Below are 114057 nucleotides of genomic sequence, written 5' to 3' on the forward strand. Positions count from 1 at the left end.
AATATTACTAATACTACGACTGTCATTTTTCCATCTTTATTTTCACACAGAATCCATGTCGGCTGTGCGTGTTGCTGCCATTGATCGCCCTCAATAAGTTGTGGACTGGCTGGAGAGCTCACCTGGAAACAGAAAGCGGGCTTTACCACCCCAATGCTCATGTGCACTGGACTGGAGACAATTGAGAGCTGCACAATATCAATTGCTCCATCGATTCCTTGTATCTTTATCCCACTTAATGACTTTTTCGCTCTATAATTCAACTCATGGAGCTGATCCCAGGCCAAGCAGGGATACAGAGAAGTAACTTGGTGGTGGGAGCTATTTTGATGAGACAACGCAACATGCCGGAAGAAGAAGGCAAAGGATTTAATGAGTGGTTTCTTGAAGAGAAAGAAGGATTTGCGAATTCTCTAGTGCCACAACACCCAATACACTTACCATAATCTCTGTCGTAGAAAAATGAAGCTATTTTGAGGCACACAAGCAAATGATGAACATGTTTAGATTATACACAAATCTTGGCTGCGCCACTGACACATGGAGAAATGTTTAAAATACTCCTCTTTAGATATAGTATAGGAGAGCTATAGAGTTAACCAAGAGGGGGGGGGGGGCAGCTTTTTTAAGTGCCCCACAGGGATGCTGCTCCTTAGGTCATGATATCCCTCTAGCCAAGTGAAGAGAGCGGGCGCTGGTCCTCACTAAGACTCATCTGTCAATCATAGCTTCCGTTCATCAGTGGGAGCAACCTGACAGCCACAGAGCCTTTCTCCATCACTGAGCACTGAAAACCCGCTGATCCTCAGTCTAGACCCCCGCACACGCTCGTCTCTGCACATCCGAACAGATGAAAAAAACGCAACATCGCTTTTACAGCATGTAGACATCCTATCCATCGCTTAAGACCACATTCACTTTGATAAGCAATTCTCTTTCAAGCGACGGCAAATCCATTATGTTTTCACTCAGATCTGCATGTCAGGGTGTCTCCCGTGAGTTCCAGCTTCTGTGCAGTCACCCAAACCCTAAACAGCACACAGGCACATACTTTTCCCTGGCCAATGCCTGCTCCATGTTGACACTGGCTCACAATTTATCTATTTCTAGCTTGCAGGCTTGTCTCACTGAGAGTTTCCTCGCTGGAGCTGTGCAGCTGTCAAAGTGATGCAAGAATAGATTGAAGATAGAATGCAATTTCAATTGCTGAACTGGTTGACAAAAAAAATGTTTTCCTTTCAATGGAGCTTAGATGTATGTTGTGGGAGCAATTATCCATTAGGGGGACACAGAGCAGCAGCTCTTTTAACCATTTATGGAGAAACTATAATCTCTTAAACGCAGACTCTTGTGTTGAATATGTGTGTTGGTATTCCACCCCAATGGGAACATTTTGAAACTGTGGGCTGGCAGGGAATTCTGTCAAATGTGGTTGGTTGCAACATCTCACCAGGTCTGTCAGAAGAAACAGGGAGTTGTTGTCATATAGGGGAGCATGTGCAGGTGTACAGTTAAAGGCTCAGCACAAGACATGGCATGCTTGCAAAAAACGTGGCTTCATAAATGTGATTAGCAGGCAGCCTGTCAGATGGATGAACACATTCAAGATGACGGACTGTCACACTCAAAATAAATCCAGTTCTATAGACGTGAGCAGTACATTGCACTATACTGTCTGTGTTGTTTTCTGTCCCAGTAGTGCATTTCAACTTAAATACCACTTGGAGGTAAACCAATGCAATTGGTTTGGTCTCCTGAAGTAAAGAAGCAAAGGATCGCTGGCAGCCCAAAGACACACTGTTCTCTATTATCAAGCATCAGTGTCTTCTTCAATGGACACTTGTCACATCTCTTCTCCTATTCATCATGTTGGTCTTGCTTTAAACTGTCAGAAAGAGCTGAAGGTTTACTACATTCACAGCTGTACCAAAACTATATTTACTCTGAAAGTTTCTTTCACAACTGACATTGTTTTTCATGAAGAATCTGACTAGTTTGGCATTTATTTTGTTATCTCCCAAACTATGAATGTGCAATGTGCAGTACAGACAAAATAACATTGCTATCTTATCTTTAAATGTATGAGACCCTAAACATGTTAGGGTGAATAAAATGCTGTGCTACTAATATGCTGTGTTAATGGGTTGTATCTATCGGCTTTATTAATGGTTAGTAATATAACTAAAATCCAAATATGACTTGCAAGTATTTTCCTATTAATGGTTTGTAACTGATCCACAAAGTATAATGTATTCATTCATTTATTAATTGATAAACAATTAATGAAGCAATTCAAAACAATAACAAATCTGCACATTATGACATCTTGGAAGTTGCTACATAACAAAAGATAGTTTTGAATGATCGAGAGAGAGAGGACATTTTGATGCAGTCACTTCATCAGAGTCTCATGTAAATTACAGTAAAATGGTGCAGATGTCATTTTGGAATACTGTGTCTTTGCTACTAGTTGGTTGGTGGACATGGTGAGCAGCTTTCAGATCCTCCAGAGAAGATATACTGTACCTGACAGCTTCTCTTATGCGTCGTTGGAACAGCTCCAATTTCATTAAGTCAAAGGTCAACTGAATTCACTCTCTGACCAGTTAGTGGTCTGAACTCATGAATAATTTAATAAGATATATGGCAGCCTTTTATTTCATTCATTCGCAATCATAAATCACATGAATTTGGATAGATTATGTTATCACATCGTGTTGAATGGCCAGAGACAATATTCTTTAATTTGCCAGCAGTCGTTCTTTGTAACAAATCAAATGTGGGCACTACACTTCCGCAAGGATGCCGTGGGTTGGGACGAGGTTATCAGCTGTAACCGGCTCATGAGATAACGCCAGTGAAGCATGCTCACATGCGCTAACATGCACTAGGATTGACGCGAGGCCGGGCCCGTCTACATTAACTTGGAGGAGCTCAGATTACAACACACACAGAGGGAGAGTGGCTTATTCTCGGCTCAGGTAAACGTTACTCCACTATATCTTAACATTGCAAATAAGGTGTTTGCTGCTGCAATGATATTTATGTGTTCAGCAGATTTTTGATTCGGAAAACTGGAAAACTGTGCCTTTCTTCACCGATACATTTCATTATCAAGAAGCATGCAAAATAAAGCAGAAGATATCAAGATAATCTGATTTGAATTTTAGTTCAATAAAAAACAAATGTTGCTTCTACTGATCACATTGAAATGATATGACAAGATATCAGAGCTTTACTGAAACCCAACTTTTCCCCAGTGATAGAAAAATCCTACTTTCAACTTGATGAATGCAAAGTTATTTCCTCTTAGCTGATTGCCATGGGAACAGTGCAGTAACTATCTCCTCCATCTAAGACGGCTGATAATTGTCTTCTTCAAAAGACATCTTACGGCATTCACAGAGTGAATAAAAACGGCGTTGATGATATGCTATAGAGAATTAGATACAATACAACAGATTATGTATGGATAATTGTGGATACAAATGATTTGTTTACGTGTGCGTTCTTTGAAAAAAGCAAATTAGCTTGACATGTTCAGTGACGTCCTTCACCGTCAAGTGAAAGCGCTGATGGAGAAGAAGCAGGAGGTTGACGGCAGGACGGTGCTGTCGCAGCTGTGGAAACAGACACATAGTTTAATCAGACTCACAAAAATATCTTCTCGGGGCACAAAAGGAAATATCTCGAGGTGTTCAGGTTTGGGTAACAAAAACCCATATTATTAGAAGAAGAAAGAAAAATAATGACATTAGTTAGCCTTTTTAATTCCACTATTTGGACTTCCCACTGAGAACAGACGGCCACAAGGTCAACTTCAATTTCTAATTTGCCTCTCTATCTAAATTGTGCTCATCAATTCAACATATTCAGCACCTCTGGAGCAGCCAGCAAGACTTATGAAGAGCGGTTGGAAGGGGAAAAAAAGAGAGACATAGAGAGAGAAGTGTGTGTGTGGGGGGGGGGGGGGGGGGGGGGGGGGGGGGAAGAGAGATATTTTTAATTCAGCATTCTCCTCAATACTATAAATAATCAGCTTTATACATTTAATTCGTTTCAACACTGTATAAAGAGCATCGGCGATGGCTAAAACACATTAAAATGTCACTTGTTACAATGTCAATCATTGTCATTGTCTGTCACATCTTTGCGCTGCTTCCACTCGTCTGGCACCGTTATCACTTTGGAACCATTTTTAGAACACTGTGGGGCAGTAAACACAGTTCCCATGGAAACATCACCGAGACACACATCGATAAGCGGATTGGAGCAGCTGTATTTCTCTGATGACGAATGAAACCTCAAAAGCTGAGAGGGTTTCAGCATGGTGAACACAATTAAACGCAGCCAATATATTCGGGATGGAGGGATCCACATAAGCAGAGGAATCTGTTTGATTTCTCATTATGTGGCAGATAACAAATTACTCTTATCTGGTTTGGCCAAAAGCACACTGTGGCTCTGCCTGCCAGCCAGTCGGCAGGTCTGCATGCGTGTGTGTCTGAGTGCAGTCACAAATGGGCAACAATTTCCAATTAGATTTGACTCTACACACGGATATATTGATCTGGAGCAGCTGTTCTCATCAAGCAGGAAAGAAACAATCAGCCACACGGTTTAATTTAGGATCAGTCAATAGTCTTAAGCAGGGCAAGAAGAAGACGAAGAAGAAGACATGGTCAGACATGTTTTTAAAACAGTAATCCAAGAAGTCACATAATAAACGATTTTAAACAAGCATTGAATTCAATTTCTAGCATAGATCATTTGACGCTCACTTTGTTTAAAGACACTAACAAAGCGTAAGATATTTTGTTCGGTTCTAGCAGGCACTCAAAAATGTGTTTGACTTATCAATATTGCATAATTATAGTTTCTGGATTTTTTAAAATTAGGGAGTAGGAGATGTATTTTTCGGCATTTTTATTCTTATTTTTGAAACATATTCAACACAAAATGATCAAACCAAGTATTCCAATCATTTTGGAGATCTTTATTGTTGTATGAGAGCGGTTCAAACAGGAGCCTAACACATGTGTCACATGTCTTCCAGGGTTATGGCCGAAGACTCAGCTGTTGGGAGGACACAAAGAACCTGATCACAGTGCAACCGATGGTGTCGTGAGAGAAGCTTTGCATGAGAGCAGTTCATCTCCCCTCTGCGGCTTTCGTGGTCCTAAAACGGCTGCACAGAAGGTTTTACAACGCTGACCTAAAAACAGTCTTTTCCCCTCAAAGCTCCGAGAACATGTACAGCTTCATTAACGGGATGTTGATTGAGTGTATGGAGTACCGCTGAAACACCACGCCAACAACCATTAGCTGCCAAGTGTTAATGTAGTGAAATTAAGCAAATTAGAGCACAGGTGATGGATGTCACCACAGTTTTTACTTAATAGAGAACTTGTGTCTACATCTTAAGTTTGAATTCTTCATTCTGTCGCTGCACTGAGTGGATCAATGTGAATGAGGCTCAGTGATGAACCTGTAACCCGCTGCCAGTCTGATGGGTCTAATGAAACAGAAAATAATGTCCCTCTACGGCCTCTGCCAGTGATTAAAGCCCAGCCATGTTCTTTATTCTTTGTACAGTGGGTCCTGAGTGCAAAATAAACCAATATTTAATCATACCTGAAAAGCCATTGTATGCTGCAAAAGAAACGAGGGGAGCATGAGAAGCAAAATTAGATTATTTACTCCTTTTGATATTCCCCGTCCTAAATTGCCATTTCTAAATCAAAGAAATTTGGGTCAAAATGATCCAATGTGCCGGACAATATCAGCGCAGCATTCACAAGCCTCAGTGAGCCATTGGCAAAATAATTGAAAATGATAATGAATGACTGCTATTACCAGGTCTGAATAAGACAGTCGTCTACCATTATGTTCACAATATAAAAATCCCAGTTTCCCCTGATACAGAGGAGAAACAGAGACAGCAACATAGACAGCATGTTATTGCAAAATTGCAGAGATGTGTGGCAAAATATAGTTTAATGTGATCATATAGAAGAAGAAGTGCTTTCCAATGTAATAGGTTTGTCTATGTCACACGGACATACATGTGGCAAACCCTGCCATTCACCTCCTTTGGTCCTTCTAAGCAAAGAGCAAGAGCTTTGACAACACCACCAGGGAGGCCATGTAGATAAATGCATGTAGATAAATCCATTTTGACAAATTAGTAATCACTTGAAACAATGCAAGGAGCTCACGGTGTATTAATGTGCGACTCAGACCACGAATGACTTCTCGGAGAAATCGTGTCCTGTTTGTTGAAGTGAAAAACACATTGAAACATCATCCATTCATCTCTAATTACTGTTGATATTCTGTTTGGGAAAGACACGGCAGGGGAATTATGGTCAAGGCTGGTGAGGAGTAATCAGCCAGCAAATGGACGCTATGACTTTAAAAGTTAAATGGTACCAATATTCAATTTGACATAATTAACTTTTGGGAATGGTATAGTATGTAGCCTAAATCCTTTAACAGTAAGAACACATCTTTTGAATGATGAGTGAGGAAAATTCTCACATTTTCATTTACAGATGCGAAACACAAAAATAAAGTAATCACGCCTAAGAAAGTGAATTGTTTAATAATTCAAATCAGTTCAGCAGCAGATGGGCTTCCATCAAATGCAGCAGTTAGACAGACAGACAGACAGACAGACAGACAGACAGACAGACGGATGGACGGACAGACAGGTAAAAGTTTATTCAGGAAAAACAATTTAATCTTCCTTGATTGAGAGTTCTGTGTGCAGAAGACTCAGAAGCTGAAATCTGCACTCGGTATCTGCACTTGAGCAACAGTATATGTTCTGCAAACCAACCTTTATGTGTGAAAGGAACTCGAATCAGGATAGTTAAATGAATATATTTGAAGTTTCCTGTGTTAGAACACAACTGGCAGAAGTGCATTGGAACAATTAAGAAAATGTGTTTTGTTCAGTGTTTTTGTACTGAGCACCTTGAGGCCATAAAACAGTCCACTGGATGGCAGCACAGTATAAACCAGTGTTTCAATTATTGCCATTAGTTCAGTTAGTGTAAAAATAAAGTAAAATGGTTATTTTCCAACGAAGATATCCTCATATACCACATTTATTATAGTGGTAAATAGACACAAACGAAGGCAGTGGTGGAGGAATAGTTTACAACAGTATTAGGGCAAAATGAAGATAAATCCAACAGGGATATTGGACTTTTGCAGCAGTCCAAGAACAGAAATGAATACAGATAGAAAGTATCATGAATAAATATTAGGACGCACAAAAACTAAAATAACAACAGAATTAAAATAACAACATTCAAGAACATTTGGGGACAAATTACACTATAAAGTAACAGTGGTGTGATTAATTGCAGCCGGGTCAACAAGCCCATATAAACAGTGCACATCAAGCCAATACAGATTCATTAATGGTACTCAGTGTCCTTTTTCAATATAATATAATTTTTGCTTGAGGAAGTATGCAGTCAAGATTAACTCTGATCCAGTGTCCATATTCCTTGTTGTACAGGAATGTTTCATATCTGAACATTCAACACACAGCTGATGGTATTGTCAGGATGTGTGCTGTATACCGGAGAGGATCGGAGTTGCAGTGATCCAATTATCTGGAGGCAGAGTGACAAGGGTGTGCATAGTTGCCCGTGTATGTTTTTCCATTCCCAGAGTTAAGTCTGTCTGTTGAGTCCTCCGAAATCGGGCCACTCCCAACTCGTTTCACTCTCAACACCGCCAGAAACCCAGGGCAGCAGATGCAACACAATTTGTAGCACTGTTGCCATACAGTCTGTGGTTGTTACACCACAGCTGAACTCTGTTTTCTCGCACATTTCACACTGTGAGCATGTCTATCCACAGGGATCTAACAGTAACGCAAGTCTTTTTTTTTTTTACACTCTTCTTACACATGGGCTTGAGGAGATAACTCGTCTGTATGTAACTTCCTGCCCAGCCCCCAGCTGTGCATGGAGCTGCTTTGTGACTGCCCTTTGCCTGGGGCCTTGGGGAGGGGTGATAAATTATATGAGCTCAGCGCTGCATATATGTTCATCACTCCCCTTGACCTGCTGGAGTCAGTCACCACCACTTCACCACTGACTCATAGGCACTGGTGATGCGTTGTGTTTGCAGAACCTCCAGCAGAGACTGACATGCCTATAAAAGCCCTCCAAGACACGACAGTTATTTTGTTAAACTCGATCGAGAGCATGCTTTATCAGAGGCCAATTTAAAGATCCAATTAAAGTTGACATAATCAGAGATCCCCTGTCAGGTTTGAGATTAATCCAGAAAAACATTTGATAAAAGATTCAAGCATACTTTGTCCCTAAGTGGCATATGTTTTCAACTTGTTAGCAGGATTTAGTTTTATAGGGAAGTTGAAAAGATTGGAATCTTTTGAAAGACTTTTGTGGGTAAACAATATATTTCCTCAGCATTTTCCCCTGAGATGGCAATGCAACATTATTTCCCACATAGATCCACATTTAACCACACTTTTGTTTTTTTACTTCACCACAAGGTCAAAGTCTCAGGAGGAGTTGCATTTCCTAAATTCAAAGGAATTTGATTTTTAATATACGCTGTGGTTATTTACACTTTTCCTCATTTTCTGTTGAGTTGTGCTTATGTTCAAATGAACAATGTGTCTACACATTTTTTACATTATTTGCTCGGTTTTGAGAAGGTTTTATGAGTTTGAGGGAATTTTCTCGAACCATCTTGAAACATCAAAGTCAGCAACGTCGGAGATATACCGTTTTCACCAGACAACACGACACTGAATTGATTCTTTCACAGAGAATACAATCATCAGTTGCAGCCAGTCTTCATCAATAGTCAACAAAGTGACGAATGTCTCTGTGACAAAGAATGAAGGCAGAAGAAGTACAGATGTACAACATGAACAAGAATGGCTTTTCTGGGGAAACAGTAAAACACAGATTCAATCTCAACACATTTGAGCTGGAAGGAGTTTGCACCAACCTCATTGAGCCTCTTCAGCCAACGTGTGCAGCAACTGGGTGTTTGCTGACACATTTCGTAACATCTGTTTACCCTAAGAAAGTTATCGGGAAGAACTGAAGTAATCAATTGAATTATCTTTAGCACACATTCTGCATAATAAGATATATAAGATATGATGTAATGCTTTGTATTATTTTGAAACTCTTTTGTGCTATGTCATCACTAATATATAAATGCATAAGAATTATGAAACGACACATTACGGAACGCTTTGCAAGGCAGAATTGTCCAACCAAGTCATGCAACATTCGATCTGACGCCAGCTTCACTCTGAGCACATTTTAAAGCGACTCTCATTTTGAGCCCATTCCCGGTGTCTGCCATTTTCTCAGTGGGTTGTAACCATGGAGGCTGTTGTGTTGGGTGCAGCACTTACACAGCTTTTCTTTACTAGCAATTAGACGCTGCAGGATTCGCTCAATTTTTTACCTCCATTGCAATCATCTCTGTCTGACTGTGCTTATTTCTTAATTAGAAACACAACATGAATTAGAGAAAACTAAATTGCTTCAAGATATGCTCGGTCTTCAATGCTTTGTCTACAGTATTACTGTATCACATACTTTGCCCATATGAGATATTTCAGGTATTAGTTTGCACCAATCAAACAAACAGTAAATCATTGTGCTGACACACAGCTTTGTCAAAGGTCTGAATCAGTAGCTAAATGGACATTTGGATTGTTTTTATTTCACTTATTAATTACTGATTCATCTCTATAAACAGATTATGCTATCATATGAAGGCCACAGGACACGATTTTGGCATTCCAAGCATTTTGGTTTCTGTTAGTAGACTGTGTAGTATTATTGACCACTCAGGGTCGAGCAGGCTTTGGTAAACTCCTTATGGAGAGCAAAAGAGGTGTAACGCATTGGCCGAAATTCAACCTAGGAGCCTATCGGCTATCGTCTGACGATGATTTACCTTTTTATTGGTTTGAAAATAGCTTGTAAACTGGCTACTTGTGTGAAACAATCCGGTTATACACGTCGTCTCAAAACTCACACTCGCATCTCAAATTGTTAATCGGACTGTAAGCAATGAGCAGCACAGAAAAAGAAGTCTTGGCCCAGCTATCTGCTATCAGGGCCCAGAAATGTAGCCCCATTGCCCCCAGAGGCTTATCCATCATCAGAGCGATAGCTGATGGGTTCTGAGAGTAATTACTGATGTACTAGATGGCATATAGTTAATTGTGAGAAACACAAACACTATAGCTACTCACTGACACAGACGTTGTTGTATTTAATCTTTGCTCTGATAGCTAAGTCTGAATCACAACAAAATAACCAATGTCCTAAGCAACATTGAAGGTTTTCTGCAGTTTACAGCATCCCCCAATTAATTGAAACGTCATGCGCCGGGCGTATTGGTCTATAGGTTACATGGCCATATGTACTGTGTAATGTCAGATGAAAAGGCTTTGTCTGATGTGTTTTGTTTTGCCATGGTCCACCCTATTAACAGTTGCATGCCTGCTGTCTGCCAGCTGCCGTGCCTGCTGTAACAGCCAGCACAGTGCTGGAATGTTCCCATGCAGGTCCTCCATTCTCTCACACTGACATGCAGCTTGTGTACACAGACCTACAGTTTGTTGAACACATGCAGTCCTGGCACAAGAGCTATGATATACACGGATAAAACATGTTTATTATATATGACCAATACTTCTTTGTCATGGTTGTCATGTTGACCTTTCAGAGATTCAGGTCACAATATGTTCGGAGAGTATATGTGCGGGCATTGCAGATCTGTATTGTTGGACATTCACAGAAGCAGATTTACAGTAAAAAGAAAAGTTTGCTGACTCTTATGCTGCATCACAAACCAAAACCATTGAAGGCAAACAAAAAATAATGAATAAATGTGCATGGTGGATTAAGAATAAAAAAACGCTTTTGGGGAAAAAATAGTGATATTGTCTTTGTAACGCTGAAGTTGACCAGTTCAATATTTGCCTTTCGGGGGCTTTTGTGTATGCCATGTTGGGCAGATGCCCTGTTTGGCCATGAAACAACCCATTGAGAGTTGCCACTTGGCCACCAGTGAAAAGACTGAATTCGATTAGGGGGTGCTCAGAACTCCTTGGATACCGGATACTAGTACACTGGATTGATGGAGATTGGCATTGTTTCTGTTAAGGCCTCATTTTTGTTAAAGACTGCAATTCATCCCAGTCCACATACGTAATGCCAGAGATGAGACATATCTTTAAAATTAGACACCTTATTTATCCATGAACATGTGGGTATGCATGAAGGGCATATGAAAATAAGAATACTTCTGTTTTGTTTTCCCACTAACACTGTGACTCTATATGCATGCATGTGCATGTGTAGATTATAATGGGTGAACTATGCAGGATTGCATGCATGTATCTAAATGAAAATTGGAATTGGTAGAAGGGTAGTTGGAATGGGATGTTTTGGGGATGGGATAACAGTAACTATCTACATGTGTATTTACATTATTATGTAATAATAATTAATATGTTAATTCAAGTTAAAAGTCAGACTTTTTTCTTGACTCACAAGAGGCATCTAACTTATTACTACATTCAAGTCACAGAACTTTCATTATAAAATGTAGTCACAACAAAAAATGTTATCATACATTGGATGTTTTTTTTTATCCAGATGTTTAGAAAGATTGTGAAATATTCCTTCAGAAAAGCAGTGTGTTGTTTAACATTCTTGGTCATTTATTTTTGTGATAAACAAATACTCAACTCTCTGACTGAGGTGTAATGGTACATGAGATGCACAAACCAGTGTTAGAATAATTCCTGACTCTGCAGTTTAATTGGTGGTCTCATGACCTGCGATAACATCCCATATCTGTCTGCTGTCAGGTTGACACAACTGACCTGATAACACTTAATCCTCCACATTGGCTTGCTTTTTGGAAAGAACAATAGTATAAAGAAGCAACAATAATAATCTTGATTGAAATCCGTTTATTTGATCGGCTTGCTGAACATGATAAACGTTATCTCTCGTGTGTCTATGGGGGACTTTGTGGACTCACAAGACAGTTTAAGAACAGAAGCGGCTGATGATGAGTTAGTGACCAGTGAAACTTCCTGAGGAGGGCTGAGAAGATGAGGGGGGGGCGTCCTCCCATCAGTAATCCCCCTCCGCGGTGACGTCAGCCAGGCTGTCTCCAAAGGGACGCGCGGCGTTGAGTGTTTGAGCAGCCAGGCGGCCAGTGTGCATCCCAGGACGCAACATCAGTGTAGCTGGGGCTCAACTTTCAGCTGATCGCTTCACTTCGGACACTTTGGGAAACTAACAACAATGGGTACGTTTCTTTTGTTGTTTTTACCTATATATGCTCCAGTAGCCTATAGTAGAAGACGGATATAAATATCGCCGTTTATTTTGTTTTTTTCATGATGACAGCATATGGCTCATACTTTGTTACTGTCGCGCAAACTTTCTGGGCACGCCGATTTCTTTTTTTTTGAACGTTCACTCAGCTCCTTCTGCTGCTGCAGAGATAGGCTGTTTACCTGACCCGGATTCACGAGAACCGGCATTAGAACAGCCTGCTGAAGCAACTTGAGGAAAGCGATTAGAGAGATTAAGTCCAGCTGGATTCCTGCAGTCAACTCTGTGCGAGTCTGCGGAGGTGTTAAATCCAGATCAACATGCTGCCTCGACTGTCTCTCTCACTGTTGCTTTCAATAGGACCTCAGTGCTGAACTATTGAGATGAGCTATTTGATGAAAACCTGACTTCTCTTTATGATCATTATTGGTCAGCAGTGATTGATCATGTTGCTGTGTTTGATAACGATTGTCATGTAAAGGTATTCCTAAACCAAACTGCACAGCATCTTCTGCTGGCAATGAATGACTAATAGTTACTGGAAAAAAAACCTAACGGGCAACATATTGTGTTAGTCAGACGCTCCATAGCTGAAGCCTGCATGCTTTGTGTTATGCCGGAACTTGTAATTGCTCTGTGAAGGGCTGAGCTGGGACTGTCTCATCTTTAAAAACAGTCCCAAGTGTTTGCCATCTGTGCTCCCAACATGGGGAGGGGAGGGGGGTGCATGGGAGGATTGAGGCGCTCATGCTATGGATGTTTAACTTCTCGCTAACTTTAAGTCTTTGAAAGAGTGATAAACTATGGACCAGATGGGATAGTTGACATGAAAAACACTCATCCTGCTCTGGGGTAGATGGTTTACAGTAAAAAAAAAATGACTGAGACTGGATCCAATTATTGTAATTTTACCATTTTGAGATTTTTGTGTTGGTTTTTGGTCAGCATTTATTAGCCTGTGTTGTTTGCCACAGTGCAGCTGAGGCCAGCGAAGAACGCTGTGTGCAAATGTGTATCAATGCTCATTAATTCGCTCTGAAGCTCTCACAGAGGCGTCTTTGTGCTTCTAATTTGGAGCTGCTCCTTTGTGCGACTTCAGTGGCTCTTAATGTAGAGAGAGAAGTTCACAGCATTGCAAGTTTCAGAGCGGATGCCCTGTGAACTAATTCCCCGACAGACCCTCTTTCACTGTCTCGCGGAGGATATGACTCTGCACGGCAATCAACCTTTGTGCATGTCCACTTGCTAAAGCTCCCATTTTTTTATTCAAAGATTCTCCATGACCCTTTTCAGGAGAAGTAGCCTGTTGTTGTGGGCAGGAGTAGGTTCATTTGGAGAGTTGCTATTTGCTGTTGAGGTTACCTTTTGTTTAGTCAGAGAAACTGACACCGTACTGCTCTGCTGTGATTTGCCGTTTCATGTGAAATAGCTTTGAAGACAGAAAATGGAGGAACTGTGTACATGAATCCTTTTAGCCCCAAAATAAACAAGATGTCTTGAAGGCGATTCTGTGTGGAGCTGTGAAGTGAATATGTCGTTCAGAGGTTATATAACCTATGTCTGATTTGATTTTACAGTGACCTTCACCTCGCAGAGGGGCCACATGTTTTTAAGAGGAATTCTCCTCTGTCCTTGCACCGAACGATTTAACAGTGCATTGGCCTGTGTGAGGGACGTGGGAGGATAACTTGGCCTCAGTCCGCTGTGCTCGATTCAGAGGAAGACAGCTTCCTTCATTCGTTTTCCACAAATATCCTGTTAGGTTCTTCTTGGTGTTTATCCTGTGACAATTACTCACCCAACAGTGTTTGGTTACCAAGAGTTACTAGAAAACTAAACACACATGAAAGGATCGTGGCTTCAGTTCTACGTAGATATTTCATCGTTAAACCCAACATCTGAAGAGAGAGCCTGAAGACAAAAATACATGTGATGATCATGCTGATTTTACCAAGAAAAGCATGACATGGCGCTTCATAAAAAGCTTAATCGTTTGTCTTTGCTGCAGATTGTAGCCCCTGAACTAGAGAAGAAATCAAACATAAGCAAAGTTTATATTTTATTTTTCACAGTGGAAAACAGTTTAGAAACTCTCAGTCTCATTCAGTGTGGAAGATTTGCCATCGTTTCGATTTATGTCGTTTACAGATACAATTTGATTATGCGCTTGACATTTAAAGCTGTCTTATGACAGAAGATTCAACTAATCAAATACAGCAAATTATGGACACGGCTATGAACAGTGTGTGTCTGTTCTTCTTGCAGCCAGATTCTGATCGCAAAAAAAAAAAAAGAAAGAAGAAGGAAAGATTGTTTTTCCTTATGGAAACTCGTGAACCCTCTAGTCGGAGTGTTTTGTATTCAGCGTGGTGGTCTTGTGGAAAAGGTCATCAAGGTTGGATGCAAACCAGATCCAAGTGTTACATCATTGTTTTTGAGTATTTCAAGTAAAGAGAGTAAATCACAGCTGACAGTTTTCAATGTGTCTTAAATTAAACATCTTGCTGTAGTATATGTAGTATATATATATATATATATAGTTACTGACACATGGGTTGCTGGTGTACAAGTAGAGGCTTAAACCTGATGTCAAATGTTAGTAGTCTCTATTTATAGTGAAGACTTTTTCTGATTCTGTTCTTCAATGATCCACAGGGGTTGGGCAGTGTCCTTCATAATGATTTTTACATGTGTCTCCAAGGTGTCGGCTGCCTCATGCTCTTTAACGCGAATGCCTCCTCCATCTGAACTAGGATGTCTGGAAAGTGTCCGATTATTTAGCTCACACATCAGCAGTGATCACTGTCACGGACACATGTGCTGTGACCCTGCATCCTGAGTCTGAAGAGAGGAAAGACCCATGACTGCTAACGCTGTGCCGGCGGAGGTGTTTTTGTGCTCTGGGAATCAACAACTTGTCATCTGACGGCAGAGCAATAACAGAGAGTCAGATAAATTCCCCCTGCTTTTAGTTGAGTCATGGCGAAATGGTCCTCAGAGGCATGTCGTAGGTCATGCACATGCTTCTGTTTCCAAGAGATACAAGGAGGGAAAAAAAAAAACCCCACAAGTCTGCAAGAATGAAACTGAACTTTCTTGTTTTGTGTTTGTTTGTTCGATTCAAAGCATTCTCTTGTTAACTCCAAAAAGATGCCCTCCGTGAGTTCAGTCCAAATAAAGTACGCGCTAACCTTGTTTTTTACGACTGATCCCCACATTTTTATGTCACCATCAATAATTCCTAAATTGCTTTTCGTCTTTGGTTTGCAATCATTAATTATACTGAACATCCCCCATAATGAGGTAGTCGCTGTCATAGTTACATGATTTCTGGGCTTCTTTCCATTTGGCATAGGATATCACCGAGCCTATTTGGTAATTATAGAGCAGATGAGGCCCCATACAGTACTTTTTGCAACTTTGCAGCTCTAAATAAAAAAGAGAACCGGCTAGTTCAATCAAGACCTCATTCATCTACTGCTTTCCTTCCTACTCCACTTCATTTCCTCCTCTCTCTCTCTGGGTTTCCTTTCCTCTCTCATCACGGCTCTCCTCTGCCTTTATACATTTTTTTTGTTTCTCTCCAGCCCTGCAGGTCTGCCAGAGCAGTCATGATAATTTGTTGAGCTTAATAACTCCTCTGACAACAAAGAAGGCCATTGAGTATTGTGACATGAAATGATAGGAATAGAAGTTCCTGAGTGGGGATGCTCGTTGAAGCAAGTGCCTTGGCTGTCACTTCTACTAAAAGCCTATTCACAGTTGAACAGAAGGGATGCAAGTGGTTGCATGGGCACCTCTGTGTATGTGTGTGTGTGTGTGTGCAAGTTTGTCCTTGTTGGAGAGATGTCACAGTCAAACTGCCACATGGTAGAAACAGGATGGCATTTAAATATCTGAAAATAGTCCCTATATGCAAAACACCCACATTTTTCAAGGTTAAAGTGTGAAATACATGCATAATACGGTCTAATTTATGTTTTTTTCTTCATTTTGACAATATGTTGGCATCAGTGCATGTTCATATAGTGCAGTGGTGATATTTGCTCGTGAAGCTGCAATCTGTCAGTGTTTTGTTCACAGTCAGAGGATTGTTCCAGAAGGTCTGAGGGAAATAATAGATTGGGGAAAGCAAAGAGCCCCTGCAGCTGATGAACATTCACTCACTCATTCAACAGGGATTCAGCGCTACTGCAGGGGTTTCTCCCATCTACTGTAAACCACATTGCAGCAACTCTGTATGACCACATTTGCTACAGCACCAAAAACACTGCGTCTGCCTTGATTCACTCTCTCCCAATCCCACGAGCAGGGGACATTGATTAAATAGTCAATAATGTTTTCACCGAATGACCTATTTTCCTGTTCCAGTCTTTGGTAAACAAGAAAATGGATCATAATGCAGTCAATGTTAAGAGTGACTGAACAGTGTGATTGATGCCTGCGGCAGAGAGGGGCTATGCGAACTAATGCGTCAAATACCGAGGATTGGTCAATCGCCCAAAACTTCAAACTATGTCACTCTATGTACCCCTCTAGCGTCAGTTTTGGAATGCGTCAGAGACATTGTGTCAATATATGCTCGTTACATGCATAGTGTCATAGTGTTTTCAAAGTACATTTCCATCTTCACAGGAAGTTAGGTTTAGGCAACAAAACCACATAGTTAGGTTGAGGAAAATATTGTGGTTGATGTTAACTTTCAGTATGGATTTTATTTAAGGTGCCTAGTCATTGATTGCCTTAGTTTTTAAGTCTGAAAAAGTCTCAAAGGTTTTCAGCCTATTTTAACATTGTATTGTTTATTGTTGTAATGTTTAGTCTTGCAAAATGATATTGTATTGTTGTATTTTACTTATTTATTCTATTTGCTCTGTGAACCACTTTGGGCTCCATGATAGGTGCTATCTAAATTGAGTTGAGTTCAGACTAAGTACTCAAGTTACTTCTGAGTGACATGACTATAGCGAGTCCCGTAAACCATGTGTCTAATGATTGACGTGTCAATACGCGTCAACATTGACTTTTGGTTTCACATGGAACAGGAAGAGCGGTGAAAGTCCTGTGTTTGTTTGACCTATCCGCAAACAGCGTCCGAAACCATCGCCTCTCCCATAGACTGTATATAAGAAGTGGATGTGGTCACTGTGACATCACCCATTGGTTTGTGAAGTACCGTTCTGAAGTCATTAAAAGATCCCCTCTCAATGTCCTTCAGATGTAAGTGGTGCTTGCTCAGCATCTCCCTTCAGACACCTGTTGGATTTGTCAAAGATGCAAAGTTGATATTTTTCCACACTCTTATCATCAGAGAGGGGGGTGAGGATGTGTGTCTGTCAGCTAAGATGGTTGGTTCTTTCAACACAACGTATTAATTCTTCCTATTTTGGGAGAAAGTGCATTTAGGACTTCGATGTGACCACAGTTCAGATGGTAAAGCAGTTAGGTGAAATGAGAAGAAATAATAGGGCCTCCAGCTAATTTCCCTGCAAGGTCATCTGTGAGGAGTGAGAGCAGAATGCATTAGTCTGCTTTTCAACTGTGGGAGCCTGTAGGATTGAGCTGTTGGCTGTGTGCCCACTGAGTGTATTCAACCCTCTACAGATAGGTCTTTGTCCTCGGCGCTTTAACGCAGCTGCTAAACAACCGTAAGACAAAAGCATCTGGGGTACCCCAGCACACCAATGAGAAATGTTCACCATATGAAGAGCCCTGCCAGACAGCCTGAGACCATTTGGAAGCAACCAAATGCTATGCATGGGATGAATTAAGCAGGAATTTAAATGAATACCCATGTAAACCCTTGTGACTTTTTCTTTGCCCCTATATTCAGAATTATTTGTGAAATCCTACTCAAGATATTCAAAGACGTTTTTTTTGACGATACTGTCATAAAAGCGAACCTTGTGAAGACTTGTCTGCAACACAGCTTGTTGCTTATCCAAGTTGTGGCAGGAAATGCACATGATGGTGTTGCATGTGACACAGTGAAACCAGAGTTAGAGGCCACTTGACACACATACACACACACACACACACTCTCTCTGTCGCCAGCCAGGAATCATTTTCCTGCCCAAGAAAAAGTTTTTTAAGTTAGACTTTTTATTGTCTGCTTATTGTCCTCCAGAGAATGTCTTGATATGCAGGAGGAGGCACTTCTGCCAAGCAGAAGAAAATCTGCGATCGCTGAGCTTTTAGAAAACAACAGCTGCAAGGAAACCCAATAGCTGAGGGAGAGCGTTTGGGGAGACTGTTTTGGAGATGGATTTCAATTTGACTAAATTGTTGAACGGTTTTGTAGAAAAAATGTAGTGTATTCAACTGAGTTATGCTTTTACCATTTATACACACAAGCTTTTTTATCACTTACTGTTAGGGCTAAACGACTTTATAACAATATGTAATTGCAATTATTTTGACTGATATTGCAAATATGATTTACTATATTAGAGGGATTGATTATATTCGCATTGTTATTGTCATGTTCCTTGAAAATTTGATAAAAATTATTATGGTGTGATTTTGTGGGGATCTGTACCAAACAAAGATATAGAATATGATGTGTAGGCCGGGAAATCCCTTCAGCACAACATATTGCACCTTGCCATATTATGACTCTTTCAATTAATTGTGCAGCCCTACTCACTGTAGGTTCACTTGAGAGGAAATGAGAAACTTACCAGCTAACAGCGGCTTCAGGGGAGAGGAAATCCCAGATGTTTCTGTCTGAAAAACAGGTTGACCCTGTAAACCACACGCAGACCAGAGGAGAGATCAGTCAGCAGTATGAACGTTACAGCTACGCCACTGAGAGCTCTCATAAGTCGTCTTAGCTTTTGACCTCCACTCTATGGAAAAACAATACGGTAACAATGGTGTCCACGGCTGAAAATAGGAAAGTAATGTTGTGAAGGAACGGAGCATCTGGAATGTACAGAGCAAGCTTCCTGCAACTGAACACATGTTGAGAGAGAGAGAGAGAGAGAGAGAGAGAGAGAGAGAGAGAGAGAGAGAGAGAGAGAGATTTTCCAAGACAATATAAGAACATCATCTTCTGTATTTATTGATTTCAAAGTTATTTGAATTTGAGGCACTGACTCGTCCTGTTTCTTTTCACACTTAAAGCTAGACATCTTCTAAAAGAAACAAAGTAAACAGTGTTTTATTTCTTCATTGACAGTTATGACACAGTTATGCAAATGAGTTTAAATCAGTTTCAAGTGCCAAAGTGTTCTGCAAACAGAGATTGAAGCACTTCTTTTTGCATACAAAATGATTTAACAAACATGACTGTCTTTTGATGTATTATCAGACCGGTGGTTCCATCAAGTTTGCACAGACTGAGAGTGAGAGTGCAAATCTTTAGACACTAATAATGATGCAGTGACTGTATCACATCTGATGGTGCCATAAATGGGTTTTTTCATTGCACAGTAGATGCTACAAAGTGTCCAGTATGATGGACAAAAGGGTATTACCGCCTGTTCTGTTGGAAAACTGTACTTAAAGCAGTAAAGTAATGGATTGACCCACTCTCGCAGAGTTCAGCCAGGGCAGAGTATACAAACCACTAGAGAGATTAGCTCCTATCTTTCTCTTGCGATGAGCTGTATTAGCCACTTATTGTTAAGAACTTAGTCCACGTCTAAACCGCTTCCATCATGAATCTGAGGACAAACAAATCCCTGCAGGGGTGGAAGTGTCAGGTTCAGGTTGCGGCCGACTCCCTGTCCTTCCAGGATCCAGCCGCGGGACGCAGGGCTTAGAGACAAGAGAGAAGAGCCTCGTGGAACAATGGCATTAAAGTGATCTCCGTGTCATCTGCTCTGTTGTCATAGTGCTGGCGATGAATCCTGACACGGTGGAGTCCAAGTGGCTACTATGTTTCACTGGCTGGGGCTAAAAGGAGGAGGTTTCTACTCCTTCTAATGAGGGATGGGGGGGAACAGAGAAGAGGAGGGTTTGAAAAGGGTAAAGTCTTGGGTCAAGGGTGAGAGGTTGGCAGCGTGAAGCGGAGGACAATAGGATTGGCGGGTGACACGCAGAGAAAGAAATCCCAGCAGCTGGGATAGACAGAGAGGGTGGGGGCTGTTCATGGGAAGCAACTCCAAGATTAGCTGGAAAGTCTCGTCTAATGTCCCCATGTCTCTGTGCTTCATTATGTCTCTATTGTGTGTGTGTGTGTGTGTGTGTGTGTGTGTGTGTGTGTGTGTGTGTGTGTGTGTGTTCACATGCTTTTGCCCTGTGCAACAAGTAGGAAAATGAAAGACTGTCTCGGGCCCTGTGTTATTTGGCATCTCAGCACCTGGAGTGTGAGAAGGTTTGAGTTGTGGAGATCCTGATCAGTGTAAGAATGACATCTGTAGAAACATTTTGCTTTCAAACTATTTCTAGGTCTCCTGGCACAACATGCTAGATCTTCTTGATAAACATCCATATAAAATGTCTCATGCCAAAAATACATTAGACTGGAGCTGGTTATTCAGGTTTGATGTTATCATCACTCAATATCAGCATGCTTGTGTTAAATGTCCCAAAGAATATTCATAAATCAATAACAGTATGTGCACATCTGTAGTACAAGACTAAACAAATAACCTGCTAACTACCTTCAGATTAACAGTGACTGCCGTCGTGTCATTCATGGATTATAAAAGGAAACTCAGTGGCCTTTGTCTGCAGCTAAATAAACAAATGCTTACAGTGATGGATATTGTATTTCAAGGATCAACACCACAAAGGGAAGTCCCTGGGGGGCTTATTTATACTCTGTGCAGTTTAATAGACCGTCAGACATTTAAAATGGCTTTGTAAGGTGCTCGGTGTCAAAATGACTGCAAGGTGGCTGCAGTTTGCACTTAATCTGTGCAGAGAAACGATTGATATAAAGAGAGTATAGACAGATTAAATCAGGTTAGAATTACATCTTTTTTCTCTCACAAATAATCTTTCCTGAAGCTCGTCTATTCTGGGGGAACTGCTGAACGTGTTGGGGAATAAAAGCGTTTTTTAAACCCCCTATTTTTTCTTAGAGTCAACTATTCAGGAGTTGCTGGGTATTTTCATTTCCTCCACTTCTTGGCAAAGTATTATCACAATATAGATTGAAAAAGACAAGAGGTTATTATCTAGCATTATTCCAACTGCATAATGGAGCTGTGTTTGCTTGCAGTACCTTTTGGCGGGTTCATTGGCTGCATAATGTAAGAGTGGCAGAACCACGAAGACGGCAAAAAGCCTCTTCCAGACCGGAGGTGTCATTAAAGTATTTACTGTACGCTGAAAGAGAAAAACAAACAATTATGCAGACCTTTACTTTTCTCTAAAATGGCAGCAATACGGCCTGTATGGGACGTGGTGGGGTACTATAAAAACGCCTTATCTCTCTCTTTCACTCTTTTCCAGGTTTCTGTTTCCTGCCATTGATTTGCTCTTTTGACTCCAGACTGAAATTGTGAAATTCTTAGTGTAAAGGTTTTGACATTGCATTGGTTTTCTGTCCGGCACACGCCATAGTGGCAGTTTCCAAGGTACTGTAACCTAGGAAGCCTGGATAATAGGAAGCATCTGTGGCGCTCACTGCAACACACGTTGGCCAAAACCACAGTGGCTGTGGAGGTGCCAGAGTCGAGAGGATTGTGAAGTCATTTTTCGAAGAAAAACATGGCTGCCAGGCATCCTCGAGTAAGTGTTTTGCTCCATTTGCAGACCTAACACGATGGAGTATCACAAACATGCAATTAGTGAAGTACTGAGTCAGATACTTTGGGCATTGTTTGGTCAAACACTTGTAATTACAATGGAGAGAAAAATTCCAACTGGAAATTGTACAGTGGAAGAAACGCCAAGACATTAATGTGTCTATAAGAAATGGCTGGAATTGAATAGCAGAGCTGGATTTCCGCTTTTTCAGCATACGCCTTCACATCTTTACAGGGGTTTGGGAGAATACTTTTATATGTGGAAAACATTGTAAGAAGTCTTTTGTGGCTACAAAGGGACCTGTGAGTGTGAAGTCTGATAAATTGCCTCAAGGGATGTCACCTGAGTCAGCATTGGTTGATGCTGAAGACTACAAGTTACAAGTAACACAGTGAGCTTACCGTGTACTGTATCTCAAGGCTACATTAGCTGCTTCGAGCATAATACATCCGAATCGCTGACTCAACTGTTGCATTGTGGGTAATGTAGGTGCCTGGATTCGACAAGGAAGAAGATGAATGCATTGAATTGCATAGACGTTTTGTTTTAAACAGTCCAATGAAAGACAAACATCAGAGGCGCTCATTCAAGTATAAAGGTTGAAAAGCCTTTATTTAAGTATGACAGCATAATGATTCAAATACCCTTTAACCTTCACTCTACTCCAACACTGAGTGTATGGAAGATTTTTTTTTCCTGCTATACACACAATGTTGATATCCCTTAGTTTATAGCTTCTTGCCAGGGCCAAAGGGAAGCAAAATGATCATTATAAGTCAGACCCCTGTGGTTTTCCATCTCACAATCCACATATTTTGCTGTAATGGACGAGGACAGTTAGCATATTCATTTCGTTCCATTGCAGAGAGACTTTTCTTCGAAAATATGAATACAATTCAGGCTCATGTTGGTTGGATTTACATGGAAGAATTAGCTGTTCTTCTCGGGTGAGTTTGAGTCATGCATTTTGATGTATTGACTGTTATAACTAATCATATTTCATAACTGAATTGTTGACCAAAATTTGTACAGAATTTGTAATGCGTTTTGTTATTCTGTAGACTCGCAGAGGAAAATGGGTCAACAAAACAAGTGAATGGATCTGTGTAATGGGCTGGTAGTGTGCTGCTTTTGTAAACCAATCAATGACTTAGATTCAGCACGCCAAACATGACGGCAGACATACAGAGCAGATTGACCTATGAAAATGGCCTGCATTTAAATCCAGGACAGTAATACCACCACAGTACATTGGAAGGAAATTCACTGACTGCAACAAATTGCCAAAACAGGGTTTACAGGAATCTCTGTCTCAAATGTGGTTATATACCACAAATCACTGCAAGAAATGAAATGCTACAGCTTTTTCCATGAGAGCAGCAACATATTCCTCATCTGCTCTGCTCTGGTGGGATGAGCCTGCTTTCCTCAGGCCGTTGCCATGTGCTGGTAAGGGGAACTCGGGGCCTGGGCACTTGCCTGCATCCCTGAGAACCCAGTCCTCACTGTGAGCCAAGCAGGGTGCAGGTCTTCACGGGTGACTGAACACTGAGGAGCATTCAGGGCCCCCGGTCACACAGTGTGAAAGGTTGACCCACAATGAAGCCTCCTCCATTTGTATAAGCTTCATCATCATTCAAATTGTGTCCTCAAGTAGGGGAGTGTGGCCTCCTATGTTCACATGAATATTCCCACAGCCACTCAGTCTGTCACAGTATTTTTGGTAAAGCTCCAATCAGTCTGTTGCTCTTTATATGTCTAATACCTTCCTTGCTTTATTCATTTCTGACGTTCAAGCTTCTTTTCTAGCTTATTGTTTTGATATAAGGTTATTACATTTACTGTGTTGTTCAGTTTCTCTTCTCAAAATCAACCCTGTTGCCAGCAGCAGGCAGCTGTTTCCAGCAAAATAAAAATGAATACACACTGTGCTACCTGCCCAGGGAGTTGAACATCTAACTGCTGAAGAGCGAGATATTAATCTCAAGAGTTGATGGAGACCAAAACAGAGCTCAAAGCAGAGTGAATGTTATATTCGTCAGCCAGAACTTTAAATTATTTCTATTGAACACAAAGTAGACGTAATATTGTACATTTGATTCCTAGAATTAGGTTAATTGCATTAGCTGAGATCATTCATGCTTCACAATCACTGGCTCATTCACCAGTTGCTTGGCTACTAGCTGAGTAGTTATGTAAAACCAAACGGCAACCGTTTGCTATAGTTGGCTTTCATTGACATGTGTGTCTCTGACTGAAACAGGGGTTAAAGCCAAGATTGAGGATATGAAAATCTTTCATAATCAGTGTTTTATTGAGTTATTATTTGCCTTCAGAGGAAGATAACGAGCACTGTAACAAAACTATACATGCTGAATTTCTATTTCTGAGCCAACACTGGTTTGACCACACTTTGTCGCCCGAGTCAATGCATGACTTTTCTTCTGTTAAAGAACACTTTGTTAACTTTGGTTTTCCCAAGCTTAAGATCCCAGCCAAAAAAACATTATTTTAATTGCTGGGTACATTTGTCCTTTTTTCCAATCAAAAGCATATGTTTATGCTTATGTTTAGGCTGAAAACCCAATTCGACCAGGCCTGATCACATGTTTTGAATTTCCTTTTGCGTGTGTGCAATAAACTCAATCATTTTGTTGTTTATTCACATTTGGAAAAGGGTTCAGATGGATCCTTGGCTTGTTGTACTCGGTAATACGGATCTGCCTCTTTGTGGTTAAGTGTGTGACACATTTACTCTTGTGTATCAACGGCTTTTCTTTTGAAGCTTCACTTGAGCTCCTCGTTACGATTAATGGGGAAATCACAAGCACAGCTACCTCGAAATCAGCTGTAGAAATCAAACCACCATCACTGCTGCTGATGGGCTGGAGGCTCCCTTCCCCACATCACAAGGATGTCAGTTCTCCTGGTGTTTTACAGGGCTGATGATGAAAAAGCTAGAAGATTAGTGCGGCATTTGTTGTTGTGGGATCCCCGCTAAGTTCACTTCCCTGACCCCTGAAGCTCCCCTCCCCTGCTGATCCCCCTCCTCTCTGAGGTCTGGTATCCGTGAGAAGACCCCACTCCAGCTCCGCTCCAGCAGGGCTCTCCCCCCACTGCTGAAAGGCCTTTCTCTCATTAGCATGCCCCTGGGGCTTCTTGCCCTGCTGTTGCCAAACAAACACAGCCAAGATCTTCTTCCCTGTCTCCCTCGCTATCTGTTTCGCCAGTCATCTCTGGCTTATCTTGAACAAGTTGTTTCTCATCGTATCATCCTCTAAGCATTCTCTATTTTTTCCGACCTTTTATCAGCATCATGTTTCTGCCGTTAGGATTCTCTGGATTTCCCATTTTCAGATGCTGTTTCCTCTGTTTGTATCAGCCCCGAGGACGCTCTGTGTCCTTGTTAAGGAAATTTAGATCTGCCTTTCTTTCCTGTGTCCTTTTTATGTGAGTTAGAGGCCACCAGATGGAGGGAAGACGGCGGTCAGAGGTTGCTAATGTATGCTGCAGGAGCAGAGGGCATATGGTGCCAATCAAAAGATGAAGGGCTAACCCCCCAGCCACACTACACCACCACAGCACGCCCGCACACACACACACACTCCCCCTTTCTTGAACTGTGGTCAGATGTGAACTAGAGAGAGGTGATTGTGTGCCTATATGCTTTCTGTCCCAGCCTGTACAACAGAGAAGGGTTTTCACCCACTCTAAAGAAAGGGTCCGTACTCACCCATCTGCACCCGAGCCTGTTCTCATCGGATTGCTATTCAGGGTTGCGCTTCGGTTTCTCAGACAGGCACGCCTGAGAGGAGGGAGTGTGTTAAGGGCATGGACGAAGATTTGCTTGTCATTAAGAGGGCAAATTAATTTGACTTAGACTGAACCGCAAAACAGTCATAACAAACACCACAGATGCACATTTTGCCTGTGAAACCAGGATTTACGAGACGTATGACTGGGGCTCAACCACATCTCTTCTGACAAGACCTCTGTCTCTTGTAAAGGAACTGGGATGTACAGTTGAGCGGTGCCTTTGTGAGGCAGGACGAGACGAAAAGAGCGAAAGTAGAGGAGAGAGAGAGAGAGAGAGAGAGAGAGAGAGAGAGAGAGAGAGAGAGAGAGAGCAGAAACGTGCAGGGAGGAGAGGGAGCAAGAGAGGAGAGAGTAAGGAAGAGAGAATTTGCTGAAAGGAAGCATTTTTGTTGAATGGGAGAAAAACAACCATGGAAACTCCATCAGAAGAAAACCAAGACCAGAGGCTGGACAAAAGAGGTACCAATGAGCGCTCACAAAGAGCCAGTTCAGTTCTTTTCACTACTGTGTTTACTGGGGCTTTAACCTAGTCCAGCCTGCGTGGTTTCACTCTCCACAATAGTTGGGTCGATTCTGCTCAGCAGGGACTTTGTTCATCCTTGTTTCATAATCGCACATAATTAATGATATTCCAGTTTCCGATTGTGCATTGCATCGCCTCTGTCATGCTTCTAGTGTGCTGTTCTTTGCTGCAGTAGTTTGCCTGTGCTTGTTTTATGATCTAGTTCATTTAAGTATGTGGGATGCTTTCAGCAGACATCCCTCGTGCAGCAGAAGGGATGCTGTGATGCCGCTGGTCATCATCATGCTAGTGTCACTTTTAAGGACAATGAGCCTGTTGCAGAATCAACAGCAGACCAATCAAACCTCAGGGTGCGTTTGACTTGTTCTTTCAGGATGGTGGATGATTAATGAGGTGGATGAGGGGCTGGCAAGGACAAAGATAAATGAACCAGACATTACCAGTCTCAGAAATAGACAGCCGTGAGGAGTGTGTACACCGAGGAGAGAGAGAAAGTCATTAAATCTGTCTTCTAAACATCTATTTCAGGTCAAATATTGTACATTTAGACGAGCACTTTTCCCAAGAAAGGTTGTTATGCTTACTAATGTGATAATGCAATACCAATAATAAACTTTATTTTCTTTGAGTGATATTTAATCATCTCTAAATTTGTATATTAGAAGTTTTTTGTGCCAAAATTTAACATCTAACAAATCATTGCACCTTTGACAATGTTGACAATGTCTGTAACAGTCACTGGGGCAGTAACCATTCTGTCAATCTGTCAGATAATAGAGCAAATGTCCTTTACAGCTTCCCATAGTTCAAGTTTGATTTGTCTGATCAACAGTTAAAAACCCCAAAGTACTTCATTTACAGTGAAATAAAAGTTTAGAAGTTTTGCTTGACAGCTTACTCAAAAGATTAACCAATTACAAGAATTGTTGTCAATGATTTCTTTATCCATCAACAATTGTTTATTCCCCCACTCGTATATTTTTTTCAACATTTTATGAGGACAGTAGAGAGTCCCGAAATGATGGGTGAGAGATGGGGAATGACATGCAACAAACATTGTGATCACACGATTCGGGCTCTGAGCTATGTCCTTTTTAAAAGGAGCTGTCCCTGAGGCTGGGTCTGGAACCTGTGGGCCTGCAAAGCCCACTAAGACACTCTATGTGATATTGGCCGATAAAAAGAGTTGACCTGACTTGACACCCATCATTTACTTGCGTTTCACACGGTTCATGATCACAAATGTACTCCTCTAATGTACACAAACACTCAATTTATGAGCCATTACGGTCATCATTGCCTTTTATTGTCATTGAGCACATCCACACATCTCCCCCTCCCCTCCATTCACACACTGTCATGGTGAGCTGCAGTCAACAGCTATTAGCTGACAGAGTATACGTTTCCCTCGTTAGAACTCTGAGACCACTTTTTGACGTATTGGCAGGGTCAGATCTCCCGCGTCCCTTGAGAATGGCCATTATAGCCATTATGGCATTTTTAAGTCTCCTCTCAAAGTGGAGAGTGTGGAAAATGAGACTGTTTCTCATAAATGGGGTTTTGGCAGCTCGCCCCAGTGAAGCAACAAACGACAATACTTAACATTGCTGACACATCTGTCAGCAATGAGGCTGGATGCAAGATTAAAACTGGATGGTGCTTTTTATCGGAGCTGAAAACCAATTTGTTGTTCAGGTCTCAGGGATGAGATGGAAGAGTTGCAATGTTTTCATCTCTGTGTGTGTCCAAGTTTGTTTGTTTGTGAAAGTGGGATGTAGTTGTATATAATATACATACTCTTACTGTGTACATATGGTTATGTGGGGCTTCTATGTGTTTCTATGTGGTTTGTTGTTTGCGTAGGTGTGGTTGTGTTTGTGTCTTGTCATCAAACTAAACAAAGTTTTTCAAAATGTCTGCTGCTGACTTGATCACATACAGTTGGTATTTCTCAATCGAGGACAATTTTCCACTTTCCATTGAGGGTCCCAGCTGTTGGAAGATTTCAGCTTTGTGGTGTTGACAGGCTGTGTTCACGTGATGTCTGTAGGATGATGGAGGGAGGTGATGAAGGTGATGAAGAAGAGCCAGCTGCTGGGGTTAGTGTGACGAGTCTGGGCTCAAGCAAACTGTGATTCGTTTGCATTTCGAGGCATGGATGGATTAACTTGTTTGGAGACACTGGGAAAAGCATCCTGTTGGGGCCCCTGTTACCCCCGGTACCCATCAAGTACAGAGCACACAGCACACTATGGCAGCTTCATTATATTTGTAGGCAAACCCAGATAACAACTTGTTTTCCTTCCTTCCTATTCCTATTATAATTTACTAATTGCTTTTTGTACTTGTTGATTAATTGTTTGGAGTCCAAGGAGACATCTTTAAATGTCTTATTCCGTTTGGCCAGCAGTCCAAAACACCAAGATATTTCGTTTATGAGACAAAGATAACTAGATGATTATAGACATTTGAGAAGCTGGACACATTGTTTTTGATTAACCGATTATCAGAACTTATTTTTCTCTTCAAGTAATTAACCAATTAATTGACTAATTGATGCATTTCTAACTGCTAAAGCAGTACCTGGCCCCAGGTTTTCTGTACCTAAGTATAATTTGATTAAAAAAAAAAACAGTTTCATTTATAAAAAGGGAACCATGTGAGCACAATATACACTAAAATAATGAAGATGTATTATGTAATAACATGTGGCCCAGTTGATATTGTCCTTAAATGATTGTAATTCCGTTCCAAATTTGCAAGTTATCAAATTACCAAAAACAGGGCACCTTGGTGGTCACCAAACATGAACTGCGGGGACTTTTTGTTGTTCGTTCCCCCTTTCTGTCTCCCCTTTGCCCGTAACCCACCCCCGTTTACTTGGTCAGCCTAGCTGTGTGTGTTTGTCTTAATGAGCCATCTCATTCACACCTTGGCTGATATGAGCTGCTTTGACAAACAGGATCCTCCCGGAGTGTGAAGTGGCTGCTGTGGCTCATTGTGGCCGAGCTGTGTGCAGTGCTGGAGGGGCACACAGGATGGAGCTCAGCGGTGGGCTTGTCCTGGGCCTCGCGCCTGCGGGCCGGAAGAGCGGGACTGTGGTTCACTGCTATTCTGAACGGCCCCTGAGAGTCCAGTGTGATGGACAGTCTAGGGCTGCACACACTGGCTCTTTGTGTCAGGGCTTCTTGGACTGTGTCTCTATTTTTTTTCTGTCTCTCTCACACAATGTCATAAATGCGCACACACACACACACACACTTTTTCTCACACTGGCGTCTTTTTTTTCTCTCGCTCCTCGTGACCCCGATGTGGCAAATATAGCCTCTGCTATAAGGCCGGACATTGTCATTACAAACAGTCGCTAACTTGTCTGTGTTTCTCTCTCTCACTCTATTTTTCATTCAATATGTCCTCTTATTTGTGTTCTGTAGCGATGAGACAGAGAGTGGGGATTCTTGAAGTGGTAAGTCTAACCAGGAGTATTAGTCAGCGGCTGGGAGCATGTGAAAGAGGGAAAAGGCCCAACGTGAACAAGCCAACAGGATCCATTTAGTACAAGCTTGTTGTTGAGAGAGTCACCAGCTCCTACTGTTACTGTCCCCTGTGGAGGAGGATGACTTGAACTAAAGTCTGCCCGCAATATCCTGTACGCTATAAAATCCCACACAGTACATTATGATCTGTACTTTGCTGTGTGGCAGATTTACTGATACTGCCTGTCTATTTTATAACTCTAAAATAGACATTACAACTTCCTCTGTGAAATTTTGTGTTACCCATCAGTCTAATTGCAGAATCCATCGTCCTCTTTGAACTAGACTTTGTAATTTGAATTACATTGAACACAAACACATTTTGGAAAAACAAAAGAACACCCGAATAGAGATGTTTCATTTCAAGATTAAAGTTGTACAGTAAATCAAAACAATAGGTAGATGAGAATCTTCTCATCGAAAAAGAAAGTGAATATATGAATTTCCCCAAATTTAATCTATTCCTTTTAACCCAGCCCCACCTCCCTCAAAAGAGAAGGAAAAAGAAACAAAGCTTTCTGATTCTGAATCACGAGGGCTTCTACAAAGACGGCAGATTTAATAACAAGGATAACGTAATATCTCACAGACCCTGCAATATCCAACAAAATTCACCTTATTGAATTTATCGGCTGAATGAGAGTGATTTTACTCTGGTGCAGACTATCGTCCTCGTGGTTCTGCTTAAAAGTGTACTTGGGCTTTGATGTCCCCCCTGATGTCTAACACCAAGACTAAAGCTTTCACAGAGGCCCTTTGTGAACAGAGTAGTATTCCTGAGGCTGCTAATAGCTGAACCTCGTCAAAGGGTCTCTCCTCGCCAGTGTTTTCTACAGTCAACCAGAACAGAGTTCTACTAACCTGCCAACATGTCCAGACCAGCTGTGAAAACACCACCTTGGATATAGTGCGTTATTACAAGGTTACACAAGGTTTATCCATTGAGAGAGAGAGAGAGAGATGTCTAATGTGTCTTCTCTGTCTGAATGGTCGGATGCTTTAAAAGCAAACCACCACTGTGGAATGGACACTAATCAAACAGATGGCTTATCGATCGGAATGGTGGCTTTCAAACATAAACTATGTTTTGTCTCTCTAAGTGCTCCAGGTTAGACAAGCATGACGGACGCAAACATGTCAGTCTGACCTTGTCCGTGACAGGCTCCAGGGGAGGGTGGTACAATGGTCAACACGACATTTTAAAGCATTTCTTATATTCAGTATCGACAGTTTTGGTTCTTATAGCTGAAGACTTGCCAGTCTGTGTTTTTTTTTTTTCATTTTCACAATCAGACCATCGAGGTCGACTGACGGATATCGTGGCATCCGGCACCATTCTATCCACTTATACACAAATCTAATGGGACTAGTGACATATATATCAAGACAGGGTTTGAAGGCAAACAGACACATAATGAGTTGGGCGGTCATGCTGATTTTCATCCATGACATGTCGCAATTGATTACAATCAAATGAATTGACAGTAAACCATTGAGACTTGTGACTGCCTCTGTCATTCATCAAATGCACATTAAATACAAGAGATTTGGTAATAGGCCTACTTTTCATATGGAAACATTTATTTTCTTCAGGAGGGCAAACAGATGGATTTAGAGCAAAGATACAGACCGCTACTGGATCAGGACTACCTGACAGTGACATCCACTACTAGAGCAGTTCTTCCTTTAAATGAACTGTATTCATTTTGCAGCTGGGCTCAATATCCTGTGGAGCTCTGCGCTCTGACTCCCAGCAGCCCACTCCCCCTCCCCCCGACATGTTCATCAGAGAAATGTGGGCTGCGGTAGAAGTTAGCGACTCTGCTGTGGGCACAGTCATTGAGTTGAGGTTAACATGCTGCCATGGCAACTCCCATTCTCCCACCATGGGACAGAAATGTTTTTATCTCCCTGTACTACACAAACAGTCAGGATAAAGCGTCCGACTGCAGAAGTGTTGACCCAGCAGCAGTATATCCGTTTTAAACTCCTTTTGTTACGGCAAAGAGCACAAACACAGATGAACTTTCAGGATCCAAGTAGAATTTGTGGTGTGTTTTTCTTCAAGAAAAACACAAATAAGTGTTGAGGATGTGCTCAGCAGCCTCGCGTTTCCCGTTTCCTACTACATACAAGACAGAGCAGCTAGATAAGAAACGTAGGCCTATTCAGTCAATCACCCGTTAGCCTCTGCTCACCCTATCTACAACTCTTTCTCCATGCTATATCATTTCTACTACATTCTTATTGTCTTGTTTCTATTACATACAGTAGGCTGTGCTTAGATAATGGTGCATTTGCAAAAATCTGTTCTGTGACCTGTGAAAACCTGTTTTGGCCACGTGGGGAGCAGAACAGTTAGCTGATATGGCAAACATGTTATTAAACAATTGCTTATTTACATATCCAGCAAATACGGAGTAACATTAATATTCATTCGGAGATGTGTTTGTGTGTACTTAATTAACGTATAGTCCAGTGCTCGATCTCCATCTAGCTCTGTTTTACTACGAGTGACCTTTTGTCACATACACAGTCATTTCATCCATTGTTAATGTAAAAGTATTGATTAAAGCAGCTTTCAACACTTTAGTTTCCATGTGACACCAGGCATATGTGAGAGCTTTGAGGAGCATAAACAGCCAACGATTTGGATGTCCTATGACTCAACAACATCCTGTCAGACACACATGTGGATCTGATTGGAAGCACACTGTGGTTTGTTTGCATGCATCCACAAATACAGCATTGTGGTGACCGGCTCCATTTCACGAGGTATAACAACACACTGAATGAGGCAGGTCCATCTGGGTCACTTCATACCCTCATTGTGAGTTGCCATTGATTTCCATTACAGCTTGGCTGACAGTCATTGCTCTGACCTGCTGGATGGACATTAGTGCCCTTTAAGTGTAGTGATGAATTGTCGGATGAAACAGTAAAGACAACGTAGACTGTACAAAGCCGCATGCAGCACACTGGACTGTTGCCGCTGGGAGTTGACATAGCAGAAGTCTTGAAAGGAAGCACGGCCATGGATGTATTTTCTGAAACTTATGTTGAAACAGACTTGTCTGCTCTGTCTTTGTCAGTTCCTTTGTTCTTGAGATATATTAGTGAAAAGCCTGTGTTTCTGTTCTTTAATGAGTCATGATGCGAGACAAAATGTCCTTTGGTGTCTGGGATAGGCTTGATGGATAAATGAATGACTCATGTGAATATTCATCTCATACTTCATCCCCCCTGAGATCACTTCCTGTCCTGCAAGTTAATCCCTTTTATGGAATTGGGGGCTGATGTTTACTGTTGCCTTTTAAAGCAAAACATTTTGGCATAAAACACTGCTGATGCATGATATCCATATCCAACACTGCATGATATCCAACGACACTTGTCGCTGACCTAGTTTGTCTGTCTTTTTTTTTCCTACAGGCTGCTTTGAGTGCTGCATCAAATGTTTAGGCGGGGTGCCGTATGCGTCGCTGGTGGCTACAATCCTCTGCTTCTCTGGCGTCGCCCTGTTCTGTGGATGTGGCCATGTGGCTCTCACTGGCACCGTGGCCATCCTGGAAAGCCACTTCTCCAAGGTCACCAGTGATCATGCCATGCTGACTGATGTGTAAGTGACCTCGTATGTATCTGCTACATGGCTGCTTATAATGCTTGCCTGTGCTGTGTCTGATAATTACAAAATATTGTGTTTTTTAATGTCATAGTAGGATCTATTACACTGAAAGTGTGCTCTTATGTAACCGTCACAATAAAGAGAGGTCTAAAAGTAAGATGGATCTCACTTTTAATGAAGGTGACTTTATGTAGGCTATATTTAGCTGACCACGTCTCCAACGTTCACCTCATCCCAGAGAACAGTCCTAATATGGCTCTTTTTTTTACTTTATTTTGAAGTGGATCCATTAGTCGAGACAATAAAAATGGAATTACAAGAGACAGGACTGCACATATGTTTTATGTTGGCGTAGATTTGGAGTGCACTGTTTAATTTAAGATGTCTGCAGGGGCAGTCTGTCTCCTGGCAGATTATTTCCAGAGACATGTATCACCTGTTATCTCCCCATTTGGGCTTAGCGTCTCTCTTTACTTCTTAGGGATGCTGGATCCCTATCTTAATCATAAACATCTGTTTAATGATCTGATTAATAAGCCAGCCCAGGTTACTCATGTTTTCAAGATTGCATGCAAGTTATAAGTTATAAATGATTGTAAGCAGCTATTTCCGTGGTAGGTCATGGTATTACTTTACCTGACATTTGTAGTGGGTCTCTCCGGGTGTTAAGTTTGGAGGCTAAAAGCATGTTAGCGCTCGATTTTTTGCTTACTTTGTTTTTCAACCTGTTGCAGCTTTACAGGCATGACTTGGCTCATGTGTGACATTGCTCTTTAACAGAATACAGCTGATGCAGTATGTCATCTATGGCATTGCTTCGTTTTTCTTCCTGTATGGGATCATCCTGCTCGCTGAGGGCTTCTACACAACCAGTGCAGTGAAAGAACTGCACAGCGAGTTCAAGACCACCATCTGTGGACGCTGCATCAGTGGAATGGTATGTCAGTACAACCACACTGCTGTGTCCGACCGGAATTTTTAAACACAGAGTACTTAAACAAAAAGGTTTCATGCCATGTGATTAAAATGAAAGATACATATAGAAATGTGTTCCTTATAGGAAAAAAGTATGACAGAAAAGAAAGCGCTTTAGCATGAGGAGGGGGAGCATAACATTGTGCCATGTCTGTGTCCTCAGTTTGTGTTCCTCACATACATTCTGGGTGTGGCCTGGCTCGGTGTGTTCGGCTTCTCCGCCGTGCCGGTCTTCCTCTTCTACAACATGTGGTCTACCTGTGCCACCATGAGGTCTCCCATGGCCAACCTCACCAACATTGATTCCATCTGTGTGGATGTTCGTCAGTACGGTAAGAGAATAGCACTTTGTGCAAGAGTATGTCTTTTTTTATTGGTGTACACACTGAGGTGGCTTAGAAATAATACAACACTCTGAATTAGGGGATTAGGGGACCCCTTAAAACCAAGCAATGTCTACTTGTGAGCGCTCATCTCCTGTTGCATATGCCTTGTGATCAGTTAAATCAAAGAACAATCCCCCCCCTCCCCCCTTTTTATTTGAATCATTTTTAAAGGCCCAGAGAGGTAAAAATGAAAGATGTCCTCCAGCATATTACTTTTGCACTTCCTTAAAGTTTGTGAACTTGCAGGGGACAGATAAAAATATGAGAATGCTTCAAATCAAAGCGACAGAGGCCGAGCCATCATATCTCTTAGTCATAGGTCAGGTTCCAAAACACCGGATCGCACACTTCCTATATTGCAACTCGACTGCATCTTTCATTACACCCTGCCTGACTGGCTTCCAATCAGAATTAGGAATGATCTTCATGTGTACAATTGGTGGAGTGCCTCTTTTTTTCAGATATATATTTTTTCTTTAATTGTGTTTTGCTCAATTCATATTATTGGACAGTTTGATCATAATTTACGTGGTGCAATGAAGGAAGTAGAAAGGAGTGTATATGAAAACCTGTGAATCTCATGGCTGCAGGAATTATCCCATGGAATGCCACACCTGGCAAGGCCTGTGGATCTACGCTAGGTGACATCTGTGACACTAGTGAGGTAAGAGGTTGTTTTCTAACCAAACTCATTCCTACTAATGGCAGAGATACATCAGAAAATGACAGCAGCAGTATATGTCATGGACATCATGTATTTAAACGGGAAATGAATCACTGTTTGTTATCTTTTTCCAGTTCTACCTGTCTTATCACCTATACATCGTAGCCTGCGCCGGGGCAGGAGCCACGGTGATCGCTCTGGTAAGCTTCCCTCCGGTCTCTCCATCCTCTCCCTTTAGTCCATTTTTGCACGGTTTGTATCGGCAGATCATGTGTCAAGTGCTCCTCTTCTCATTCCCATACCAAGGAAGAGTACACACAGGCTTTTCCTCAGCTCCAATTCCATTTGCTGTTCCCCATCTGCTTAGATGCACATGGCCCTGTTTTTACAATATGGATGGAAGAGAGCACAGTTTGGGCTTATGTTTTTGTACCATAAAAGACTGTAATTTCAAAAAAAGAATCACAATCATGAACTATAAAATCACAAATAGGATTTTTTTTAAACTATACTCACATTTTCTTTCCTGAACTTTTTACTGCTATAAAATGATTGGTCACTTTACTAACTTGTCAGAGTAGTGACGAGGAGGTCACCGGCATGTTGTCTTACAACCTTTTCTGTTCTCTTCCACCAGCTGATCTACATGATGGCTACCACTTATAACTTTGCTGTTTTGAAGTTTAAAAGTCGAGAAGACTGCTGCACTAAGTTTTAATCTGTTTCGAGAGCACAGTACAGCATTTGAGGCTGTAATCTATTAGAGGCAGTTGCCACTGACAAAAATCAAACTAAAAAAACAACAACCTGAAAATAGGAAAAACCAACATCTCTCCATTAGTAATCACATGAAGTGTAAATAGCTCACTGTATGCTTCCTTTAGGGATATTGCTTGTCTGAGGACACCTGATGAAAGTTGTCTCCAGATTGGGGTGGTGTTCTGTTGGCTGGTTTGTTCTGCTTTCTTTGGCACTCTCTTATAGGAATGTGTCACCATCAGATTTTATAGAAATGTGCACAACTAGAAATCACAAAAACACATTTTTTTTTTATATTTGTAATGCTTGAAGCTGAGTTTTAACCTGCACAAAATCTTACAGTATTTAGCTTGCAGCATTAATGGACGAGCATCAGTCGACTCCAGTCGGAGCTGAAATGCGAATTTGTGCACAAACTCCTGAGGCCCTTGTGGAACTCTATGTAAGACTGTTGCACAGGCTGTAAGATACAATTTTAGAAATGATCCAAGTTGGACATGAGACCATCAACGCTGCACCAAGCCAATATAGATGAACAGAATACAACTCTGAAATTAGTCCGTGAGGACATCTGATGACAAATATTTAAGGTGTTTTTGAATGCCAGATTATCAGCTTTGGTGAGGATGAATTCCAGCGATAAATCTGTAAAAGGACCAGTTACAGAGGCAAAGTGCCTTGTCCTTATATTTCTTTGGTTTCTTTCCTTAGCCTTAAAATGTTGGCACTGACTCCTGAAACCATGAAGTGTTACACAGAAAATATTCAGTATTATTTCCTTTGTCACAAGTTAGATTCTGAACTGAACTAAAACCCGTTCATCAACTGTATTCTGCTGATGAATATTATGGTGATCAGTTGTGTTTATTGTAGATTTCTAAGTAACTGCACATACCTAGCACAGCACACTCTGAAGGGTTAGGCCAGTACCAGGGGTATACTTCTGCATGAGGCCATAAGCTTCACTCTATTTCATGCATTTTATAAATAAATAAGAAATGATCCTATGTTAGAGTAGAGTAAATGTGTTTTTCTTTCTATGAGGGCTGATGCTGGAATAGCCTCAGCTATGAAGTTGATGTTTTGTTTCCTACATTTTCCTTTTATTATTTCTCAAAGTGCCATTTAAGAGCCGTTTGTTTTGATCTTAACACTGAGCCTGCATGCTTACATTTTTTTCAGATGCCTTGATCTGTTTATAGTTACTTATACTCCATATTTCATATATTTAATTTTCTCCTAAGTTTTTGAAGACTGTAGCTTTTACTTTCTATATAAAATAAACAATCTTTGTTTACAAAAGTATTCCTACTTGGTCTATTTCTTATAAATCCAACAGCAGGATGCAGTAATACTGAACCGCATAATGCATCAGGGTCAGATTCACAAAATCTCATGCTTTGCACTAACTTCAAGCTTTTGCAGCTGCATACAACTCACACGCACAACCTGTGGCTCTCTTTGTCTTCACTCATCCTAACACCTTAAAAGTGTCACTTCTGTAGTATTGTGCGTAGCAAGATAGTACCATAACTCTAGTATTAGTTATGATTGTAACAGCAATGTTACAACGAGTCACTTTCAGTAATGTCTTTTGTCACCCTTGTTTTAAGTCTTTTGAAGAACTTAACTTTGTGTTTGTGTATGTCCGTGATGTACATACTGTAGCTCTGACTCCTGTAGCTTGCTTTGCATCTTTGACATGCTCACCGGCCATCCACCTCACCCTTCTCTTCCAGATCCACTTCCTCATGATTCTCTCAGCAAACTGGGCCTACCTTAAGGATGCCAGTCAAATGCATGCCTACCAAGACATCAAAATGAAGGAAGAGCGGGAGCTGCAGGACATCACGTCACGCTCAAAGGAATGCCTCAATTCCTACACATAAGGATACACACTCACAATCCATACAAACCCTCCACACACACACACACACACACACACACACACACACACTTCAAGACACACAGACACTGCAGCCAACCACTGTGGCCCCTTTGGTCCAAGACGACGCTCAGCTAAAATAACCTGCCATCTGCCCTGCCACTGTGCAGTACTAACCAGGCTCCTAACAAACTAATGCATCAGTGTTGCTTTCTGCACTAACTCACCAAGAAGTGTTTTGGAACTGCTACTAAAAATTTCATTCATGCTTTTTTTTTTTTTTTTTTTTCTGAAAGAAAAACAAAAGGCTTGAATTCTGATATTCACGTAGTGTTTGATTTTCTCTTGCCCCTTTTTTTTTTATCTCCAGTGTTTTGCTGGCAAAGCTTGAGACGTTGCACTATTCTTATACAACGCATAACGATGACATGCTGTTTTTCCGTCTTGCTCTGTCTTTCTTCTGAGCTGCGGCGACCACTTTTCAACAAAGGAATGTAACATTTTACTTGTTTGCTCTTTTTTTTCCAATCAGAAATGCAGATCAATTATACACGACATGAAAGGCCTTACATTTAAAGTCGGTGTGTCACGTCTAGATAGCAGCATGTCAGAAGAACCGTCAAATTCTAATGTACTGACACAAGACTGCGTCAGAAGATTTTTTACTTTAACTTCACAACCCTGTTCTGTTGTAAAAGTTAAACAATATTGAACCTAGTGATAATATGTGTGTTCATAATTGGCTCTAGATTCTAATTTCCCATTGTACAGCTAATTAAACGTCACTCAGAACATTCATGGCCTCCATTAACACTACCTCAGGTGTGCACTAGAGCCTATGGAACAATTTAACTGGAACACACATTTGTAAAATGATGGTTTTGCAATCCCCATCATAGTCACACACCCCGGGAGCTCCTCAACCTCACAGTATCTTAGATTTAACCTTTACAGATAATGCCATGCTTTTAAATGTGAACTGTAGCCAATAATCAGACAAAAGCATATTCAATATCTTTAAAGTTTGGACCATGTATATTCATTAATGCAAATGGGAAAAGATCAAGGCAGCCTTTTAGCTTGTAACAAGTTCAAATGTTAACTTGTTACAAGTCAGGATTCTTAGTGCGTTTTTCTTATTTTGAAAGATAAAATTACTTAATTTTTGTTCTTAATTTTCTATTATTGCACCTGTTTTGATGTGCAAATGTCATAATGCTGACATAATTACTCATGTAATCTTTTGTTTCTATTAGATGAGTTACTGGTTTCTTTGTTGCATGAAGACAGCCGTTTCTGCAGTGACATGTGATGTGCAGTCATGTATACTGACATCAGTAGTAGGCAGTGTTTGCCTGTTTCCTTTTTATTCTGCATACAAATTAATCCATTTTTATGTATAATTAGTTATAGTGCTTCCTTTTTCTTCAAGTGAAGGTATATGAGTCTTATATTATTTTGTTGCCTCATAGTATACCTGTATTTTCTATGAATGTCAAGGGCTTCCTCGTGAATTGCTGATGCTGAACTTTTAATTCACCTTTCAAATAACAATTAGTTGCAACACCAGTCATTTATAAAATTGTACGGCAACCTAAATGGTAAATTTAGCCAAAGTATGAACGCCATTGAGTTTTACTCGGTATCTGGGAGATGTTGGTGGACAGAACCTGCATAGTTCTCTGCAGGACTAATAGCCACAGGTGCACAGTGGCCAAGGAGGAAGATGTGAGATGTACATGAAGCGAATGTACATCTCATCTCATCTTCGTGTGCTGTGTTTCCTGTTGAATAAACCAAAAACTAAAGAATAAAGGCTACCTATCAATCACCAGGAGGACAACAATCCAGCATCCTGTCTGACTGAAAACCCCTCCATGACATTACTCAACTGGCCTGTTGACTGTTTTTATGAATAAAAAAATAAAAATACTCTGTTGTGATGTTGTTTCTTATGTGTGATAGAAAGATCTTATTTTGAGGGTGTATAGTCAATCCAAATAAATTAAATTAAATAAAAAAAATCCAATATGATTTATTCAAACATACTGTATAGAGTTGGTGTACATATTGTGACAAATACACTGTACATACTGAAAAGCAAAATCTTAAAATAAACAATAAATGCTTCACACGTGTTAAAAACAGTACAAGACTGCAGAGGCTTGTATGATTCGTCAGTTTATGACGGCACTCTGGAACAAGCAGCTCACCAGAAATCATCATCTTCATCCTTGTGTGAATATGCTGCAACGCTGGGAACACAATACCAAGTTAATTAGTGAAAGCCTTGAGGGGCAGAAAACCCAAAATAGTATTTCTCAATTAATGTATCCTTAAGACGACATAATTCCAGAACAAATAACATTAAAAAGAACAAGAGATGAGAAACCTAGAAAAAAATGAAATGTTTTGGGAGGGGATTTTGTAGGCTTATATGTGTATTAAACTTTCCTACAGTAACAGCATAGCTTTTGAATAATACAATTTAAGTTGATGTATTCATAAGCAAAGCCATAAGTCTAGTCAGCTGTTTTTAGTTACCTGTTATCTTTCTCCTCGGACAAACTCTTAGCCTCTGGGCTCGTATGTCCTGCTTCTTCTCCTCCAGGGCTCTGAAACCACACACACACACACACACACACACACACACACACACACACACACACACACACACACACACACACACACACACACACACACACACACACACACACACACACACACACACACACACACACACACACACACACACACACACACACACACACACACACACACACACACACACACACACACACACTTGGTATAAACACACAGTGCAGCTGCTACAAGTCAAGTCACAAAAGCAAAGTTTTACAGGAGTTTGTGAAACTCACCTGTACATGCTGCTTCTCTCTGGCTTCCAGGACCAGCTTCATGTATTTCTCTAATGGATTTCCACCTTTAGACTCCTCCTCGTCATTAGCTGCCTCTTGCGTCTGCTCTTCGTCTCTTTTCTTAAGTTCAGTTTCCTCTTCCTCTTCTTTTCCCAGTCCTGGTTGCTCCATCTCTTGCAAAAGCTGGTTAGACATAAATACTGTCAACATTCAGTTTACCAGGCCGCCCTTTGTTGGTAAAGAGGCGTTTTAAAAGAACTTGGTGAAGGATAATCATTACCATCTCTTTCTCCAGTCTTTCAAGTTCTTGCAGCTCCCGCTCTCTGGCTTCCTCTTGCTCCCTTTGCCTTTTTTCTAGTCTTTCCTTTCGCTCCCTTTCCCACCTCTGCTCCTCATCCTCCTCATCTTCTTCCCTAGCACATTCACCTGAGGCTTGTGGGACTTCTATAACACATATGGATTGACATGAGACAAATCAACTGTCCGTCATCACTTACAGGGGCAATGGACCCCACAATGGCCGCAATATATGAGAGATTCGTACAGTCAGACGGATGGTGGCCATTCTTTTCATTTGGGGTCAACCAAGAATGGGGGGGGGGGCTAACAACTCACCCGCCTGGCCCTGCAAGTCCATTGGGTCTTCTGGGAGGTCCTGTGGGCGGGGGACAGCGGGGCTGTCAGGGGCCTCCTCACAGAGAGGGATGGCAGTGTCCAGGAGAAGCTCTGGAATGTGGCCGGTCTCTGGAGGGAGACATGCACAAAGAGATCTTTTATGCTCCACCATAATGCAAAAGGGCCAGAGGACCGACACAGAATACATAATCAGCTGCCCTTCATCTTCACCATTGTGCGAGGCCACTGAAAGGCACTTTGGAGGCCAGTCACACACTCATTAAAAAGCAGCCATTCCCAAACCCTAAACCTCCACACCGGATATACTCCCATTTTGTTACTGGGATTTTGTTTAAATTATCGATAATGAAATTCAAGAAAAATAAATAAATAATAATGTATGGCTGTTCCACACAGGAAACAGTGGAATATTTTGGCACAACAGAAAGTCTCTGCTCCATGTTTTCCAGATAGTAAATTAAGTTATGCAGTAGTGTAGTTAAAACAATAATTCAAATGCATAAATAAATACTAGTTTAGAGTACCTGACAAAATCCCTGTGAGATCTTCTAGGCTTATTTTTTCCGGCTGTGGGGACGACTCGGAGCTGGAGAACACGGGGTGCAACTTTGGTGGACTGACAGAAACAGGGGCAAAAATGAGAGTATTAGTATTCCCTATCGCTACGTAAAAGTGTATAAAAATGCTGTAATGTCCTTGCCAAAGTGATGCCAGATGGTACCTGGACTGGTCTCGTGCTGTGCTCTGGAGCTGAGGACTGCGAGGTGGACTGAGCTCGGAGGAAAAGTCACCTGTGGTCGCCGCCTCGTTGTGGGGGCCACGAGGGAGCCGTCTGTCAAACGACAACTCTGGAAACGCCACCAGAGACCCAACTGCTTCTGCCAAATTTAAGGACTTTATGTCAGGCAATATATCCTCATGGGATACAGATGAGAAATGTGTAGACTGACTGTTTTGAATGTTTAAACTGTTTTAACCTTCTGGCACATTCATAAAATATATTACAGTAAATGTGCAGTGTGTGGGCGCTGACGATATAAAACTGTTTCATTCTTTATTTCTTGAGAGTTAAAAGAGGTCGGTGCGTCTAATCCCCTTTGAAGTATTTTCACGGGATGAAGCATTTTTTTTGAAGGTACCTTCTGCAATCTCTCTTTGAAGCTTTTTCCTGGAGGACGAGTGCGGTGCGGAGGACAGACGTCTGGAAGGAGGGCTGTTTGCATCCCGAGGGTGTCCGTCTCTTAGAAACAGATCTTTAGTCAATGAATGAAGACTGTGGTTAGAGAAAACTGTGGACTGGGGTTGGTTATGGTCTTCCAAGAAGGTCACTCTTGGTTGCGCGGGTGGTGCGGTTCTTGTGTCATAGTGTGCCGAGGAGAGGGCTCTGGTGCTACGTGGAGACAGCGCTCTCTGCGAGGCCTTGGACTTGTTTGGTGAGCGTTGTTTTCTTAGAGGAGAGTCAGGACGGTGTGAAGGATGTGCTCGTTGTGGGGAAACAGGTCCTGGGGGAAGCATGTGTGAGACGGTGGAGCGCACTGCCCTCTGATGGTAGCTCCTGTAGGCTTCCTCCAAGGTCTCAGCCTCCTTCTGCAGCTCCCGGATCCGAGCCTTTGCCTCTGCCACCATCTCCATGTCGGAGTCTGGAGAGTCCCTCCAAGGCGACGTGTGTCCTCGCAAGGGCCCCCCTGCTTCACTAACATCATCATAACCTACTGTGGCCCTCAGCAGAGCTCTGTCCACATAGATGTCAGGGGGAACGAGCTTGTCAGCGCTGAGCTCCAGTACCGAGCGATCGACAAGAGACGGCTTGGGGTTACGCAGCACTTCATTTTCAAGAGCTGCCGTCATCGCATGGGTTACACAAAAGAAAAGAGAAAGCAAACAAGAGAGTTGAACACTAATACAGAAGACCAACCACCATTAAAGAGTACAAATCTGAAAAAAAGGAACTCTTTACATGCATTTACAACTAGGATATTGCTGCTACTACTATAAAACGGCTTCCTTTGTTGTTTTTGCGAAAGAAAGAAAATGTATTATAGTAATGGAAAAGAGAGAATGTTTGAGGTTTATATTTGTAAGTATTACCAAGAAAGGAAGCCGGTTTGTGAAACGCAGGAATAAAGTTAACTTCAGTTACGTAGTGTAACACTTTTGACTGCATACGGACACGGCAGACACAATGCCTGGTACACAAGCCCAGTCATTGGGTACCTTGTTGAGTTTGGCGAAGCTGCATCTTAATTTCCTCAATGTGGTTAGTCATCCACTGTGACCTCTCCTCACACTCCATCAACTGAGCCTTGAGCTGAGCACACCGCTCCACCTGCAGGCAACAGCACATCATGTGAGAAGTTAGTTTTTGCACACAGTATTAAGGTCTGTGGGTCAACGGAAGCCCAGATTACACAAGAAACTCCCCAAGCTGAGACAAAACCACGTGAAAAAAAATAAAAATAAAAGCTGACCACATAGTTTCCCACACTCAGCGAGAGGCTGTGATGTCACTGACCTCACTCTGGAGCTGTGCCTGAAGCGCCTGTTTCTGGTTGTCAAACTCTTCCTCATCCAGACTGCGAGCGCTCTGCAGCCTCCGTAGCTCCATCTGCAAGGACAACTGCTCCTTGGGCGGCTTGCTCAAATCTGAGAGAGGGGTTATTGGAGTTAAAACATCATCAAAAAAAAAAAAAGCATACTTTTTTTTTTTTTGCCAGTCCAGTGTCTATTTCCGTGGGAGAGCTATCTGAGAGGGGAACAAAAGCCCGTGGGGATACACAGGAGCTGTTCTGATTTAGGGTGTCATGTTTTAAGTGCTCCAGATCAAAGTTTGGGCTGTATGGATCAGACCAGCATGAGAGTACAGCACATGGGGCTTTGTACCATGTTTCTGCCTTTTGTTCGTGATGAGTAAAGAGGCCCGCTGCTCCCCTGCCCCTTATCCTCAAACAGGAAGAATACGGCATCCCTCAGAGAGAGGTGAATGTTTGGTTCTCGGCCACGAGTGAAGGGAGCCCTCTGTCTCTGCTCCCCTTCACATCCCTATTCCCTCACTGCTTCTGTTTTACACAGTTGTCTGCAGAGCTACAAACACAGCACAGAGGCCCCACATTGGCAAGCAAGACAAATTCAAAAAGAAGACTGAGCTGAGCCAGAAGCCGTGTGGCGGACTAACATGAGTGCTTCACAGTACACTGCATCTCCCACAGCTCACAACGAGCCCACACTCGAGCACTGTGAACGGACATAGAAACTGGATTCATCTAAAAGGACACATATTCTGAGGCGGCGATTTTCTAGGTTTGAAATCAATAACTCTCGGTTATTCAATTTACGAGAATCAGTTGCGAAAAGAAAACCGTGATCCAACCCAAGCTAGGGGTCACCTGCGTGGAGAAGCCGGTTCTCCTCTTGGGCCTCCTCCAGCTGTTTCTTTAGCAGTCGCTGCTGCCCCTGCAGCTCGGCTTTCTCCCTCTTCACGCTGGGGTAGTCGCTCGTGGTCTCCAGTCTTTCCCTTAACAGCTCCTTCTGCTGAGTCAGCAGAGAAATCTGCTGCTGCGCCGTGTCTAGCTCAAACTGGAAAACAACAGAGGACACATGAAAAGCTGGAGATCTAACTCATCTATTACATTGTGTACCATATAGTTACTGCATTACATTATTATCACATCACACGGTATGATTGAAAGTTGAAAGTGTGTCTATTGAAGAAGGTGCAGTTAACACTGCTGGATGACTGGGGTTGTGTTGCGTTACCTGTAGCCGTCTCAGCTCTGAACAGGCTCTGCTGTGCTCCTCTAACTTGCCATTAATTACAGCCGACTCCTTTTGGATACGGACAGTTTCCACTGAGGAGTAAAAAAACATTAATTGTAAACACAAAATCAAACTGAAACATGGGCAGTAGAAAACCAGTCAGCAACCTTGCAATGATCATAATTCTCACCTTTGTTCCTGTTCTCATTCTCCGTTAGTTTTTCTGTTCTCTTGATGAATTCATCCTTCAACTCAAGCTGATATCTAATTTTATAAAGAAATTTAAACAATAATAAAGTGCTTTGTAGATAAAATCAACACAAACAATCTTGGAAATCCGTGCAGCCCTTTCCTATTACAGAGTACAGATTAATAAACCAAACCTAAATATAGAATGTGCCCGATTTCCACCCATTTACTGACATCCATTCAAAAAGACAACAACGCACTCTGAGACTCATTAACAGCATTCAAACAATTAGAGCTAAAATCTTTCTGCTGTAGAATTGAATAAATCGCTGACTGCAGATTTTACATTCATGATACTGTTGTTCCTTTAAACCTACTAAACAGTGACATCCTCTGGTCACAAAATATCAATACCTCTACCAAGGATACAAACCTGACACATAAGTAGGAGAAATGAGAGAATATATCAAATGAGATGGCATATGTGTAACCAACTAAATATGTCTAATTGGTGGTGACAATGTGAGCCCAAAAATAAAACAACCCCAATACGACATAAAAATACCTGCAAAGTTCATTCTTCAGGCTTTGGTCGTATGTGTCCTCCATAGTCTTCACTGCCAGTTCTCTCCTCCTCAGCAGCTCCTCGGAGGTCCTGACCTTCTCCTCATGAATTTGACATGTCCTACCATCACACAAACACATCAACATTCTCTATGTACTAGTAGTCACAAGGAGAGAGCATCACCTTACTTACATGAATGGTAAACAAAGGCCTTACTTTTCAAAAGCCTCCATTCTCATCCTCAGCTCATTCTCTCTGTTTCGCACCGTTTCAATTTCTTTCAGGAGCGATTGTCTCTGCATGTACATATTTCTTTCTTCAATCTAAAGGAGAGACAAATACAAACAACAGCATCAACTGCACCGTCTTGGATTTGAGCAATTGGAAATAATGCCAATGACTACTGTGATGTCGAGAGCCTGCACTAAATTCACCTTTCTTGAGAGAGAATAACAAAACACAACATCTAATTAGCAGTAATCTACCTCTTGTTGTTTTTGTAATCGATCAATGGCGTTTTTCTCTCGCTCCATCAACGCCTTTGCCTTCATCTCGTAGGTCCTCTCCAGCTCGTGCTTCAGCTTATCAAATTCTTTATGAAATGTTGCTTTTTCTTCCATCCTCACCGTTGCAATTTCCACATCTTTAAAATGTTGCATCTTAGGAAACAAGACACAATGTTGCGGCAACATGATCACATATTAGCCACTCATAAAACATAAAGAACTTCAACCTTTTACAACGGTGTTGTTGGTGCAGATACGAGTATGCAGCTGTAGTAGAAAAGTTATGCTTCCATGGTAATTAACCTAAGAGTTATTTGTGTATAAGGCGAATGTTACTTTTAGTAACGTGCTCAAAGCTTCTCTGATCAGATTGTGTGTCGTATTAAAAATATATTGAAGTAAGTTTGAGTTTCATCAAAGTGAAGATTGAACTGTAGTACACGTGTTCCACATCAGCAGCTGTGCTTCATACTTTCTCACAGTGTTTTGATTCATTAACATTAAAGAAAAATACACAAACCTTTGTGTTCATTTCTGCTTGCATCTGCGCTTCAGTTTCTTTCCTATATGCATCCAGTTTTGATTGGAATGAAAACCATTTGTCCCCACTGTATTTGGAGCTCTCATATTCCTCATCGATTATTTTCATCTTCTCCACTGTGTATGGAAGACAAGAAAATAATAAAAACAAACATTAAAAATGTGAGTTTTAAGGAATGTTTGTGGAGCACAATGCGAGACTTTATCTCATCGTACCGAGAGACTCTCCATAACTTGCTGTGCTGGTTGTCTGAGTGTCAGCATCACGGCACCGGCTGTGAGTATAATTGTGAGTTAGCTGTTTCAGGAGGCCGATCAGGAACCCTGCGAGACAAAGAGAAAACACATCAAGGACCGGTCTAAAGGAGCCGTTTTATTCAAAAAAGGAACAGTAAGATGCACATACCTTTATCACTGTTGCCTTTGTTTGAAGACTGTAAACAATAAGAAATAATAACACTATTATTACTAACAATATGTAATTATTATTTCTATTTTTATTCTACATGCTAATCATATTATTCATTACCAGGGATCGGTGAAGCGCTGATTCAGGATTAATTCTAAGAAGATGAAGAAGGTCTCCTGTCATGACAACCTGCCAAAAGTGGATCAGAGACCAACATCTTCATCTTCCACGGTGTTCTTCACACTTTATATTGCAGTCAATTAGACAACACGCTCGTGCTTACCTTGTCTTTGCATAGGCCACTCTCAGGGTAGAACACAGAGAGGGTGTACTCGTACCCTGAGGTGCGGAGATGATCGGCCACTATGCTGTTACAGGCCGAGACCAAAAGGGGTTCAGATTTCACGTGTACTGGTCTGGGAACTGGTTCTCCTCCAGTCAGAGGAGGGTGTTTCAACTCCTGGATGAGCTGATTCCGCAGCTGCGTCTGAATGAGGTCAGAAGAGTAACAGAGAGCAAGAGGAATGAAGACTAAACTCTTTAGACTACGAGAGTCAACCGCGACTTTATTAGCGCGACTTACTTTGAGTGTATCAAGCACTCCTTTGCTTTTGAAAGTTTGATAGAGTCTTTTCCTCAGCTCATCTGGGGATAACGTGTCTTCCTTGGCCGAAGACATGGCTGTCGAGTGTTGTTTTGTCGGTCCCGACAGAAGACAAACACAAGTAACGCTAACGTTATAACGGACAATAGCAGAGTAAAGCTGCCATAGCGAGCTAGATAACACCAGCTTTCTAAGTATTCTTACCTAGTGTTTGACTGTAATTACTCTGTATTCTTAACACCTGGTACACCTGGCATTCTTGTAAAGATAATACTTTCTGTGGATACCTGCCTAACGATCAGGAACCGTTTCAGCGTCCCTTCAGAGAAGCGGTGCCTCTAGCATTTAAATCCGTCAACGGAAATGTCGGCTCCGGGCCCATAGTTATGACGTAACGAGAAAATCTGCAATTTGCTTATTTTTTATTATTCAATAATTTATTATATATTTAATGCAATAATAAACGTTATGTGTATGGAGCTAAGCTTAAAAATAGCTTTCGCCAAACCGTTTCACATCAGATAACTGATAAATATATTGCGCTGCTTGACCGTGTCGTCATCTTTACGCGTCTGTGATCGCTTCTCTCCAGGAAGCAGAATTAACAGGTAAACAGAAGTCGATCGTATGAAAGTAATAAGCTTTCGCTATTGTGCGTACGTTATGTTCTTATACTCTTTCAAGAAGTGATTTGTTTATTTTAGTCTCACAAGAATCCCTTAAAGATTTAAACGTTGTCACGCGCCTGTGGAGCACTGCGGCTTACGTAAGCTTTTCTAGCTAAAAGGATCATAACCAACTGAGGTATATTGACACTGATATTTGGAAAGATTAAATAGTTTAACCTATTTTTGTTTGGTTTGAATTGTGTTCAGGACAGTTTGACTTGGCAAAGACGAAGGGGAAACGATGTCTGGAAGTTTTTATTTTGTCATGGTTGGTCATCAGGACAATCCCGTGTTTGAGATGGAGTTCTTGCCAGCTGGGAAGTCTGAATCAAAGGTAACACTTTATTAATAGCACAAGTATTCATTCCAGTACCCAATAGTGCAATAACAGTGGTAAACAAATGTTATGTATCAGCCTAGCCATATACTACAGCTTGCTGTATCTATGAAGCATATGACCACACCACTGTTTAATGTTGATGGTACAAGGCATTTACAGTTATTTAAATTCAATCAGAGTCTGTTAATGTATTATGTAGTTTAATAAGATTTGTGTTATCGACCACAGGATGACCATCGTCACTTGAACCAGTTCATTGCACACGCCGCCCTGGATTTGGTGGATGAAAACATGTGGCTGTCCAACAATATGTACTTGAAAACTGTGGACAAGTTCAACGAGTGGTTTGTTTCTGCCTTCGTCACTGCAGGACATATCCTTTCTGTTCCATGTGACTCTTCCCTTTTTATCCCCACGCAGAACAGACTATACATCAATCTTTATAAATGGTGGGAATCAAATCAAAATGAACATATTGCTATGTTGTAGTTTACTGACTGAATAGACGGACAAAAGCCCTACATGGCTAATCTCATGTGTAATAAACATTTGTAATTTTTTTTCTGCCATTTTATAGATCACACAATTAATACAAAAAATAATCAACATATTGATAATGAGAATTGTTAGCTGAAGCCCAACTGCCATTATTTAACATGCTAGTTTGCATTAAAATGTGATTATATAGTCAGTCATATTGTTATAATGTATCGTCATATTCCAGAAATTCATTAGCATGGCTGTATTTTCTTTAATTATTTGCCTCACATATAAGATTCATCATGCTGCATGATGTGCGACAAGAAGATGGAATCAAAAACTTTTTTAATGACGTTTATGATTTATACATTAAGGTGAGTTGTCTTCCATATGATTACAAGCATTTTAAATGAGGTATCCTTTGTTTTTTATACCTTCAGTGTTAGATTTATTCATTTATTTTGTCTTCCAGTTTGCGATGAATCCATTCTATGAAATCAATGCACCAGTCCGCTCAACAGCTTTCGAGAGGAAAGTACAGTTTCTTGGAAAGAAACATCTCCTGGGTTAATCACTTCACATGCACAAGGATTTAATGCATGTGCTTGTCTATTTGTTGTGTATATACCTAACACATATTTTATGTCTTTCTTTTCCTGTTGCAAAAATCTAAATGTATTCAACAGTTTCCTATAAAACATTTTCTTGTCTGACGTAGCTCTCACGGTAATGTTTGTCTTTCTTTCTTACGGATACTGTATGTTGATCATACATATTAGACTTTAAGGCATTAAACCTTCAAACCAGAGAGCTTGATCAACAATGACAACATTTTGATTAGTAGACACAATCTTGAACCTTGACAGTTAGGTGTTTTGTATTATATCATTGCAGTGGTTAAGCACAGCGGAATGGTAACATCCTGTTCAGTCCAAACTTTGGGTTAACAAACATGTCACTTGTCAGAGTTTGCGGGCTACAAAACATGCTTTAAGAGACGATTCTCTGGGGGTTTATTTATCATTTGGCATACCAGTAGTACAACTTTGAATGTGAATGACAAACAGTCCAAACATGAACGGTTCACCATTTTAAATATTAAGCCGTGGGAAAAACTTCAAACTGTTAAAAATGGAAAAATGTTAGAGTGCATAAAAGATACAAATGATTTAAAACAATAAACCCAACAATGAGAAGGAAAGAAAACAGTTTACTCAATCATGACCACTCCTTCATTACACTTTCCTCAAGGCATTATTGATTTTTTTTTTAAGGTAAAAACTGTTTACAAAATACAAAAGGTTCCAGAAACTTAATTACACCACAGGCCATGCATGTTAACTTTGCTTCAATATTGATCTTCTGTTGGGGATCTTGTCCCACAGCCATAATCTATTCACTAAGCAGAATGTGCACAAACACCTGAGTGTGCATTAATCACGATAAGCCTCAATGTGTTAGTTACACATAGTAGTGACTTAGCTACTTCATAATTCTCAGAAATAAGTCTATTAAGCTGCATAACTTATTTAATTATGCGGTCATGTATTATTTGATTTAGGAGTGACGTTCAGAAACCCTTTGATCTCACTCCCAAGGTAGTCACATCATTTGCCTTCATGACAGAAAGGAACATTTAACCCTTTGAGAGGGAAGTGAAACTTTTCAAAGATATTTCCTCTGTTCCAATATGATATTTGTCTAGTTCACCACAGGTAGTATTGGGACAACACAAAATATAGTTCATTTTTCTGCTACTTCTCCAAAGCCCGGCCTTTGAACTGTGGCAGAGTTACGTGAATGCTTCAGTGATTTCATGTTTATTTGTAATTAGAGATGCATTTAGTGTTTCCTCTCCTCTCTTCAAACAGAAGTCCAACTGTTAGCACGATCAAACATCAATAGTACAACAAATCATAAAGCCAGTGGTATAATTTGTTTAAATAAGTTGTTACTACAGCATTGTAAACCTACAGCCTCGTCACATAACAGCAAATTATTGTTAGTGATTAGCTCCTGGATGTTATGAACAGCAAGTGCCAGCAGAGCGAGGCTTTCTGTGGAGCTTGACGGTGTCTGTGGGGATGAGGTGGTCCGTTCTTTCATCCAATGCCAACACTCTGCGCACTGCCTCCTCAAAGGCCACCGCTACATTGGTGGCATCCTTGGCACTGGTCTCATAATAGGGGTAATTCCCATTCTCCTGGCACCATTGCTTAGCCTCCTCGGATGACACCTGCCTTTCTGTCACATCCACTTTGTTGCCCAAGACCACGAATGGAAACGTCTCTGGCTCCTTGACATCTGCGTAGTAGATGAACTCCTTCTTCCAGTTGCCTAAATTGAGAAAACTCTGGTTGTCATCGACACTGAAGGTGAGCAGGCAGCAGTCGGAGCCACGATAGAAAGGAGTCCTCAAGCTGCGGAAGCGCTCCTGGCCAGCAGTGTCCCAGATCTGTAGGGTCACCTGGTGGCCATCTACCTCCAGTTCCTTGTTGAGGAACTCCACGCCAATGGTGTGGAAGAGGTGCGCATCAAACTTGTTGGTAACGTAACGATTCATGATGGAGCTTTTTCCGACACCTCCATCACCCAGCAGAATGACTTTGAGCAGGGATGTCTTTGTCGTCATGGCTGTTCAATCCCGATCGACCACTTTAGAATAATTTACCTAATGTAGAGATGCAATGCGTAAGAGACATTTTTATTGCCTGCATGACACTGTAATATGATTTTGATATAAATTGCGAGCAATAAGCACTTTACTTTTGGTAGAAATGTTTGAGCCTTTTTTTTATCTCACCCCTGATAGATTTTGGCCTCCTCCACTTGTCCAGATCATGTGCTGTAGACCCTGGTCCTTGGTCACATGCTCGTATGTTTAATGTTGATGTGAGCGGCCATACAACGTTAGGTAACGTTAACGTTCAACCAGCTGTAAAACACCAGTTTCATGATTAACAGATGGCCCAATGAAGCATAAGCTGCTCCCAAAGATATAAAGATTTAGCTTGTCAAGATAACGCAAACACACTCATAAACTAATAGATGAAACATGCTATAGCACACAAGTAGAGTTAAGTCTAAATTGCGGGTATATCAGCTGGCTACGCGTTAGCTAAGCTAAGCTAACATGAAAACAAGTGAACACAGCTGGAGTTAGGTTCTTCAAATATACTGCACTAATTACATTCGCTAGCTTACCTGTGGGCGAGATTGCTAGTAACGTACCTTACAGTTTGGGCCAAGCAGCTACTGAGTCAACGAGAAACAGAACACGAAACCACTGAATTAATATTAAAGCCTGTGTTTGACAGCTCCTCGCCCGGTGTGGCTCGAGATAACGTCAGGTCGCACCGCTTCCTGGTGAACCCCGAAGGCTCGATGCTAACGCAGCTAGCTGCTAACAAGCTAACGATACATGGGCGCCTCGGGTCATGTGATCTTGTCAGACAGAAACAACCAACGAGAGCTGAGGAAACGTGACAAGCCCTTATGACCACAGGCTGTGTTTACAACGTAGACATACAATATCATTCACAGAGTTGCACGTTAATGATTAATTCATTTCAAACAGTGTGTCTATTTGTCTTCCCATATTCTCCGTCGGTGACACATCTTTTACTTCTTTGTATTTTTCATGCTCAACCAGCAGAGAGCGACATTTAACCATAGACTTTATGCATTTAACCAACGTTACTTTAAAGTCCCCATTTCTGATTTTGCTTTGTTAATTTAGCTGTTATCTGCCAGCATCTCAGCTGCACTAAAATCCAATAGAGCCCATCGAAAAAACACTAGATGTAGTAGACCCTAGGTAACATAAAGTTAATTTAACTGTTGTACTATAACCATGTTTTTACTGAGATGTCTTCAGAAGGTACGAACGGGGTTTTACGTAGCAACACGACAATGTAAACATACCCCAAAATCATGTCAGAGAATCTTAACAACAAAATATGAAACTGACAAAAGGCAGGTCAAGTATCGCTCTTAAGTGTGCTTTAATGCAGAATGGTCCACTTAGAATTGTTTTTGATCGTTGACATCTGGGATTTTTCTGAATGAAACTATAGGCTCACTGACCTTTATTCTAATGATGCAAATGTTATGGAGCACAGATTACAGCATGCTCCTCTAACATTTAGTAGTAGTCCTAATTTTAACCAAGTAAAGCACAAATACCTCAGGATTGTACCTACACTAACATTACTTCTTGAAGGAGACACAAGTTATCAAACAGCAATATTATTGACGTCCTAAACCCCAAGAACAGACGACGCAATCCAATGCAGTTATCCTCCCACCAGATGTGTCTTTGGTTGTTAGAGCAAACAATTGTTTTTCCCCCTTTTATATATATATCTATGTCAGTATGAAATCATACATTTCTCAGTGAGGTTGGGGGAAAATGTTTACTACCACAAAAAGGTTTTTTGTGATTAAATTCCAGTCCTTGCATCCATAAATTACAGTTAATTTATGGTGGTATTTCTTCAGTCAGTAGACTCATTTTCCTGACATTAACCCAAGTCTTTATCATATTACCTTGGATTTTCCCCACACTGTAGCACCGGTTTATGATACATTCACTTCCAATGCCAGAAAAGTCTAGGCGATGATAGATTTCTGTTTGCATAAACTTACAACTGACACAATCAAGGAAGAGGATTGGAAGACAGAGTTAGAAAAAAAAAACAGATTTATTGTAATAGTACAGTATAATATGAAAGCAAAATGTACAGCAGTTACATACTGATACTTTTATCATTAGAACTAACCAGCCTTCAAAATTTATTCATCTAAGATTGAATTTCAGATTTAATTCACCTAAGAATTCACATTACATGTCATAGATTATTTTCACTTAACTTTAGCAATTACATACACGACAAAGGACTAAGCACAATACTGTTACATCTAACTAAAAGATAAAGTAAGCATTTCCACCTATTCCTGAGATCTGGGTGATCTGTATCTTCAGAGACCATTTTGAAAATCACGATAGAGAATGAAGCCGAATGTACCAATGGAGCAGCATGGTGATTAAGTAAACATGCATGCACTGAAAGTACAGATCTTCCCTTGAGACCATATCTGTATCTTTATGTGGATGTCTTGTAAGACAGTGTGAAACTCCAGACCAACATACAGACAGGAAACAGGAATCTTTGACATGTGTCATATTTTGTAAATCCGGGGTGGAGATTCTTAAACGAATGGACTGACATCCTCTTGACAGGGCCCTGAGGTCAGCACGACATTGTCCAGTCCAATCTCTCCTCCAACATCTTTCCCATGCTGAGCTTCAAAGACAATCTGAAAGACATTCAAAGGTACCATGGCATTTTCAGTTTGTAGATTCGAGAAGTGATTCAACAATATTGGGCTTGTCTTTCAAACATAGGCCACTGTGAACCACATGAATTTAACGTTTTAGAGAAAACCCCAACATAGCTATAGTCACAAAAGTACTTTGGCTGGTTTTATTCTTGTTAGCTGTTTCAGCACTATAGTTCAACGATCATCCATTGAAAATAAGTGTTATCAAACTATAACATTACTCACAGATTCTGGCGCTTCCTCTTTCCAGGCCACAGTGAGGAGCTCTGTCTGCCAGCCCTGGTCTCTGCTTTGGCTCTGCTCCCATACGGGGTAAGCATTATTATCCAGCAGCACCCTGAGAGTTCCCACATTGTGACCCATCACACGGTAGTCAAAGGTGAGGCAGAAGCTGCCCTGCTGGGTCCGGTCACTGAGAAGCAACTTCAGCTTGGCTATATCCTCCGGCTCCCCTAGGAGCCCACTCATGGCCATGTAGTACTCAGCACCTGAGAGAGTTTGTCTCATAAGTGAATGCATCTACATTGTAAAATTATCTTAAATAACCTGTAATACACATATTATAATTTTGTTACCGTTATGGTAGGCTACGCTCCAGTCCATGTCATCAGCCTTGTCTTGGACCCACTCACATGCTCCCTGATCAAAGTTGCAATCCAGGATAAACTCTAGAGGGTAAAACCAAAGGAGCACATTAGGAAAAAGTCTTATAAACAGTCATTAAATAACAATGGAACATAAACAGATATTTGATTACCTTCCTGAACGGGTGTTATTTGGATTACTTTGACTTCTGTGGCGGGGCCAAACACTGATTCAAAGTCCTCTGATACTGTGTTAAGAGATAAAAGAGAAACATCGGTGTAAATATATGAATTTTCAGTTGGATACACACTCACTTTCCAGTTTATTAGGTACACTTACACCTATCTTAATTAAGCTATTGCATTCAAACAGTCCTGCAACAAAACCAACTTTCATGAAGGTTATAAAGTTCTGTTTGAAAAAGACTACCTGGGATTTATTGCAGGGCTGCATTCTTTTTAACAAGGTGCACCGAATGAATTGGCAATGGAAGTGTATAATAGTTCAGCTAAATGTGATAATCAGAAAGTAAAAGCATGCAGACACAACTGTATCACAAATACACTCTAACAAAATCTCATAAAATATGCCCCTTACACTTTTGCAAAGAACGTTTTGTCTATGAATTCCTCTTAAAATATGTGATCTTAAAAAAAAGAAAACGTTGCAAAATTATGCAGCAAAGAGAAATTCCACAGTGAAACAAAAGCGAGAAAGTGCCTTTTAACCAACAGGTGTAGACCTGCCCTGCTGTCACTCATGTCTTGAGATGAATCTGCAACTTTAGGAAACAGCCCCCCCCCAAGTATTTTAAAGCTCTTGCAGCTAACCACCCCCATGGCAAGCGGCCTTAGAGAGTCAGAGAAGCGACAGCTGGGGTTATTGAACCTGCTCAACTAGAGTGGGCTAGTGTTAAGAGGTCTAGAGTGCTGATGACAGACTTTCCAACTAGGAGTCAAGTCTGTTTGCACAACAGCTGTTTTGGGGAAAACATAATAAAAGGCTTGGAGGCTTAGTAACCTCCCTCCCTTCCCCACCCTCCTCCCAGGAGATGGGAAGCAGGATGAGTTGTATCCCTGGGCTCTCTCATGCCGACAGAGTGAAATTCCTCCCTGGAGGTGATGGATGTCTCGGGGCCTGTCTCCTCTTGCTATCTGAGTTCTTACACAGGCCAGGGTGTTTCCATGAAGATCAAGATTAGTTGTGAAAGGTAATCTCATGTATGGGGTTTCTCATTGAGGACCACACTGCCCACTCGTCTCCTTTTTATCTGATGAAAGTGTCAGAAAAGGAGCATCTACACACAGATCAGGCGTGAATGACATGATCTAGATAGAAGACACCATGTCACATAACCAATTAGATTGATTCTAATCATTTCTTAATTCTACATTGCTGGGTTCTTATTCAGAGCTTTATATTTTAGTTTTAGCCAATGGTTTGATATCATGAAAGAGTTTTAAAAACACGTCAGCTTAGAGTTGATAGGATCTTAGAGTTAGTGACCCTATTTTCTACAATACTGGAGGACATGACAGCATGACAGTAACAATGCTTGTGGTTCTTTGAGGAAATAACTGGGACATCTTTGACTAATCAGATTCAATATGTCTGAGCATGTTGTTCACTAAAGAGAGTCAACAAATGTGTTCCTCCATTGTTAGTAACATCAAGAAGAGTTATACAGGTCTTAGTGAAGCCTGTGGGCGACAGCGGACATGAAGCAACAGGCCCCTTTCTTCTCTGGTCAAGGTCTTAAGCCTGACCTGCAATTTAATACTTATTGCAGCTGCCTACTGAAAAATCGACAATTGTATTCAGATGCTGTGTAGACATGAGAGCTAAGTCTCTGTAGAAACTGAGTTTGTTTAGTCTGTGTAAGGTTAATACACTGTGGACCACCCAGAATTACTGCAAAGGAGCCAAACGACAGGGCACTTACTGAACACATCTCCTCTTGGATTGAGCTGGTTGTCTTCCTCCACCTCCTCTTCTTCCTCAGGAAATTCATCCACCTGTTTCTGCTCAGTCTGGGGGCCAGCGTAGACCTTTCCATCATAGTCAAAAGGCTGCTGATGGAATTTAGGAGGCGGCGTTGCGACTGGTTCAGGGATTATATTTTTGATGTCCTCGTTGTCCAGCGTACCTTCCAGAATCCCGGGCTTCACTTGGGAGTCCTGGATGGCTGCAGGCAGGAAGAGGAATCAGATTAGACATGTGGAACTGCAATCATGAGCGGGAAAGACAGTTTGTTTCCGGGCTTCAGATGCGTTTGTTGTCATGTATTCTGCAGCTGCTGCTCTTGTCCTACTCCATGCAGATGAAGCATGACAGCAACATTCATTGCACATAACTTAAATGAGTGTTTTAAGTGCACAAGCATTTTGTCACATGAGTTCTGTATTTTAGGAGTCATGCTGAGGATTTCAGGTCTCATATCAAGCTGTGTGTGCAAGGGACGTGCAACATTTTCAGCCATGAGCACGGGGGAGAGTTTGGAGAGGTGTTCTTAAAAAGTAGGAGGCAATGAATGGGGTTGCAGGGCAGGGAGTGAACAGTGGAAGCCGTCTTGGATTTCACACAATCTCACCATTGAGGAAATCATCTGCACTGCCTTTGTCTCCGTCCCACGACCTCTGATAAAACGGCTTGACTACAAAAAATAAAGGCATCTTTCATTTATGCTGAAACTGCTGGCCTCTATAATTTGGCATCATGAGGCTTTACCTGTTATTATCTGGGCCTGGGTTAAAGAGTACAACAGTACCAGCCTTTCCACTTCTTCTTCAGATGGCTGGCTACCATACAATATTTAGACAGGTGTGTATTCAATCTGTGGCTCTCTCTTGCTGACATCTGTAAAGAGGCATGAAGTCTAAAAACAGGAAACTAGCCTTGGCCTGTTCGCCGAGTAAATGAATTATGTGGCTGTAAAACTGCTTCTGACCAATCTGATTGACTACTGTCACCTGGGAAAGGCCTGAGACATGAGTCGTTAAAATCTATTATGAATGGCCTTGGAAGACACGTTTTATTACATATCGAAAGTCATCCCTAAAACTAATTAATTCATGAGTCTGTGTTGCAGTTCTTGGATCTCACCAGAGCATTCAAAGCCATTGCCTCTGAAGCCAGACTGGCACCTGCACCTGAAGGATCCTTGAGTGTTCACACAGACAGCATGGTGGCTGCACCTGTGGGTGCTGGCTGCACACTCATCAAGGTCTGGAATTGGAAGAAGCCTATTTGTACCTTGAGGAGCAGAATTTATCTTGAATGTTTCCTTGTTATAAACTTGTATACCTTACCTACGCAGTCGTATTTGCCGTCAACATATTTCAAGTCGTAGCCATTCTGGCATTTGCAGAAGTAGCTTCCAAAGGTGTTCACACATTGTCTGTCGTAGGGGCAGAGGTTATTCCCTGTTACACATTCATCAATATCTGAAGGGAAACAGAAGACGGGACAAATTAAAGAGTGTTTGATTTTATATACATGTCACATTAGGCAATATTGAATTTGTATTTCTTGTAATGGCTTATTTCCACTGCTCTGAGACTCTTCACACACACTGCTGACAATGTTTCGTGGATTGGGTGTGCTGTGCGCTTCCTCTGATTCACATGGAGTCCTCAGCTGCTCTTTTTGATCTGCCAGCAGGGAACTTTGCTGTGGTTGTTGTACTGAGTTCATTACAACATCCTGGTGATCATGAACACGATCCCTCACTGGCTTCCTAGCATCACTGCTAATTTGTGTTTGCAGTGGCCCCTGGCCAGGTTGGAAGCAGTGAACCACTGAGTGTGGTAAGTGAGCTATAGATTTATTTGTGGCGGCAATAAAGGAATTTTGTGAATTCTCTAGCTAATAGGACCATTAGTAATGCTTTTGAGAGTGATCCAGTGCCAAATAGTTGTAGTAGTCAGCCTATTGCTATAGAGACAATCATTTAATTAATATACATATTCTCATTCAGTCATGTCATTATGTAATTTTACTTTATGGCTTCAGAATGAAAGTGTACTTCTGCTGTATCTCTTTTGTTTTTTAGTGTGTTGAATTGATGGCAATCTTCAAGTTTAATGCTCCAGAGCTATTCTATTACTTCCCCTGTGTGATCTGTATGCCAGACTGGCTCTCTCTTACAGCTCAGGCAGTTTTGTGGGTAGAAATATAACTTAACAGTACTCATCTTATTTACAAGCCAAGAATGCAGAAGCCACAAAATAAAATCTGTACAGAATTGTTCCCCTATGCAAAAACTCACAATCCATGAGACGGCAACAAGCCAAAGTCAAGCCTTTTTTTTTAACTCTGTACTTTTTTATTGTTCCATCAGATTGTTCCTTACATTTTGCTTTTCTCTAATCATTTATCGTATTTGACATAGGTTTTACTTGCATGACACCATATGCATAAAAGCATTCATATACTATTTTATTGTGTGTGTGTGTGTGTGTGTGTGTGTGTGGTAGCTCACCTACACAAGCCCTCCCATCTTGCCCCAGCTGCAGCCCCGCAGATGGGCAGAGACAGCGAATCTCCCCCTGAACCTCCTCACAGCCATACTGACAGTGAGCAGCAGAGCATGTCCTGGAATCTTCGTGCATGGACACAAAAAGGCACGCATTTATAAATATTCAAACTTGCCAACTTAGATTTTCACGTGTTTCCACTCAGGGTATTCACGGATAGTATTAGCACAATGGGACTCACTCGCACAAGATCCATCAGGCATTACGGTGTAACCATTGAGGCAGTAGCATTTGTAGCTTCCATAGGTGTTCATGCAGCGATGCTCACAGGGACGAGGTTTCAGGCCGCACTCATTCAGATCTGGAAATAAGAGTCACCCTTATTTTTCCACACGCAACACCTTCTTGTCTAAAACCTAAAACATTTACTTTTTAACTGAAATGCTTTTATTGGAACACAGGAGAAAAATATTTGCTTGAAGTGGAACACACCCAGAATTCGTTAGTAAAGCTTATCAACTGTACCCAGTTTGACCCATGTTTTCCAGACCCCAACTACCCACCTTGATTACACGTCTTTCCAGTGTATCCTGGGAAACACTTGCATTTGTTGGGGCCAACACACTCTCCGTGCTTGCAGCCGTGGTCACACTGAGCTGGTAAAACATTTAACACGAAGAGAATACCACCAGAAATATCAGTGGTTTGAGAATGATGGATTATTGTCAAACCACACATTTCTATCAGGCAAGGTTTTTCAATCTAGAATGTCATTGCCGCCACATTTATTTTGGTTAGGAGAATATCTTTCACGAAAAGAATAACAATTGTTAGGAGACTGTGCATGGTGGCAGTAAATTGGATTATATATATATAAATGCTCTTACCCTCACACTGTCCTTTACTGTTTTTCTTCCAGCCATAGCAACACTCCAGCCTCCTGCCATAGCGACAAACACCTGGTTGGTTTCCAGTGAGGACTTGTCGGTAGTGCCTTTATAGAGCAAGAGAGAAACAGAAGGTAAGGTTTGTCATTTCACTGTCTCAGCTACATTTATAACCCACCCTGGTTAATGCATGGAACATCAGATGGTACATTTGACCTTTAAGCAAAATCTTATTTCAACAATAAAAAACACTAAGGACATATTACAAATTCAACCATATTAACATGAAAAAATGAGCACCCAACGCATCCACAGTCTCACTAAGCTCTCCTAATTGTAGATTTCAGCCAACCTTGTCTTCTAATTTTGGTCCCGATGGTAGTTGTGTGAAAAAAAAAAAACAACCTAAATAAAATGTCCCCTCACAGGCTTGCTTAGTGATAAAAGGGAGCTCCCCGTGGAGTAACAGCCAGCTGACAGGATGTAGGCTACAGATGGAGAAAAACACACTAATCAGACATTTCCTGCGTTGCACATTGATACCTTATGCACAACCATATGTCCTTTTGTTTCACTGTACCTTGATCTTTACCTGACTCCATTTTCTGGAGTCAGATGAGATTCACAGTTAAGTTATTCTCAGTTGCGGTCAGCAAGTCAGCATTGCATTCAAAATAACCTACATTACATATAGATTATATTGCATGTGTGTATTTTTAACCTGTAAATTAAATTAAGATGCCATTTGACTTTGACTTAGTACATAAGTAAATTCATGTCAGCATAACACATCCAAATCTGACTTTACAGCTTTCAGCATCATTTCTACTTTTAAGTCCAATGCCAAACTCTTATATCCCAGATGTTTAGGTGTCACAGGGATAGCATCCTATAAGCAGCCTCGGCTCCAGTTGGACTGGGGGAATCTGAGACTTGATAGAAATCAACCAGAATAGCCCACAGGAGAGCGGCTCCTTAGAGCGACAGGTGCTCTTCAGTTATTAACAGTTGCTGTGCCACTTTTAGCTGACACACTGTCATAGCTGTCATAGTCCTCTGCTGGCAGCGGCAGCAGTGTGTCTATATCATCAATGCAACAGTTTTCCCTGTAAAGATTTAAAGCCAAGTAAAAGCATGTAGAGGAACTGCCAGTTAAAATGGCAGTAATTCCCTTTTTGGCAACAGGAAGTGGGCCAAATGAGTCAGTACAGTTGGTGGCACTTTTTGGTTTATTATTCTTGTAAGGTCTTTATCATTCTTGACTGAGTAAATATCCAAGTAAAGTTTACATCTGCTGCAGGTCTCAAGGTAGAAAACATAGCATACAACATCAAATGCCCTTACGCTCTAGTTCGTTGACTTACCTGTGGGCTTCCGCACTACCAGAGGAGATGTGGACTATGAAAAAAAGAGCCCCGACCAAGGTGAACGGTTGCATGTCTGTGGCTGTGAGCAGCCGGAGAGCTCTGCTTCCCACGGGGCTGACTTTGGTTTCTGTGAGTTCCGACTATTCTTCCTGGGGGCTTACGCTCATTAAAAGGCTTAGACAGGAACAGGTCTTAGTCTTTGGTCCTCTACACAGATTACGCCAGATTTCATGTATTTCCAGAGTACAAAGTTGAGTTCTCCTTCAGGGGAAAAAAGATAAAATCTCTTTTTCCCACTCTTTTCAGTGGTGCAGCTACACTCTATGTCCCAATGTCCCTTCCCCTCTGAAATTCCAGAGGTGGGTTGACACAGCTCTGTGAGGGATAGGTTGTGACTTTCGGAGGTAGGAGTGGGTTTGTAAGGGGGGTGGGGATTATGTTTAGGGGTGCTTCTCTCTTTACTGAAACCCTATACAAGATCACATGAAAATCTTCCTGTGGATCACCAGTAAAAAAAAATCACACTGATGGACAAATGTCAAATGCAGGACAAAGAATTGATCTTATTTGGGTTTTTCTTCTGGGATAACATGAGCTTTACATGCATTTCTTGCTTGACGGTCTGCCGTTTCTTTGGGGGATAATTAGCTGTATCGGCTAATTTTGGAACTCAGACATGCTTAGGCCTGTCATTAGCAGCTGCAGCGCTCTTTGATGTCTTACTCACAGGTAGCACATGAAGCGTTGCTCTCCCACACATGCTAATTCCAAGTTCAGCTATAAAAATGTTTAATGAGTTTTAACGCTTTCAAAGTCCGCTCCAACATCTGGTGCCGATCTTCTATACCCTTCAAAATGGACAGGTGATGTTTCTGTGTGGAAGTTTACGTTTGTTGTTGAAATACATACATATAAGGCAGAGGGGATTTCTGCACTGAATTCATTTACACGCTGCATTTCTGCCCTCTGCCACATTGTCCAAACAGGCTCAAACTGAAGATTTGAAACTGCACTGGAAAAAGTTTTCAGACGAGACGGAGGTCTGCAGTTAAACTTTTTAGTTGAGCTCAACAATAAAAGTCTGTGATTATTTCTCCAGACACCCATCTCAGGTAGCAGAAATGTTTCAGCTCGCTAAAGTTGGTTTAGCCAGCGTGAGGTCAAAACAAATTGGGTCTGGACGCTCCCATTGTTGCACCCTTTTTTTTTGCAAAAATACAATTTTTTTGTTTGTTATGACTCCACTCATGTGTTGCTCTAGAACGAATCAGTGTGGCATAGACGCGACTCTGAGCTCACATACACTCCTCTACAGAGCAAGATGAACCTGAACTCATATTGCCGAATCCACATGCAGCATTTCCTAAATGCTAATCCAGAAGGAAGTGTGGTTGCTGGTAAGCAGGCAGTGGTTGCCGCAAATATGCAGCATTGAGTAGAAAGTATGTATGTTAATAGGGGAGCAAATATTCGTAGAAACCCCATGGACAGTAGTTTTACTTTCCTCAGAGTAACCATACTACCTTTGGGGAGCTTAGTTGGTAACACATTTTCAAAAAAAGAAAAGAAAGCTGTTGTCTAGCTTTCACTAGACAACAGTTTTTCTTTTTCAAACTTGTATTGTATTTTTGAAGAGATAGATTTTCACAAATGATCTTCTCCAATGAATTATGTAAGAGTAGCAATTATAGAATATAATAGGAGTCGTATTCTCACAAAACAATGAATTGTTGTGTTGTGGGTTTCTGTACTGTGTCAGGCTCTAGTCTGTGTTATTGCATTCAACAAAAGCACAAAAATATGTTTGCTTACTTTACGGTGCATTACATTATGTACAGCAACTGTGTTCTGGCATCATATGTAGTACTTTCTGCAATCACTAGCCCTCGTTTCATTTCGTTTCAATTCGTTTCTAGTCTGCAACCTGACTCTGTACTGACATCTCTCACACTGTGCCATGCTATACATTCCTTGGTGCTGTTATCTCGGCTGTGTGAGCTCCTCTGTGCCAGGCGTCTGGTGAACATTATGCTCACAACAACAGCACCATCTTCTGTCCAGGAGAAAGCCCTGGCATGTAGACCTGGACTCATACTTTAATCAACTGGAAGTTAGCAGTACACCTTTCAAAATATTCCTGGCTTAAGGATGTGAATATGTTTTCAGTGACTGAAAGAACATAGATTGTTTCATTTGTGGTAGTATGAAGCACTCTGTGCTGTTGGTTAGGTATAAAAGAGTTTCACAAAAGCCTAGCCTGACACATATAGTTGTGTTCTTAGTGCTACCATTAAGAAATATTTATTTTATACATTGCAAGTATGTGTAGTTTATCATGTATTTTTGTAGTATAAAATCAGAGTCTGCTTTGCTCCCCGTGTGAATACATTTCCCCTCAAGGAACACAGAGATGAGTTTCTTTCTTATTATTTTTCATCAATTCTATTTTCTTCCAGGAGGAGGAGACATAGTTCAGCACATAAAGAGCCGAGAGGTAGACAAAAGGCCATAATGTTACGTACACAGAGTTTCATCTTCATAAATCCAAAATCGAACTATTCTATTATCTGGATTGCAGATGTGTTTGATTATAAAGAAGTAAAGGACATATCTTTACTGACTATGCATAGCAATTCTTTGTTTTTTGATTAAATGGGTTTTGCATAGGTCGGAACAGAACTGTGAGTGGAATTCTACCAGTGTTGGTGATTTATTTTGTGCTTTGTCTCCCTCCTGTCTATCATATATATATATATATATCTGTGTTGACTGAAGTAAGCTTCTTCATATCCTGAGGACAGGAAGCGGCACAATAAAGAGGGTTTGTTATTGATGGGTTAGTGGTCTACTTTGCTGTTTCCTGTGGCTTATAACATGATGTTCTGATCATTAAAGTTGTATCTTTCTTCGGGTATGTGTTGGATTTAGACCCGATCTTGTTGTCTCCTTATGATTTAAAACTGGCTTCAAGTGGTGCAGCACTTTGTTGAGGCATTGCTAACTTTCAGGAAGTGTGCCTCCCGACTTCCTGGCATTCACTCAGGCCAGTGCTGTCCACACACTTAACCCGGCTCCAAGCCTGCAGACACGAGTCAATAGAGTTCTAATTTGATAATGCAGCTGAGCCTGGGATTATCAGACTCCAGTAACCCCAGTTACCCCCCCTCTATGCTATTTTTAAAAGGAAATTAGTGGCCCCTACGCAGGGCACACATATATATCCACTCAGCGTCCCTTACATTGGCCCCTGGCACAATGAGCAAGGCCTTTACTATAAAAGGAGAGACTAGGCTGTTGAAGTTATTTTGAAAGGGATGTGTGTACACAACCACATCCTGCCCTGAGTGGGAGATGAAATGAGCAATGAATGCACTGCAGATAATACTGACTGCTGTGAAAATGGGCCACGGCTCATCAACGACATTGAGGTACACTCTTTGAGGTAAAGATTCAAACACCGCTGTCTCGATTCGATGTGCAATAGTCAAATTTCAAAAAGCTTTGCGTAACAATCATTAAAGCGGTTTTATTTCAATGTCGTCAACTATCAGACCAAAAAAAAAATGGTAACTGTCTGCAAAGCTTTTATCTCCAAAATGAGACATTTTCTGTCACATTGCAGTGTGATCTTTCTAAAACCTGATCAATTGAGTATTGCTCCAGGAAGATCTCTGCAACAGTGCAGGCAGGGGTGTGTGACTTCCTCCTTCAATCATAGATGTGACTTTGAGAAATCTTTTTGACTGGATGTGTACAACTCTGACTGGAGCATTGTGCATGCCCGTCTCTCTAGCGTTACATTTGACAGTTTGTGAGAAGAGAGCATCAAACAAGTGATTTCAAAGTTCAAGTGACTTAGTGCAGGTGCTTCCGTGTATAAAAGTGTAAAGGAAACACCTCAAATCATGTGTTTGAGGTCCACATTGTGGAGATCTAAAAAAAAAAAAAACTACCTTTATACAGGAAAACTTCGGATACTTTAAGTTTCATTTTTGTACTTCTAGTTGTACTTTTGCTCTGTCCTTTACGTGACCCAACAGAAACCTCTTGTAAGTCCCCAAAAGTAGTAGCCTTATAAATCCAGGTGCTCTTAGAACATCTGCTGTCCACAGATTACACAATGACAGGCTGCTGCTAAGTGAGGTTGGAACCAGTGCAACCAGAGAGACAGACCTTTGGGGATTCAGGCTGTCAGCGAGATCACACAGACACTTTAGTCCCTCAACATGACGGGTGTAACGGGTTCGGGTGTTCCGAACGCGGGCTCTGGTCCCAGCTGGACACCTCCCGCTCTCCTCTCATTAATAATGCAGCAGCTGTACCATGCTGTGAGGGTGGCTTGATGGGGAAGCACCAGACATCTCAAGAGGCTTGATGTGTGGCTCGCCATTACTTATTAATGGGCTTGCCTGGTCAGAGACATCACAGTGGCCTCTTTAATCTGTCACAGTCTCAAACAAAGCTCTTACGCTAGGACCACTCTGCTGCAGAGCTGATGATATAGCCTCACAGAAGTAACGTTGCATCAGTTGCTTTACTGGAGTTGTAGTACAGTGCAGTAGTAGAGGAAGAGACTAGCCTTTGTCTGCTCCATTGATGCAGACTTTTCACTAATCCAAGTGAGGAATTAACACTTAAGATTCATTCTCCTCAGAGGACCCTGACTAGACTTCACACACCACTTAAACAACATCATATGATATACTGTATACATATACAGATGTTGCAGTAGGTTCTTTTACTTCCATTTCTTCAAATCTGTGGTTAGTCTATGGGGGACTTCCCGTGTGCACTTCCTGTCAGATGACTATATCTAAGTACACGTCCCTTTCACACAGTCTCTTTTATTAACCTTCTCTGAGAGAACCAATGACCCAACTTTACAAGGTTCTAATCTTTTGTTTCTTTTCTGTCAGTACCGCTCAGTCCAGCTTTAACAGTCATACTGTAGTTACATTGTTCTTTGATGTCAGCAGGGCCTCATTCTGACATTTAACCTTTTAAAGTGGCAGGACCCCAGAGGTCAGAGTTTAAAAGTGCCCTTTATTCTTCTTAACTGGCGAGGTTCATGCAGGGTATAATTATACAACTATGTACCCGAAGAAGAGAAGCTATCCGACCTTAGTGCAGTGATCACATAAACTGCATGCCTAACAGGATAAGACATGCTGCCGTATCAATTTTAACTCCGACCATGTGTGCACAAGAGTTCTAATGTGCCTGCACTGTTGTAGAGATTATAGGCTCCTGATAATACATTTTAAAATTACTGTGCTGTTATTACATACTTGTGGTGTATCAGCAAGATGAGAACAATCATGTTTCATTTCCTGTTTCTTGCAAGAATGATTTTTGTATCTATTGCTGCAGGGACACAATATACAGGGATAAAAACAAGACTCTACAGGCATGACATTTTAAACTGCATTAATTAACTGTTTGGGGTCGTATACAATGTATTATTAAACTGCAAGATAAAAGTGCACTGTATGTATGTTTTGGTGTTTATATGCATACATACTGTGTGTAGGTACTGTATGACTTATTCCCTAACAAGTATGTTGATACACATGCAGAGCTGTGCAGACAGGTATCAGGCTTGTTTGTTAAATCTATGGTTCCTCTGTAGCGGTGGCCGTCAGGAAGTGGAAACAGTCTGCCAGAAAAGGAAGAACGAAAATGTCACACAGCAAAAGTCGGAAGTTACAGTTTTAAAACGTTTAACCGAGCTTTGTCTTGATGGCTTTCACAGACCCGCTTTGAGCTGTATACACACACACACACACACACACACACACACACACACACACACACACACACACACACATCTCAAAGTGCTTATCCACCTTAGGCCTAATTACAGGGAGATCAAACCATTCTCAGAACCAATCTCAATGCCAAAGACGTCTTGTTTCACAACAACTTTTGCAGACTAGTGCAAACATGGTTTGTGGGTTTTTATGGCACTATCGCAACTGCAAACAGAGGGGCAAGCCTCCACAAAGGATCCAGCTTTAAATCCCTGAGTTGGGGCAATATTCTGCACATCTAGTTGGGACATGCTGACCTGGCTTATTGGAGGACTGATACCTAAGCACATTCCTCAGACAGATCTCAACAAGCTGCCCTAGTCCTAGTCTGGGCCGTGGTGCATAGCAGTAAAAGATTAAAAAGCAAACAAACATTGAAATAATTCATGCAGGAACTGCACATGTTTGGACAATGCAACACACACACAAACTAAACACACACAGAGAGTTGTGTGCAAGTGTCATCAAATAAAATGTATTAGCATCACCAGTTCTCTAAATATACAAACAGACTTCTGCACCAGAGTTTCAGATCTCACAAGTATAATGTGTGCAGCTTTTGGTACCATTTACCAACATGAATCATGCTGTTGTGTGCAATTTGTACAAAATGTTCCTCAGAAGCAGTGTCAAATCTTGGCACACACAATAATATCCTGAGGACATTATTTCAAATGGCTTCAAGTCTCCACTTGCAGCTCCTTATTTCCTAAGCCTTATGTTCACAGAATATTAGGGGTGTTCAGAGTCCTCTGCTATTACTTCATAAAATCATCAGTTAACTGGTGCGTAAAATTATGAACAGATTCCTCTTCTTTTGCTGACTTGCTTGCAAACATGAATTGCAAATTCAGCAATGGTCAGCAATATTTAGAGTTTTATTTAAACACTCTGTCAGTCTATATATGGTGCAAGTCCACGAGCACAGTCAGTTTAAACGTTTGCTTTGACACTATGGCACTGCGACTCTTTAACCGCATCCTGTTGCACACCTTTGGGGCTGGCTTCAGACACATTCACAAACAAGCTCCTGTAACATACAGCGGCAAAGTAGTTTAAGGTGAGATATGTGAAGGAGATTTAACAGCCAGGACATGATAACACTTTGTTGTCAACACGGTGAGGTGTGAAAGTACTATTGCAGGACCAATATAAAAATACAAACGCATTAGGACACATTATAAGTGCTTAAAAAGTTGTTATATATCTTCTCAGAGAAATGCTAATCATGTGCAGACGCTGTAATAAGCAGCCAGGAAAGCCATACTGTAAGTTAGAGACTGCATAAGCGGGAGGAGGAGAAGTTGACACATTGTGAGGATTTCTCAAGAGCATTATCCTGCTCTGGCATGATGCATGCAAGTCAAAAGGACTTAGCTGGGGGGCAACATCATTAGTGGAGCTTTGTTTTCCTGTGTCCAATGACAACAACCACAGCAATGATATATCAATGCCCTGACCTGTTATTCACGTGAAATGTTGCCAGAAATCCTTGATGTGATAACTAAGACAATATCTGACACAAAGCAAAGGCTCGGTCAAAAAAGACCCCACAGAATAGACACCTGCACTAGACAGTGTTTGAATTATCCAATTACACTTTTAAACACATACAATTTCCCTTATTCAGTATGCAGATTCATCACAGTACTGATCACAGTTCTGTATAAAAATGTATCCACACATGGACCAGTCAGTTTCCTGATGAATATATCCCTTGATGGCTCATCTCAAGAGTTCTCTCAGCTGTAGAGGTCAGATATCTCGCTCAACTGACCCATCAAATGCGTCGTTCTTAAGGCAGCTTGCCTGAGCTCTGCATTTCCTATACCGCAGTTTGTGCCCCTCGACCTAAAACACTCGCTTCCAGTGTTCACGTCACATGGTTACTGCCACAGAATTTCTATCTCCTCCTTTAACACACATTCAAATCGGTGTGTCACTCATTCCTCTCGCTTCCTGTGTCTGTGTCAGACCTGATCACAGTTATCATGCTAGCTTAGTTATCACGCCCACCTTGTTGTTGTAGTACTAAATGTAACATTGTGAATTATTCCTGCATGTACTCATATACTGTGAGTACATGAGGACGTTGGTGCTGAAAGGGGGGGCGTTTAGGTTGCCAGACTCACAGCTGGTGAGCTACTGAGCTCGCCAGGGTGACTCTTGCGGCTGAAAGGTTGCATGCACATGTCACATTGAATCACACTACACTGCATCTCCTCCGTCGGTGCACTCGGGACACATCTGCCTAGCTAGTCAGAATGCACAAAATGTAGTCCAGCAAGCCAAAGAGGCATTTGTTCTTGGAATTATAGGATGCCTATGTGTTAATAACCCTGTAACCTTCCTCACGTCCTTGTATGGTTGTTGAGCTTTATGCCATGCCATGTCATTTCTTTTTTTTTCTTTTCTTTTGCAAGAACTAGCTCTTGAAATGTTCTGAAATAAGAAATTAGTCATGATAATTTAGACATGATGTGGTGCATTTATTTCAGGAGTTACATGGGTAGAGAAAAGCTTTGAGACAACATTTACGGAGATGAAAGGGAAATATTACAATTTTGATGTTTATGAATATTCAAAAATGTCTTAGGTAGATGGGGATTTCTTTTTTGGACTCATGACCTCTGTATGTCTAAAAATCCAGGCTTAATGCCTGTTCCTATATTTCAGTTCAGTTTGTTTGTGTTTTGTATACGTCATGTTTTCAAGACTTTTAAGTCTTTAAGACGCTGATTGTTTTTTAATCAGGTGTCTGTGATTGTGATAGGGATATCTGTTGAAATGTTTTTTCCGTGGAGAACTTAAATTATTTTGTCTGCCTTCTCTTTATTTCGTTTTCTATCTGATTCTATTTTTTTTATCACTTTACTTAAATAATCTGCTTCATCTACTTCTGCTTTAGCTAGGGAGTATTTTCATCAGGTTTCACATGATAACCCACAAGGCCTTTTGGCTTCCACCTTTGCTATATAATTCTTAGGACTGATAAGATTAATGGAATGAACACCAAACCCCAACTTAGTAGAGAATGCACCTGGAATGCACCACTAACTAAAGGTTAAGAGAATACGAAACAGGTCAGGCAACTCTTTGTCTTTCTTTGCATGCGCTTTGGTAATCAGGCTTTTTCCTCGAGATTCCTATTAAAACCTGCACACAGATACATATTAGTGTGTCCCTGCAAAGTGATCGGTTTGTTAGCCAGATATATGGATAATCTGCCGTCTGCCGCAGATCTCAAGCACGTTTCTGGGAGTTTCTTTGTCACACATAGCAACCATTATGGTGTGTCACTGGATTGGCCAGCTCACACCCTCAGCTTTTGTGTCTACCTATCACACAATAGCAGCACTGCTTTTTCCCACCGTGGGTATGATAATGAGGACAAAGATGAATTGTCCTTTTCTTGGTTCACTCTGAATCAGGAACATAAAGACGCTGAACCTCCCTTTACAGATGAATGGACATTTTTGTCCCAGCTTCAGCTTTTTATCACACCTACGGTTAATAGTGAGAATTGAGTCAACCTTTCTCATATAAATCAATCTGCATCTGTATGACTGACAGTATTTGTGACAGTATTAGTTTACTGTCGATAACATTCCACAATGTTCCTCTTCCTAATGCATCTATGGATATTTGTGATTATTCTGTTATTGTTATTATTCTGTTCTGTTATTCTATGTCAGTCATTTGGTACCATTAGGATTTGTTATAAATAGACTCCGAAATAAACATTTTAATTATTTATACTGTGTCTTCTCTCCCTATGTACTGAAACGTAACAAAAAAACCCCAGCAAAAATCCACATTATCATAATTAAAAAAGGAAATGAAAACTTTGCACAGTGAGAAACCAAACCAGCAGAAAATAGTTTACTGGGGAGTTGAGTTTCACTTGTTTTACTTCACACAGCATTTCTTAGTATTATGGAGGAACCTTAATGATCATGTGACAAAGATAAACTATATATACAGTAAAACCACCACACTGGGTCAAGAGAGAATTTTTGAAATCATTACTATTGTACTTGCACCAATCTAGTGATCCTAGTCATCTAATTGCCTGCTTCACTGAATTGATCTAGTGCTCTGATTATGTGAAAATGTTTGGGAAGCTAAAATCTCCTGTCTGCTACCATGGAAACACCGCGCAAGAAGTATTGACCAGGTTTTAATCTGAACGTGAGGAAGCAGCAGAGATGAGTTTGAACGTGCTGCTGCTACAGCATGCTGTGAGATCCTGTCACACCCTCCTGCATGTGAACACTACAACCGGTGGGAACAAGCGCTTGGACTCTACAGGGAGATGTGTAATCGAGGGGCGTCTGCCCTGAGCAGCAACAAAATAAATCCCCTGTGGAGTCCAGACACTGGTGGTGGCTGATGAGGCTGATAGAATGATGAGTTGATGAAGCTGATGAATCTACGAATACTTTGCAAAGATGGAGAGGCGTAGTTGCGCGTAACAGCAACATGAACGTACTGAAGGTAGAGAGGCAACCATATTTAAAAAGAGATGGCAGCGAGATGATACACTAACAATGTAATTGTGTCGCTGTGCTATTGGATAGAAGAGACCAGCTGATCTAAACAGCTGATATCATGATTGACAGCCCCAAACAATGACAGCAAGGAAAATGTGAGTGAGCATGCGAGAGAGGAGTGAATGACTGATGTATGAGGACTTAACTAGAGCTTTATTTCTAAGCCACTTAGGCGGAGTAACACTATCGTATGGTTGTTGGGATACAGGATACAGTGTACTGTAAGCCTCATAGATACCCAGTGTGGTTTCATTCTTAAAGCACATTACGTATAGGCAGTCTAAGAGGCAGCTGTGTTGTTCGTAGTGAGCTGCAGTCAGTCCGCGCCACAGCTGGTCCAGAGGGTGCCCGTCACAACACTGGCAGATGGCCTCTTGGTGCCTCCAGCCAAGTCCACCACAATCAGCCCTCAGTGTCATTTGCATCCCTTTTCCACAGGCAGTTATCAGGTCTCGACTGGGGCTGATCCACACGAGGAGCAGCAGCAGCAAAAACAGGGTAACTCAGTACTATGGTACAGTAAAGATTTTGATTGTTCCAACATATCGTCTCTCAAAGTGTCCATGAGCATAATGCTGCATTCATGTAGCAATGTTGTCAGGAGAAAATATGTCTGCTGCTATGTACATGCATCACTTATCAGTTTAACAAAGTGTGGAGAGAGCGTAACAGGAGAAGGCAGTGTCTCGTAATGTGTAATATTGACTACTGTTTTCCCCAAAGCACACATTGTTATAAGACACTGAGGAGCTGTTGTGTGGCAAAACTGCACATAAGGATGGGAGAGGATTTAAGAGGGGCTGGCATCACAGATGTAATTATAAATTTGGCCTTTTGGTGCTCCTTAAAAGGGCTGTGGAAAAATAAACCAACATGTCCCTTTTCCCGCACTAAAAGGGATCTTAGATTAAATGCAGCCTCATGGAGACGAGGATGAATGTGAACTTGTTCCAATCCCTCAGCAGAGCCCATTGTTATTGTCTATAGACGGTTACGTAATCTCTCTCTCCCCACATGAAATACGGTGATCTCGGTGTTGCAGAATGAGGTAGGATTCTCGTGTATATTGGTCTTTTTTTTTTTCTTGTGGACCGCTTCGTCAGTGCTGTGGTTTCCACGTTCAATGAGGCCACAAAGGCCATCATTTACTCAAACTGCTGCAGTATAGAATGACCACAGTCCTGAGTTGGAAAATTTGTTTTATTAAATGTCAACTGTTGTGCAAGGATTCATGTTCCCTCTTTACAATCAGTAGTTACTAGCTGTAAATCACCGATTCTTTATCCATATACAAGGAATTGGGTAAGATGTCATGACGGTGCATCCAGGGTTAGTGTTCCGAGCATATGGGCACATTTAGTCTCGGAACAAAATAAAGCTCATTTGGTTAATAAAAATACTTTGAGTCCACACTAAGTCGCCCAGTCATTGTAGGTGCAGCACCAGACTTATCGAATAGCTCTCATTCAAATATTAGACATTTCCTAGGCCATTGAAACAATTTGTTGTTCCCTTTTGGTGCACAAACTTCCAGGTGAGAAGTTTATGATATTTACTCCATTATAAAACCTTTGCTGTGCGAGCGTAGTTTGAAAATGGAGCAAAGCATGCTTTAGCAAGTTAGAGTCAGTGCTTTTTAGGTCAGGTGTTAACTTCACGGTGCTAAAGACACACAGTGCTGCCAAATCAGCTCGTTGAGATAAAAGCTAAATTCATGGCCAAACGGTTACTCAAAAGTGATTCTTAGAGCCCAAGGTGGATGGCATGAAAATCTGTCAGTGTAAAACCACAAGGACACAAAGTCATTATATATTTTTTTATTTAACAAGCTTGTGCATTCCAGATTTTCTTACAAAACACACCGCTTGCTATGCGAGCATTCACAAGCAGCCAGAAGTGTTACAAATCATAGGGAAGTGTAGGTCCCCCAGTTGTTTCATGACACGGCCACTCCAAACGGCACACTTAAAAAGAGATGCATCCACAGCAACAGATGACCAGGAACCCATGGTGACGACAAGCCACACTCCCTTACTGTACAGAGCAACATTAGCCGAGTTAGTGGTATGGTGGCTTAACAGCCATCATATTGTTTTTTTTTTTTTTTTAAGTACCTCAATTGGAATACACATTGTAACAGAAAAGTAGTAAGGCTTGTGGCATGTACAATGCACTGCTCTCCATTATGTGGACTTCTCCTGATCGATGGCTGCAAGAAAAAAAAAAAAAAAGAAAAAAAGTTATTAGAGCAAAAGGTTTAACATAACAAATACATGTTCTGGATAAAAAAAAAGTCAGCATGTACGTCACATACTTTCTTTGGTTGGCAGGGTGTTTTTCTCCTGGGTATCAGTCTTCTTTAGCTTGGTCTTGTCGAAGCTTTCGACTGCGGAGACGTCGGGTTTGTCAGCCATTTCTGCAGAGGTTCTAAAAACAGACATGGAAACTCAAATTAGTGGCGCGTCAATTGAGTTCAATCAGAACACACCTGGGCAGCTTTGCTGGTGATCAGAATTAACAAGAGCTCGAAGGGCCATTTACATGATCTGCTTTTGGCAAAAAAAACTGGCGTTTTTGTGGAAACACGCCGCGCGTGTGTGTGTGTGTGTGTGCGCGCGCGTTTATCAGCACCCGATTTAATAAACGCTTTTGTCAGTTAGTGAACGTGTGCAGCTGAAGGGACACCGCCCTTCAATGCAATCTAGACGTGCAGACTGCTTTCACTAGCGAACCCCCCCCCCCTCAGAACAATAACCCCGACTCAATAAAGGCAGAGCATGCGTCCTACGGAATTTAACAGGTTTAACGAGTCGAGCCAAATACATTATCCAATTTACTGACAAAGCGTGCGACATTTGTTTTAGTTTCATAAATTAAACATAGACATGTTATGCCCTTCTGTTGCATTTCTTTGAACAGGTCGGACCATCAGGCATTTTCTGATTAATTCCAGCGGCTTTTAACACTACATGAGCAGCCGGCTGAGGTGAGACATTGTGAGACGACCAGGAGAAACAATACGCACTCACTAGTCCCTGAATCAATCATCAGTAAATATGAAATAAAATCAGACTCAATTCAAACTCGCACATGATGAATGAAACAATGAAACACTCACCTGGGTCTGAGTCGTATATATGACGGGATGCACGTCTCTCGTTGGCAGAGGAGCGGAGTGATGGCTGTAGCGTCAGTCGCAGTATAAATAGTGCGCAGTATGCAAATAGCCAGCTGACGTCACGTCCACTGTCTCCAAAGCCTGCTTTTTTTACCAGTATGTTTTTGCTTTAAGATGACTAAAGTTATACAACGCTGGGTATAGCGTAGCCATATTTTTTAAATTTTGAATTGTGAATTTATGTGAGAGAAAATAACTGCAACTTATAGCTGAGTGAAATCACTCCATCACTCTCCATTAATAGAATGTGTCTTTACCATCACTGCGGTTTCGTTATTCGTGCCACAACGCGAGGAAATAAGTGTAGGCTGCGGTGATTTAAGAGTGAGGTAAAGAGTTGACTGGTTTGGGTTTAACCTGCACAAAACGAGCCATTACAACGTGCATCAGAGGGCGACACCTTGCGGACAAACAAAGGTATAACCAGGAAGTGCAGGTAGAGGGGGATTTCATTGGAACTGCAGATTGGACAGAGTTTTAGTTGTGCAAAGCTCGACATGTTTTCTTTTGACTCTCTCATAGCTGAGTCTTGACAAATTAGAAATAGGCCTGAGGGATAATGCAGCACATTTTATTCTTACAACAAATTGTGTTGGTTGTTTTTGTTACCTTAAATATATTGTCTAGGCTAGATGGAGACCACACAACATCCAAAAAAGGGCACAGATTTTAAATGAGTTGATTTATTTGATATACAGTTTTCCACACAAGACATTCTGTATCATTGTAAAACATAAAACATAATCACTATCTTTATTTGTCTTTAATTAACCCCAGACAGAGTGATACAAGTTGTGAAGGACCACATCAGAGTTGACATAGAACAATCTATTTAAAAAGGCACCAGATATAGCATTTTAAAGTTAGGCCTAAATCATTCCCAGACAGTTGTCATTGGTTCACTTGACGGTGAAGTACTTTTTATAAGTCTTGTTGCATATCACCTGGTTGTCCACTCTGACCACATTCCTCAAGATTTGCCAAAACCAGGGCTCTGCGGCAGCTGTTCTTGGCCACTCCAACACACTTTTCCCACACATCCGCCTCCTCAGGCGCAGGAAGTGAGAATGCTGCAGGACGGGTTCCAGCATCAGCAGCACGATCACGTCCACGTTTTCATCAAGCAGTCTTTGGTGGGCCAGACACATCGCCAGCTTGAAAACCCCGGTCTTAACATAAGCCTCGGTTAAGACGAACAGGGTCTTACGACTGTACCGGATGCTCTGAGCAAGGTTCTCTACCAGTGGGGCTCCGGGGGCCCAATCCCTCTCCTCCAGACACAGAGGAAGATGCTTATCTCCTTCCTCCTCCAGTTTCACTCGCAGGTTCGTCATCACCCACTCGGAGACGTGTGGATCTCTGGTATCGTACGTCACAAAGACATCATAAACACAGTCTGGAGATTTCAAGGATCTGTATCCTTTCAGCTTAGCTTTCATATAGTGAAACAGGTAGGAAGCATCCCAGTAGAACAAGTGAGCAACTGTTGCCACAAACATGAAAACAATAATGAAGGAATTTGTCAGAATGTAGATCAAGAACGCCTGACTGTCATTTACACACTGGTGAATGTCAAAGTAGATCAGAGCTTGACCGTTCAGGTTCGCCGGTGTGTTGCATGTCACCTCGGTGGTCAGCCCAGGGATCTTTACATCACTGTTTTCAATCCACACAATGAACTCTAATGAATCACAGGTACACTGGAACGGGTTTCTCTGAATGTACAAAGTCTGGATCTGAGATTCAGGTCTGGATTGGAAGGTGGATTGATTGATTATAGTCAGTTTGTTGTTGCTAAGTTTAAGAGTCGTGAGGCTTTTTGCACCCTTTAGAAACCCATCGTCCAAGTGGATAATTTTATTATGAGTCAGGTCAAGGAAAGTCAAAGAGATGTTTGCCTTTATAACTGTCACATTAGTTATATAATTGAAGCTCAGGTCTAAAATTTGAAGTTGATGGAAACACGTGAGTTTGTCCCATGTAAAATCAATAAGATGATTGTGATTTATGCGTAGTGTGGTGAGGTTAGATGGCAAATATGCATAAACATTGTCTGGAATCTTTGCAATGCTGTTGTAGGATATATCTAAAATTCTCAAATTAGTAAGATTAGTAAAAAGCATCTTATATGAGATGTCACTTTCTTTCCAAAGAGTCCCGAGAAAATTATTTGTGAACTGAAGTTCTGTTAATGATTTGCTGTGCATCATTTTTGTTGTCAACGTGGAAATGGAATTATGACTCATATTCAGCACCCTCAGAGCAGGCAGATTTTTTGTAAAATTTAAATTATGCGTTACCCCAAATGCTTTAAAGTAGTGATCATTGTGACTGAGGTCTAGCACTTGTAGTTTATCTAGTTCTTTGAAGGCGTTGTCATAGGCCAGATCAATCCTATTGAATGAAAGGTCTAGGTATGTCAGATTAGGCAGCAAGGAGAACTCTTTTCCGTTAAGTGCTGCTGAAAATCCATTACTGGAGAGGTTGAGACATGCAATATTCTCATAGCCTTTAAATTGCTGTTGAGAAATGAAGAACAGATTATTTGAGCTGAGGATTAGCACTCGTCCAGAGTCAAAGCACTCTTGTTTGATAAGGCCGTGGGATAGTTCATAAACATAATCTTTCGGCTGGGGTTTTACATGCGGTGAAATAGAGAGGTCAGACCCCTGATTGTATCCGTCACTTGGACTTTTCACTGGGATGGGATACAGCCTGTTTTCTGCGAGGTATATCATTTTCAGGTCGATAAATTGGCTGAATATGGTGGAATTAGAGTGAATAATGAAGTTAGTCCCCAAGTTCAGCGCGGACAGGTTTTGGAGCTTGTACAGAGGTCTGAGCGTGTCCAGTTCAAGATTCTGGAAGACCAAACCCTCCAAATGCAAAGTTTTGAGAGACACGAGATTTGAAAACTCCTTTGAGAGATTTAATGTTGTGGGGTATGATTTGAGGGCAAAGTTGAAAGAGAGATCAATTACTTCTAACTTTGGGAGATATCTTAGAAATGTTGCCTCCTCAGTAATTGCTTTTAATAAGAAGTTGAATGACAGGAACAATTGCTTAAGCTTGTTCAGCTTCTCAAACCAGGAGGGATTCAGGTGGTCCAGGGAGTTTCCTCCCAGGTTCAGTGTTAGGAGCTGTGTTAGATTCTGAAATGCATTAGGATGGATACCAAGAGACATGTTTTTGCAAGAAACACAAGGAAATGGAGCATTTTGACATCTTGGACAGTTTCCTTCTATTTTTAGGACGTTTAAATTCGGTAGCCACAAAAAATCATCTTCAGATATGTGCTGGATTCTGTTAGAACCCAGCATTAACATGCTTAATGATTGGGGTAATCCTTTGGGAACTTCTGTTAAGTTGTTAGAAGACAAGTCCAGAACCTGCAGCTTGTTCATAACTGCAAAACTGTCTTTCATAATCCTACCAGATTTCCCACAAGGGTTCCAGATGTAGCAGTTTCTGGATAACTTTAAATCGGTCACGTTTGGTAAGCCAGCAAGGCTCCTGTTATCCAACAAAAAAATGTTGTTGTTGTTCAGGTCGAGGATTTCCACGCTGACAGGGAGATTGCGGGGAATTTCTTTCAGATAGTTGCCAGTCAGTCTCAGTTCTCGCAGTTTTGTCAGATTTTTGAAAGCATTCGCAGCAATGATCACTGCGTCCTCCTTGTTTGCCCTGCTGAGATTGAGTTGAGTCAGATTCAGCAGGCTGGAAAACGAATCAGCCGAAATATTCTTAATGTAGTTGTCTGATAAGTTAAGTTCAGTAGCGTTAGTGGTTATCCCAGAAGGTACTATTTTCAGATGACGCCCATTACAGTCAAATCGGACTGTAGAGGTATTGTCCGCTGTGACATCACAAGGGAACTGCGATGTCATCCACACAGGTTTGCATGCAGCAGGCGGGATCTCATAATGGCAACACAGACAGAACAGCAGCAAGTGCATCCAACGTGTGACGGTCTGTAGGTGAACAATAGAATTGGTGAAATGCAGTATTTCATAAACATGTATATAAACAGACATGTATATCATACAGTATGTCATGCATTTTGTGTTATATTAAAGGATGGGTTTCGCAATGTCTCTAAACAATAGTTAGAAGGTATGATTACAGCAAGCAAAACCTGTTGCAATGTTCATGTGGGCACCCGACTAATGATTTAGGACAGACCTGACAAATTATGAACCTGTCCTAAAAGTATTGAAAATTACTTTTCCGAATAGTACCACTTGTAACCAGCAGGTGGCAGCTCTATGCAGTTTAAATATCACTCAACTGGAATAACTGCTCTTGGCAGTTTGAATTATGAATTATGTTAAACCCCTTACAGTAACTAAGTAAATCATTTCTTCCTCCGAAAGCTACACATTCTCACTTTAACATCTGGTTTTCCTTTTATTCCCCATAAGCTGCTGTAGGTTGTTGAGAGTGTTTCACAGTGAGAGACAGTATCAGATATATATTCTGTGCATGGGACTAGTTCCAGCTCTTTACTGAGGCTGTGGTCTTTACAGTGAGTGAGATATGGATGCACCTTCCATCGAATGGAAATAATCTTGTGAATTATTTTAGCCATTTAGCCATTTCATGGTATCTTTGTAAACGAGAATTTAAAATAAGGTTCTGTGGGTTTGAACAATGTCTGGCTGTGCGGCATGAGTTAGTAATCACAAGTCCACTGACAGACCGCTCCTTAACTGTTACTACCGGAACAATGGAAAAGGATACTGATAGAATAAAGATGATAGGATATAGTTTGCTTTCCACACAGTTGTGAGTAACGTTTAATGTATTATTTACTGTAGATCACACCATAATCAGAAATGCCACTAAACAGTTTTCAATGAGTTAAAGTATACACAGTTAAGCCAAGTATTATCTAGGGCCATAAAGTTAATCACAGAAGCACAAAGTCATTACAGATTACATTACTCATCCAATTAAAAATGACATGCAGGCAACCAGGAAATCCCTAACACACCCACAACAAAGAAGAAGTCTTAGTAAAACGTTTGGTATACTTTCAGTAGATATATCTATTCTATGCTATACAACGAGCAAATATTACAAATAAAGTTCAGAGAAACGTATCAATAAAACTCACCATTGTGCATGCACTGTGATTCCTTAAGACAAACTTGAAAAACCTTGACCCTGGCACTCTTTCATGTAAAATTGAAAATGAACTATTTGTTAAAAAACTATGTCTAGACTGGGTTCTTACTTTTTGATATGTAAAGCATTTAAAATATATATATCAAAAAAAAAACTTGTTGCTGAAGTCAAAGAAAAGCAACGAACTGTCTGGTGGTCACAACAAGGCGGTGGGCAAGAAGTAGCATGTGAATTAAAGAAGTGCATCTGTTCCACTTCCCCTTTTCATTTGTTTGCAGGTTTGTTGCTACGTCAAAGTGAAAATGATCATTCTCTGTGGAGATGGCAAAGAGACTCTATTGTGTACCGTGACCCCAATACAGTACATTTGTATTTAAAATTATCATTTTAAAAAGCACAATGTAAAACAGGAACAGAAAGCAGTGATATGAAGTCATTAGAAAACAATTGATTGATCAACATTGAAATGATCCTGTGAGATATGACAAAAAGTGAACCTCTGGCGACTGCAGGGACCCGGTCCCTGGGAGCACGGGGGTTAAAGAGTGGGTTGTTGTTCACACATTGTAATTCATATAAAGAAGTACATTAAGAGCAATCTTGAATTAAAGCAGGAACTAAGTATCACAGTATTTTTTTTTTTTTTACAGTGTCTCTTTGAATAGACTGTTGTATTGTTTGTGACTTTCAGTTGCTAAAACACTTCTGAGGCTGAACCAGAAGTACAGCTGGGCTTGAGGGTTTGTTGGCCACTCCAGCACAGACCGCCTATACAGTCTCTTCCTTAATCTCAAGTACTTTGAATTCCAAGGTACTTTCTCCAAGAAGATCAGTACAATCACGTCGTTTCTTTCATCCATCAGCCTCTGGTTGGCCATGTAAAAAGCTGTCTTGAAGTTGCCACTCTTGAGGTATTTGCTGGTGAGGATGAACACTGTCCTCTTGCTGTTGTGGATGCTCTGGGAAAGGTTGTCGATCAGGGGGCATCCAGGGATCCAGTCCCGTTCCTCCAAACACAGCGTCAGGCGTCGATCTCCGCGTTCCTCCAGATGAGCGCACATTTCCTTCATCACCCACTCTGTCACCGCCGAGTCCTCCTTGTCATATATCACAAAGGCATCATAGGCAGAGCTTTGGGAGTACAGGCGGCTGTAACCTTTGAGCTTTGCCCTGCAGAAGTGATAGATGTACCAGACGTCCCACAGGAAGAGGTGGCTGGAGACTGACAGTGTGAGGAAGCTGAGGGCGAGGGAAGTCATCAGGGTGTAGAGGATGATTGACAGGTAGCTGTGCTGGCAGGCCAGCAGGTCCACTGAGATCACAGGATGACCTCTCTGTGCCCCTGGGCTAGCGCATGTAACGTCCGTGGCCAGTCTGGGGATGGTCACTGTGGTCCTGTTGAGCCATGTGACAAACCAAGTGGCATTGCACGTGCACAGGAATCTGTTATTGTGCAGAAGCAGCTTGTCCATCTTATCAACGACGTCATCTGGAAAGCTGGATTTCTCAATGTGCTGTATGTGATTATAACTAAGATCCAGGTATTTTAAGTTGAAGGCATCCTTAAGGAAATCTGGTGTAATTTTTACGATTTGGTTTTTATGTAAAAGGAGCTTCTTTAGGGATTTGGTACAGATTGACAGCATGGGTGGAACAGTAGTCAAACTGTTTCCACTGAGATCTAAGACTTGCAAAGATTGTAGAAGCTGTAGTTTCTCCCAATTAAAGGATTCATCTTTTAGTTTGTTGTTTTTGATGTAGAGCTCAGATAGTTTGTCTGGCAAACCGCTGAACACTTCCGGTGGAATGAAATTGAGGTTGTTCTGAGAGATGTCGAGGACAGTCAGATTGAGTAAATTCTTGAAATAATTGAAGTATCTAGTGTACCCGTCTCTCCACAACACATCTAACCGGTTATCTCTGAACTCTAACCTCTCCAGGGATTCACTCTCCAGCTCAGTGTTAGTGGAAGTAGAGATCTGGTTGTGGTTCATGAGCAATATCTTGAGATTTTTCAAATTCCTCGTAAAATTGAGCATGTGAGTCAAGCCCTCTGACTCAAAGTAATGGTTGTTGTAGCTTATATCTAAGATGACCAGACTTTTCAGCTCTTGAAACGCAGTGGAGTAGAGCAGATCCAGGCGATTATTGGAGAAGTCTAGATATTGTAAATTAGTCAGATATGTAAATTCAGAGCCGTTCAGACTTTGGCTCATTGCATTGCCGGACAGATTCAGGCATCGCAGCTCTCCGAGATTTAAAAATCTTGAATGCAAGAAGAATATGTTGTTTCTGCTCACATCCAGGGTTTTGCCAAACTGACTGCAATTCTTGTTGACAAAGGAAGTAACTGTTCCAAGTTCTTTATCTTTGTATTTGCAGCTGCGTGCATATTCATCATATCTGAAGTAATGAATCTCTCTCACTTCCTTACTTTGGTACTGCGCCGCAGCCGACATGGGAGACCAGCTCAAGGGCTCTCCCCCAGAAAAACCGACACCATCCAGGCCGTCGGAGGGGGAAGAAATCTTGTTGTCAGACAGACTGATTATTTTAAAGCTTTTGAGTTCCATCAGAATACTTAGGTTTGTCATTTTAATGAAGTTTGTACCTAGATCTACCACCTCCAAGTTTGTGAGGGGTTTTAAAGGAGCAATGCTCTCTGGCAGTAGCTGCTGAAACACAAAGCCCTTCAGTCTGAGGATTCGAAGGGATTTGAGGGAGGAGAAACTGCAGCTCAGCCTCAGTGTTTGAGGGTACTTCTGAAGCTCATAGTTAAATGAAAGGTCCAATTCTTCCAGTTTGCCCAGGAATCGTGGGAAGTCCGTGAATCCTATCGCTCGTGCTAAAAAGTTTGACGAGAGGTCGAGCTCTCTCAGCTCTGTTGTGCTGGCAAACCACTCAGACTGCACACTTGTCAGCGAGTTACTGTGCAGGCGCAGCGTCTTTAGCTTTTTCAACATTTTAAAAGCCGTCTTGCTGATATTAAGTGGGGAATTATTTGGGCACGGATCGCATGGGAAAGGAGCGTTGTAGCATCGTGGACAGTTTCCGCTAATATCCAGAATCTCAAGGTTAGTTAAGTTTTTGAAATCCTCATCAGTGACTACTTCGATGTTGTTGTTGTAGAGGTATAACTCCTTCAGACTTGTGGGTAGTTGATGTGGAATAAAGGATAAGTTATTTGACTTAAGACACAGCAATGTTAAATTGTTTAGCTGTAAAAATGCACCATCCTCTATGGCGTAGGAAGTATTACATGGGTTACGGTAGTAACAGTTTTGACTGAGGTACAGCATCTCAATATTTCTAATCTCAGAGAGGTTTACTTTAGAAATATTATAAATGTGATTCACTTCCAAACTCAGCAGGATCAGGTTTTGAGGGAGGCCTTTGGGTATAGAGTAGAGCTGATTGCCATCTAGATACAGTGCTCGCAGGTTCCTCAAGCTGGTAAAGGTGTTTTCCTCTATTATCACACTCTCAGTGCACATGCGGTCCTTGGGCCCGATTTTGATTGGCACACAGTTGCACCGCATGTCAATTTCCTTCAGGTTGTCCAGACCGCTAAAGGAGGTGGAGTTTAATTTAGGAATATGGTTGATGGTGAGCGTCAGGTTGGTTGTGTCTCTCGGGATGCCTCGGGGGACATCTTTGAGGCTTCTCTCAGTGCAGTCGACCGTCACCACGCTGCCGTTGTTGTCCTCGACGACATCGCATGGCAGAGTTTTTGGGTAAAAGACGCTAGCTGTTGACATGGAGAGGCAACACCACAGGCCCAGCAGTGCCACACACATCTGTATAGAAGCACAGGGAGTTCACTGAGAATTACATGCAGGTGGAAAGCTGATAATACAGTTACATAACCAAGAAAACACACACAATGTACATATGAAGCATGCTAAAATCAACATTTTGAGTAAGGTTATTACAAATATACTAGTAGCACAACTAGAAACTGGTACAAGCTGGCGTCTCATTTTCCACCTCTCCATGAAGTTTACAGTTTACTTCTAAACAAAGCCAACCTGCCACTTAACTACTTATAAATGCAACTATAATACAATACAGTATATGAACAAAGATAAATGATACTCACTAGATGGAAGAACATTGTTCAGGAGAGATTCACAAGAGGTCCTGCCACGAGTTCTGTTCTCAAGTTTGATGGAGTACTGAAAGAAGTTTAACATTGATGATCAGCTCTAAGGTGATGGGATGAAAGTAACAGGTGGCTGGGTTAGCCCATTGTGTGTATAATTAGCCAGCGTCATTTCCCTATTTCCACAAATTACGCACATCAAAATCTTCCATCTTTTACAATGTGTGTTTGATCACAGTTGACTAATCGTGTTTGTTACATAAAAGTGCAAACAAGATTCAGGCAAAGATTACTATGAAGAGATTTCCTTTTAGAAAGGATGATAGTATCTTGCTCTTAGTACAGCATAACAGCACAGCTGGATGAGCTGTGGGTTATTCAGTGGTGGAAAGAGCTGTTTCATTTCTGGCTCTTCTGCAGGAGAAAGTGAAACCCAAGCTCGGGTTTAGGTTTAGCAGCTTGCATGGTAAACATGCTATTCTGGCAGCAGGCAGAATCTTTTTCCTTTACCTTTGGCTACTTTGTGACTACGGCTGAATATCATTCACTCTCATGCGTGATCTGTCCAGACAGAATGTGTGTGTGTTTGGCCCTTTATTTGAGAAACCCAATTTAAGAATACTGTAGTTTTAGAAAAAGCATCCCCCTGATCAATCTCTTTCAGTAAAAAGGCATGATGACAAGGTGGCTTTTAGACAGACGGACATTATATATCTTTGCAGCTAGCAAAGATATATAATGTCCGTCTGTCGTCACATCTTTGGTCCAGACTAAAATTTCTAAACAGCTGCACTGCAAACGTGTACAGACACTTGTGGTCCCCAGAGAATGAATCATAATAATTTTGATGATCATCTAACTTTTCATCTAATACTATCATCAGTTCAAAATATGAATTTGTCCAATACTTTGGTTTATGAACAAATACCTGCTAAACTACATATTTTCATCATCCTCATCTGTGCTTATGTTTTGTGCTCATTAGCAAATGTTAGCACGCTAATAAGATGAACTAAGATGGTGAACATGCATATCCTGCTTCACAACAGCACGTTAGCATTTAGCTCAAAGTACAGCCTCACACAGCTGCTAGCGTGGTGTAGACTCATAAATGCGGGAGCAACATGTGCTACTCTCACACATACCAGTGAAATGGGCCATCATCATCATTAATGCAAAAAGCATTGCCACCACTCAGACTTGAGTATGTGGTAAAATCATTAATTATTAAATGTAGTTATAAAACTAAACACGTGTCAAGTAAGTTTTCTGTATGAATAATGCTATTTTAGGAGCAAACTTGTAGAAAAGTAGGTCTTTTATTAGGTTTTTTTAATGCTTCAGAGATAAACTGAAAAAAAGTGTATTAATGATCAGAACATCACTGCAAAATTAGATAAAAAAATATGGTACTGTATGAGAGGTTGGTAATTAACACCACCATTATTGTGTTTGTACGCACAAACAGACAACAATAATTTGCAAAGACTTTTTTAAAGTTTTAATCTTTTTAATGACGTTGACAAAAAAGAACAGGAAAGGACTCAGTGCTCGTGTGTAAAGTAATCATTAAATTAATGTGAATCCAGCAAAAAAAGTCTTATGCATTACTTGATTAAACACGTCTTGTCCTGTGCAATGATTTGTCTAGAGCTGTATATAGTTTATGCATTTCTCCAGCATATATGTTCTTACAATGTATAAACAAGGTACCAATAAGGTTGTAATAATCTACATGTTAAGCCCCTAACATAACCAATAAATCATTAAAAATAATCCCTATTATATAATATACTTGAGAGGAGGGTCATATGCTTCTTCAGAGGCCTTAATATAATCTATTTAAAACTTTGAATGATTCATATCAATTCATTTTTCTCACTTTCCATAATAAAATATTGTATATACAAGGCAAGTTGTTTTTTTTTCACAGCAGTTCACATTGGTTGTTAAACCCATGTCTCTTATGTATGGCTTTAAAATCAATAATTAGGACAAAACAGTTTATTTATAGAGCAGTGTTTTCAGTGAGTGAGTTAGTGCGTTTATAATAGCAGACATGGTGGCAGAGTGATGTGTCAATGCATTTACACTTTGGTCACTGGGGGAGCTTCCCGAAGCTGCCTCAGCAGCTTTCAGCAGACACACGTAGTTCATGACGACCTCGTCCACCTTGGCTACCACCTCGCGCCGCTCGCTCTCGGTGCTCAGGCCTTCCACGAGTGACATGCAGGCTTGCGTTAGGCAGCAGAGTGTGTGGAAGCTGTGCGTCAGAGTGAGCAGTAACTCCTCTGGACTGCTGTACTCCACGCCCATCTGACTGCAGGCACTGCTCAGCACTTTGGCCTGCATGAATAGCAGCTGGGAGAACGTGTCCATGTCAGCCTCGTTGACCTCGCGTTTCTCACCTCTGGACGAGCGTCCGAGGCTGGAACGCAACACGCCGGCCATCTCTAAGGCATCCTTACGTGCAAGTGCGAACCCTGTCTGAAGGCTGTAGGTTTTACCCTTCATTGAATTTACACGATCTAGCCTTGCTTTGAGGCTCACATCATTCGCGGCTGAGACCATGTTACTCTGCTCAGCTTTACAGTCAGCTTTCATGACTGTGTCTTCCTCGCGATTGAAAGAAACCGAGTTGACAGAGAACAGAGCATGTGAGGGCATCTTTCTGTCTTCGTCATCACCATCCGTGTTTTTCTTTCTCCGCAGGAAGCAGTGACCGAAGGACACACGGCGCCTCCACGCAGGCCTACATGCATCCAGCCTGGGAGCTGTTGACTCTGGCAGCAACAGGGAGGCTCTTCTGAGCAGCCTTTTACTAGATGAATTAGAGGCGACTGAACCGTGGGACAAGCTCTTAGGCAAGGTTTTGGCAGAGAATATCCTCTGTACGTTTGGGGGATCTTGAGACTGATTCTGACCTCCATTTTTCCTTGTAAGTGTGGCTCTGGTCTTTTGTAACAGCGCTTCTAAGCTCTTGGAGCCCGGCATTATGGTACCCCAACTTCTCCTGAGCATCAAATCCCTGCGTGGCTTCCTGAGGCTGCTTGATTTAGGGTCACATGAAGATCCACTTGAGGGGAAAGCCAGGGCTTGTGGGTCATGCTCTGGGCTGGCCTGTGTTAGCTCACTGGGCTCTGTGCTACTTCTTAATGAAGATGGTGACGTGGTTGTGGTGGTGGTACTAGTCTCATTACAGAGAGCTAAAGATGACTCTTCCCCAACCTTCTTCAGCTGTGTGCAAGCTACACTAGGGGTAGTAGGGAAACAGAGAGAACTGTTAAGCATCTCACACGTGTTAATAATAACAAATATACTTCACAATGTGTACTATGAATACAGAGATGACGATTTGAATGTTTTACAGAATTTGCATACTTGATTCCTAAAGGGGTAAATAGATGGAAAGTGACACTTTAAGAAAACAAATAAAGTAGTGGTGCCCAAGTTACGTTTTTGTCTTGTGACCCCTTAAAACATCAATGTCTACTTGCAACCCCAGTACAAGTAGTCCCAGTACATCCTGACAGCAATCACTGCTTCAAATGCTTTGACAAAAAAAGAAGAAGAAAAAGGCAGTCACAGGAACTGTATAAGCTTTTCCAATCATTTCATTTGGCCCGGATGAAATGATTGGCCGAACTGCCTTTCATATCTGCCTGCCTCTCTGCAAGCACACTGATGCACACCATGCATTTATTGAACATCACTGAAGTCTTTCACAAGGTGCTAGCTTGACAGCTGTGAGTACTAACAATAGCCATGTTGGTTGTTTACATTCATTATCATGCGTTTACGTTAATAATGATAATTCTGGGGGAGTGGCTTTGGAGGGAGGCGTGAAAAGGCGTTGCCTTGGCAACTTTCTCATTCGATTTAGCGACTTTTGGGGCTAGTGCCGCTAGCTACTTTCATTGGAAAAGAGTTGGCAACACTGGGCTGGGTTTTTCAGTAAGTCTAGCTTACTCTTAAGATTATCAACCCTAGCTTGCATCAGCATGTTAGCATTTCAAATATACACCTGCCTGTATCTGACTTCAATGACTTTAGTAAATGTCTCTTTTGTTCCTGTCATGCACATACGTGTATGTCTGTGTCACAGACACATACAGTATAAGAGAGAGCACCCTCCTGTTTAGTTTTACCTGTGGTTTCTTTAATCTTGGGCATACGGTGACTGCCATCCCGTGAAATCCCGAACCCAGGCTCAGCACTGGTCGCTGCATGGATCTTCCTCAGCAGGGTGGGGTCCATGGAATGGCCGGCCCTCCCCTGACCTGGGGGCCCAAAAGCTTTCTCCTCAGCCGTTGCATAACTCAGCCCCTTGAGTGAGGACTCTGAAAGTACATGCATATTGTCTGTGGCACAAAGAGGAGAGTCCATGGGAGTGACACAGCTGCTGCTGCCGGTGCTGCAACCAGCGTCTATAGAGGAACATTGTGAGCTCTGGAGAGAATGAACGCCTTCACTCTGTATCGATGACATGCGCTTGCTCACGTGGTACTCGTATGACTGTGTGACGTCATGCTCCGACGGTGGAATCTTAATTTGCTGCTGCTCATTGTCCTGTGAAGTGACGTCTCCTTCTGCAGGGACAGGCCCTTTGGACGGAGAGTGGAGATGCTCGTTTAACTGTTGGCTTCTTTCACTTGAGTCCCGTTTCTCTCCCTTTACCATCAGCCTGTCTGCGTGGGAAGCCTGTGAGTCACTCATACATTCTGGAGAGAGATTTTCTGCCATTTTGTTTCCGGGCGCTCTCTGCTGCCATTTTTGATGCCTGTCTTGAAAGTGACTTCGCCCAAGATCAAGTTGATTCATGTAGTAGGAATCTCTCACGGTGAAAGCGTTATACTTCCCAACAAGATGAGGGGGCTCTTCTCTTGGTAAGTCGTGAGAAGTCATGTGAGATCTGTCAGAGGATTCACAGGTATCTCCGTGGATTCTGCCATCTGCCTCCCTCTGTTTTCCTCTCTGCCTGCTCATTACTGAGCCAAGGTGCATCTTAGTGAAGTATTCACTGACTGACTTTATTTCCATTGTCTCTGGCTCCATTTCACCGCCATCCGAGTGACAAATCTGGGAGGAGGCGACAGCAGAAGATTTTGCCTCGACATCCTGATGCTCCTGGGGGTTGTACTGCATTGCTGCCGCACCACCATCGCTTGGTGCAGCGGCCTCGGCCTTTTCCTCGTTCGCGGCGTGGTATCCTTCAGTCATGGCTGCATGCATCCTCAGGTAGTTTTCTGAGTGTCTTTGAGCAGTGGCCAACTCGGAGCTCTCTGTCATCTCAGAGGAGTTTGTCTCGTTGCCAGAATCTGAGGACTCAGGACTAAATGCTCGGGATATTTCTACACCTGTGTACCAAAGAAAGACAAGAAACGGCATTAATAACTTCATTTGACACACGAGAAACATCACAGATTAAGAAATGAGTAAAATAGATGTAATGGTAGCGACATAATTCAGCATGTAGGGGAAAAAGGTGTGAATGACTACTTTAATAAATATAAATAAATATAATATGAATAATAAATATAAATCAAAACATATCACATAAAATTACAATCAAATTACAGAATCCTAAAATATTGCTAAAGAACATTCCAGACTTAAAAATTAGCATTCCATGGATTGCTATTTAAAATGATTTGTTTACATTTTTTTTATATTAAAAACACATTTTTGACATTGTGCAACATGCAAATTGAGAAAACAAATAAAACGATCAACAAAACAACAAAACAACAACAAATCTTGCCCAAATGAATGATACTGTAGTGAACACAACTGTTTGTATGATGAAATGAATGAAGAAATACTCACACAAATGGAAACATAGAACAAAATGGGCTTTATTGAAAAAACAACAACAAATCAAAAGTGAATGGCTGCATCATGTGTGGTGTTAATGGATGAATGTTACAATAGTGTAAGGAGAACCTGTGCTACTCTCGGACTGTGCCGGACTCTGATCCTCCGATGCAGCGAGGGCCTCGAGTGCCTGTAAGGTCGACACCACAGCATCGTTTAGAGGCTCCCCGTGGACCTCTGCCCCGAGGTTGGGTACTGAATCTATGAGAGACACTGGGATGTCATTGCAGGCCCCCTGTGCCCGAGTCCCGGCCCCCTGCTGCTCCTCCTCGTCAGAGCTGTCCCTGAAGCCGGGAGGAGGAGCAGCGATGGCCAGGTTAAGAGAGTGCAGGAGCACGTCATTGTCCTCCTCGTCGTTACCCTCCGGTGGGGGAGGGAGGGAAGTCAAGTCTATGATGTCATCGCTGGACCCTGAGAGCGAGAGTAACATAGGCTTGTCAATGTCACTCATCATCATGTCCTCCTCACAGCTGATGTCATCCTCATCCTCTGCTTCATCTGTTGTCTCCGCGTAACAGATGTCGTGCAGCAGCGGCTCCTCGATGCATTCAGTAGGACCAAAGATTTTGGTGGAGTACTGATAACCGTCCCCGTCTTCTATGGCATCCATCATCTTATAGTCCTCCTCAAGACGCCTGTACATGTGGCTGTGATTGTCTAGAATCTCTGGGCTCTCATCCATCAGTCTCTGGTAGCCCAGGTTTTGGGGGTTTACACTGTCTAAGGGAGGATCTCCAAATATGAAGGAGACCTTTGCACTCCTGGAGGGGTCTTGGGGTTTGGGCCTGGGGACATTGAGGTAAGTTTGGGTGCAAGGGATTCTGCAGCACTCTGCTCTCTCTGCCATGTGAATTGAGTGCTGGGCCTGGTGGATCTCAGTTATGTAGACTGGTTGGCCTTCAAATTTCCCGTGGTCAAGGTATTCACACTCCTGGTCAGAATAATCTTGGCTGCATCTCTGGTTGTTTCTGTCTTCAAATCCTTTATGGGGTGTGCTGTAAGTACACTCAATGGCCTGGTAGGTCTGCTTTACTCTTGCTGCATGGCCTGCAAAGAGGAACCGAAACATTTAACATGTATATTTAAACACAGCAGGTTCTGATGAGTCATCTTGTGATCATTTCAGACATACTTGTTTCCGTGTTTTTGGCCACATTGAAGATGGAGCGCCGAGAGTCCACCAGTAATCTGTAGTAGCCAGCAGTCAAACAGGCCAGATTCATTGCATCAACAGACTCCATTATGAGAGTGATGGGCTGTGAACGAGGAAGATAAGCAGATGACAATGAGCGCAAAATAAATGGGATCGTGGGACTGTAGAATGATGTTATAATTACTGCTAATCAGACTTGGTGCTGTTAGGGGGAAAGAAGAGGGTTTGCTAACCTTTACGTCCAGAACATGTAGCTCCACTCTAACCCTGTTCTCATCTTCTGTGTACATCTCAATGCGGTTGACATGACTGAAATCAGCCAGGAGAGCCACCAGGTTTGTTTTGGTGTTAATCACATGGCTGATGCCATACTTGGGCCCCACCAGCAACGTCACTTCTGTGTGCTTCTCGCCTTGCTGTGAAAGGAAATGGAGTGTCAGCACACGTATCACTTCCTGCATGCAAATCAAAAGCGTGTGACCTGGTATGTTTTTGTGTCATGCGTCATGTGATTTCACTCACAATTAGCGTGGATCTAAATACCCGTCCTCCATACAGCCTCAAATCGCTGAGATACTTCAGATAATGGACCTTTGCCTGCAAGGCAGTCAGCTGGAATGGGGGAGGAAACATAACACACAGGATTAAATACAAGCTGAATTTATTTAAATGAGGTGTTAACGGCAGAATGTAATGTAAAAAAAAAAAAGGTGCAACATTATATGTTCAAGCCACCAACCACTGAACGACTCCACTAGGTGGTAGTAAAGAGTCTCTTCAGATGTAGTGAAAGAGAACGATGAGGAGACTTACAGATGAAGAGATAATAAGGGAAGAGGTAACACACTCCACCTTTTTACCAGGCGGCACCAGGTTCTGGTTGGTTTTGAGGATGTGAGTGAGGGCTTTTTTGATGTTCTTCTCTTTCATGCTAGACAGCACTGCTGGAGGCAGGAACAACGCCAGACCCCACTCCTTCCTGCAGACCCCCAATTCATTACAATTAGCCACTATGACAAACAGTCAAGTCATCACTCTCGACCGCTGATAGAGTCACTTCACCCTGAGGTGGTACATTGATTAACTGACAGGGTGCAATCACAATCATTAACTAAGCAGGGATGTATCTTCTGGCATTGCAGTTGCACAACACTGGTGAGACGATTATTGTTTTAATGTACGAGAGCATTCTGGACTAAGTACCCAAACAACAAAATGACTCTATAGCTATTTATGCATGGTGCAAGTGTGAAAGACAATCTACTCACTCAATATACTTTAAGGAAACTTTCTGGGAGTGCTTGGTATTGATGGTTAGAATATACATTTGCAGGGCAGCCAGATGGAGGGCCGTGTCGTATTTCAGCTCTGACCCAAATCTCTCCAACACCACATCATTACAGCTCTGGAGGAGCCGGAGAGGGAGAGGACAGAAACAGGTTACAGCAATCATGTGTTTGCTATAAGGCAGTAATTATAGACTAAATTCTCAATAAGTTTCGAGTTCTGAGGAGTTTTTTTTTTTTTTCTAGATTACCATACTTTGATTCTTTTAAAACTTTCACCATAAACCGCACTGTATGTTTACGTGTTGTCTGAATCTGGTGATAGTCACCTGAACATAGAGGTACTCAAATGCTACTGCGTCTCTCCTCAGCAGGTCCACGGGATCCTTCGGGACAAAAGTGATGCGAAAAAAGCACTTCATCTTGTTTGACCCTGGCCTCTGTGTCACCTATAGAGCACAAGTCAGAAGATAAGGAGGGTCCCATTAGTTAAGTGTTTGCATTACATGCAACATTTGATATTAGGCCTATCCTGTAGTCTGTCAGAATTCACAGTGATTCATGAATAGTTTGACATTGTGGGAAATGAGCTCATCGCTTTCTTGCCGAGAGTTATATGAGAAGATCTATGCCACTCCCATATCTGTCCGAATAATAGGTATGGAGCCAGGAGACGCTTAAAGACTGGAAAGAGCGGGGAACAGCTATCTTTGCTCTTCCTCTTCCTCTTTTTTTTTTTGCTATGTAAAAACAAGAGGAAGTGGTTTTCTTGAAGGGACTATAACAAATATTTGTTAACACTCTGCAATAAAGTGAAGTGAGCATATTTACCACAATGTTTAACTGTAACATTCTCATGTAAAAGCAGTCAAACTGACAATGACTCTGCAGTTCTTCCCCTTTTGTCCTACAGCATGAGTACAAAAGCACTTTATACTGAGGACAAGGGTGGTATTCTCCCTCTGTTTTTGTCAAGTCTATCATTTAACTGCCTCGCTCTTGTTCAGTAGCACAGAGGAGAGCTGACTCACCTGAGTTAGCATTTCCTGCTCATGCAGGAGCATGAGTTTGCTGGCAGACCCCTCAGCTCTTTGCTCCAGCATCAGAGAGAAGTGCTCGATACTCTTAATGGATAGCTTTTCTTGCAGGGTCAAGATGACATCCTTTCGCAAAGGCAAAATCAAGAGTTAATATCATATGAGAACCGTGCAGATGCAGCATCCTGCTTGTGCTCAGCTCAATGCTAAAACCATGAATCATTTTCACGGCTGAACACGTGCAAAAACATTAACGGAACATACCGTCAGAATTTCTACTGCAATATTTAAAAAAAGAAAGGAATTGTAAATTGCTGACCAAGTTCTCCTTGACCCACATTAATTCAGTTCAAAATGCGTTTTGGTTACATCATGTTTTATGTGCAGGTAAGGTTCTGAAGGCCGCAGTGAAGGTTGGAGGTCGCACTTTATAATGTGCAGTGCAACTGTGAATAACATTCAACATTTAAACCGAATAACCACTTTAGAGTACGCAACTAGATTTCATAGTGAAGCAAGGTTCTCCGCGACACCTACCTTAATGGATGTGCTGCTGTCAAATTTAAATGATTTAGTCTGCCCGTTCTCCAGGTACACCTTCAGAACATTTGGCATGAAGAGAAGGGAGTTGTCCTTCATCGTTTCCTGAGGATAAGAATCATTTGATTAGCAAATCTCACTTTTTTTCTAATTGATAGATAGTTTATAGATGTTTATAAAGCTGGGGTAAGCAACAATTCCATAACAAGCTTTCAGCATATTGTGATTCAAGTATTACCCCAGGGCAAAAAAAACATGAGAATTTGGAAATACAGCCCTCATCCTTTCGCTCTCCCCTCTCGGTCCTAAGCCCCCTTCCACCAGACGAGCACAGGCATATGCCCACGTTTCACACATTAACCTGTACGAGTACAAGTCCTTCATATCAAACGTGATCCTGATCCTGGTTGTGATCCTAATGCTGTTAAATAGCAGCAATTCTATGAGAATAACCATCCTGTTGTCTTTGCAAACTTGTGAGCCTGTAAAGCCCTTTGAGATGACATATTGTGATTTTAGCTTGCTACAATATCTGCCAAGTGTTACAGAAATGGAGAGAAAAAGTTGCTAGTTGATGGTTTGGCCTTCTGCTAACTGTAGCCGTCACTGCACTGCAGGACTATGCTCATGTAGAAGGATAAACTATTCGAGAGATGGAGAGAAAATGTTAAATATGTAGCTTTCTGCTAACCATAGCCGTGAGCTGCCAGTCGGCTATGGTTAGTAGAAGGCTGAGCTATTGGCAACATTTTCTCTCCATCTCTGAAATGCCTCGCCACTATTGGTCTGTCTTCTATTTTTGGGTTGCCAATGCAGGAATAGCAACTTTTTCTGCAGGATTTTCTGCCATTGAATGAGGCTTTCACCATTTAAAAAGGGACGTGCATCTGCATTTGTAAGCCAATAGGAACACCTTCTCTCTGAAATGACCTTTGATTAGCTAAAGTAAGCCGTCACAAGCTAGATTTTCTTAAGCCTGAAAACAGAGCCAAGAGGAGGTGCAGAGGTTTTGTCTCAGACAACTTGAATTACAATATGCTGAAAGGTTATTATGGAATTTTTGCCCAATTATGCCAAAAATAAACTGCCTAGCCCAGCTTTAAAGTGCATTAGAGCAAAATGCTGTAATTAGAAGACCCTTAGGAGAAAATGATTGCACATTCAAGAACTCCATATTGAAGTCTGAGGATTAAAGGAAAATGAAAGTAGTTCCGCATTTTGCGTTCTTGCTGAAATGAGAGGAATGATACACTCTATACCTATATGGTATTTATGAAGCTACAACCAGGAAATGGTTAGCTTAAGAGTTAGCATGACAACTTTTAGAAGGGAGAAACAGCTAGCCTGGCTCTGTAGGCAACAAAATCGGCCTAATTAGCACGTCATATTTCACAGTGACAATAAGCCTCCAGGGAAGTTACTGCGCCCAGTCAAGAAATAGTCCGGTACACGATCCCCTGTAAAAACACAACTTGTCCCTTTTTACAAGTTTTTGTACGGATTAAACCAATACAACATAGTTAGTGAGCTTTAAAAGGTGCTGGTTGGCAGATTTGTGTACTACCGTTGGACAGATCCAGGGGAACTGTTTCCCCCTTCTTCCAGTTTGTAATGCTAAGCTAAGCTCTCCTGATAGTAGCTTCATATTAGATACTGTATAAGAGTGATATTGATTTTCTCATCCAACTCTCAGCAAGAAAGCAAATTAGAATATGTCAAACTATTTCTTAAAATGTATGTTTCCACATTTTTCATTGGGCTAAAATTGTAATGAAAGTAATACAAAGTAACCCACTGACGCATCTTCTTTAATAATCACTTCCTGGTATAATGTACGATGCTGTCCTTTTTGCTCAGAGGATATGACTGATAGTCTTCTTACTTAGTGGTTGCTCTCTAAAAATCCTCTTCTCTGTGTGACACACTTGATAAATCAGGGAAGCTGTGAGAGAGTCCCTCTTTTTCTGTCAATCATACCAACATGCTCTCTATTTCATTCCAGAGATGAAAAGAAATAAGAGGAGGAGGTGCATTTCTGGCTCATCTGTGTCTTCATTTTACCTTTCGGGATATCTGATATTTTCACTCTGCTCTACGCACACTTTTAGAGTTCAAGTCTGCCGCTGTTCAAACCTTGATGTGTACCGAATGAATCAGTGTACAGTGTGACTTACGGGGACCTGGCCATTGATGATAACCTCTTCAGCGAAGCGGACTTTAACAGGATTAGTCTTTAACTTGGCCTTTTTGGCTGCGCTGATGAATGCCGATTTGGGTGACTTTTGGAGGGAAAAAAGAAGAAGAAAAAAAACAACAGATTTAAAGGACAATCAGGTCTTTCATCGATGAGTCATGCATTTTTTTCAGCTCACACAATTCAAGGACATGTTCCCTTCTTGAAATATGACAACCTCCCATTTCTCCACTCAGTGCTGATGCAATTAGGGAGGCTCTGTGTAAGGGCATAAGAGGAGGACGCCCTCACTGCCGGTGTGTCATTGAGGCTGCAAAGAAACGCCTGGTAAACGGAAGCAATTACAGGCTGGATTATAAGAGCTGCTTGGGAATACTGCACCCATTTTTTTCTGCAAATTAAATCCTTTTTCAGGTTTAGCCATACGCTCATCATGATGAGCCTCTAAACACTATGACACTGAACAAAGTGATTAATTTAAATGCACAATGAATGGATGTATTTAGAAATGACATGACAGACTAATGTCTGTCATGTCATTTCAGCTTAATTTCAGTTTAATGGAAATGTTGCATAGTGTAAAACACCAAAATTACTGTCATGGTGTGCAAAGAATTATCAGAACCACTTAAGAAACAACATTTCTGTTGTTTCCTATGAGCATGCTCCTCTGATTTGATCTATCTTTGGAGGGAATACAAGCATAATTCACATTTCTACTGACTTATTTTGTGAACTGTAAACAAAGGCCGAATATATGCTGCTGGCGCTGTTTGTTCACAACCATCTGGTGCTCCGTGACTCCAGTAAATGTTGATGTGGCAGCTTCATCTGAGGTCTTGCGAAGATCTGACGCTACAACATGAGAAGACTTGAAATGACTGCAGCAATTGAACCCTTTCATTTAGCGGGGCTGTAACACTCAGCTAAGGCATACAGTGCCAACAAAAGCATATTATGGCATGAGTAATGACCTGCTTTCATGGAGTCAACAAAATGAACAGTTTCAAACACACAGACGGCCTGTTGGAATGCACTCTATTTCACTCAATAGTGGATGGAGAAACTTACTGGGTATGGCTGAACAACGCTCAGCAATATGGACTCCTTGCAACTCCTGCAAAAACAACCAGAAACAAAACAAATAATGTGGTTAAGGGAAATCTGGTAATATTTCAGTTTTCTTCTAGTTATTGTTATGCTTAGGACATCATGGTGGATGGTAGCACGAGGAACATTGTGTCCCAGTGATGCGCCTGGCAGCTCTGCATTGCCTCCGAAGTGCAGAATTTTACTGCAGAGGTCAACCCCATTCAAGGTCAAAGGAGCTGTGAAGGAGCGGCCACACTAATGGCGCACAGGTCACACCAAACCCTCACAATCAGCCACTCAGCTGTATTAGTGTTATATCTTTAATGAGACACCTAAAAACAAAGCATCAACTGTGAAAAAAAAAATTAAATCTACTTTTTACACGATAAATTATGAAAACCTGAACAAAGTTTTTTTTAATGGGCACTATACAATTATCAACAACAGGTTCAACAGCAGGCAAGACATCTCACCTGAGTGTGTTGTCATACCTGACAAGGTCAATGACCCTCTCCCTGGCTGCTGAACTGACTGGCTCATCATTAATCATCATGATCTCGTCTCCTGGGATCAGCCTGCCTTCTGACGGACCCCCTGTCAACACAAACCAAACAAGAGTTAAGTGGTACAAGCTGTGCACAGTTATGCCATCTTTCTTGATTTTCTAGGTTTCTTGGCTCAGGTCTCTAATGAATGCTTACTCGTTGATCTTTGTTAAAATCAATGAATCATCCACGTAAATTACAGCCAGAGAGGGTTATCCTCTGTCCTTTCTGGCTCATTTTTAGAGGGATCTCATCTGCTTCTGGTAATGTGTTAATAATGGCCATGGATCGGATGAGTCACTGTTGTATTAGAGCTCACTGTACAACTGGGGCACTTTACCTGGTGTAACTGAGCGGACCACCACAGGTTTCTCACTGCCTGCCACAAATCCAAAGCCAAGCACTGGGTCTCGTCTCATCTCCACCATCCGGGGCGCTGGTGGCACGAACCTGTCCCCGTCCAGACGAACCTCATCCAGAGAGCTGCTCTGGGAGAGGTGGCTGTGGGAAGAATAAAAAGCATGTTTCCCTTCATCCCTGCTGGTTATTTTTGTTACATTTTAAAGCAATGCTTTTTAATGGCCAGTGTTGTGTAGCTACTGTTGGTGTATCAAGGAGAACGGAAATGTCAAATTTTACACTTTCATAAGCTTAAATATTACAATAATTTAAAAATCACCCAAAACTCTGGGAACTTGTGATAGGTATTTATGACAATTGTCTGAAATTGTATAGAACAAATGATTCATCAATTAACTGAGAAAATAATGTGCATATTCTCTGATCAGGACAATACTTGTTAGTTGCAGCTCTAAAATAGGAATGCTGAACGAATATAACAAAAAGAGTTTATCTTCAAGAGACAATGACAACTGCAGCTCAGCATGGACAAATCTGTTAAAAGATGTAAAGCAATAGATGTAACCACTAACTGCACATGAAATGGTTGTTTACCTTGTTTACCTAAATCCCCAAAATGTTTAAAGACAAGATGCAAGACATTGTTTTAAAATGAGGAACTAGTGCAATGCTGCAAAAATAGAACATGTGGGCGATGGTAATCAGGAGCCGATGTTTGTATTATCACATTGCAGATATCCACTGTGTGCTTAGTTGCAATTGTCTGTGGTATTCATACTGGTATATGTTATAGAATAGGCTTTTGCTTTGCCACACTAATGATGCAGGACAGGTATGGTATGGTGTGCAGTTGAAAATCTCCTGCCCGAGTTCGAGATTTGCTATCTCGATCACTGTAAGACTCCTGCCATAGCTGCAAACCAAGACTGCATGGTTTATACCTTATTTAACCATTTCAGTTAACCTGATCAATGCATTTTCCTCTGTCCTTTCAACACAGTTATTATTCTATTCTTGACCTCAAAAGACGATGCAGACCCTGTATGTGCTTTCACATCTTCTGTGATCAGAGTTCTACAGCGTTTCTCCACTTTCTCTGGCTGCAAAGGCAGTAGCAGCTCCATATGGTGCCAACAATGTTGGTTATTTAAAGCCGTGAGCAGACAGCGTGTAATTCACAGTTATTCTTGACACATGTACTATTCACCACTAAATACTAACAATTCATCTTCTATGGCACAAAGACACAGAGAGATCTGTTAATCGCAATCCCGATATTACACAAAAAAAAAGAACATGTTCCACAATATGGTCAAAGCTAAGTGATTGTCAACTGAGATTTCGGAGGAGGATTCAATAATTCCCTCCCAGAGCTTTAAACCACAAAAAAATGTAATAATCCCCAACAACCAAATGGATAACGAACGATGACAAGCTTTTTTGTGCTCATATCAGTTCTGAACTAGAAGTGAACCTGATCTCTTTGATGGTCTCACTTTCACCTTTTACAGCAAACTAAGACTTATATATATATATATAGATAGACATTACCACCAGTCTGTAAACATTGACTTTGCCAGCTGATTCTAGTAAAATGGGGCCGTTATTGTTTGGAGTGTGGCTAAGAGGTCTACAGCACATCGCTACAGTGGGGAACAGACTTGAAATGAATCACCTAATTCTTATTCGACAATAAATGTCAAACAAAGATGCTCTAAATGAACCAAATAGTTTCCTCTTTTCGTTCCAGACAAAACATAAGCCACTTTGTATTCAAGCTGAACAAAAGCCTGATGTAGACCGATATAAGAGGAGCAACTATGATCTATAGAAGGTAATATCATCTCTGAAGATACATATTGATGATTGGCATTCTCTTGAATTTGAAGAGCTTTAACTGTACCACCTATTGAAGGATTCTCAGAATGAAAACATTTTACATAAATCTGATGGATGTTTTTATCTCTTCCCATTCCCTTGTTTTGCTATGCATGCTTTTGTAATGCATAGTGGGCAAAAAATGGTAACTTGTACTAAGACAAGTTAGTGGTAGTTGTGTATTACTTAAAAAGAAACAAAATAATCTTCATGGGAAAGCTAGTCTATTTTTACAGGAACAAATGTGTCTTTGTGTGAATCCCACGGCTCACGGATGCTGGCAATCTTGCCTGTACGTTAATTAAACAAATGCCTCAAAATGCTTCTGATTCAATTTAAATTATAATAATTACAAGCTATTATAATATGTCCTGAGTATTATGCAGAGGACATAATACACATATTGTATTTGAAATGAAGGTATTATCCTCTTTATTTAAATAAAAAATGAAATAGTCCCAAGTCTTCCATTGTTGAGTTTGGTAAAACGTCTGGATTAAGGCTGATTAAAAGACAAAAGAGCATCTTTTATTTTTACTGCAAATGTTGTCGAAGTGGAATGCAGTGGTTGAGGCTGTTTTTGGCAGATATATTAGACTTTACACTGTTTGTATACGGATTGTTTTTTTGACAAACTTGTCTTCAGAACCGAATTCTTGTAAGAATTAAAAGAGATTAAGATAAGTGAAAGTATTGAAAAAAACAGAGCAGGAACTGTAAGGGTTTGAAAGCGAGGCATATTAGTAAAATGGAGTAACAAAGAGTTACATTGAAAGTCATTTAACAATAATTTGGTATATCCATTTAAAAATGTATCTAACAATTGGTCAAATCCACACAGAAGCCTTTAATTTCACGGCGGTGTGGTACAGTGTGTGGGCAGGCAGAAAGACGGAAAGCAGTGTGTGCAAAGCCTGCAGTAACGAGACTAAAAAGGTGGAGCTAATTGAAAATAATGAGCTGAGTGGGTTGTCCCTGAGGTCATCTAGGAGAAAACACTGGCTGCGTTCCAAATGTTCTTTTCACTTTTAGCACTTACCGTCACTGCCCTTACAAAGTATGCTCTGTTGCATGCAGTATACATACACGTGGGACATACTACTTCGCCATAATACTGCGCCATGAAATTCAACCCTTTGCTCATATATCCATCACAGTCAACGAGCTGTTCTGTCAACATATCTTTATCAAGTTATTCATGGCCCAGTACTTGGAGGACGTTGGAGGAGATGGACAGGAACTCTATAACTATATGTTCAAGCTGTATTCGTCTTTCGTGATAAAGACATTCATCAAAGAAATAAGCTTTGTTGTCTTCGAGAAGGATCTATCTGCAGTCTTGCGGGCCACACAACACACCCACTTTACTACAAGACACGCCCCTGAAATAACTTAACTGGGATAAAAGTACTTATTTTAAGGCATACCCGGGATACTTTACTAAACATAAGGTACCTAAACCTAACTCAGTCAATTTGACGTATCGTCCTCTGCACAGAGGATTGTGGGTCAGAAAAGCCAGAAAAGCATCTTGCATACTGCAAAATACGACCTGATGCAGCAAAAATCCTGGTACTTTTGGCATACCACATTTGGCATTCAACTAAACATTTTTCTGGTTTACTAAATAGTATGTAAATATGGGTATTGGAAAGCACCCCCCCATTTCGTCATTATAAAGATAAGAAAACGTGTTTGTGTCAAATAAGTTAGGTGTGGTTTCCTTTGGCGGCTTGTTTAACAAATACCCATGTCTAAAAATAAAATTTTGTCCTGAAATTATATTTATCTGACATGAAAGTGGCAGGATATGTGTTGTCTTACAGCACTGCAGACAAATGTGAGGGTGGGAAATTCTATACAGACTCATACAGACACAATAAATACATAAAACCTAAGCACAAGTTTACCAACTTTGTTATTTCAGACCCTGTACACAGGAATGCACCCATATTACTGTCTTTGAATATAAAATATGATGTTTTTCTCATATTATGTCAGTATTATATTATAGGTATCCAGAGGCTTTAGATAATACTGGAGTAGCCAAATATTCAGAACACACCCACTTCAGTATTTCCACACCGAGAGGCCCAGAACATTAAATGTTTTTTAATTGGTGCATTTATTAACCATTTTTACAAATGGCTTTGTAATTTGTATCATTAAACACAACAGGCATTTGAATGTACCAAAGAGTTGTCTAAATGTATCTGGTAAATATCAAATTTTATAATAAAGATTCAAGTCCAAAATTAGTTCAGTGGCACACTCAAGCTTCCATACAAAAGAGACAGAGAGCCCCCCCCCCCCCCCCCCCTCCCATTACTTATATATAGTATATAGTTAATTCTAATGCATCTTACAATTACATTTTGTCCTCACCCTTATCACCCCAACATTAAAACAAGACATCTGTTCCGGCATGTTGACTGTTTAAGCGTCGACTCATTACCACACAGTGAACGCTATCACTTTACATTTCTGAAGGTCCTTCTAAGACACATTTAGTTTGGATTTATGTGTCAGTTTTATCCCTCAAATGACAAACTCAGCAGATTGTGCACAAATCAAAACCATATGGACCTGTGCATTCAGGGAGAGTACTGTCCCCTCCTCTACATGGCCACCTGCTAAACATGGCTGGATTCCCATTGTGCAGACAGCCATGCATCTAATGGTCCCTAATCATGCTCATTAGCTGCTAGTGTAGCTGCACAACACTCTATACAGCAATCAGAAGCCGCACTGTGAGCTGTACAATTAACAAGATGAACAAAAAGGAGTAGCAAGAAATGCTGGCATGACTGTCACTGTACAAACTAAAACGACTATTTTCACTGTTGTTTCCTAAAAGCATATTTTGGACAAAGTGGAGTAAGCTCATTACCAAAAGCAATATCCTGTTCCTCTCCTTCTGAAATGCTGCTCTGACACAGCTCACAACTTGTTGGTGCTGAGGCGGTTATTTGTCCTGTGTGGAACGCAATCTTTTTTTAAAATAATGCAATCACAGCCAGTTCATGTTGGCATATGCTTTTGCTGTGTCACTTCTCCTTTTAGAGGACTGGCTGCTGTGAATTTTCTAAACCTACCAAATAGAGATGTGGTTTTATTCTTGTAAATGTGGCTTATTGAAGTCAATTTAAGCACTGATGGAACCACTGCTCATTTCACTTTGACATCTTTGTGTATTTTGTGAAAAGAAATTGCCATCCTGCCATCTCATTCTCAGTCACGACGAAGAGGAAGTCTCTGTTAAATCTGTGATTTTTCCAATATTGATCTACTCTGTTGAACAATCTCTCTAAATCTCTAAACTAAAACACAGTTAAATGCCTTGTGTCACAGTGTAAATATTAAATAGCTACTGCTTTATTCATGTGCTCCTGTCACGCCGACTAGACATGTGTTCTGAGAAATACAACAATTTAGTATCAACACCCTGGAGCCTTGACAGACTCAGATGACCACGGACAGTCACAGAAACACTTGATTATTCATAAGTCTTCCTCAAATTTAGAACGCTACGGAGCCAAAACAGCCTCCATGATCTGTCTCATCCAGACACACTCACTGCATCCAGCACTTCCACCGCTCCTTACTTCTTATATAACTCCTCTGACATCACGCTTCTCGTGCTCTAACCCATGTGTGACAAGTACTCACCTCCTATTCCGTATACAATGCAAGTACACTGATTTTTTTTTTTCACATTAGAGAGCTGCATCTATGACACAAAAATACCGTGCACGTTCTTGCATTATAATGAATGTTAAATGAGAACAAGTGGCAATCTTGTAGCCTATAGCAAAACCTACAGCAAAACAGTCAGAATCTAGTATGCACAGGGGTTCATGAACGCAACAATATTTTCAGTTCTAGTATGAATGCATATTACACATCTCGATAAAAATAAAGGAAAGCCCACCTGAATCAACAGAACAGATACAATTAGCAAAAACACTACATTAGAATATGTGCACACAACAGACAACCAGTGCAGAGTTTCCTTTTACCTGCCTGTACAGATATCCAGAAGTGCAATTGCAAAGAATCAATTACGCTGATGACACACTATAACCCAGCATCCTCTGGGGGACGTGCAGACTCTCAGATCAAGACAAGTCCCTGCACTGGTGAATATCTTCCTCGGCGGCAGCGGGCACACACTCTCAAAAGCCCTCTTCTGCATTTGGGAGACTGCATGAGGAGTGTTGTGGGTGTGTGAGAGAGAGAGCGAGAGTAGGCAGGGGCAGAGTGTGCGCAGCAGTGGAGGGAACAGAGAATCAGTATTCTGAACGCACAGATGGAGACAGTGTGGAGGCAGTGACGTGGCTGGAATAATCACAGGTTGGTAACGCGTCTGAAACATCTGGGACAGAGAAAGCTCCCCTTCTGTTTTTTTTTTTTAAACACAGGGCACTTACTTGATGTAGAAGTCACGCCCCTCTCTATTGGTACCCATGTCCCATCCATTGGGGGGTCCCTGTGATGCACTCCAGGTCCCTGAAGGGGGCGGCCAGCCTGAGGATTTGGTCCTGTGGCTGCAGAGGAAGAAAGGGATGAGAAATTAAGCATTAATCAACTTTATATCATAGCGTGCGGTTTCATTCAAAACCATGCGTAACACCTAGAATATCAAGGTCAGAGTTTATATGATAAATCAGTTAATCCCACTCTAAAATAATACAAAAATAATATTTTTGTCATCGAGTTATTTTCATCATAATAGAAATAAATTAGTCGTGGGCTGATATGAAGCAATTCAAGTGATAAGAGGATGTCTGATTCCAGCGTGATGAACAATGTTCCATAGCCACAGTTCACTCGGTGAATACAAACCAAATTAATTACGTAAGCTCGACACAAAGGCGGAGTTGTCGTGCAATCGTAACTCTATTGTATGAAAGATGGTTTTCTGAATAAAAAAAAGATTTTCTGATTCTAACAAAACACAATTCTCCGTAGCCTTTTCCTTGTGCTACAAGTTGGCAGAGTGCAGGTATTTAGAAGAACTGTAATTGGCTAAATGTTTTCTGTCTTTTTGTCTGCTCCCCCCTTTCTTGTCTTCCTTTTATCTTTGTCTTTCTGTTCGCACACTGGTGATGCTATGAAAGCGGTGGCACGAAGTTATGTCACTTCAAAGGCTTGTCTGCCGTGTAACAGGGCTCTTCGCATTCATTATTCAAAGCTCCTCTTTCTTTCCCTCTAAACATTTCCCCAGTTACTGTACCGATGATAATAAATTGTGTGCAGGGCGCTTGTATCTGCATGAGACTGTGTGTTAGTGTGTGTGTGTGTGTGCCCGTGAACACATCTCTCTGTATGGGCGCACGTGCCCATTTCACGAGGTATTAATAAAATATTGCCAACTCGTCAACACAATGTATGAGCTGAGAGAAAGGTTACAAACTATTCTAAAGCTATTCAGTGCAAGAGTGAGGCATTTGGTTACAAAATAATGCAACCTAAGCTAATCTGTATTCTGGGTTCAACAAAACACACCTAAATGCTACTGGACGCATTAAATCATAACAAATTCATTAAAAAAAAAAGGCATATGCTGTTGCTGAAAATTGTGTTTTTCTTTTGTGAACTACATTTAAAGTCTAAAGGGCTCTGAACACAGGAAGTCATCTTTCTTTCTCTCCCAGCACAATGGTGTGTTTGGTGGATATTAGTGTTTCCACATGGATATGGATTTATTTGACCTACAGTACATTAGCTGGCAGCAGGCCTCGGTGGTGTATATTTAGAACACATTTCCTGCAGCTCAAAAAGATGTGTGTGGACACAGCTGGATACTGTCTGACATTTTTGGAGCCATGTTCACCTCGTCCTATTGTGCCCTCCATTTCAGCCTTTGGGATAAAGCTTACAGTCGTGTTAACATGAGCAGTGTTTGATGTCGCAGATTTACACATTTTAGTTGTGTTTCATGTATGAAAGGTCATAGAATCTTAGCATATTAATATTATTCTATAATGAGAGCATTTCTGCAGAGTTACATCTTTGGCAATGACATTTCTCCAAAGGTCTACAATGTAGTCGTGCATATTGTACTTACAGTTTTAGATGCTGTGCCTTCAAAATATCTTTCCGAACTGAAAATTTCCACAAATTCCATTTTCTGTCACTCGGCAACAATGTGTCTGTATTAATGCCACAGTCTGTGATCTTTGATTTCTTTTGTCTGCAGGCGGGAGGTGCATTATGCCATTGAGTCGCAGCACTCCGACTTACAGAGAGGCTGAAAAGGTTCGCACTGGTGGACAGTGAAACCGATCCTCAGCTAGCGTTAATAAATGATGCCTGCACAGTCGCAGCGGACTAAGTAATCGAGCATCAAGTTGGCAAGCCATGCTACACAATTCATGAACAGTTACCCAAGAGTCAGAGGGAGGACAATTAGAACGAAAAGTTGGAATCAAATGTAATTTCTTTCAGGATACATTGCACTAAAACTACAAACTAAATAGTGACTTCTTTATATGTATATATATATATATGTTTGAATTTTGCTTACTTTACTATTCCGTAGCAACCTGAAGCTAATACCAACTAAATTTAATCTTTAACAGTCATTAACAACAAAAAGGAAAAATGACTCATAGTTGCAAGTGCAAATATGTAAGTATAAGCCTTTGTTACCACAGCAACTAGCATCAAGGTTGCATCATCTAAATTTAGAAGACACACGATTTTATTGAAAGACCTTTTGTGCAGTGGTAGCGTCTGTCATCTAACTTTATCAGTAATGAGGAAGATATAAGTTTAATTGTACTGTCTGCAAGATGGGGAAAAGATCACTTTTCAGTCCTTCATAAACATTGTATGAACAATGTGATCCTTGGTTTATCACAGTAGTTCACTTTCGCTTTCTGAATACACGCTAGTTACAGAGAAGCATTCCGGTGTGTTATGAAGGCTGAAATCACGTTAAAGTAGGGAGTAACTATCCATCATAGACAAGCCGCAGCTATGAAGAGCACATTGCAACACAGACACTAGGTTGAATAATTTACATTGACAATCTCCATGAGGGTTGGCTATATGAAACCACACTCTGGTGCCACATGCCTGCCATTACGCATATTGAGAATTATTAAACAAGTGTAATTTTTCAAGAGGTGTTCAGAAAGTTGTTTTCTTTGAGAAGAGATTGCGTCAATGACTCTCATTTGCAAGCGGTATAGCAACATTTTTACCTACATTTACGTGCTCATCGACAAAGTACCAGGCTCAGCATTTCCTTCCCAGAATGCACTTGGCGAGAGACAGAGAAACATCCCAGACAGGTTCAGAGAGCCGTCATAATTTCAATTTTCCTTTACATATGCCATCATCAATCAAACATCACATTGTTTCTCGTCCAGTGCAGAAAGTTTGTCATGTGTGTGATTGAATATCGAGATTGTGTTAACAGGCTATTTTCACATGTTTAACATTCAGCACTGTTTCTTCTGCATGAATACAAACACAGATAAACACTAAATACAATCACATTGTCACAACACACACATTTATTGAAGAAAGAATAATTAAAATCTTTGTGAATTTCTTGATTCCACTGCATGTTGTGGATATGAAATCAGTAATAATCTTTGCGCCCGCCAGCCCACTGTTTATGTTATTACCAATCACTGAACACACACCCGACTCGTCACCAAGTTGAATACAAATAAAGCGTATTTCTTCCACTCTCCTTGTGTGACAGGGAGTGAAGGGTTTCAAGTGTGACTTTAAATACACGCCGCGCGGTGCTCTTGAGTGAAACAGAGACATTCATGCAGCGATAAACCGCTAATGTGATTCTGTTTGGATATGAAACCTGTGGAGACCAGACACGCAGATGAGATGACCATCTCCAGGGAGGAGGCCGGGGAGTGAGCAGAGCAGAGGAGTGCTCAGACACAGAGGAACCTCTCTGATTAAAGGCTTTATTCATCCACTCCTTTTTACACCGCCTCCATCCTGTTAATGGAAAAAAAAAAAAACGCACTGCCTTTTGTTTCAGAAAACATCTGCCCTCCGCTTGACTTCTTCAACCACCACCTCGGCTCTGATGCTTTGGTCATCAGGCGGCACAGTAGAACACGATCCAATCCGGCAATTATTTTGTGCGTAGTGATTTCAGAAATATCACTGACCATGTAGTAACACTAAACTGCTCAATTTCATGCTACCAGTGACAGTTTTTTGTCCACTTTATATTGTGTTTATTAGACATCAGAGAAGGAAACACTGTGTTTTCCTGATATTTTACTGGTATTTTCCTGATATGCAAGGAAGCACTTTCCCTATCGAACCAGCCTGGGTGATTAGAATTAGTACTAACACTCACTTGAGACTAAGAGTGTCTATTCTCCCCATTATTTTGACTGAATATGGTATATCTGTGTTTGTCTTTAGAAGCACTGATATTGTTGCCATGGGCAACTGCACTATCCTCAGCAGCTCTCCGGTGCCTCTATATAGGACGGGTTTTGGTTAGTTAATCTCCTCGGGGTGGGAAGGAAACAGCATCTGGGAAGCTGGCCACCCGCTATGATTCTCCTGCTATACTTTACCGTGTGTAAGTTAACCTCACAGTCAACCTGCAGCTAGTTCACCTGTAAAACAACAAGACACCAGATAGCCTGCTGCAGCACCTATTGCAGAAATGAATGTGTGCGATTGCATGCAAATACACACAATACATTTCCCATTAGACCACATGTAAAAACAAAACAAAAAGAGAGAATGCAAGACAGCAGTGTTTTCATTATTATTTCATTAGTACTCCGCATTTTCCCCAGGCCTCCTTTGCTCCGCAGTACTCTATGTAAAACATCAACCAAATATAGTGATGAATTTACCCTGTGGGCACTGAACTAGACTTGGATTCTCCTTCACTTCATTGTGTTACTCGCTGCTTTTATGCCAAAATCTCTAAAGGACAGAACTAAATAAATGGTTGCCTGAGACCTCGTCCACCAGCCAGCTGGCTCCCATTTCTGACCCTGAGCCATTTCTGATCCACTCGTCCCTGAGAGTCTCTGATTTGAACAGCTAAGAATGTCAGATCTTTTGGTCTGTTTGTACTCTGATGAACATTTAGGCTAATCAATTCGTGTCCAGACCAGTGATTTCCTGCGCAAAAAGTTTGCAGTGAAAACATGTCGAACAAAGGCGTGCATAATAGATTTTTTTTTTTCAGAAAAACACAGCCAGGAAGGAAGTCATGCAGCTCAACTAAATTAGCTTTAACTGTTCTACCATATCCATATTACCACAACCATATCCAGAAAGATGTTTCCACTAGAACATTTAATGAACACAGCTATCTATTACATAATGCTGACTTAAAATAGCTGTCATCATCACACAAAAACAAATAATCCAGACCTGTTTTGAACGCATGCCATGCAAGTAAAACTCATTTAAATCTGCTTTTAACCTGTGATGCTAGTTGTGTATGTTTTTGTTTGTGATCCTTTCTGTTATGTCATCTCTTTTGTGTATATTGCTTTTATTGTTTCTATGTTTACCATGTAAAGTGCCTTTGAGTACCTTTTAAAGCGATATACAAATGAAATGTATTATAATTATTATTAATCACCTACACACACACAGTTTAGCAACCCTACTGAGTCAGGCAGATTGAGTAGTAATTGACACTATTTACATTAATGCGTGATATTCATGCACAATGTCTTTGTTGACAAACCATCTCTAACACCAGGAAGTATTAAAGTGTAACAGCACTTCCAGCTTAGTTAAGCCAAAGTTCTACACTGAAAGATCAAAATAGAGCTGTTTTTACTTTGGTCAAATGACTCAAACTTGCTTTTTAGATACATGAAGACAGAGTGTGAGAGTTTGTTATCTTCCAACAAAAGAACGTCAAATGTAACATTTTTTGCTAGATTTAAAAACAACAAGCAATGAAGTAAATGAAAGCAAGAGGGTGCTTTTGTCTCTGACAGCAGACACATCTGGGAGGTAGGAGGAAGAGATAATGAGGGTGAACGTTCCCTTTCTTGTACATCTCTAAATACATAGTGGGTTTCTCTTTAGCTTCAGCAAAACAACATTCTGCTGACTTGAATTCTTGCTGGCAGGTTAGAGGGAGAAAGCAAAATAAAATAAAAACACCAGTGCAGTGGTAACTCATAATCAGGGACAGCATTTTGGGGCATTATTAACAGTGACGGGACTCAGTGACGTTGGTGGTCCGCTGGGAGCCGCATCATAAATGCTGCCGTGAAGGGATACTCACTGGAAAACAACAGTCCTATCATCTGATGGAAAATTCATGCTACATGCTTGATTTACTGCAGGAATGTTAAAAAAGGAAGCAAGAAAGAAACGTAATACTGATGTGCAATATTATGCTTCAATTCTACAGTAAATTGCTGTAATTATTTGTCTTTGTTTTTGTCTAATGAAAAAAATTCCAACGCAGTCTGTTGATGACTCATAATTTAAATGAAATGCACTGAATGTGCATTCTTGTGACACACAGCATCTGATTTATTCATTCCCATTTATGATCAGCTGTTCCTACCACCAGCGGTCTGTGGTGTTTCTGATGGAGCCAAATCCCCGAGGAGGATTACTGTCCACTGGGGCAGATCAACTCAATCTAGCAGACCCATGGGTGCATGAGGTGTCTGCCCTGGCAATGAATTAATTCCTCAATGTTAATTTAACGTATACTTCACATACCAAATACCTGGCAATGCTTCTCGTAAAGAGAACAAAAAAACGCACAAATCGCATTTTCAGTTCTTTCTTTCACTCAAAGTTGCCATAAGAATAAGAATGTAAACTTCAATGTTGTTTTTTTTCTTTCTATTCTATTGTCAAACTGCAATTTTTCAAAACCTCTACGTCAAAGTGTTCATCCTCCTGTTCTGGCCATAGGAATGTGAACTTGACGGTTTATATTAGATGAGAATGAATACTTAATCGTTCTCACGACCAAAGAAAGATCAAGCTCGATTGTAAAGAAGATATGTTGTCATTATACAACCAAAATACGACGTTTGAAAATGACTCGCACCGCTTCTGTGAATTGGTAAGCATCACCCGTGGCCCTTTTGCCTGAAGTGATTTAAAATCTGAAACAACTGCAGTTTATCTCTGTAGTGTGTCAGAACATGTGTGGTTTCATGACACCACCATAGAGCAAGAAACCATGACTACTGTCTGCAGTATAATACGTTTATGAACTTGGATACAGACAGTTTAGATGCATCAACCGCATCCGCTTCTGCATCCAACCCCACTCCCATCTACCTCACTTGCTCATTCATTTCACATCATACATGACTGCACAAACTTGCTCTCTTGAGCAATCAATAACTCAGCATTTTTAATCCCCCAGTTCCACATGTGAGTCCTGTGTCACTCTCTAAATTTTACCTACGTGAAGACACAAAACACCACCTACTAGAGAACAAACAGGCACATACACAGACGGACAAATACATAGCAGCATCCATAGGACTCACCCTGACAGCTTTGGCATCTTCACAAAGCTGAACACATCCATGTGTGCTGCAGACTGCAGTCAAAGCTACAAATTTACTATCTACTTCACTCCGGCTCCATTGTACCACACTGTCTTTGGCAGCGAGGAATAAATAATTCAGGAAAAAAAGTGGCGCTTCCACAAGTCAGGTAGAGAGATTAGTCCTGTTGTCTGGGCTTCTGCATGGCTGAGTGATTGCTGTGTCCTCGCCTCAGCAGCGCAAATCCACAGCCCATGGAAAAGGATCTGGCAGAGCAGCTTCCCCCGGTTACATCCTTCAAAGCATGCCTGTGTTAGCTGCGTTAAGCCACCTTCATTTAATTTCCATCGCGGTGGAATGATGTGCGGGAGCCGCGCAGTAACAACAGCTTTGGAGAGAGGCAGAGAGAGCCAGGAGCAGAGAGAGGGAGGGAGGGACAGGGGTGCGATGGTAGTAGGAGATGAGACTGGAAGAGAGAGGGAAGAGGAATGCGAGAGGGTTTCGAGTGTGTGTGTGGTAGCAAGGGCCACAAGAATTACTACTAAAGGATGCAGCCAGCCTCCAAGAATTCCCCAAAGGCTATAGCCTCATCAATCCCCAGCCATGTGGTGTGCTTGCAGAAAGCAGGAAAAAGGTTGAACAGGATGAAAGAGATGACATGACCGAGACACGCTGCATGATGTGCTCATAATGTGAGTGCACCAGCGACAGAGGGGCAGTGAGAGCAGCTGGAGAGACAAGAGTACCTAATGTGTCCCCCTCCCCAGCTGAGGTCTCTGCCTCACAGCTGCACATTAGGGTGCCCATACTGTACACTGCATTTGTTTTAACCTTTCAAAACAGTTCAGCTGCTAAATGCTTTCCCCTCAATGAGGGCGTTCATGAGAGGCCTCCAAACATTTTAGCAATCCACCCAACACAAACAAACACAGAGCTGACGCAACAAGCGGCAAAAGAAGATCAGGGTTGTTGGATAGCTACGTGCAGAATAGAATTCCATAGTAGATAATACGATTTGTGTGATTAGTCAAAGTCCAGAGGGGAGAAGATGGGGGCTTCAATTAGTCAGCTGCATGTTAATGGATGCTTTAAGTATCTAATAGTGATATTATTTTTTCGATTGAAATACATCCTCATACATGTTCTTATCTTTCTCCATCTAGTTCAAGATGTAGTGCAATTTTAAATTAGTTTGAGAGTTCTTATTTCATGTCAGGGTTGATGGTACACTGATAGATGAGCAAGAGGATCCTGAAAATGTAAAACCAGACATAATTCTGCAAAATGGTAGCTTGGTAACTTCCAATTTCAGCCCCATCTCCATATGAAGAATTACCACGTGTCTATTAT

At 41.3% G+C, this 114057-nt stretch overlaps 9 protein-coding genes across 14 annotated transcripts; 2 read left to right on the forward strand and 7 right to left on the reverse strand.

Annotated features, from left to right (window-relative positions):
• The first annotated feature begins 12195 nt into the window (after positions 1-12195).
• gpm6bb (glycoprotein M6Bb) lies at positions 12196-40183 on the forward strand. Of its 2 annotated transcripts, none has more exons than XM_076107117.1 (7): positions 12196-12351; positions 33390-33576; positions 34363-34519; positions 34721-34889; positions 35534-35607; positions 35742-35807; positions 38106-40183. In XM_076107117.1, exons 1-7 carry the CDS (start codon positions 12348-12350, stop codon positions 38253-38255), a joined length of 807 nt encoding a protein of 268 aa, XP_075963232.1. In that variant the 5' UTR covers positions 12196-12347; the 3' UTR covers positions 38256-40183. The 2 variants fall into 2 exon arrangements, with proteins under 2 accessions (XP_075963232.1, XP_075963234.1); XM_076107119.1 differs by lacking the exon at positions 38106-40183 and adding an exon at positions 36245-37671.
• Positions 40184-40266: 83 nt separating this feature from the next.
• On the reverse strand, positions 40267-48675 carry ofd1 (OFD1 centriole and centriolar satellite protein). Of its 2 annotated transcripts, none has more exons than XM_076107115.1 (23): positions 48537-48675; positions 48312-48409; positions 48012-48215; positions 47849-47917; positions 47726-47753; positions 47536-47643; positions 47300-47436; positions 46759-46932; positions 46490-46596; positions 46274-46393; positions 45710-45783; positions 45520-45611; positions 45150-45339; positions 44279-44409; positions 43981-44092; positions 42906-43604; positions 42488-42644; positions 42291-42382; positions 41746-41874; positions 41411-41574; positions 41131-41313; positions 40796-40866; positions 40267-40506 (listed from the first exon to the last, which is right to left on the reverse strand). In XM_076107115.1, the coding sequence occupies exons 2-23, from the start codon at positions 48405-48407 to the stop codon at positions 40461-40463; spliced, it is 3183 nt and encodes a 1060-aa protein (XP_075963230.1). In that variant the 5' UTR covers positions 48408-48409; positions 48537-48675; the 3' UTR covers positions 40267-40460. The 2 variants fall into 2 exon arrangements, with proteins under 2 accessions (XP_075963230.1, XP_075963231.1); XM_076107116.1 differs by having other exon boundaries at positions 48620-48637.
• A 121-nt stretch (positions 48676-48796) lies between these two features.
• On the forward strand, positions 48797-50537 carry trappc2 (trafficking protein particle complex subunit 2). 3 transcript variants are annotated; one of them, XM_076107121.1, is made up of 5 exons: positions 48797-48940; positions 49208-49334; positions 49569-49711; positions 50107-50194; positions 50293-50537. In XM_076107121.1, the coding sequence occupies exons 2-5, from the start codon at positions 49242-49244 to the stop codon at positions 50389-50391; spliced, it is 423 nt and encodes a 140-aa protein (XP_075963236.1). In that variant the 5' UTR covers positions 48797-48940; positions 49208-49241; the 3' UTR covers positions 50392-50537. The 3 variants fall into 3 exon arrangements, with proteins under 3 accessions (XP_075963236.1, XP_075963237.1, XP_075963238.1); XM_076107122.1 differs by lacking the exon at positions 48797-48940 and adding an exon at positions 48947-49098; XM_076107123.1 differs by lacking the exon at positions 48797-48940 and adding an exon at positions 48947-49098 and having other exon boundaries at positions 49213-49334.
• Positions 50538-50816: 279 nt separating this feature from the next.
• Positions 50817-53444, reverse strand: rab9a (RAB9A, member RAS oncogene family). The gene is made up of 3 exons (XM_076107120.1): positions 53052-53444; positions 52624-52755; positions 50817-52491 (listed from the first exon to the last, which is right to left on the reverse strand). Exon 3 carries the CDS (start codon positions 52450-52452, stop codon positions 51844-51846), a length of 609 nt encoding a protein of 202 aa, XP_075963235.1. The 5' UTR covers positions 52453-52491; positions 52624-52755; positions 53052-53444; the 3' UTR covers positions 50817-51843.
• Positions 53445-55031: 1587 nt separating this feature from the next.
• Positions 55032-62548, reverse strand: egfl6 (EGF-like-domain, multiple 6). Its single transcript, XM_076107128.1, has 13 exons — positions 62475-62548; positions 61111-61217; positions 60787-60879; positions 60465-60584; positions 60229-60348; positions 59057-59191; positions 58851-58973; positions 58339-58401; positions 57691-57933; positions 55921-55995; positions 55739-55831; positions 55389-55651; positions 55032-55139 (listed from the first exon to the last, which is right to left on the reverse strand). The coding sequence occupies exons 1-13, from the start codon at positions 62546-62548 to the stop codon at positions 55032-55034; spliced, it is 1617 nt and encodes a 538-aa protein (XP_075963243.1).
• A 12094-nt stretch (positions 62549-74642) lies between these two features.
• tmsb4x (thymosin beta 4 X-linked) lies at positions 74643-76056 on the reverse strand. 2 transcript variants are annotated; one of them, XR_012958772.1, is made up of 4 exons: positions 75959-76056; positions 75155-75267; positions 74955-75049; positions 74643-74874 (listed from the first exon to the last, which is right to left on the reverse strand). XR_012958772.1 is itself a non-coding variant. In XM_076107129.1 (3 exons), the coding sequence occupies exons 2-3, from the start codon at positions 75252-75254 to the stop codon at positions 75024-75026; spliced, it is 126 nt and encodes a 41-aa protein (XP_075963244.1). In that variant the 5' UTR covers positions 75255-75267; positions 75959-76056; the 3' UTR covers positions 74643-75023. The 2 variants fall into 2 exon arrangements, 1 of the variants encoding a protein (XP_075963244.1); XM_076107129.1 differs by having other exon boundaries at positions 74643-75049.
• Positions 76057-76685: 629 nt separating this feature from the next.
• tlr8a (toll-like receptor 8a) lies at positions 76686-81709 on the reverse strand. Its single transcript, XM_076107126.1, has 2 exons — positions 81135-81709; positions 76686-79989 (listed from the first exon to the last, which is right to left on the reverse strand). Exons 1-2 carry the CDS (start codon positions 81135-81137, stop codon positions 76918-76920), a joined length of 3075 nt encoding a protein of 1024 aa, XP_075963241.1. The 5' UTR covers positions 81138-81709; the 3' UTR covers positions 76686-76917.
• Positions 81710-81789: 80 nt separating this feature from the next.
• On the reverse strand, positions 81790-85423 carry LOC142967438 (toll-like receptor 7). The gene is made up of 2 exons (XM_076107125.1): positions 85245-85423; positions 81790-84942 (listed from the first exon to the last, which is right to left on the reverse strand). The coding sequence occupies exons 1-2, from the start codon at positions 85257-85259 to the stop codon at positions 81790-81792; spliced, it is 3168 nt and encodes a 1055-aa protein (XP_075963240.1). The 5' UTR covers positions 85260-85423.
• A 1602-nt stretch (positions 85424-87025) lies between these two features.
• Positions 87026-112748, reverse strand: LOC142967422 (FERM and PDZ domain-containing protein 4-like). The gene is made up of 17 exons (XM_076107124.1): positions 112708-112748; positions 105637-105753; positions 99309-99469; positions 98897-99017; positions 98403-98448; positions 97312-97416; positions 95135-95242; positions 94592-94723; positions 93890-94009; positions 93543-93679; positions 93127-93253; positions 92797-92886; positions 92508-92690; positions 92254-92377; positions 91191-92168; positions 89396-90604; positions 87026-88495 (listed from the first exon to the last, which is right to left on the reverse strand). Exons 1-17 carry the CDS (start codon positions 112746-112748, stop codon positions 87252-87254), a joined length of 5043 nt encoding a protein of 1680 aa, XP_075963239.1. The 3' UTR covers positions 87026-87251.
• Positions 112749-114057: the final 1309 nt, after the last annotated feature.

This window comes from Anarhichas minor, unplaced genomic scaffold (assembly GCF_050575085.1).
Source record: "Anarhichas minor isolate MPS153535 unplaced genomic scaffold, ASM5057508v1 ptg000004l, whole genome shotgun sequence".
NCBI lineage: Eukaryota > Metazoa > Chordata > Actinopteri > Perciformes > Anarhichadidae > Anarhichas > Anarhichas minor.

What these genes read in the sequence shown, in the direction of transcription:
- rab9a (XM_076107120.1), bottom strand. Translation starts at nt 52,452, where the DNA reads ATGACGACAAAGACATCCCTGCTCAAAGTCATTCTGCTGGGTGATGGA.
- egfl6 (XM_076107128.1), bottom strand. Translation starts at nt 62,548, where the DNA reads ATGCAACCGTTCACCTTGGTCGGGGCTCTTTTTTTCATAGTCCACATC. An exon ending in GGTAGTGCGGAAGCCCACAG is followed by an intron (nt 61,218 to 62,474) that starts GTAAGTCAACGA and finishes TGCTCTATAAAG; the next exon opens with GCACTACCGACAAGTCCTCA. An exon ending in CGGCAAATACGACTGCGTAG is followed by an intron (nt 58,974 to 59,056) that starts GTAAGGTATACA and finishes TTCCAATTCCAG; the next exon opens with ACCTTGATGAGTGTGCAGCC.
- ofd1 (XM_076107115.1), bottom strand. Translation starts at nt 48,407, where the DNA reads ATGTCTTCGGCCAAGGAAGACACGTTATCCCCAGATGAGCTGAGGAAA. An exon ending in TCAAAGAGAGATTGCAGAAG is followed by an intron (nt 42,645 to 42,905) that starts GTACCTTCAAAA and finishes TAAATTTGGCAG; the next exon opens with AAGCAGTTGGGTCTCTGGTG. An exon ending in GAGAGAAGCAGCATGTACAG is followed by an intron (nt 40,867 to 41,130) that starts GTGAGTTTCACA and finishes GTGTGGTTTCAG; the next exon opens with AGCCCTGGAGGAGAAGAAGC.
- LOC142967422 (XM_076107124.1), bottom strand. Translation starts at nt 112,748, where the DNA reads ATGGATGTGTTCAGCTTTGTGAAGATGCCAAAGCTGTCAGG. An exon ending in TCATCAATGGCCAGGTCCCC is followed by an intron (nt 95,243 to 97,311) that starts GTAAGTCACACT and finishes TCTTATCCTCAG; the next exon opens with GAAACGATGAAGGACAACTC. An exon ending in GGCCAAAAACACGGAAACAA is followed by an intron (nt 92,169 to 92,253) that starts GTATGTCTGAAA and finishes TCCTCTTTGCAG; the next exon opens with GCCATGCAGCAAGAGTAAAG.
- tmsb4x (XM_076107129.1), bottom strand. Translation starts at nt 75,254, where the DNA reads ATGGCTGACAAACCCGACGTCTCCGCAGTCGAAAGCTTCGACAAGACC. An exon ending in CACCCTGCCAACCAAAGAAA is followed by an intron (nt 75,050 to 75,154) that starts GTATGTGACGTA and finishes TTTTTCTTGCAG; the next exon opens with CCATCGATCAGGAGAAGTCC.
- trappc2 (XM_076107121.1), top strand. Translation starts at nt 49,242, where the DNA reads ATGTCTGGAAGTTTTTATTTTGTCATGGTTGGTCATCAGGACAATCCC. An exon ending in CTGGGAAGTCTGAATCAAAG is followed by an intron (nt 49,335 to 49,568) that starts GTAACACTTTAT and finishes TATCGACCACAG; the next exon opens with GATGACCATCGTCACTTGAA. An exon ending in TCTGCCTTCGTCACTGCAGG is followed by an intron (nt 49,712 to 50,106) that starts ACATATCCTTTC and finishes ATTATTTGCCTC; the next exon opens with ACATATAAGATTCATCATGC.
- gpm6bb (XM_076107117.1), top strand. An exon ending in CATGCCATGCTGACTGATGT is followed by an intron (nt 33,577 to 34,362) that starts GTAAGTGACCTC and finishes GCTCTTTAACAG; the next exon opens with AATACAGCTGATGCAGTATG. An exon ending in GAGCCACGGTGATCGCTCTG is followed by an intron (nt 35,808 to 38,105) that starts GTAAGCTTCCCT and finishes CTTCTCTTCCAG; the next exon opens with ATCCACTTCCTCATGATTCT.